We start from the raw sequence: 136,863 nt of genomic DNA, 5'->3' as shown, positions 1-136,863 counted from the left end.
AGGCTAGGCAAGTGATTCTCTGTGGGGGGCTTTGGCAACCGCCAAGGCTGAATTCTATGGAAACACAACTCCAAACAGAGATTACCCGGAGGGGCCAGATCTCCAGAGACAGAAAGCAGATTGGCAGTGGCCTGGTCCTGGGGCTGGGAAGAAGGACTGGCTGAGAACGAGCCCTAGACATTTTGGGGGGTTGAGAGGAAATATTCCAAATTTGGGTGGTGGCCATGGTTGCACAATTCTAACCGTACTAAAAAACTTCACACTTAAAATGAGTACATTTTATAGTATATTCATTGTGCTATAAAGCTGTTACACACACACACACACACACACACACACACTCTCTCTCTCTACAAATCCCAGAATGGCACACAGATAGTTTTGAAGACTATAATCAATGTTTATTCTTTTGTTATAAATAGCAAAATGAAAAGGTTGAGTAGTAAACATTTTATTGAAATTAGTCTGTCTTCGGATGCAGTAGATGACTCTGAGACAAACACTGCAAATGGGTTGGAGAAAGCAAATACATTTTTGTGTATGTTAAATTCCCCACTGTTTTACTTATTGATTTTAGAGAGAGAGGAAGGGGGAAGAGTGAAAGAGAAACACTGATTTGTTGTTCCACTTATTTATGCATTCATGTGTGCCCTGACTGGGGATGGAACCCACAACCTTGGCGCCTTGGGGGTGACACTCTAACCAGTTGAGCTACCTGGCCAGCGCTTCCCTACTATTTTACTTTAGACTGGATGGTTTTTTGAGGAAACTGCCACAAGAGATACTTTATGATTCTAAATCTTGTCCACACTCACCACTCAATTAACACTGCCGTATCCTCTTGTGCACAGAGCATCTTCCTGTCCCCAGGCCTTTGCATGGACCATGTCCTTGTCCTGCTGGATGATTCCCTGCATGGCCCATGGCCTACTGCCTCACGTAGGTCCCTGCTCACACGTCACTTCCTCCGAGCAGCCCTTCCTGACCAGCCCATCTAAAAACAGCACAGTCACTATCCCTTTCCCCTACTTTCTTTTTCTTCATTGCACGTAACCATTGTCTGACCTAACACGCTGGCCTTGCCACTGGAATGTTCACGAAGCAGGGACTTCATGCATTGTTCACTGCTGTATCCTCAGATTCAGGTGCATCATAATTGCTCAAGACGTTTGTTGGATTAGTTGAGTAAATTGCAATGTAAGTATTTACCTCTTTTGCTCCTCGAACCAGACAGTAAATTCATGGAAGGCAGCCAAAGGCCCTGGCTGCTCATTTAGCTTCTCTAAGGCGACTCTGCATGGATGACAGACATTCAGCGCAGACTTACTGAATGAACGAACACTTGCAACATGTGTTACCAGGCTAACCAGCCAGCACTCCCTGCAGGTGGACAAGAACAGCAATGCCTCACCCATCGGCCCACACTGCACAAAGTACTTCTGTGTATATTAACGCATTTGCCAATGTCCTGCCAATATTGTAGCAGTCCTCCAGGTCTGCCTGAAGCAATGAGCGCTCAATACCACAAACATGTGGTTCTGGAATGTAGTTTGTCACATGAATACTTTTTGGGTGAGTCTTAGACATTATTGGCATTTAATGTGTTCTTGGACATCTGAAAAAAATATTTGAAAAGACCAAATCACGTTTAAAATAAACAGATAAATAAAAATATATAAAAAAAGATGATCTTGACATACATGCGTGCCTGGAGACATTTCTGGATGACTGTTTAACAAAGTCTTCATCGTGGTTAACTCTAGATGGTGGAAATGTAATGTTTATTTTGTTCCACTTTCCATTTTTCTCTTTTGAATTTTTAAAGCAAATTCAAAATCATCACAAGAATTCTATTTCTGATGGAGGGTGGGGGTGGGCGGGCTGGGGGAAAGTGGTGGTGGGAAAATGGACACAACTGTACTCAAACAATAATAAAAAATGAAAAAATAGAGAGAAACCTATTTCTATGCAGTGCTTTATTTTTGTTTAATTTGTCAGGATGAACAGCATACAAATGACTCGTCCTCCTTTCCTGGCTATGTGATTCTCAGTATACAGCAAACCTCAGAAACTTTTAATACTGTATGAAGCAAAGCAACAGCAAATACAAGGAACCAAAAGCCTAGGTTTTTTTTTTTTTTTTGTTAGGTTTTCCGTATTTACAGCCATGTTATTACCTCAGCAAGAAAACAGGTGGAGCAATGCTTCGTGGAGAGTTTTTCATCATTTGCCAAAAAACTTTCCAGGATATTGAGCTCCCAAAACAGAAGGCCGAAATCTGGCCCAGGGACTTGCTCCGGACTTCGGACCCACCTTAGAGGCAAACAGCAAATGTGCTCATTCTCCTTTTCTCTCCTGATGACTTGAAATACTTAACATTACCTTTTCCTTTTCTTTTTAACCACAGGGATTGGGAAGACCGGCAAATGACCACCTCGTGGAAAATCTCTGCTGATGTCAACAATGTATGGTCCTCTTTTGAGTGTGAAAGGTTCTGGGTTTTCTGTTGATTCCGAACTAAGGGCTTTCAAGGGTGTTAGTGCACCTTCGGGCAAGCGAGGTTTCTTTACACACCCAGCAGCGCGTGTCTATCTCCGCGCCTGTGCATCCCTGAGTGCTTCTGTGTGTGTGGCTGTGTAAAGTGGGTTTTGAACCCATGTCTTACACACTCAACGAAGATGCGAGTGCAGCCGTGCAGGTGAGCACAGGTTCCCCCCCGTCTCGGGGTACGCTGTAGGGGATCATCCGCCAAAGCCGGCGGCTCTCCACCGGGGCCGGGACGCGGCTGGGCGGGCGCAGGGCGCAGCGCGGCGGCCGGGCCGCGGGGGCACCAGCGCGGCCAGCTTCCGGGCAGGTGCAGGGCACGTGCTCGGGGTTCCGGAGGCGTCCGCTCGCTCCTGGGGGTGTGCTTAGAGCGGAGGCGCCGGGAGGGGTCGGGACCCCAGAGGACGCCCGGAAGGCCCGCGGGCTGGGGAGGCGCCGTGGGCGGGCTGGTGCCTCCCACTATCCAGTCCCCCCCGGAGCTGACGGCCGCTTCCGTCCGGCCTCACCCAGTCTCAGGGACGCGGAAACCGAGACCGCCGGCGGCGCGCGCGTGGGGGGCACCCGGACGCCCAGGTACGTGCCGCTCGGTCCCCAGCTGGCGCCGGGACGGTTGGGCCCGGCGGTTGCGGGCCCCACCGTGCCGCGGCTCGGCCTCTGTGACGCACGGCGCGGCCCCCGGGGCAGACCGGGCGGCGCGGCGCGGCGCGGCGCGGGGCGGCGGGGGCGGCGCGGGGGCGGGGCGGGCGCGAACCGGGCGGAGCCGGGAGAGGCCCCGCCCCCGGGCCGGAGCAGCGAGGACGCTACAGAGCAGGCGCGTCCCGCCGCTGCTGCCGCCGCCGCCAGTGCCTCCGCCGCCGCTCACCCTTCTCCGGAGCCGCTGCCGCGGCCGCCATTTGCACGGGGACCCCGGTGACAGAGGCTCAGCTGAGGGGCGGAGGGAGGGGGAGGGCCGCGGAGCCCCCTAGGGCGGGAGCGACGCCGCCGGCGCCGGTCGGACTCCCTGCGCGACCGCGCCGCCCGCGGCGGGCCCCGAGCAGCAGCAGCGGCGGCGGCGGCGGCGGCAGCCGAGGCCGGGCGTGCGCCTGAGGCGCGGCGGCGGCGGCCCTTCGGGCGGCGGGAGGGCGGGGGCAGCGGCCGCCGCCGTTTGATGGATCCGAGGATCGCCTGGTTCCAGCCAGAGCAGCTCGGACCGTCCAACAGTCTGTGGATGCAGATCTGGGAGACGACCCAGGGGCTGAGGAACCTCTACTTCAACCACCACTGTCACAGCAGCGGCGGCGGCGGCGCGAGCAGCGGGAGCGGCGGCGGCGGCGGCGGGAGCGGCGGCAGCCCCGGCAGCCAGGGCAGCCCCGGCGGCGCGGCCCCGGCCGGCATGTACCGCTCCGGGGAGCGCCTGCTGGGCGGCCACGCGCAGCCCTCGGAGCAGCGGGACTTCCTGCCCCTGGAGACGACCAACAACAACAACAACCACCACCAGCCCGCGGCCTGGGCCCGCCGCGCGGCCGCGGGCCCCTCGGCGTCCCCGTCCCCCTCGGCGTCCCCGTCCCCGCACCCCGCGGCCGCCGTGCCCGCCGCGGAGCCCGCCGACCCGGCCTCGGGCAGCAGCAACAAGAGGAAGCGCGACAACAAGGCCAGCACCTACGGACTCAACTACAGCCTGCTGCAGCCCGGCGGAGCGCGGGCCGCGGGGGGCCGCGACGGCGGCGGGGGCGCGTACAGCGGGACCCCCTGGAAGCGGAGGAACTACAACCAGGGCGTCGTGGGGTGAGTGGGGACCCTGCGGCCTGGTGCCTTGGCCTTTGCACACGCGCAGCGGGGCACACGCCCACAGAAGGGGGTTGGGGGGAGCCGGGCGAGGCCACCCCCCCCCCCGTGGCCACCTTCGTTGCTGCTTCTCGGGGTGGGCGTACATCCCTGGTCTGTCCACCATCCACACCTCCCCGTGACCCTCCTTAGCGGTCCCCACCCTCCCTCTCCTCCCTTAGTCATCCACACTCTTCCTCTCCGCCGCCCTCCTCTTCTCCCACCCCCTTACCCATTCATTCTTTCCTCGCCTCTTCCCCCCCTCCCCCCAAACACACCTTCCCGACTGCCTCCTCCAGCCCTCCCCGCTTGGCTCCCGTCCTCACACCCCGAGAGGAGGTTGCTCAGCACGGGCAAATCATTAATTCCCCCAGAACATTCCTGTGTTAGTGCTTTTCGATGGAGCAGGACCTGGAGCGGCTTCGCTTGCCAAGAATAGAAACATCTAGAAAGCTCCTCCCCCTCCTTCCCCCCCTCCCCCTCCCCCACAATCCCAGACAGGACTCGTCAGCTCAGTGAGGCTTCCCGCTATCGACCCTTCGGTCCATCCTTTCTGTATTCTAAAAAACGTACTGCTTTAGCGATGCCGTATTCCGTGGAGAGTGAGGGATGGGGTGACAGCTAAGTTGAGGCTGGTGGAGTCTGTGAGCTCTTCTCCTGAGGCCGTAGAACTTTCTAGGAGTTCATGGTCCTGGGCCCAGCCTCTGGTGGCGAAGCTGTCACCCAGCAGCCACAGCCAGCGCCGCTCGCCTGGGGGTGACTGGGTGCTGCTGGGTGAGGGTTGCACCACCAACGAGGGTGTTTAAAGTTCAGCCGTTACAAAATGCGATCTTACCTGACCCCTGGTGAGTTCTGCCCAGAAGCAGCTGGACTTCCTTTCTGGGGCAGCCCCTGTGCAAGGGCAGGTCACCGAGTGAGTGTGTGCGTGTGCTGCCTCGAATATGGGGAATGAGCTTCTCACATGGCTCCTCAATTCCCAGGTCCTGGTTTACCTGGGGCCCTGGTAGGCAGATGAAATCACTGTCTGTAATCCCGAGTGAAACCCTTTCCTAGGCTCCCCCGTGCCGCCGCGCCCTGCCTTGGCAAGCCGAGACAGGGGCGCGGGTCCCGAGGAAATGAGTGGGTGGGTTCCATTTGCCTCTAGTGGGCCAGTGTCTGCCCCATGCGCCTGTGACAGCTGACACCTTTTATGGAGGATGCGGTGGAGTGTGTCAGGTCTGTCCCCACTCCCCGGTGGGGAGCCCGTGGGGTTGAGTCTGGCGCTGCCTTCCAGGGCGCTCTCCATGGTCAGGGAGTTTTTATAAAAGGCTCCTGGGCCCTTCCCGTTGGTGTTTCCGAGGCAGAGTGTGAACCGGTGGCCCAGTGACAGGCAAACAGACATTGAGGGGCTCTGCGGGTGTCATTTCACAGGGTGAGAGCGCTCCGGAGCCGCGGCCACTGTCGACTAAAACCTTCAAGTCCCCCAGTTGCATTCTACTGGAGCCTCTGCCCGGGTGTCTTGCAGAGACACCTTACAGAGCCCAAAGTGCTGGCGGCCCCTTTCTGAGAATCAGAAACCGTCCTCTCCACTGCCTGCAGCTTTTTGCCGAGGATGCTGCCGGCAATAAGCTGAGTTCAAGGGTCACCCTTGAACTTAGGTGGAAGCTGTCAGTTTGGTCTTGTCCCCGAGTCGAATGTTACGTTGCCCCCCGGGGCGGGGGGGTTAGAGAGAAGAATTTCTGTTTCCCAGAGGGGTTGCTCTTTGAAAACTGCTGACCACTTTCCCGGACTTGCTGTTTGGGGGCCGCCTCCTTCGGACGATGTGAGCAGTTCAGACTTTTCTCATTTCGTCAGGTGTTTCCCCAGCGTTTTCGTAAGAGCGTCTGGGTGGTTAAAACTTCAGACGTTGGATCCTTATTCCTCAAGTTTGCGGAAGCTTTGCTGTTTTTAATGCGGATATTTGAAAAGAATCCTAGTTCAGAGCGCTATCTTACGCTGTTCCGAGACTAAATGCAGTGAAACGGTTAGGTCCTCGGCCTGTGACTGACATTGAGCTAACAGGTCGGCCGGTCGGGGCGGTCCGGGCCCCCGTGGGGAAGCGGAGGAAAAGCGCGCACACAGTGGACTGGAACCTCGGGGACAGCGGCGTCCCCTCTCTCGAGTCTGGGTCTCCCGGCGAGTCTTCGCCAAGGCCGGACTGGTGACCGGCTGGCCGCCCGAGCACTCCGGGGTGCAGGTCAGACTCCCCGCTTCTCTGTCGCCCAGGTTCTGGGCGTTTTTGGTTCCTCCTCTGAACCCTCAGAGTGCCTGCTCCGTGCTGGCGGAGTGGCTTGCCGGTGCTTACTTTTCCTCTGAGGCGTACCTTTCTCCTGAGCCACTCGGTCACGAGCGAAGAGGGACATTTCTTAAATGTAGATTAAGGTGCTTGGATTTCTTCATCCTGGAGTCTCCCTAGTCCTCTTGCAAAGCTGGCCCCCCCGGCTCGCCACCCCGGCCTGCTTCCTGCTCCATGGGCCCAGGGAGCCCCTTCACTTTCCTTTTCCTCTTTCTGAGGCCGCTTTCACTTACTCTGCCTCTGGGGGATCGTTTCCCTTCGAGGCTCACAATCCGCCTGCTTCCTCCGGCCGTCCACGGAAGCGAGCCCTGAGCGCTGCTCTTCTCGAGGGTTTCACGGTTGACCACCCTGGAGGAGGGGGACGTGAACGAGCCGGGAACCGTAGGGAGATGCAGAGCCCCAGGTCCGAGCCCCCGTGTGCAGAAACTGCTTGTGAGGGGTGCTCGGTGCCCGTCCAGGCTCAGGAGGAAAGGTCTGGGTTGGCTGTGCTGCCGGGTCTGGAGACATTTTTTCAAGGCGTGGGTGGCTGTTTAAAGTCATGTTTCGGAATACACGTTTGATCAGGGGGCATCAAGAGGACCCCCTTGGGAAACCTCGGGTTAAGGAATAATCTCTTTTTACAAAAAAAAAGAGTAAAAACATTAATTTTTTTAGAGAGGAAGAGAAAGAGAAAAATGTAGATTTGTTGCTCCACTGCTCATGCATTCATTGGTTGATTCTTCTATGTGCCCCGACTGGGGTTTGAACCTGCAACCTTGATGTGTTGGGATCATGCTCCAACCAATTTAGCTACCCCGCCAGGGCCGGAATAATCTCTTGAACGAGGTGATGGGGTGGGAATAGAAAAAAGAACGAATGTTAGTGCTTAAAGGCGAGGATGGAGAGGGCTCGGAACCCCTTCGTGGGTCTCAGCATCACCCACAGCCTTGACCTTCAGAAGTGACTGGGAAAATGTCAGTGTTGTTAATGGGGAAAATAAAAGGGTGAAGTTGAGGCAGAGCTGTCCAGCAGGGAGTTGAAATTTGTGGGGTGAACGTAGCTGCTCTTTCTGCCGCGGGGCTGCATCTTTCCTTGTGTCCCTTGTCCCTCTGCCACACTCGGTCCAAGGTGCTGGCGCTCCTCTTCAGCGTGATGGCCCCTCTCTGCTTGTTTCCACGGCGCAGGACCAGCGAGACTGGCGGTGGTGCTGAGCGCCGAAGTGACCGACCAGGCAGTTTAACAGGGGTTGGGTATGAAAGAGTTGAGGCCTGTTGCAGGTGCTCGCTGTGAGGGTCGCTCCTGTGCGTGTGCAGATGCAGCCCACAGTAATTCTTCAGTGAGGTAGAACCTCCAGGCTATTGCATTTCGCTGCACTGGGTACTGAAACGTGCTTTCAAGAGGACATTCCGTTTTCTACAGTGCAGCGTCTGCACTGGCAGGGTAATTCAGATCTGAGAATTTGTCAAAATCTGGCGTACTGCATTCAGCTGAGTCGCGTTCGGCCGCAACTCACCTTCTACCTGAGACCAGTGGCCAGCGAGCGACCACTGTCGCTGTCAGAGTCATGGGCATTTGAGGATGTGGGATCTTTTTCAGCCTCCATTGAGTGTGCAGCTGTTGGAACAGGGGGCGAATGGTTCTTCAGCGCCTGCCCTGTGCTCACACAGCAGGGTCAGTGAGTCGCAGGAGAGGGAGGATGCGAAAGGGGCGCTGGGAAGGCAGGCGAGTGAGTTAGGATGGTCCTGGTCCTGGGTGCCCGTTGGCCTGGGGTCCCACCTTCATCCAGGGAAGCCTGGTGTTAGCAGCCCGGAGGGCCCATGGGAGGAAGATTCAAGGGCACCTTTGCTGGTATTGGATTGATCAGATACTCTTGTGGTTAGATGTTCTCATACCTGCTGAAACTGAGAAAAATTTAAGCCATTTTTTTTTAAGTGGAAAATAGAAAAACAAGCTGTTACGTGATTTCACTCAGCTTTTTATTCTCCCGTCTGTTGAATCCATTAGAGTAACGTGTAGTGGAGGAAACTATTTCAGGATCACGCCCACAGCACTAGAGAGAGTGTGTATTAATCAGCAACGCATACACGTAGGTATGGAGTAATCTCGAAAGGGCGATAGGCCAGAGAGGATGCTTATCTGGAGAATTCGGGCCCAGTTCCTAGCAGCCGGTTGGAGACTCCTGTCCCCGCTCTTTCCTGCAGGGCTGACTGGGACAGCTCGGCCTGCTTGGGGAGCTCAGAGGGACAGAGAAGAATGTGTCCCCCTCAGAACTTTTGCCAGGGACTCAGCTGCTGCAGATCACCACAGCAGCTTCAGATTCATTTTACCACTTTTAAAATGACCTGGAGTTAACTGTGGCTGGTGTAGCTCAGTGGAGTGGAGTGCAGGCCTGTGAACCAAAGGGCCACAGGTTCGATTCCCAGTCAGAACACATGTCTGGGCTGCAGGCCAGGTCCCCAGTAGGGGGTGTGTGCGAGGCAACCACACATCGATGTTTCTCTCTCTCTCTCTCTATTCCTTCCCTTCTCTTTAAAAATAAATACAATCTTTAAAAAATAAAGTGACATGGGATTGTATTTTTCTTAGACAGTATTTATTGAAGTTGAGGATGGCCTTCTGAGCTAGACTTTTCATTAGCTTGGACGCAGATAGCAGGGGAAACATTTATTTCCGTCCCGTGACTGGTGATGTAAGAGACTGTTGTATGCTTGGGGCTTGGGGCCGTAATGGAAAGTTGAGTTACAGATTTTGAAGGGAAAAAAAACCGCACAGGGGGGTCACTTACATTGTGCACTGGCCCCTTGTTCACAGGAACGTTCCAAGTCTGAAACCGTTTCACTGTGCGCGTGAGTGGTGTCACACGGTATCTGGTAACTAAACTCGGGATTCCGGCTCAGCCCGTGCTTTCTGCCGAAGCCGGCTCCACGGCGCGGAAACCTGTGTGTTCAGATCGCTCCGTGAAACCACAGTGCTCACGGTCGCCTGCACACACTGCCACGTTCCGGTCGTTCTGTGAGAGCCCCAGCTAAGACTGTATCGTTGTTTTTTGTTTTTTTTTTTAATTTTACATTTCATTTTGAAATACAGAGTCGCAGAAATTTGCAAGAGATAGTACAGGAAGACCCCTTCAGCTGCTTTGCAGCCACAGCATCTCGCATCGCTGCAGTTTGATCTCAAAACCAGGAAACTGACACGTGTTCATCCGCAGCCTCATTCGGAGTCCGCCGGTGTTACCAGCACTCACGTGTTGTGTTGTGTTGGTTGTGTTGTGTTGCTTACAGCTTACAAGGGCCGAATTTTCAAGGTTGACTTTGGTTTTACTCTTAGCGACATCATTTTAACCCTTTCTTTGTTTTCTCTGTGACGTTCTGGGCAGTGCTTCCTGGACGCGCCCCTCTTTCCTTAGAAGCCAGCGGGAGGCACAGCGGGATGCGGTTCTGCAGAAACACACGGAGGGACCGCTGCAGAGTCGCTTTCAAAACTGAGAGCTCTGTCCTTTCGCGTGTTACAAGTGAGCCCTGTTTTCCGTTGTCTTGGCTCTTGTCGGGAGAGCCCTGTGGTCGGTGGTGGTTTGGGGTGGTGCTCCGAGTCAGGCTCGTCTCTTGGGGGAGTTTTACATCCGAACAGCGAGCGCCTTCAGACTGTGGAGAATAAGCACCTTGATCTTCTAGGGGACCCTTGACGAGACTACATAGCTGGCACCGTTCTCTGCACTGGGAGGGGCCGGGTCTCTTGTTTTCTCCTTACCAGCTCCTTGTAGTCGCTGCTTTGCATTTGTCGGAATGGCAACAACTCTTCCTTAATCTTCCTTAAGCGTTAAGCGTGGTTAATTTCAGCCAAAACAAGAGTAAGCGTCCAAACTGTTTTCCATGGTGGCTGAACCAGTTCTCGTGCCTGCCAGCACGCACGAGAGTTCCGCTTTCTCCACAGCCTCGCCGCCGACACTTGCGATTCCTCGTCTTTTTGATTCTTGCCATTCTAACAGGTGTGAGGTGATACTGAGGGGAAAAGTCTTACATTGGAAAAAAGCATTTTTAAGTATACCCACATATTGATACAAAGAATAAAGGAAATAACGTATACACACATTAAAGAGCCTGAAAATACCGACACCCAGCCCTGGCTGGGGTGGCTCCATGCATAGATCGCCGCCGGCCTGTGAACCAGGAGGAACTGAGGGGTCGAGGGGTGGAGGGGTCGCTGGTTTGATTCCCTTCAGGGCGCAGGCCTTGGTTTGAAAAAGGGTCCTCTCCAGGTCCCCAGTTGGTGTATCTCTTGCACACTGCTGTTTCTCTCCCTCTCCTCCTCCCTTGCCTTCTCTCTAAAAGTAAAATAAGTAAAATCTAAAAGTATCGACATCCAATGTGAACAGTAGTTCTAGCCTGGTAGTAGTTTATAGGGGTTATATCTTTCTTCCTTTGCTTTAGCTGTATTTTCTAGTATTGTATTATACACTTAAAATTTGTTAAGAGGGTAGAGCTTCTGTTCAGTATTCTTGCTGTGCACGTAAAAAAAATCAGTGAGGGTGCGGGAAGAAACTGGGGGGGGCGATGGCTGTGTGTCTGCTCCTGACGGCGGCAGCAGTTTCACGACCACGTGCTTGTCCCCAGACTCACTAGGTTTTACACGTTAAATATTAAATATTCCATATGCCAATCACACTTCAGTGAGTGGTTTCTGAAACCAATTCTGTGGATGGGCGGTGGTGACGGCTACACCATAGCGAGAACATACTGCTGTAACTGCACTTAAAAATGGTTAAAATGGAAAGTGAAATTTGTATAGTTGTGAAGGGCATAATTTCTCACATGTTAAGGATATTGATACTTTAAAATAAAGTAGTAATGACCTCATTTAAAAAATTAAAATTTTATTTTAGGAAAACAATGGTTAAAATGGTAAATTTTATGTTAACCTGTATTTTACCACAATTTTTAAAAATGGGAAAAAATTTTAAAGAATATTGACAAGGAAAAAAGTTATTTAAAATTTTTCTTTTATTTCAGTTGTTTACTTATTTTGGGACTTATGTGACTAGTTTAACTTCCATGTGTAATTGATCTGATGGAACGTAGTTCTGTCGGGTTAGGGTTTCCTGTGGTCTGACGGGGGGTCGGGTTCTGAAGCAGACCCACACGGAGTGGTCCCCAGGATGAACCTGGCACTCGCAGAAGACGCTCATGCACTCCCCTGCTCACGGCCTTGACTGATCTACAGCCACACGGTGGAGTCACCTTGGGGTTTGATTTTCAGAGGTCATGTCTTCCTTTTTTTTTTTTTAATCAATGAACTGAACCTCCGGCAGGGTGAGTGACTTTACCAAGTTTCACAGCTAGTGGAGTGACTCTGTCTTTACCTGGAACCAGGACCTCTTAGCCTGTGTCTCTAGTGGATCTCAGCGCACCTGTCAGCCCCACCTGTGATTTCAGATGAACCCGGGGCTGCCCTGCACACCCCCTCTGTACACACCCCCGAGCTCCCTGCCGGTGGTAGTGCTCTGCTTCCCGCTCTCCGCTGGGCCAGCTCCCGAGCCAGGTACTTCACAGCAGGTCTCGGTCTGAGGGGGTCAAATGCAGTTCCAATGACTGGGGCCTGTTCCTCAGAGATTCCAGTTTAATAGGCCTGTAGTGGGTGGCGGCTCTCACGTATTTTTAAAACACTAATCATATACAGCACAGGCTGAAAAGTACGGCTTAAAGGATCTTTTTTAAATAAAAGTTTTAATTTTTAAAATTTATTTTTAGAAAGAGGGGAAAGGAGGGAGAAAGGGAGAAAAACAAGGATGGGTTGCTTCTCATGTGTCCCCTGCTGTGGACTAGGCTGCAGTTAGGCACGGGAATCGAACTGTCAACCTTTTGGTCCGTAGGCAGGTGCTCAGTCCACTGAGCCACACCAGCCAAAGGGAGGCCTGGCCGAGTATCAGAATTCTCCCCCGCCCCCCACCCCCGGGGACCTCTGAAACCACCCCCGCCCCCCCCAGTCCAGGGCTCCAGAGGGGTTCTTGGTGGGGAGATGCCTAACTCATCAAAAGTCACACTCAAGATGGAACAGCTCTGTGTCTCCCCATTAACTTTTATCTGTTAATTAAAACCAGACCCAGTGGATGAAACAACTTCAAAACAGTTATGTGGGCCACAGACATTTTAACCAATGAGTCTGACTGGGGCCTTGTAACATGCTTGTTTTTTTGGATTAAAAGTAAAAATGCTTTGCCCTGGCCTGGGGACTAAGTTGGTTGGAGCATGATTCTGTAGACCAGAAAAGTTGCGGGTTTGATCCCTGATCAGGACACACACCGGGGGGTGCGGGGTGGGTCCTCCTCCTGTAAGGGGGGCAACTGATCCCACGTTTCTCTCCCTTTTTCCCTCTTTCTCTCTCTCTCCCCCTCCTCTCTCTCTAAAGTCAGTAAATATATACTTGGGTGAGGATTAAACAAAAAGTAAAAATGCTTATTACTGAATTTGAGATTTATGTGTAAGGTTTTTTAAAAACTTGGTCTTGTACTGAAATTGCTTTTTGTGGGGCGGGGGGGGTTGGCGGCGTGAAGGGGGTCTGGGCTTGCCTGGGAGCAGGGAAGAGCGCTCCTGTGGTCAGAGAGGGCAGGCGGGCTGTGGGTTTGGGGGACGTGGGGGCTCGGGCCTTCGGCACCCTTTGTCGGCTGCGCTCGGCGCTCACGTAGGCTCGAACCTCCTTAATGGAACGTTAGGTCAATCACGTGGCACTTGAGACCCTGAGATTTCCCTCAAGTTTTAATTTTGTAACTTAGAATTCTCCCTGTGAACACTCAAAACATTACCGACAAGTCAGGAGTCTCACGTGAGCACCCGTCGGGCCCCAGCCCTTCCCTGGGAGCTGCTGGTCGTTCCCCGTGTCCTGTGCGTCTTCCTGGAAGGTTTCTACCAGGTAGAGCGACCGCAGAAAATAGGTCACTTTGTAACTTTTGGGTTTTTCCACCAAATACATGCTGGGAATTTTTTCCTGTAGGTTTAAGTACTATGTCGAATTCCAGCTGTGGCGCGGTGCCATCGTTTTCAGAGATGTTCTCCCCCTGATGACCGCAGAGGTGGTTGCCCGGCGGGCACCCCAGCCCGGCCTCGGAGTGCGCACATGCCCGGCGTGCCGGGCGTGCCCGGCGCGGGGCGGGGCGGGCGCCTGGCCGCCTCCGGCCCGGGGCTGGTGGAGCGGCGGGGGACTCGGGAGCATTTGCGGGACTTGCTCACAGTGAGGCGAGCCCACGGCCGGCCTAGCGGGGCGCCCCGTGGCTCAGGTTCCGTCGTGGTGGTCACAAGGACGAGGTGCGCTTTGGGTCTGCGGTGCTGACTCGGAAGCGTTTGTCAAAAACGCTGAACTAGGTTAGGGGTGCAAAGATGATGGCCAGGTAGCGGTTGCCAGGATAGCTGTGTCAGACCAGCAAGAAACAGCGAGAGGACCTGGCGTGTTGTGCGTGTCTTCGGGGCCTGCCTTTTGTGACAGTGTTAGGAACTCCGGTTGTGCCTTGAATCGCTTTTCTCGGATTTCTGATCACCTCGACTGTGAGGTCTCAACAAACGTGCCTCTTCAGAGCAGCGCTTCGTTATAAGGCGTCCGTGTTTATCCGTCTCCGCAAACCCTTGCTTATGTCGTTGTAGAAAATGCTTTTTTAAAATAATCCCCTTTTTTAAAATAATTCCCGTCACCCCGGCAAAGGTCGCACTGCTGGGGGCAGCGGCATCTCGCGAGGCCTTTGCCCTGTTCCCCCGCGGCCGTGACGCACTTCGGGGGCGGGGCCGGGCCGGGGCGTACATACGTCATCCCGTATCAGTGCGCACGTTGACTGGGGCTCGGGCCCCCCCCCCCCCCATGGTGGGCGTCTAAGTGACATTTTATCTTCTGATGCGAAGAAAGTGCCGCGGCACACGCCGCGCTTGCGTTTCAGCTGGTTTCCACCCCCGTGTCCGTCGGAATGAAGTCGAGGGTTCCCCCCTGTCTCCAGAAAGACCGCGAGGGGTAAGGGTGAGGGAATGGTTGGCGCCCCTGCGGGCCTCCCGGGCCTCCTCCTTCCCCCGCCCCGCCAGGCCGCTTCCGCCCTGGCGCAGCGCGGCGCGGCGCGGGTTTTGCCCCGCGGGTTTGTTGGTGTGCTCATCCCTCATCTGAGGGGGGGCAGCGGTGGAATGGGCGCCGTTGACCTGGAACATTGGCTCTTTGTCCTGGTTTGTCCTGGGCGGGCCCTGAGTCAGGCGCCCGGCGGCCGGGCGCAGCCGCAGCGGGCGTGCGGAAGTGGGTGGCGGGGTTTTCCAGGGGAGAGGAGTGGCCGGGGCTGTTCTGGGCTACGTCACCCTTTCCTGGAAACCAGCGAGGCTCGCTAAATCAAGGTCAGTTGAAGGACATGGAGAGTGTGCTCATAGGTGAGGAAATTAATGATGGAAGGTTTTTTTTTTTTTTGTGACCTTCTGTGGGGGCCTGAAATCACCCTGCGAGGCCCGCAGTGACCGGGAGGGGCCGAGCGGGTTGGTCACCGGCGCTGGGGACACGTCAGAAGCTGCGAGGGGACTTCCGGTCAAGATGCCGGTCGATCTGCCCAGCACCAGTGAGGTGACGATTGTGGAGGGGCGCGGTGCTCAAGGCAGCTGGTGGAAGGGGTGGTCCCTCATTCTCGCGCAGATAAACCAGGTGAAACTGGGGAGCAGACAGACCGCGCAACCCAGGGCCCCAGTGCGGGGAAATAAGGCCTCAAACACCGACTGAAAACACCTGTGGGGGCAGAGCTGCCAGGAGAGACCCCCAGCCTCACAGGAGAGTGCGTTGGAGAGACCCACAGGTCCTAGAACGTGCACAAGCACACCCACCCGGGAATTAGCACCAGAAGGGCCCAGTTTGAAGGGAGTGATAGAGAGAGCGGTGAGCATGCGCCATTGTTCGCTCCCGGACCCGCCCCCACGTACAACGTGATAGCCCAGCGACTGGGCTGCCCGGCCCTGGTGCACACCTAAGGCTCCGCCCCTCATACGTAGCAGGGCGACAAAATGAGAAAAAGTCCAAATGAAAAAACAGATCAGAGCTCCAGAAATAATACAACTAAGTGACCCAAAGATAGCCATCGTGTCAGATGCACAGTTCAAAACACTGGTGATCAGGATGCTCACACAATTGGTTGATTTTGATCGCAAATTAGATGAAAAAATGAAGGCTACACTAAGTGAAATAAAGGAAAATGTACAGGGAACCATTGGTGATGGGTAGGAAACTGGAATTCAAATCAATAGGGTGGACCAGAAGGAAGAAAGAAACGTCCAATCAGAAAAGAATGAAGAAACAAGAATTCGAAAAAAATGAGAGGCTTAGGAACCTTCAGGACATCTTTAAACATTCCAACATCCAAATTACAGGGGTACCAGAAGGAAGAGCAACATGTGGAAAAGTTATTTGAACAAATAATACAGGAGAACTTCCCCAATCTGGCAAAGGAAATAGACTTCCAGGAAGCTCAGAGAGCCCCAAAGAAGTTGGACCCAAGGAGGAACACACCAAGGCATATCATAATCACATTAACCAAGGTAAAAATGAAGGAGAGAATCCTAGAAGCAGCAAGAGATAAGGGGATAGTTACCTACAAAGGAGTTCCCATCAGACTGTCAGCTGATTTCTCAAAAGAAACCTTTCAGGCAAGAAGGGGCTGGAAAGAAGTATTCAAAGTCATGAAAGGCAAGGACCTACATCCCAGATTGCTCTACCCAGCAAAGCTTTCATTTAGAATGGAAGGGGAGATAAAGTGCTTTCCAGATAAAGTTAAGTTAAAGGAGTTCATCATCACCAAGCCCTTAGTATATGAAATGTTAAAGGGACTTATCTAAGAAAAAGATAAAAAACATGTACAGTAAAAAAAGACATCAAACCCACAGTTATTAACAACCACACCTAAAACAAAAGTAAACTAAGCAAACAACTAGAACAGGAACAGAACCACAGAAATGGAGGGCACATGGAGGGTTAGCAACAGGGGAGCGGGAGGAGGAGAGGGGGGGAAAAGGTACGGAGAACAAGTAGCATAGATGGTGGGTAGAAAATAGACAGGAGGAGGGCAAGAATAGGATGGGAAATGTAGAAGCTAAAGAAATTATGACCCGTGGACATAGTGCACTAAAGGTGGGGAATGTGGGTGGGGGTGTGTGTGCAGGGTGTAGGGGAGTGTAGGGGGGAAATGGGACAACTAATAGCATCATCAATAAAATACATTACAAAAATAAAAATGTTTTTTTTTTGAAGCAGCTGCAGGGGCTCCAGGGCTGGATCGTCTTCACGTCGGCAGCTCTCAGGCCCTCAGATAGCGGCGCCCCTTTGATTCCCGGTCCCCTTCGGGCCGTCAAGTAACGTGGGCCGAGAGTGTGCTCGGTGTCGGCGTGTGCGTGTTACCCTACTCGGCGTGCTGACGAGAACATCAGGGGGTTTTGTTGGGGTTTTCCACAGTCGCTCGTTACCTGGGTGCACGAGGCTCCTTGTCAGGGGCCGGCAGGCCCTCCCAGGACTCTGTTCGGCTTTGTGGCCTCACACAGCTGCCTGTCAGCGCGCACTGGGGTCGTCACTCCTCGCGGCTGTTGTGAGTGGTGCACCTCGGTGTGCGAGGGTCTGAGCTTCTGCTCCCTGCACGTTTGCGCCCGTACCTGGGAGCGGAGTGGCTGGGTCGTGTGGCGTGACTCGGGGCACCCGCCGGATGGGTGTCCTCTGCAGCCGAGTGACGTTACGTTCCCCCCAACAGTGCAGGAGGGTCCCGATTTTTCTGCATCCTCACCAACGCTATTTCCTGTTTGTTTTTTTATTTACTTTTTATTTTATTTTTCCTCTTTCTATAAGGTTTTTAAAGATAGTAATAGCCGTTCGGACGGGCTGAAATGGCATCTGAGCATGGTTTTGATTTGCACCCCTGTGATGAGGGAGGATGTCGCGAGAGTTCCAGCACAGCCGCACCGCATCACACAGGACGGCAGGGACAGGCCTGTTCCCTCCGGGGAGCGGCGGGGGCGGTGTGCTTGCGGGGAGCAGGGGACAGAGGGGAGCATCCGTGTTTCAATCAGTAAAGCGTGCCAGGCACTGATTAACTAGTTGAAATAAAGCGACAAAGTAAAAATAACTGGAAGAAGTATAGTCAGGTTTTTAAAATAAACGTTATTTTTTCTGAGCAGTTCGAGATTTCATAGCAAAGTTGACTCCTCCCACAGCCCACCAGGGCCCATGGGTTCCGATCAGCGAATCTACGCTGACACGCCCCTGTTGGCCCGTCCGTAGTTTGTCAGCATCCTCACTTGGTGATCCATGTTTTGTGGGTTTGGATAAACGTGTGAGACACATACCCACTATGGAATACACAGAATAATCTCCCTGCTCTGGAATCGTCCTCGCCCCCCCCCCCCACTCACCCCGCCCTCCCTCCCCTAGCCGCTGCAACCACTGACCCTTCTACCGTCTCTGTAGCTCTGCCTCTTCCAGAGTGCGAGACAGAATCGTACAGTACATGCAGCCTTTTCGGTTCTTTTCACTTAGCAATAAGTAAGCACTTCACATTCCCCTGTGTGTCCTCTCGGCTCTGATACCTCACTTCTTCTGAACAGCGTTCCTTGTCTGGAGGCAACAGGGTACGTATCTGTCAGCTGCTGAAGGATGTCTTGGTGGCTTCCAGGGCCTGGCGTTAGGAGCAGAGCTGCTGGAAACATGTGCGGTGTTTGTGTGGACACGCGTTTCCGGCTCGTTCCAGTGGATACAAAGGAGTGTGGTGGCTGGATTGTGCGGGGGGGTGGGGGGGGTGGGGCGTGTGGTTTGGTGCGGAACTGCCGAATGTCCGCGGTGGCCGCACCATGCGGCACCCGCTGGCCATGGCCGAGGTTGCCATTGCTCCGCGTCCTTGCCGGCGCTCGGTGTCGGCGTTCTGGGGTTGGGCCGTTCTGACGGGTGTGCCGTGGTAGCTCGTCCTAATATGCAATTTCCTAATGACATACGATGCCAGGTATCTTTTCATATACTTATTTGCCATCTGGGTGGGTTTTTTTTCGAAGTGTCTGTTTAAGTCTTTCGCCCATTTTTTCTTTTTTCCTTTTGTGTATTTTTAGAGAGAGGGGAATAGAGGGAGAAAGAGAGGGAGAGAATCATTGGCCTACACCCCAGGCATGCTGCCTGACTGGGAATTGAACCCGCGACCCTTTGGTTCTCAGGCCTGTGCTCAATCCACTGAGCCACACCAGCCAGAGCTCGCCCGGTCTTTAACTGGGTTGTTTTTTTTTGTTGAGTTTCAAGAATTCTTGAGTATTTTGCACATCAGTCCTTCGTGAGATGGTGCATTTTACAGGTTCTCCCAGTCTGTGGTTTGTCTCGTCAGTCTCTTGATGGACGTTCTTCTGATCTCAAGGTCAGAAAGCCTTTGGAACATGCAGGAAAGGGAGACGCAGGGCGGAGATTGCAGACGTCAGAACTGCACACACGTTACGGTGTCTGTGCTGTTTCACTTCGTTTAAATCACCTTTTGAAAATGATGTCAGAATTTTGAAATAAAAATATTACTTATAAGCCTCGGTATCTGGCTTACCTCGAGAAGTGGGGAGCATTGGCAGTCCCGGGCTCACATCCCGTGTGGCCACAACTGGCAGCCCGAAGGGGCAGCCTCTTCCTGCAGGTGGGCGTGGCCTTCCTGGGGCACCCACTCTGCCCTCCCTGTGCACCCCCGCCCTGTGGGTGCGTGGCACAGGCCCATCCATTTACTCAGCTCTCTGTGCCTTTTAGGCGGAGACTCATCAGTGTAAGTCTGTGAGAAGACAGAATTCACGCACAGCGAAAAAACACTGCATGAAATGGAAAGACTAACGGAACAGACTGGTCTCGATGGCAAAAGGCTAATAGCTATAATATGCAAAGAATGGGGATGAGCCAATAAGAAAATAGGACAAGCACAACCCCAAAACAGGAATAAAAAATTGATTCGCAGTCGGCTACCGGCTTCATGGGGGCTGGCCGGGACCGTGTCTGTCTTGGTCCGTGGGGTGTCCTGGTGCCTCACACTCTGCAGGCGTGTGGTGAGCATTTGTTAACGATAATCAGTGGTAGGTGGGCAGTGTTTACCGAGGGTTTACTGTGTGCTCAGCACGCAGCAAGCGCTGTCCAGACCCTTGTTTCACCCCTACAGAAGCCCCCAAGAGAGGCATGCTCCTTGTCGCCCACGGATGCGTGGGCTGCAGAGGTCGGGCAGCCAACCAGCCGTGCCCGGGAGGGCGGGGTGCCGTCCAGTAGCTCACACTGAGACGAGTGGGAAGAGGCAGGATACAAGTGTCCAGTGAACACGAGAAAATCCCTGGCCGTAGTAGGAATCAAAGAATACAAACGGAACGCTTTCCAGTGGGGTGGGGGCTGTAGAGGGACCCTCGTGCTTTCCTGGGGGAGACTGTGTGAGCACCCACCTGGCGATGGGGGCGTTTGGGGAATGTTCTGTGAAGGTCTCAGCTGCTCATACCTTTGCACCAAGGGATGAATTTGTTCAGGAGAAAAAGGAGCATCGAGGACAGAGTTCTGTGCGAAGGTAGCTTTATGAAATCGAGTCGTGGAAAATGGGAAGTGACCTAAGTGCCCGACAGGAAGGGATTGGTGGGATAAAAGATGGTTTGTTGGAATGCTAGAACAATGCGCGGCCATTAAAATTCAGACGGCACGCGTGGTGGCTGGGATGCGGCCGCCGTGTCTCCCAGGGCTCGGACGGGCCGTGAGGGACGCCGTCAGCAGCAGGCCGCGGGTGTGTCCGGCACGGTGGCCACCGGCTGTGTGGTGCGGCTCGGGGGCCGGGGCTCTGGGTGACTTTATATGTTTTTCCCCGAGTGCTGTCCAAACAGCTGCACATTCCCATATGTCTCTCACAGTTTGTTTTGTTCTGATTGGAAAGAACACAGGACCTCACAAAGTCAACTAGGCTTGTTTACACCGTGTGTTTGGCGTACGTGCCAGTGCGTTCTCTGTGAGTCCGTTTGTCTTTGTGTTTTTCACCAGAGCTTTGAAAAAGCTTCCCTGAACAATGCCAGCACTTACCCAGCAGACCTTACCAGCACCAGAGAAACCTGGTGAACGATGAAAGCGTCTGTCTCTCCCTGCCAGCCTCGTTCCTGGCTCCCTCGGCCTGGGTGATTGGCAGTAGTCAGGTCACAGGTGTTACGTGTGAGCCGGTCCCCTTCTTCCACGCGAAAGCAGGGATTTGTAAAGCAAGTCACCACTGACACGTTTGGCATATCTGATCTCCGCGCGTCGGGCCCTCGAAAGCGAGGTGCCCTGCGTTGGTTCCGCGCCCCCCTTCCCCACACTGGTGGCGGGGAAGACGTGCGGGTGTACTTCTGGAGCAGCGTCTGTGCTTGAACGCCAGCCTCTCCACCGGAGGCGGATAACAGACCCATGGGATGTAAGTAACGGATACAGTTGTGGCATTAGAATTGTGTGGGTTAAACACATCCACATTTCGTTGTTACAGTAGAGACACAAACTCCCGCCCAGGCCGGGTAGCTCAGGAGGCTGGAACGCTGTCCCCTGTACACCAGGGTTGCCGGTTGGATCCCCAGTCCGGGCTCGTGCAGGAAGCAACCAGTGAGTGCGTGAGTGGGTAGAGCAACAAACCAACGCCTCTCTCTCTGTCCCCCTCTCCCCCTCCCTCTCTAAAGTCAATTTAAAATATACATAACAAACTTCTGTGAACACCCATTCTTATTGGCAATCGGAAGGATTTAGCCTTGCTTGTTTTTTCACTCAGCAAATATTTGAGAACCCCTCCCACTTGGGGAATACGTTTATTAACTGAGCTTTTATCTCAGGATAGTTGGTCTTAGGGCATACCGTCAGCCGTCAGCCGTTCTTTGAGCTTTCCAACCATTTCCAAATTTGGTTAGCCGGCTCAGAGTGGTGGGGGAGTCCGAGTTTTTCCCGGAAGAGGGGAGAGCTAATGACGGCAGTTTCCTTCCTCTTCTCGCTCTTTTCCTTTACCTTAGAACTGCTCGGTGGTGGCGGTGGGGCTGGGGGGCGAAGGGAGAAGCCGGGGGGGGGGGGGGGAGTTGAGGGAAGAAGTCGGATGGTCCCTTCCTTCCTTCTTGGCGGGGGCGGAGGAAACCCAGCGAGGTTCCGCCCTCCCGGAGCCCTGGCCTAGTAAAACCCGGTGCGGGAATCGAGAGCACCAGACGGCCGCTGAGAGGGTGCTCCAGTTTCTGGGAGAGCGGGTAGGCGCACCGCTCAGAAGGAGGGAACGGAAAACTCCGCCTGTGGGGCGCGTTCTCGGGACTCGCGCTCCGGGTCGTAACCAGGGGGTGTGGGGGCCCGCCGCGTGCGAGGCCGAGCACGCCCGCCGAGCTCGCGGGGGTCGGGCAGGTAGACCCTCTCCTTTTAAATTCGTTCGCGCTGTCCTCCGTTTCCCCACTCTCCCTTTTTAAAAAAAATCTTAGGATACGTGGCAGTTCGGGCATGTGAGTATGTTTCTTTTTCTCATCATCACTGTGGAAAGCTGGACACATCGTGCGGACTTGAACATGTAAGGGTTGTAGGGTGTTCCGTTCTGCAATGTCTGTCACCTTGGCTTTGTGAAACATCCGTGGTCCGGGGGCCGCTGTCCCCTGGAGAGGCCGCGTCTCTGCGCACAGGGAGGCGTGTTTCTGAGCCGCCGGTGGCCGTCCTTCACTCCAGAGGACGTCTGTGGCTCTCGGGCGACACTGCCCTCTGTTCCAGTTCTGTCGTTCTCACCCCCGGCGCGAGGCGGGTCCGTGTCCTCGGGTCCTGGCACCGAGCTCACGTGGAGGTGCACGGTCCCCTTCATGGCCGTGTGGACGTGGGGAAGGGCAGACACGCACTCTGAACCGGGGGTCCCGGGTCTGGGCGCGTGGGGCTGAGTCCTGGAGAGGTGAGTCTGAGTGGAGAGGCTGGTGAGGGGGTAACCGGCTGTGGCCCTCGCTCGCAGGAGGCAGGGCTGGACTGGAGTGGATGGCAGCCCCCGGGGGCTGGAGTCGTGCCGGGAGGTGACGTTGGAGCTCTCGGGGGCTGTGTTCCGGGGCCTGCCTGGGCCAGCGCTCCGGCAGAGACGAGCTGGATGCACAGGGTTCTGTGCGCTGCGCCAGGGGCTGGCGGGCGGGCTGGTGCTCTGGAAGGGACCCTGGCAGTCCCGGGGACCACGGGGGAGGCCTTCAGAGGAGATAGGACTGGGACCCTCAGGTGGGACAGGTCTCACTTGGAGGGGGTGGAAGGGCCAGGACTGGGAGACCTGTTGGCTCCAGAGGAAGAGGGAGGATGACCCTGACGTTTCTGTGTGGGCCACAGTGTCTCAGGGAGGGGACAGGTTGGCCCCTCGGGAAGGGACAGGTTGGAGACAGACCGGGAGTCACGTTTGGATGTCCTGAGTCTGATGTGCCACCTAGGTGGAGCTGCCTGGTTGGCAGCTGGGCCGACAGCAGCACCAGTGAGGTGGGGGCGGGGCGTCATTTTCTCTGTGCCTGTGAATCCTGGGGCCCTGACTCAGCCGCTCACTCCGCAGTAGGCTGGCCCAGGGCTAGTGCCTTTGCTCCCTGGCCTCAGCGGTGGGGCGGGCCTCTGCGCTGCAGCCGTGCTCCCCAGAGGCAGCTGGAGACGTGCAGGTCCCTGGGAAGGGTGACTCAGACGAGCAGAGACTCACTGCGCTGGGTTTTCAGGGACTTCTCAAGCGTGGGTTCGGGGTCCCTCTGTGTCCCCCACAGGCCGGCTGCTGAGCTCCCTCTGGTCGCTGAGGCTCCCTGGTCTGCAAGGCTGGCTTGTTAGAGTGGCCTCGGGCTCTCTCCTTTAAGGGCTCGTTTTCTTCAGTGAGCGTTTTTCCCTGGTATCCAAATCTTGCAAAAACACACAACGGTAATGAACACGTGTGTGTTTTTTAAAGGCAGCCTGTGCAAACTGTGCAGCGTCCCCACTCACTCACTCACCACATGTACTCACTGCACAGGGGGCGTAGAGGCCCTGGTCTTGGGCAGGGGGTGGGGGGCAGGGCACACAGAGATGGAGGGGAACAGCCGAGCCCCCCAGCACCCCTGCGTGCCTGTCCCGGGGTGGTCGCTGTTGACAGCTTCCCTTCTGGAAAAGGTGTCAACGCCCGGAGAGGCACGCACGTGAGTGTGTGTGTGTGTGTGTGTGTGTGTAGGGCACACGAAAGGGATCCTGGTATACGCATGGTGCGTGACAGCTCCCAGTGACAGGTGCTGGTGGGGCTGTTAGTCCTCCTCCAAGACTCCTTGGACTTCGTAGTTCTTTGAAGTATTTTGGCATTTCTGATGCAGTTCTGTGCGTTCCCAGTGTAGCTCGGAGTGAATTGTAGCATTACAATTAGGGTAGAAATTTACGGCTGCAAAGTCATCAGCTGACTCACGAGACTTGATTAGATGAGATTATTGAAGATACCGGTTTTTCGTCGCATTGGCCCTGCCCATACTAACTGTTCTGCTCTCCCCCCCCCCCCCCAGTCTGCATGAAGAAATCAGTGATTTCTACGAATACATGTCTCCGCGGCCGGAGGAGGAGAAGATGCGGATGGAGGTGGTGAGCCGGATCGAGAGCGTGATCAAGGAGCTCTGGCCCAGCGCGGACGTGAGTGCCCGCTGCCGGGTCGCCGGGTGGGCGGGGTGCGTCGGGTCCGTGCCTCTCTGCCCGGTGATCGTGGAAGGAAATCTTGAAGGCCCACAGGTGTCTGCAGCGTTAGGACTGGGCTTCCGAATCACTGGCATTGAACCGGCGCCTTACTGAGAACTACGTTGCTCTGCAGTGCCGATGCGCCAGGGGCGGCGGACCAGGACTCGCGCCCCCTGGCGGTGGGCGCGGGGCTGTGTCCTGGCGGTTTTGTTCCCCCCTGCCGGGATGCGCGCTGCGTGGCTGTCTGTAGCGACTGAAGAGGTCGGGTGGGGTGGCTCATGTCTTCTGAGGCAGGCGTCGCTGCACGCTGGCGCACCGGGCCCCAGTCCCTGCCCCCGCCCCCACCCCCCAGGTGCAGTACCCAGCCAGGTTGCCTCCCGTTCCCCTGGGTCCTTGTTTCCCCCACTGAGTCGGCGCCGCATGTTTCCGGCTCCCTTGAGGGCCTGGTGTCCAGTCTGGTGTGTTCTGAGAAGCGACCTGTTAGCATCCATTACTGCGTGTCACCTGACTTTTCTTCAGACTGTGTTGCGGGGTGGCCACGGGGAAGCCAGGGAGTTGGGTTGCTTTTTCTTCCCAGGTGGCAAAACAAAGACGCTTCAGGTGGGATCCTGTAGGTAAAGGGAAGAGGGGAGGACGCTAGTCCTCGGCTGAGCAGCCACCACAGGCCATGTTGCTTCTGCTGCCCTAAGTCAGTGGCTCTCAGCTGGGGGGGCATTTGCCCCCCAGGGGTTAATTGGCATTGTGGGCGGGAGACCCCCTTTTCAGCATGACTGGTGAGGTGCTGCGGGCAGACAGTCCGCGGGGCTTGCGGAGCGCCGCAATGCACAGAACAGCCCCCGCAGCTGAGAACGGCCTGCCCCAGACGTCGGTGGTGCCGAAGGCGGGAAACCCTGGCCCACGCTCCTCCTCCTCCTCCCCCTCCCGCCCCCGCGCCCCCCAGGCGGCAGCTCCATCCGCACTAGGAGCAGGGGCCCGGACCCCGGGCCCCGGGCCGGCCCTCCTTCGAGGCTGTGCTCCCCCCATCCCCTGCTCCTCGTGGTCACTCACAAACACACCCCGGCCCGAGTCTTCCGGCGCGCTCTGCAGTGGGCGGTGGACGCGACCCAGCGTTGTGCTCCGGCTGGCCTGCACACCGGCGCTCATCCTGCAGGGGGCGCCGTCTGGCCCCGAGTCAGTGATCTGTGAGGTGACTTCTACTCAGCACACGCAGCAAGGGTTTGTGACTACACGGGAGCGCCAGTGACCCGAGTGCTACTTCTGAAAGTTTCCTCTTTGAGTCTGTATGTTTGATATTTGAACCTAATAGGTTTAACTGCCTTCGGAATGTCTGCCTATGGGGTTGGAAGCTGCCCCTGCAGTACTCAAAAGGGCCAGTAGAGGGCAGCAGAAACCAGCATTTCTCCAAGGTGCGGGCAGTAGCTCGGCTGAAAACAATAAAATAATTGTTTCTGTTTCAGGTCCAGATATTTGGGAGTTTCAAAACTGGCCTGTATTTACCTACTAGGTTAGTATATTAATGAAGCTTTCAAGGGGTTGTGCATTTTTCTGGAGTGTATTTATTTTGGCTGTTGATTGTGTAAGTGTAGAAACAAACGATCTTTGGAACAGAAATTCACTTACTGTACTTGACCTGAGTTATCTGGAGGTAGAGTGTCACTGTGGACATCTCACCACACAGTACAGGGGTCATCGTGTCATCTCAAGTGGATGGACAGGGGACACGCTGCGGTGACGTCAGTTAGCACTCGTCGCAGTGCCCCGCCCTGCGGGCTGCCTGGGCCCCCCCGCCCCCACTGTTTCACCCGTGCCCGTCGGGGGGACTCTGGGGAGGCCCCTGCTCGTGCTACAGGGCCATGCAGGCTCCCGGGCCAGGCCTCTCGGTGTCGAGAGCTCATCCTGTTGCCCACTGTGGGCCCCCGATGCAGAAGTGCAGGTGCAGACCCGCCTGGGGGCGGACGTGGTCTCTCAGGCTCCCTTATCTCAGTGGCCCTCGGAGGGTTGGCTTGGCCCTCAGCCTGGGGGCCCTTCCGGGGACAGGACGGCTCCCCCGAGGGGTGAAGGAAGACCTGTTCTCTGAGAATTGGGGTGTGGTGGTCTTGAAGGGAAAAGCCTTCCATCATGGTTTAGTTTCTGTTCTCGTTGTGGTAAGAACACTTAACGTGAGGTTTGCCCTCTTGACGCAGTGTGAAGAGGCACCAGGCCCAGTGCAGTCACAGGCTCCCGGCCTGCTGTGTGATGGGGACTGGGTTCCACTTCCGGCCCAAACTTGCACGCGTCGACGTGGGTGGGCCCCAGCAGCTTCCGCCCTCCCCAGTGCTGGCCTGGGCCTGGGCGACGCCCTAGAGCCTTCGGCTCGGGGCCCATCAGGGTCTGTCCTTGTTTAGGGTCTGGACTTCAGCAGCGCCCCGAGTCACCTCCCTAAAGACCTTGACGGGGGTGTGTGAGCAGTCGGCATGGCCCGCAGTTCAGATGTGAGAAGGACCCAGACGCAGTCCCCGGGAGAAGCCCGGCCGCCCTGTGTCCCCAGCCCCGCCCCTCGGAGGGCCCGCCCTGCCATCCGTCCTTGCGTTTCCTTCCAGACACTCCACACATGTGGAAGGAGGCGTGTGTGGGCGTGTTTCCTTTATTACACAAGTGGTGGCCTCGTGCCTTTCACACTCACTAGTCTGAGTGGCGGCCACGCGGAGGGTCTCAGGTTCCTAGCCCCAGAGCCCCGATCAGCAGGAAGCGGTAGCTGGTGCTCTCTGAGGTTCTCCTCCTCACACGCTCGCCTGTTCCTGGGGCCTCGCTCATGTGCACCGACTGAGTGGGGGCGGCTGGTGACGTCGCAGCCTCCCCTTCAGCTCAGACACAGTCGCCACGACGCCTGGGGCTCCGAGGGGCGGGGGCGGGCTCGAGTCTGCATTCCACCAAGTGCGCGTCCTCGCCCCTTCAAACCCCCTGCGGGCGTGTGTTCTGTGTCCAGTGACATCGACCTGGTGGTGTTCGGCAAGTGGGAGAACCTGCCCCTCTGGACCCTGGAAGAGGCTCTTCGGAAACACAAAGTCGCAGATGAGGACTCGGTGAAAGTTCTAGACAAAGCCACTGTGAGTCCCCCCACGCCCCCTGCCGGGCAGGAGACTGGGAGAGCCGGGGTTCGGGTGGGGGTGGGCTGCGCAGGAGACGGAGGCCGGCCCTGCCCAGGCGTCCCTTCCACGAAGTCCCCCTTCGCCCGCACAGCCCTGTGAGGCTTCGCTGGGGCGAGGGCGCGGGGCGAGTCTGTGGTGGGAGTTGCGTCGGCCAGGCCTGGCTTGAACGACCCTGGGAGTGGCTGTGGAAGGACGTTCATGGAAGCTCAAAATTCACATATTTTGCAGAATTTGTTTCTCTGACACAAAACAGCTTGCGTTTTTTAATTAAAACTCCCGGATTTGGAACCCGGCTCCGCACGGTCTGCGCCTCCGCACTGTGCACGCAGAGCTCCTCCCCCTTGGAAAGAACTCCTCAGCCTCACGCACGTCCTCCTGCCGCTGCTCACGTCCTCCTGCCGCTGCTCACGTGGGGACGGGCCTTGCTTGGCACCCGCTCTGCCCGGCTGCGGTCACGGGCCTGCGCGCAGCCGGCCCCGGTGCCGGCGGGCGGTGCGTGGGGCTGAGGGCCCGGCACGGGGCTGGAGGCTCGGGACTGACGTCACCTCTGAGCAGGAGCCTGTTCTCCCAAGTGCGTGAAGTGTCAAGAAGGGTTTTGTTGCTTGTCTCAGAATTCTCAGCCAATAGACATGGTAAAATAGGTCATACGAGGTAAAACGCTAACTGTGCAAAAAGAAGTTTCTAGAAGGCGGGGCGACCATGGTGTGCAGTGTCCAGAACACTCATGTCCTGTCAGGAGGTCAAGGCCACGAGTCTGGTCACCTCCCCTGCCCATGCAGTTTCGTTCACGTGTTCTAATTTTACCTTTTTGCCCTTCCAGGTACCTATTATTAAGTTAACAGACTCTTTTACTGAAGTGAAAGTTGACATCAGCTTTAATGTGCAGAACGGCGTGAGAGCCGCGGACCTCATCAAAGACTTTACCAAGGTCAGAGGATTCTCAGCGCGGGGTCGGCTCCGAGGTTCTGCGCTGGTCGCCTCGGCTGGACTGTGCGCGTTCCGCTCTGGGGGAGACCAGGCGGAAGTGGGGTGGGCCCCATCTGTTTCGGTCTCCTGGCGTTCAGACCGGGAACCTGCCGGGGCCTCCTCGGGGCTCTGACCCTCTACCCCGGGAAGGCGCACCCTGCTGGAGTCCTGACTCTGTCTGCGGGGACTCGAGTCTGCTGCTGCCGGTTCCGGTGTCCTCCCGGGTCAAGAGATGCCGGTCACCTGTGGCTGTAGCCACCTTGTGGCTGCAGATCATTGCCATTTTTTATCTTGTTTATTCTCTTCTTGAAATTTTAACAAAGGAAAATAGCACCTGTATGCATATTATTTTATGCTTTTTTAAAACTTAATATCTTAGAAGTTTTCTTCATGTCAGCACAGACATGTTCTCTTCATTTAAAGATGCTGTTTCTGACTTCAACCATAATGTTTAAAAATGGTTACTCCTGCACACTTTCGTTGTTTCTCGTGCGTGGTTACTCTGGCACGGTTTGCAGAAGTGCACACTCTTTTTCCTTACAGAAGCGTACGTGTTCATAGTCAGTGTCAGGAAGAAGCTGGAAATCCCTAATAACTGCCCCCCCCACCCACCACCACTGGGTCGTGGCCGTGAAGGCTTCTTTCTAGAAGCTGGTGCCTGCGTCATCCCCGACCGAGTCCCCGGCCTCGGGTCTGGTCCCCGAGTGCCGGCTCAGGCACTCTCACGTGCCCTGTGAAGCTGGGAAGGTTCCGTTCCCTGCCCCACGGAAGCCGGAGGCTGGGCTGCCGTTTCCAGGCCCCGCCCAGGGACGACAATTCTTTCCCTGGCTGCGAGCTTTCGAGGGGACTTGGTCCCGCCCGGGTTGTGTTTCCCGCTCACACATAACTCTCCTGCCGTACCGGCCGGAGTGGGCACGCTCAGATGGGGGCCGCTCTTCGCAGCTGCACGTCCCCAGGTTCCCGCGGCGCACTGTCTCGTAGCGGGCTCTTAAGAGGGAAGGTCGTCTCCAGCACAGTTTGCAGTGTGAGGACCGGTCTATGCGCACAGACCAGCGGGCTGTTGATGCTCAGGGCTGTTCCTCACGCGGGAACCCGTCGGACACGCTGTTTCTTCTCTTTCAGAAGTACCCTGTGCTGCCCTACTTGGTTTTAGTGCTGAAACAGTTCTTGCTGCAGAGGGACCTCAACGAGGTGTTCACAGGTGGCATTGGCTCTTACAGCCTCTTCCTCATGGCGGTCAGTTTCCTGCAGGTACGTCGTGTGGCTCTGACCTGCTGGTGCGCACTAACTTTGACACCTGAGTTAGGGAGTCACTTTGGACAAATGTAAGTCAGACTCTTAGTTGCAATGCTTCTGTTGAACGCTCAGGACTTTTGGAACTGGGTACCTTTTCGTAATTGAGCAAGCACGTGTTTAAAACTCCCTAGGGAAGGATATTTGCTTGTTTTTGTTTTTAATCCCATACGTTTTAGTCTGTTTGGGACTTTTCACTGCGAGCTTTAACATGCAGAGGCATCCCGTGGTTTGCACGGGTGCGAAGGGTAGGAGAAGGGCCACAGTAGGGATGTCTTCTAAGCAGCTGCCCCGTGGGTCTCGCCGGAGGGGTCTGCCCGCGGGCAGGAGGCGCGAGGAGGCCCGGGTGCTCGCGGCTCTGCTCGCGAGTCCGTGACATCCTGCCCGGCCGGCCCCGTCTGCGTCCGGGGCGCCTCCTGGGTCGTCCCAGCCCGTGCCGTGCCGCACGACAGCAGCACGGCCTCGTGACGTGCCAACCACTCCGCCCCGCCAAGTGTCACGTGTTGATAGCCGCCAGGATGTCATTTGTTGTCCCACCTCGATGAGGCGGAGAGTGCCCAACATAATGTCTTTTTCTCTTCTTCTGGTTTTAGTTGCACCCCAGGGAAGATGCTTGCATCCCCAACACAAACTATGGTGTTCTCTTGATAGAGTTTTTTGAATTATATGGACGGCACTTCAATTATTTAAAGACTGGCATCCGGATAAAGGACGGGGGTTCGTATGTGGCCAAAGACGAAGTGCAGAAAAACATGCTGGACGGCTACCGGCCATCGATGCTTTACATCGAAGACCCTCTGCAACCAGGTATTGACATTAGGTAAATGTGGGGGCGTCGCCAGTCGTGGCGTGGCACTGGGAGTTCTCTGTAGACGGAGTGAAGGACCAGCTTCTCCTTGTGGTCGCTCCGTTTTTCATCGGAGTATTTCATAAGTGAACATGAAAGTAAACACACACTCCAGAAACACATGCTGCAGCCCTGGCTGGTGCGGCTCAGTGAACTGAGTGTTGTCCTGGGAACCAAAGGGGCACGGGTTCGATTCCCAGTCAGGGCACATGCCTGGGGTCGCAGGCCGGGTCCCCAGTAGGGGGCGCAGGAGAGGCAACCGCACATTGATGTGTCTCTCCCTTTTCCTCCCTCCCTTCCCCTCTGTAAAAATAAATAAAACCTTTAAAAAAAGGAAAAGAAAACCACGCTGCGGACTCTCAGGTGGGTCGGGCGTGGAACCCACCGACGTGACAGTTGGGGCGGGTCTGCGCGCGTCTCCAGCAGGACAGCCTCTTCCGCTTTCCCCTGCCGTCGCGGCCTGGTTCCCGCCCGTGGTCAGCCAGGGGTTTTTACTGCTGCTGTTGAGTTTATGAAACTCCACAGGTTTCAGGTGTGCAGTCTGCAGCACGTCACCCGCACGTTGAGTTGAGTGTTCCCCACCCATTTCGGTCTCCCTCCTTCCGTCAGCACGTGCCCCCGTCTGCTCCCCCGGTCATCGCCACACTGGTCTGGGTCTGCCAGGGTTGTCCAGCCGGGGCGTGGTGGGGAGGACTCGGCCGTCCGCCGGCAGCCCCGCTGAGGACAGCCGCTCAGGCCCAGAGAGGCGCCGATGGGTTTCCTCTCAGAGCGCCCCCTCTGGGTGTGCACGGCCTGCCTGCGCCTCTCTGGCCTCCGGCGGCCTGAGGGTGAGCACAAGAGGGATTCCTCCCGCGCTTTCCTGGCGCTCCGCTCGCTCGCCCATCTCCCGGTCGTTCTGGGCGACAGTGTTTCCTGCTGGGAGCGCAGACGCTTCCGTTCTGCATTATCGGACCTCAGTGGACGTGCGTGTGGCCGTTTGCGTTCACGCGTTAACCTTGAAAGTCAGCGGGAAGAGGTGGTTAAGAGTAGGTGCCAGCAGCCTCTTCTGGCTTGTGAACGTTAACCGTGTGTGTGCTTGGTCCCTGGGGAGGTGCTCCCTGGGAGCCTGCTCTGTGTAAAGGACACACAGATTCCCCGGGAGGTCTGCCGTCTGGGGGTTCCTGGGGGGGGGGGTGGGAGCCAGTCACAGAGCCGCTGGGGACGGAGGCCGGGTGTTTCCGGTTCATTTTGGTCTTAGTCTTCGGGTGGAACAGGCAGGGACCTTTGTCTGTGGGCTGGTGAGGGGACAGCCTCTGCGAGGCCAGAGCGTACTAGGCGACCCGGGCCCCGGACGGCTTCTCCCTTCGCGATGCTCAGGCTTGGAGCCGGCAGCGTGTGGGGTCCCAGGTCCCGAGGGCCACTCCAGGGGGCGGCACCCGCCCGTGCTTCCTGGACGAGGGCTTGTGGGCACGCAGCCGTAGGACGCGGTGGCGGGCGAGCTCCCCATCTCACGGGCACACCTCTCCCCAGGTAACGATGTGGGACGGAGCTCGTACGGGGCCATGCAGGTGAAGCAGGCCTTCGACTACGCCTACGTGGTCTTGAGTCATGCCGTGTCGCCCATTGCCAAGTATTACCCCAACAACGAGACCGAGAGGTGAGCGCCTGCCCTGGGCCGGCCGTGCGGCGGGGTTGGCTGTGGCTGCTGACCCCCCGGGTGACGCCCCTCCCTCTCCCCTGTTCCCACGCGCGCAGCATCCTGGGCAGGATCATCAGAGTGACGGACGAGGTGGCCACGTACCGAGACTGGATATCGAAGCAGTGGGGCTTGCAGAGCAGGCCCGCGCCCGCGTGCCACGGTAAGCGTCCGCCCGCCCGTCCCCTGTTCGAGGCTTTGCTGAGTTGTGTGCGTTTAATGGGAAGAAACGTTTTCCAATCTTTTGCCACTCTTTCAGGAAATGGTGTTACCTTGATAGTAGATTCTCAGCAGTTAGATAAATGTAATAATAATCTGTCTGAAGAAAAGGAAGCCCTTGGAAAATGTAGAAGTAAAACTTCGGAATCTGTTAGTAAACACTCTTCAAACTCTTCATCAGGTCCGGTGTCTTCGTCTTCGGCCACACAGTCCAGCTCTAGTGACGTCGTAAGTATGACGACGGGCCTCGGGCCTTTCTAGCCTGTCTAGCCTCAGGCACCGGGAAGCCTGTCGGGGTGGGAGCGATGGGAGCGGCGTCTAGGGGCCGGGGCCGACCGGCTTTCTGATTGGTCACTGGGGAGGGGAGGGACAGGAACACGCATCCTGCTTCTGACACTAGTCCCGTTTCCGGGCGCGCAGCGAAAGTGAGCGGGTGGTAGTGAGCCTCCACCCACGCCGCCCCGGGCTGCCCCGCGCACGCTGGGCGAGCCAGCCAGCCGTGTCCGCCCACCTGTCCGCCCGTGCTTTGACACGTCTCCGTGTGCATTGCACACGTCCCGGCAGCTCCCCAGAGAACTGCAGCGGGCTCCTCGCTGACCAGAGTCCGGTTCCGGTTCCGGTTCCGGTTCTGGTTTGGGTTTGGTTTTCACGTAAAACTGACACATAAGGAAGTTTTAACTGTACGTCCACTGAATTTTCACAAACACACACACACGTGTGTGACAAACCCAACAAGACGGAGACTGCGCGCCCCAGAGGGCAGTCCCCAGCCCCGCCCTCGGGGTGACACTGTCAGGAGCGCTGCGCACGGCGGGTCGGCTCCGCCTGCCCCAGGTTTCTCGTGCACGCCTGCGTGTGCTTTCCCACGTGGGGCTCCTTCTGCTCGGCAGTGTTTTTGAGCCTCTTGGTTTAGCTTTCACAAATCGAGATACAGTTCTCACAGTTGACCATCTAAAAGATGTGTCATTCGCCTGTTGTCGGTATATTCACGAGGTCGCAGCCGTCACCTGATTGCACGGCGTTCCCAGCCCCCAAAAAGCAGCCTGGTGGCTGCGCCCCCAAGGCCCCACAGTGCGGCTGCCCCGTCCCCAGCGCATCTGCGTGGGTCATGGCCGCACTCTCTCTCTCTCGTCAGGGCTGCTTTCGAGTTGGCCTAGTTGGGATCTGAAAGGGGCTTACCTGTCCCTTGAATTTTGACTTTGGGAGGCGTGTGACGTGAAAAGCCACCTAAGTAAGGAAGGGATTGATTTTTACTGCTGACGAGGACCGTGTATCGTGGTGGCGGCGTGCAGCCTTACGTGCAGAACTGGCGGGGTGCCTCTCCGGCCCCTGGAGCAGGGCCGCGAAGGGCAGAGTGCCGCGCTAGACAGCCGGCCCGGGGGCGGAGCGGCAGGGCCAGAGGCTGTGGCCCAGAGGTGCTGGGTGGGGTGCGGGGTTCAGGCTAGACCTGAGGGCAGACTGGCAAGGTCAGGGGCCCGGCAGGCATGGCCAGGCGGGCTCCGCCGTGGGCTCCGGGACATCCGCGTCCACAGGTGCCTGCAGGGAGGGCTCCCCGAAGCGGCTGCCGTCACAGAGACGGGGGTGGGGCCTCTCAGGCCCCCTTCTTCTGAAGAGACGCGGACTCGGGGACTGGGCCCTAGGTCCTCCCTCCCGGTCCCACCCCTCGCCCTGCACTGCGGTCCGTTTTCTGTAAATAAAGGTGCACGTGGACTCGCACCTCTGCGGGCGTCTTCGCGGTGATGGCCAACCAAGGTCAGGCGTGGCTGGTGGCGTGAAGGGCGCAGAAGCCCCCTGGTAAAACGAGCCGCATTCGGTGTTTGGAGGGAAACTTGAGCGGTTTGTTCGGTCCATTCCTCGGTGTGCTTCCCGAAACAAAGGCCCAGAGCCGCCTGCTTGGGGCCCGGGGAGTGCTCCGCTGAGGCGGTCTCCTGTCCTAACGTTGAGTGTCCGAGTTACTCACACGGCACATTGTAACACACGTGACTCGTGGCAGGATTCCGACGCGACGCCGTGCAAGACCCCGAAGCAGCTGCTCTGCCGTCCGAGCCCCGGGCTCCGCGTGGGGCCGCAGGACGTGTCCGTGGAGGCCTCGCAGGCCGGCGGGAGAGCACAGAGCGCCCCAGCCACCGGCACGCCCGGCAGCGCCAGCAAGTCCCAGGTGCGTGTGGGTTTGGTGCACAGCGCGTACAGCCACGTCAGTGCGCGTCGCGGGCCGGGAGGACTCTGGGCTGAGGGGCAGCCCTGCCTTGTTCTGGGAGGTTCTGAGCACAGCAGCGCTTCCAGTCCCAGGGTGGCCCGGGGACCCGTGGGCCAGCCTGCGCTCGGACTCCAGCTGCAGCAGCAGGGAGCCACGCCAGGGTGTGCAGGGTCTTTGTCCTCGGAACACATGCAGGCGCGGCTGCTTGTGCGGCTTCATGGCCGTGTCGCACACGTCTGGGAATGTGGTTTGCACGTGCACAGAGCCGGCACCAGGGATGCCCCTTTTCATTACAAAACCATGAGCGTGTGATTCTGCAACATAACAGGATCACACTCAAGCATGTGTGACACTTCAGGTGATGTTCACATTGAAACTGTAAATTCCGACGCCTGCATCATCACCCTTCCGACCGCCCTCGGGCAGGCGGTACGTCTGCCGAGCCCGCGTTGCAGTCCGTCTGCGGCGCCACGCTCGCTGCCCGCGTTGGAGGGCCCGGGGTTGTGGACAGCCGTGCTCAGCTGTTCAGGGTCTCAGTTAAAGGAAGCCACGGAGCACCTCTGTTTTAGAGATTTTTTTATTTCCTAAAATTTTATCATCGCGGTGAATCAAAATGAGGGGAAGAAGCCACGTTCCCTGGGCTCCGACCTCAGGCCCCTGAGCCCTGCGGGCGCAGCAGGACAGGGCAGGCGAGAGGCAAGAGGGAGTGACTGTTGTGTCGGCCACCTTGTGCCTCCGGTGCCTTGCAGAGCCCACCTCGCCTTCCCGGCCCCAGTCGCGAGTACCGACGACTCCGGCAGCGGTGGCAGGCAGCTTGGCAGGGGGCAGCGGGGAGGGGCCGCCAGCCGCCGCACGACTGACTGGGCTGGGGGCGCCCCTGCGTGCCTGAGCGCTGCGGCACCGGTCAGCACGCGGTGTGTGGGCCGGGGGTCCCCTGAGAAAAGTCGCCCGTTGTGTCTGGTCTGTGGCGAGGGCCAGGCAGTGAGCGCTCTGGGCTTCTCGGTGCCCCCGGTGAAAAGCAGCTCAGTCTCAGAAAGGCAACCCCGAGAGTGTCGTTTTCCACCTGCCGCCGAAGCGTGGCCCTGGCGTGGGAGGTCCCCGTGTCAGTGTTGGTGGCGGGGGTGTGCGGGCGCGGCGGCTGGTGCTGACTTCTTAGCGCCCACTTCCTCTCCCGCAGCACGGGCCAGCCCGGCTCTTCCGGTCTTCCAGCAAAGGCTTCCAGGCCACGGCTCAGACAGGCCACGGCGCCTCGGCAACTGACAAGCAGCACCCAGGCCGGTCCAGCAACCAGTATTTCCATGGCAAGAAGAGGAGGCACAAGAGGGACGCCCCGCTCTCGGACCTGTGCAGATAGTCGGCGTGGTGCGGCGGACCGCCTCTGCGCAGAGACCTCACGCCCATGGCCGCGGCCGGGGGACTCCGGGGACGCGCCCCAGCCTGGCGCCGTCCACGTGCCGATCAGCGTTTTTTCCCAGCTCGCCACGGAACGGATCATGAAGCCTGACGCAGCAGAAACGAAGAGCAAGCGGAGGGGGGGGAAGGCTGCTCGTTGGATGAGTCATATGCTACAACAGGGTCATTTTAGGGCGTGAAGCTTGAATGTAAATGAAATGTACTTCTCGTTGGCTTCATGCAGAGTCAGGGGAGCAGGAGTCGGTGGGGGGGAGAGGAGGAACTCGGAGTTCGGAGGGCCGGGGAGGGAGGAAAACAGGCATCTCGTAGAACGCCCAGATCCCAAAGGGGGGAGTGGCCTGTGCATGTTTTTTAAAAAATATTTTTGCACATATTTACCATTTTATTGTGTGTATATATAGATGACCGTATAGGAAATTGATATTTGTAATAGTGGATTTGTTAATACTTTTTACATAACATTACTGTTTAAATTGTAAACAGATTCTCTCAGGATTAGTTTGCAAAATAATCTGATTTGTCATCTTAACATCCACACGTAGGGAAGTGATTAGTTCTCTTACTCAGTTGGTTTCCCTTGGCAATGAAATGACAGCGCCCGGTGACCTGCCGCTGCGGACGCGTCTCCTCTCTCAGGAGAAGGCTCCTGGTGGCAGATGACGTTCATTTTATTTTGTGCAAACGAACATACGTGTCTGTGCTGTGTACTTCCGTGTGAGCACTGAAAGGTCTCTAGTCATCTCTCAGAATCAGCTGCAACTGTTTTCTATAGTGCTGTCGTCCTGGCCTCGTGTGTGCTTCCTTTGGGGTCTTTTTAAATTTCATTTCACTTTTTTATTTTTTAAAATCTCCGACAGGGAGGCAAAGGCCCCAGCCCCATCACAGCGAGCACCCGGCCGCAGGCCTTGCACGCTGGCCCCTCCGACCGCGAGTGCTGCGTGTGCTGTGCGTGCCCGGGCCCCGGTCTCGTCTCCAGACCCCCACGCCGTGGCTGCGGGGGCAGCGCCTGCGAGCGGCTTCAGTGACATCACACCCACAAAGGACTATTTTCTTGTACTCCACTTCACGCTTTTGGGGTCGTTGGTCTCCCAGAAGGAAACGGTCTTCGATAATGGGTCTATTTTGTATTGCCTTACTAAGACCAAACACTTCTTGTCATCCCATCCCTTATCCTCTCCTTCCATGGAATTGTTGTGTTCAATTAAAACTTTTTTAAACCTCCGCTTGTTTCAATCATACCGTAGTAAATCAGGTTGTGGTCAGCTCTGCGTGCAGACGAGACGTGTAACTCCGTCCGCCGTTCGTCCCCTGTTGAGTCTGCTGCTCAGTTGGGGTGTCGCCTCCGGTCAGACGTGCGTGGCGTTTCTGAGAACGTGGTCTCTCTAGCGAGAGCTTTTGTGTGTGGTTCGCTAGCATCAGTGTGTGGGGCTCTGCGGACTGCGGCCGTTTCTGAGAGGAGGTTCTTTTACATACGTGTGCATATGAAGCGCTGTGGGCTTTCAGAAATTTCTTTCACGCACGTTTAAGAAACCCCGAAGACCGCTCAGACCAGTCACGGACACTTAGTGCAACTTTTTATAAAGAAGATAATGCTCAAGTAAGACCAAAACTAACGTCACCCCTGAAATCGGCAATTCCCAATGTGTTCGCATTTCAGTTCACAACAGGAAAAATGTGTTCCAGAACTGGAAAGCCCTGGTATCTGTGTAAGACCGTGGGAGATTTTAAATGTGATGTTCCTTGGACGATGTTTTAAATCTTAGAGAGTCCCATTTTATCCTGATCAGAATTTTTATCAAGGTGTCGAGCTTTCCGTTTTAGTTTTTGCAACTCGTCTGTCCTGTCGTTGTGCGCATAATCACGGTATTTATGTTCCAGGACTGTTGTGAGTGTGTGGACTTGTGTTTACTGCTAAGGGAACAATTATTTATGAAATAAAGTGAAACGCAGTGTTTGCCGCCTCCTTCAGACACTTCGCACTCGCAGAGACCCACGACCCACGCGCCACGCTGACTGTGCTCGCACGGGACCGCCCTCGTCGTCGGGAGGGAACGGACTCTTGGGGTGCAGCCGGCAGTGCTCCAGGAAGCACATGATTCTACTCAGAGTGGTGGTAGCGGGAAGATAATCTTGATTCCATTGGGAATCTTAGGTTTTCGTACACTTATTGGGAAAATAGTTTTTCCTGTACTGCTGATGTTTCTTTTTGGTAAACAGTATCTTTCTAAAAGGGACAAGAGCATGAAGGCGAAATTGAGGGGTGTACATTTCCTCCGCCGACCAGCATTGTACTCGCGAGTTACTGTGTGTCTCGCAGCGGGCGGGGCGGAAGCCCGCTCGTTTTCCAATCCGAAGTAAAACAACTTTCAAGAACTTGGCGTCTGTTTTTGTTCCGTGCCCGCGACCTCTGGCGCTCGACGCCCGTCTCCCTGCTTTGTTCGGAGTCTGGTCCTTGAAAGCGTCGGTGGACCCATCAGGAACGCGTCCTGTCGATACTCCAGCCCCTGCACTGTGCCCACGAATCCCCACCTTTCCTTTGCCGGATCCCGGGGACCGGGGGCTGGCAGGTTCCGCCCCGCCACGGGAGCTCCTCTCTGGCGGTCACGTGCGTGTGCCTGGCCGGTGCTGGTGCCGGTGCCACGTGAGAAGCCGTGGCAGCCGTCCGAGTACCGGTTTTGGAGGTGCTGATGCGTCGGAGGTGTCGGCACAACACCTGAGTGGCTCTGTTTCGGCGGCGAAGGTGATCACGCCTCTCCCTGCAGCTCTGAGGGGTCCACCCAGGGGCCCGGTTTGCAGCATCCGAGCCTGGATTGGGGAGGTTGCCCGCGCCCGGTGGACCTCGCTGTGGCCTGTGGGGCTGGCCGGCTCCGCGGGCAGCTGCCCTCCTGTCCGGACTCGCCCGTTCCCGCGCGGCTTTGAGCTCCTTGGCCCAGGTGTTTCTGGACGAGGTCTTTGTGGGGCACGTGTGTGCTGCGGAGAGTGTCTTTAATCATGTTGTCCTCATAGAGCCTCACGCCTGCTCCCCCCCCCCCCCGTGTCGTCTTCTCCCCGCACCACGGCAAGGTGAGTTGTGTTTGCCGTGACCTGCCGTGACGAGGGTTTGGGGTTCCTGGGACTGAGGGCGGGCCAGGAGAGGGTGACACCGTGTGTGGCAGTGCCCTGTGCTGCCGGGATCTGCTCCTGGCCGAGGAGCCCCCGGTGACCAGGGTAAGGTCCCAGGGTCGCCCTGTAAAAACCCCCAGGGGTCACCACTCTCGGGGCAGAGGGAGAAGCCTCGCCGGCGTGTTTTGTCGGTCGTGACCGTTCTGCCTCGATGTCCAGGCCACTTGAGAGTTTTGTCCGTTCCTTCCAGCGTGACACGGCACTGCTGGCTTCTCAGCGTGTGAGTCACCAGCTGGGAGTGTTGACGGGAGAAGGGACTGCTTCTGAGTGTTCAGACGTGAGGTGCCGAAACACGAACACCAGGAGGAGTAGCGCAGTGCTGAGATGAGCGGTCAGGAGGGTGCATCCCCCCCCCCCATTGGTTCCCGCCGCCGTGGCCCAGGCAGTGCATCGGTGCACAGCGGCGATCTCACGGAGCACCGAGGGAGCAGGGCACTCACTCTCTCAGTGGCTCTGTTGAACTTAATTGGGTGGAAAAGGGACACTTCACAGTTACCCTGTGTCCTCACGGTCGTTGGTGACGCGGCTCCTGCAGAGAACGTGTCCCATTAACACGGGGACAGACAGGTAGCCTCGGTCCCTTGGAAGTGTTCTCACGGCTCTTCTGAGCCTCAAGACTTCAGTTAACGCCATTTTTTTAAAAAGGCTTTATTTACTCAGAGAGAGGGGAAGGGAGGGAAACATCAATGTGTGGTTGCCTCTCACGTGGACGCCACTGGGGACCTGAGCCCACAACCCAGGCCTGTGCCCTGCCTGGGAATCGAACCAGCGACCCTTTGGTTCACAGCCCACACTCAATCCACTGAGCCACACCAGCCAGGGCCAGCTAACATCATTTTTCTGCAGACATTTACGGGCGGGGTCAGTGTGAGTGACCGTTTGGGAGCCGATGTCCGTGCGCTGCTCGGTGTCCGCCACAGCCAGGCCTTCGGGTGGAAGTGGCCTGCCTGGCTCGGACACTGGCGCCCCCTGGCGGCCGCTTCTGCACCCCGTTCCTGAGAGCAGTGTTGAGTGGACACCTCCGGCGACGTCCTCTTCATCGGGGGGCATGAGCCCCGTACGCTGAATGTTGACAAAGTGATTAGCCAGAAGAATGGCTTGCAGCCTCTACTGACCTATTCGATATCCAGAATTAAATGTTTACTCCAGGACAGGTTTTCGTTGATACGCTGCTAGTGTTTGTTTTATGTCGGGGTGTTTGTTTGTTTTTTTAAGTCTCTGGCCTTTGCACTTTCTACTTGAGTGTGTGGGTGCCTTGAACCCGGTCCCTCGCCTGCCAGCGTGGAGGAGGCGCCCCTGGAGGAGGAGGGCGAGCGGAGGGGTGGGGGCCAGTGCAGCCCCTGGCAACTGCAGACGCCAGGGGCCTGCCGGGTCTACCAGGGGGCGCAGGAGCCGTGCTGGCAGGAGCGGTGACAGCGGGCGATCCGCCGGGTGTTCCCTGCCCGTGTGCGTCTCTGCACGCGCTTACTTCTGCTTCTGCGTCCTCCTCATTGTAACCTGAGTCTCCTCCTCCCGGCGGCGGCAGCGGCGGCTTCTCCGGGCCTGGGTGGACTTGTGGGGAGGCTCGTTTCATCGCAGAGGCCCTGTAGCTGGTCACGGAGATCCTGCCGTGAAACAGACTGGCCCTCCCCGCCCAGTTCCACATGCGGCGGGTGGGCGGGCACAGGGCGGAGGCCCTGAGGCCAGGGAGCGGGGAGGGGTGGAGGTTCCCTATCCCAGTCCGTCCCTATCTCCTGAGGATGAGTCAGCCTTCCTGCTTCCAGGGAGGTGTTTTAAGTTGCCCTCACCTTTCATCCTGGGCCCTCTGCCGGCCAGAGCTCCTTCCCAAACCGTGTCATTGACTACCTTCGGTTACAGGTCACTGCCTGTCTCTGTCCCTAACCTTCGGCTCCGAAGTGTAAGATGCCCTCTGATTGTTACACATGTGGAAATGTTCGGGAGTCACTTCTTACAAAGAAGCCTTTTGAAAGTCCCGTAACCCTAAAATCCAAAGAGTTATGACGAGAGCGCGGGCTGCGAACCAAAGCATCGCAGGTTCGATTCCCAGTCAGGGCACATACCTGGGTTGCAGGCCACGGCCCCCAGCAACCCCACATTGATGTTTCACTCTCTCTTTCTCCCTCCCTTCCCTCTCTAAAAATAAATAAATAAAATATTAAAAAAAAAAACAAGGAGTTGTGACGAGTGCCGGCGTGTTCGTGCCGAACCCACCGCTAGAAGCACTGTCCGGCCGCATGCTGGTGTCCAACCTGGGAGGTCAGGGGCAGCCTGCGTAGTTCCCGGATGTACGGGGTTAGGGACACGCTGCTGGGGGGACGAGGCATCGATCCGTCTGATCAGAAGGTGGGTGACACCCCTGTGTTTGTCTCGAATGACTTTTCTATTTATTCCCCGATCAGCGCTGCCTTCTGTGTTAGGAAGTGTGGACTCCTGGGGTGTGCTGGAGGTTCGAATCATCTCGAAAGCCTTCCAATGTTGTCTAGTTACCACCAAGAGGCGCTAAGGGCTTTACCAGAAAACAACAGATTCGATACAAATGATTCATGACATCAGGGCATACCGGGGCACTTCCTGAGGTCCTGTCATTGGGCACCAGGCATCAATACTGCCAACCAATGGCACCCCGGGAAGTTTTTTTTAAACTAACGATTTCTTCAAAGATGCCAATTGTCTGCCTTGAAAATTCTGTGAATTGCACCTGGCTGGTGTGGCTCAGTGGGTGGAGCATGGACTGTGAACCAAAGCATCGCAGGTTCGATTCCCAGTCAGGGCACATGCCTGGGTTGTGGGCCAGGTCCCCAGTGGGGGCCCCGCAAAGGGCAACCACACATTGATATTTCTCTCTCTCTTTCTTTCTCCCTCCCTTCCCCTCTCTAAAAATAAATAAATAAAATCTTAAAAGAAAACTGTGAATTGCATCACGCCCAGCCGCCCCCCAGCGCTCACCACGGGGCTTCCCGTTCGCGGTCCGCACTTTAGCGGAGGCCCCGAGCTCCCGCCCACCTCTCGGACCTCCGGTCTGAGCCTCGGCGGGGGTCCGGGTGGCCGCTTCTCCGTGACGTGTCTCGTAATGAGGAAAACGGGCCCGCTCGGACAAGGCACTTTGCTTGTGCTCAGTCGGCGTTCCTGTGGATTTTCATCCTCCCCCACCGTGTCCCGCGTGGAGGGGGCGGAGCCTTCCGGCGCCGTGTTCGCCCCCTGCCCCAGGTGCTGCTCACAGGATCCCCACCCCCGGTCGCCCCACGGCCACCGCCAGACTGGAAACGGACTCCGTGGAGTTGGGCTATCGGGCTGCTCGCATTCACAAACACGTCTGTACATGTATATGTACATGCTCCCAGGGATGATGGCCCGCTTTCACCTGGGGGGGCACCCCGCATCCGATTATGCAGCCCCCCACGTGGGGAGCTCCTCCCCCGACATTGCGCCCACAGGCCCGCGCACCCCTTTTCGAGATGCAGATCTGTGCCCGCGGGCATCTGCTAACCAGTCAGGCGCCCCGCAGGAAGTGTCCAGTGCGATCCCGCTCACCCCCCACCCGGGTTTATGGGGAGCTGCTGTTGGATGGCACTTTGCTCCCGAACCGAGTTCATCTTAAAAAATTCCTCCAGTGTTACTGTGTTGGAGGCGAGTTTTCGCAAGCCGCTTGGAGAGTTCTCGTCGTCTGACACACTTGGCAGGAGGGAAAGACCATCCGTGCGGCGTGGCCACCTGAAACCTCACCGCTCCTGGCCCTGCCCTGGACAGAACGGTCGGAAAACGTCCATTGTGCTGGCCGCCCCCCACTACCTGCCTCCTCTGACCCTTCAGTGACGGCAGGAAGCAGAACGCAAGCTTTCTCCAGAAATAAGTTCCCCGTCTTAGAGGAGGGGCCGTCCAGCGAGCAAAGAGGGGGCCGTGGCGAGGAGAAGGACCCGGGGTCCAGCGCTGGGCGTCGGGGCGCGGGCTGCCCTTGGTGTGCTGGGGAAGTCCGCCTGCGATCTCGTCGGGGACAGAGGGCGGGAGGCAGCCGGGAGGTTTCGGACGGTCATCTGTCTCCCTCGTCCACTGTGCTGTCACTTTTTTTTTTTCCGGGAGATTCTTTGAAATGACTTTCTCAGGCTTATGTGCTTATAGAATTTTGTCTGTGATTTCTTTTCTTTTTTAAAAGGTTTTATTTATTTACTTTTAGAGGGGAGGGGAGGGAGAAAGAGAGGGAAAGAAACATCAGTGTGTGGTTGCTTCTCATGTGCCCCCCACGAGGGACCCGGCCCACAACCCAGGCATGTGCCCTGCCTGGGAATCGAACCAGCGACCCTTTGGTTCGCAGACCAGCGCTCAGTCCACTGAACCACACCAGCCAGGGCTGCTCTGTGATTGCCATTCGTTACTGTCCAGTAGAGTGTATTATGAGGTGTCCTGTATTTACCAGGAATGAGATGACTTTGATTTAAATTGGGAGGCTTTTTCACCTTTTAAGTAAAATGCTTTGTACTTGCCTGTCCTCCCCTCTTCACAAAACAAACAAACAAACAAACCCAAAACTTCAGACTAATCTGTCAAATAATCCATTTGGGAAACAGCACCAATTTGTGTATACGTGTATGTTTCTAAAGCAAATAACTAACTTCTGTTTGGAGACCTGGAATTGAAACCTTGTTGAAGAGAAGCAAACCCATTAGTCAGAGATTGAAAACGCCCACGTTAACGTGAGCGGAAGGGGAGGGTGGTTAAAAGTAGCCAGTGGCCTGTTTACTTGCTGTGTCGGTGTTCAAAGGAGCTCCTGCCCACTTGGGGCTGCAGACCGTTTTGTACGTACGCCTGTCAGCGGGCGAATTCACCAACGTGGCTTTGCACACACACTCCAAGCAGTTGTGAGGTGGGTTCCGTCAGACACCGTTCTGGTTTTTTTAATGCAGTTCAAGAAGACAGTTTCACGTGAGCAGGCAAGACCTGTGTGCCCAGGAAGAGGAAGGCTAGGGGTCATGCAACAACCTGTGGACAGAGTCGTGGGAGGCGGCTGGGCCGGGCACGGGGGTTGGGGGGCCAGAGGGGTCCCGGGCCCCACCAGGACAGCGACGAGGGGTGGGTGGGCAGAGGAGCAGTCGTTCTGCCTCCGTTTAAAGTCGAACAAAGGGCTCTAAAAGTTTGCCTGCCTCCCCCGAGGCCGCCCCTTCCAACTTTTGGGGGCCGGGGCGGCCGTGGCGTGTTCTGCTCCGTGTCCCCGAATGACACGCCTCTAACAACACGTCTTGATTTTTAGTTCTTGAAATTGTGTTCACTTCCCACGCCCCGGACTCCGACTTTTCTTCCACAACAGAATTTTTTTTTTTTTTTACGTTTTTGGGGCTTGGTGGACGTTGTTCTCACCGGTTGAGCTGTGGGGTGAAATGACTCTTTTTTCTGCACAAGTTTGTTCATTTTTGTTTTTCCCGGAGTTTTTTGTTCTTAGTTTCCCCCGCACTTGACTCAGTCCCCTCACCCCGGCCGGGGTCCTGCAGCCCACCACGCGCTCAGGAGCCACAGGCCTGGTGACACGTCACCTTTTCACGGGCTCTCTCCGGGGCTCCGACCGGCTGTGCCCACTGCTCACACGTCTCCCCGGCCTCCCCACCTGCACCTGCACCTGCACCTGCACCTGCACCTGCACCTGCACCTGCACCTGCGGGCTCCCTCCCCTCCCCCCTATTCGCCCAGCTCGCTCTCTCCGTGATTGCTGACCCCCAGGGGCATCCTGGGAAGGGGCAGCGGCTTTGTTCCTCACTCGTGCCCGTTGACGGCGCGGCCAGACCCTGGAAACCCTCCCTCTCTCCGTCGGCGCTCGACAGCGGCGCCTCGTGACTCCCGGCGTCGTGAAAGCAGCTAGTTTTAGCCCCCTCCCCCTTATTTCCCTGCTTTCCCTTTCAGGGTCTTGGGTTCCCGAGTTCTGAAATCGCAGGATGGGAATCAGCTGGGTCTGTTTCACGTGTCCCGCGGGGCAGCACGAGAGGGCGGGGGCCGGGTCTGCCTGGCCCCGCGTGCCCCCGCTTCCACTCCCCTGCCCCGTTCGCTCGGAGCTCCACAGTGATCCACAGTCACTCGGAGACGGGGTCCCCCGGACCAGCGCTCTGGGGCTCCTCCCTCCTCCCCCCATCTTCCATCTCTTTTTACTTAGCTTTACTTCCCAACCCCCTGCCTTTGGTGTTTCGTGTCTGAGGGTTTTGTTTTTGTCCCCAGGGGTTCCTTGGTTTTTGGGGTTTTTTTAGCATTCTACTTGGCTTCGTGGTGGCAATATACCTTTTACTCTGAGAAGATAGGAGAGGCAGTTTCTGTCCGCCGGCACAGTCTCCGGTCTCTGCTGGCTCGTCTTGGACGCCCTTCGGGGGCTGCACCATGGGGCCTGGCGAGCCCGTGGGATGCTCCTCGTGGGCGTCCGCTGGGCTCCTGGGTGTGTGCAGGCTGGTTGGCCGTGAGGAGGGGCCCGTCGGGGCCTCGCTAGTGGGTCACCCCGAGGATTCTTCCGGCCTGGGGGTAAGGCGGGGGCTGCCAGCACCCCGGGAGCTAGCCCAGAGGGGCAGAGGCGTGGCCTGAGGCGGTGGGTCTGTCTCTGCTTCCCGTACAAACTGCCTTTTGAATTTCCCTCCGACCCTGCAGCCGCTGAGGCCCACCCGGGAGCCTGGCGGCTCTGTCAGCTTCTCCGGGCGAAACCCTGCAGACTTCTGCCTGGGTGGGGAGGGACAGTCACCCAGCGGGGGGTGGCGGTGGTGGAGGGGTCGGGGCGAGGGAGAGCCTGGCCCTCCCAGCTGCGCCTTAGATTTGAACCGACTCCTCCGCTCCCTGCCCCACCTGCTTCCCGAGCCGCCCAGCACGTCCCCCTGCCGAGTCTCCGGGGCTCTCCCAGGCCGGCTGGGACTGCTCCTCGGCCTTCCCCCACGGCCGGTTCCAGGCTCCGTGTCCTGTGTCGGCCGAGCCGGTGCCACCGGCACACCGGCTCTCTCCCGCCCAAGTTCGCACTTCAGTCCCTGTCCCTCTCTCCGTTCCCGGGGGTCTTAAAAACGTCCTTTCACAGCCGCTTCAGGGGCGAAGAGGAGGCAGCGAGACTAGAGGACAGACTCGACCCAGCATCTCGGCCGGTAAGTCCTCCGGCGTCCCGCCGGGTTGCGGCGGGCAGGGGCTCCCGGTGCCGGCCGTTCCTGGGCAGCAGGTGCAGGCCCTTGGGCGGGGAGGGGCGCCTGTTTTCCCGGGTCTGTCGCCACGGCGGGTAACCGAGATGACAGACACACGACATGGATGTTTGGGGAGAGGCATTGGACGTGTGACTGCAGCCCTCCAGTGTGGACTGGGTTTCCCACACGGACCAAACGCTTTCGTGTGCATATCCTGTTCGCAGACTCAAGGAGCTGTAACCTGTGGGTTGTCGGTTGTCGTTGGTCTGGTGTGAGGTGGCATGTAACGGCTTTTCCCAAAGTGGCAGCCACCCCGTCCAGCACGCTGGGAGGGCCGTTCTGCCCTCGCTGAGCCCCCTCCCCACCCCGGGTCAGCAAGCACGCGCGCACTCGGACCAGCCCCAGGTCTTGGGGAGCGGGGCTCCCACCCCAACGGGAGAGCAGCATCTTAGGGCCTCGCTGTGCAGGCCGGCCTGAGGCCCCGCGGCCGGTACCCCCGGGATCCACGCCAGACCCGCTGACCCGGAGGCCCGGGGCAGGGCCCACGGCGGGTGTTTACAGAGGCGGTTCTGACCTCGTGGCTGCACCCTCGTGGCTCCAGCTGGAGACTCCGAGGGCTGGGCCGGCACTGAGCACGAGCCCCAGGAGGGCGGGCCCCCCCATCAGTCTCCGGCGTTGACCTCGGCCGGCCGCAGGACACAGGCCGCCGGGCTGAGGCGCTCACGGTTCTGGAGGCAGACAGGTGGGTCCCGTTGAGGGGCGGCGGGCCCGGCGCAGGTGCTGGCCCTGATGGGGGCCAGGTGTGCCCGCCGTTGGCGCACCTCCGGCACGGGGAGTCCCAGCCGCTCGCACGTTCCCCGGTGAGCCCACGGCACGCAGCGGCGACCTTGCCGGGGAAGTGACGCAGCTCCAGCCCCGAGGGCCCACGGCCACCACCCCAGGGACCGTGGGAACCTCTCCTGCTGCCCGGAGTGGAAACCGGATGGGTCTCCACTCCCCAAATTCCACCATCTGGTTCCTCAGCATAGTTCCCCGAAGCAGGTGGCCTGTGGGCTGGGCTCCTCCACGGTCACGGTCACGGCCGTGGCCCTCCCGGGCCCTTTTCCCTGTGAAGTTGGCCGTGGTTCCGGGCTCCCGGGTGCCACCACTGGGTTCCGAGTAGACCAGGGTTTTCCCGGTCTGTCCGCCCTAGGACCGCCTGGTGCCGGTCCACCTGCACACTCCTGGGGGTCTCGCCCACGGAGCTCTGGCCAGGGCCCCCGGGGTCTGCACTCGAGAGCTGGGCTTCGCAGCCGCCCCAGGGACCCCTGTCCGTCCACAGAGGGGGCCCCGGGCTCCCGAACGGGGTATGGGCCCTTTGACCCAGTGCGAGGGGAGGGACTCCGGGAGACCTGGGATTTAACTGCCCTGCTGGGCCTGATGATCCCTCATTCCTGTCCTTTGTCCCTCCCAGTGGTGACTCAGAGGAGCACTTTCTGGCTCACCCAGCCTGGGTACCTCAGAAACACGGCAGGACTTTTTACTGCTTGCTCTGGGCGGCGTCCTGGGTTGTGGGAAGGCACCTGCGGGGGCACAACGAGGTGGTGACAGCCACTTTCCTAGGCTGGCTCTGTCTTCCGGGCCCCAGCACAGACGGAGGGTCAAGGTGGACCGACAGGGGCAGGGCCCCGAGCCCCCAACTCTGGAGCCCCTCGGAGTTAAGGCCTGAGAGAGACGCAGGTTCCTGCCCACGCCCCCCTCGTCCTGGCAGGACGGCGTTAGCCCACGGGCCACGCATCCTTCTAGAAACAGGCGTTGCTGGGTTGGGGGGCGGATCTGGAGGAGCAACAGCTGAAAGAGTTTGCTAGAAAGTATTCCCCTCTGGGTTGGAAGAGCACCTGGCAGGTCCGAACACGTGTGCGGCCGAGAAAACAGGTTGGAAAGGGTTTTATTTCCTGCTCCGGTTCCAAAGGGCCCGGCATTCCTTCCACACGGACCAGGCGGGCGGGCGGACACGTGCGGCGTTCACGCGTCCCCACACTTCTGGTGCTATCGAGCAGGGTGGCGGCGGGCGGGCGGGGACGAGATGGGGGACGGGTCCTCGGGGGCGCCCCTCCTCCCCGCCCACCTCGTCGCCGCCCGCAGCCGGGCTGGGCCGGGCGGACCCCGACCGCCAGTGGGGGGCGCCTGTGGCCGTCCCTGCCGCACAGCCGGATCCCGCCCGGGGCGGTGCGCGCGGACTCTTGGGCGGTGGCGGAGGCACCGGTGCGCGCAGACACCGGGGCGGCCGCGGCGGTGGAGACACACGGCGGCGGGGCAGGTGAGCGTGGCGGCGGGACCCCGTGGCGGAAGCGCGGCGCCCCGGCGCACGGAGCGCGCCCAGGGCTTGGGGAGGGGTTGGCTGGGATGCGCCCGGCCGGTCCTCGGGCCTGCCTCGCGGTGGGGCCCCACCGGGTGGAGGGCTGAGCCGGCCCCTCCCTCGGCTTCCTCCCCAGGCCCGGGAGGGGCACAGCGGGGGACAGCAAGCGGGTACCGGCCCACACGGGGACCCGGTCCCGCCCCCTCCCCTTCTTGGACTCTGGCCGGAGCCCGAGGTGGGCTCTCAGGTGCTCCCTCCCTGGCCCTGTGTTCTTCCCGCCTCCCCCTCCAAGACCCACGCGGGGGAATGTGCCCAGAAGGGCCCCAGTGCCATTGTCCTGACCGCAAGACAGGACAGAGCTCTGTGTCCCTCCCTGGCTCCTCGCCCCCTTCGTTGGGAAAGCCCTGGGGCTTACAGGGGCGGCAGAGAAGGACAAGTTTGCCTGTTTCCCTGCCCCCGACAGGGGGCTCCCCCGAAGGGTCCGCACACGGCTGACCCTGGGACCGCGGACCGGGTTTGACTGCCCGGCCCACTGATAGGCGGTGTGCGGGTTTCCTCAGCAAATTCCCAGGCGGCCCACCGCGCCCCCGGGTTTCCCATCCAGGTGTTCGGCGGCCGAAGGCGGGACACGGTGTTTCCCATCCCTGTGGTCGGGGACCCCCTCCCGCCGAGGGCCTCGCGCTGTTCTGTGTGTCTTGTTCAACGCCACTTTTTTATATGAGCGGCTCGAGCGTCCTGGGGTTTCTCGGTGCTGGGGGGCGGGACTGAAACCAGCAGCCGTGGGTAACAGAGAGTGCTGTGGTTAGCAAGCCCGGGGGGGGGGGGTCGGAAGTTACACGTGGGTTTTCCACTGTGTGGGGGTGGGCGCCCCGTCACCCTCTTTCCTTGTTCAAGGGTCAACTGTAGTCTAAGATTTTATATACATATATATACATATATATGTGTGTGTGCCTGTGTGTGTGTGTGTGTATATATATATTAGAAAGGGTAAGGGGGAGAGAAGGAAACATCCACGTGTGGTTGCCTCTCGAGCGCCCCCTACTGGGGACCCAGTCCGCAACCCAGGCCTGTGCCCTGACTGGGATTCAAACCTGCGACCCTTTGGTTCACAGCCCGCGCTCCATCCGCTGAGCCACACCAGCCGGGGCTGTAGTCTGTTTGAAGTGCGAACAGCTCAAGGGAAGAAAACTCCATGAGGGCCAGACTGGGGCTGGGGCTGGAAGCAGCTCTGCCCCAGCTGACGGTGAGCAGGACCCCGAGCAGTTAGAGGAGGGGCTGTGGCTGGGACTGTGGGCAGGCAGATCCCTGAGCTGGGTCCCCCCTGGGGGAACCCCAAACCTGACCTGTCCCGTGAAGGGAGTGGTTGGAAGCGGGGCCTGTGGTCTGGGGGCGCCCTCTCTCCTGGTTTCTACCTGGTGTCCCCGAGCCAGAGCTGGAGACCCGTCTGGGCCCCGAGGCGGGGAGCAGAGCCTTTGCGGTGAGGCCCACGGGTGCCGTGTGTGGCCGGGCTGCGCCCGTTGTCTGTTTGGGGCCCTCAAGGTGGCTGACGTCTGCTGAAGGGCGATGTTCAGCAGTGGCGTGAATGGGTGAGGGAGGGAATGAGTGAGGGAAGGAATGAATGAATGAGTGAATGAATGAATAAGTGAGGGAGGCCATGAGTGGCCAACAGGAGGGCGGTGGGCTCGGGCACGAGGCTGAGGTGACCTGGCAGGCGGGGGCTTTGGGCTTTGAGACGAGGGGACTCGGGCATTCGGTCACTGCTTTCCCGTGCGGGCGGGTGCCCCCCACCCCGTGAGGAAAGCTCGTCCGCTGTGGGCTTGGGGCCAGGCCGCACAGGCTGCAGGTGCGGTGAGGAGCCCCACACGGGTGGCCGGCTGCGCCTGGGGACCGGGGGGCGGGGGGCAACTGCGCATGGGGAGTTGGGTCTCCCGGGTGCCTTTTGGAGCTCGCCCCTCGCCCCTCGCCCCTCGCCCCTCGCCCCTCGCCCCTCGCCCCTCGCCCCTCGCCCCACCCTAGGACCGAATGCTCAGGATCCTCAGATGGGTCCTCTCTCCTCAGCCCCCAGGCCTTCGAGAGTGGGTGCTCTCAGACCTTTTGTGGGAGAGGGCAGGGGGAGGTGGGAGCCCTCCCGTCTCCGGGGCCGGATGGCTGCAGAGCTGTGGCTCCCTCCTCGTGTCATGTGATCCTGTGAGTTAAGCAGGGACCGGGGCCTGGCCTCCCGGCCTTCCCGTGGTTCTGGAAGGGTCTGTCGGAGTGCACAGCAGGAGCTGACCCCACCTCGGCAGACAGAGTCTCCAGTGGTCTCCCACAAACCCTCTCCCAGGGACAAGACACACTGCCGCCCACCACCCGGCCTCTGCCTTCCTCCCTCCTGTTCCTGCCCCGTACCCGGGGTGCTCCGGGGCTTGGCTGCTGAACCCCGCCTGTGGAACCCCCTTTCCCTGTAGCTGGACACAGACAGACTGCCGAAGGGCTGCTGTGGCTCCTGTGGCACAGGGAGCCGGCCTGTGCCCGGGAGGGGGCGGGAGTGGGTGCGGTCCTTGCCTTCCTGAGTCCGCCGGCCAATAGGAGACACAGAGTGGCTGCACCTTGACCCCAGACCCCGCTGGGGGGAGAGGCCCGTGCAGGGCGGGCCGGTCGGAGGAGGGGCGGGAGGAGTCTTCATTGGGGTACCTCTGGGAAGCTTGTTGATAGATAGTTTTCTTATTCATTCATGCTTCCTGCGTTTTCAAAACTGGCTACAATGGGGAAGAAAAGCAAAACTTGATTCCTGTTTTGTCTGTTCTGGAAAAGTTTCAAGAGCAGTTCTGTGGGTTTGAAACTGGGCAGTGGGTTTGCCAGTGGGGTCGGAGGCCGGGGTAGGCTTCCGAATTTAATGGGGGGGCCCATGGGGAGGCCTCGGGGTTTCGAGGTGTTCCAGTGCCGGGTAGCGTCCAAACCCAGCAGGAAGCCTGGACCGCGGGTGCCAGAGCCGCTCGCTGGCCTGCCACCTGTCCCTGTGCGTCCGGTGGCATCCATGACTCACGGCTGCTGGGTGGAGAGCTGGCCAGCGGGCGGGTGGGAGCCAGGGTGACAGCGGCCCCTCCCCAGAGCTGGTCAAGGCCAGGGGGTGACAGTGGCAAGTTGAGGGACCCTCCAGGCCCCGAGCGACGCCCATTTGGGAACCAGAGAGGGAGGGGTTTCCCAGGCTGAGGCACCCGGCCTGGGGCGGAACGGCACACGGAGGGCTCTGGGCCCCGAGAGGAGAGGGCAGCCCCTTCTTCCGGTGGGTCCTCAGGGGGAAGCTGAGGTCGGGGGTCCGCTGGTGGGCTCCCCCTCCTCTTCCTCCTGGCAGGTCCTGCCGTGTGACCCCCGGGGCCCCGAGCCCTGTCCGTCTCTGCCGTGTGAGCCCCACCCCCTCCCCTCCGGCCCCCACCGTTCCTGCCTCCTGGAAAGCCTTCCCTGCAGCACAGCCCCCTCTTGGGCGGCAGACCTCAGGGGTCCCCGGGAGCACACAGGTGGTCTGTGGGTCAGGGACATCGCCTGGGGGTCCTCCCCAACTGGATGGTCACTTTAAGAGGGGAAGGGAAAGGCAGGAGGTGCTGCCCACCCCACCCCACCCCACCCGGCCTTGCATGGCCCTCTCTGCCCCCCCCCCCACCCCCAGCTTATACAGAGGGGCTGGCAGGGGCCCTGCAGGGCGGGGCGCTGGGCGCTGGGCCAGGTGCGGGGGCTGGCGGCCCAGCCCTCGCGCCCCGGCCCACGGCCTCCCGTTAATGAGCACCTGCCGAGTGAGTGGCCGTCCGCAGCCGCCGTCCAGCTGTTTGCGCGAGGAGGCCATTTTCAATGATTAACGAAGGCTGGTGTCTGCGAGGCCCCCCGTCTGGAGGGAGCCTCCCGGGCCTGGGCTTGAGTCCCGCTCCCCCTTCCCAGCCGGGTGGCTTTTGGTCAGGGGCTCCGGCCTCCCTGGGCTCCAGTTCCTCGTGCACGACAAGGAGGCGCTAAGAAGACGTGTCTCAGAGGCCCAGGGGCAGGTCCAGATTGAAGGAGACCAAGGAGGCATGACAACCAGATGCAGCAGGTGAACGTGGGCTCCCCCTGGCCCTTGAGGAGGGGGGTGCAGGGCAGGGTGCCAGCCGCCCCAGGAGGGGCTCACGGAGGGGCTCACGGAGGGGCCCCCCGCTGCAGTCTGCCTCTTGGTTTGGTGTATGTAGGTGGGCGTTTCTCTCCCCCTTCCAACCCCCGGTCGTCTGTGAAATGGGGCTGTACCGCCTTCCTGGAGGGGGTCGGGCAGGTTGGCGGGCCTGGCCTGCAGCCGGGGGTGTGGGGAGCCCTGTGTGTGGGGCTGCTAGCGCTTCCGTGCCACCTTTGGCCTCTGGTTCCCCAGCAGCCGGGGCGCAGGGTCAGCGGGCGCCCAGAAGGAGAAGGACTGAGCAGCCGGCTGCAGCCGACGGGCAGGGGGCAAGGCCGGCTGGCTCTGGCTGGCTGGACCTTGCCGGCGGGCCTTCCGGTCCCCACCGCACAGCAGAGACGGTGGGAGCCGCTCGACCCACTGGGTGAGCTCGCTGTGTGGCAGGGAGACCGCGGCTCAGAGAGGCAGAGCGGTCCCCAGGGGTCCCACTGGGCCAGGCCGCCTCGGCCTGCTGGGCCGGGGCTCTGAGCCTCGTCCCCGGACACGAGGAGGAAGTCACCTCCTGTCTCCTCTCTAGTGGCTGTAATTTTTTTTTAAAGATTTTATTTATTTTTAGAGAGGGAAGGGAGGGAGAAAGAGAAACATCAATGTGCGGCTGCTGGGGGTCATGGCCTGCAACCCAGGCATGTGCCCTGACTGGGAATCGAACCTGGGACACTTTGGTTTGCAGCCCGAGCTCAATCCACTGAGCTACGCCAGCCAGGGATATGGCTGATTTTGTGCCACAAATACGACTCCCATTTCTCACTGAAAAATCAGGAACCCTAAGTGACAAGGAGGGACCACCCAGAATCTGTCCTCTTGGAAGTAGCCCGAGAACACAGCAGTGTACGTCTTTCCAGGCGGCTTTGAAAAACAACACCACCCCAAACCCTGTGACGGTAGAAAGTCCTGAGCCCCCAGTTCTCCTTCCAGGGCCCGCGGGGCGGCCGGCTCTGCCGACGGCCGGGCCTGGGGAAGGACGGCGAGGCGTCTGCCGGTGTCGCCCGCTGCCAAGTCTCTCGGAGGAAGCGAGGCCGCGGGGTTGGCAGGGCCGCGGCTTCCACATCTGGTCTTTCAGGATTCTCCGCTGTTATTCAACACGCGGCCTGACCCGGGCTGCCCCCGTCCTCGGCCCGGGCCCTGTTGCCCAGGCTCCGCTGAGGCAGAAAGGAGGGGGCGGTGGGACCCGGCTGCCTGGCCTCCGGGCGCCGTGCCAACACGACGTGCAGTTGCTCATCTCTCTGCTCCGGCGTCGGAACTGGGACCAGCAGCCACCCTTCCGACTGAGCCCTGCACGGGGGGCAGCGGCCGCCGGGGGGGGGGGGGAGGGGGCCAGGGCGTTAGCAGAGGCGCTGCGTCCGCAGCACAGGTGTTGACGTGGGTTGTGGATCGCTTCAAGGCTCACCCCGCCGCCGCCTCTTAGCACCCTCTGCGGAGGAGTCCGCAGGCCCGGTTGCATCCCGTAACTCGTACCTGACCCCAGGGGGCCCCTTCTGCTCTGGACACCCGGCGTCCCGCCCGTCGCGGGGAGGGACCCCTTGCGTGTCAAGGGAAGGGAAGGGACGAGCCAGAGCCCCTCCCCATGTTCCCAGGAAGGGAAGGGAAGGGAAGGGACCGGCAGCGTGTCCCTGAGCCCTGGAGGCCCAGGTGAGTCGGTGCGCTGGAATGCACCCCCGCCCCCACCCCCACCAGGAGGCATTGGGCTGCAGCGGCTGGGGAGGTGGGCCCGCGAGGACGCACACTGCTGCGGGCCGCTCGGGGGCTCTGCGTCTGCTGCGCGCTCCTGGGGAGGGTCCGGGCACGGGTCCGTGCGGCAGAAATGTCATGGGGGCGTGTCGCGTGCCTGTGCTGGGGCCAGGTGACTCTTTCCCTTGTGAGCAGATGACAGGTGACCCTCACTCCCTCCTGAGCTGGTGGCACTCAGAGAATGAGGCAGTCCCGTCTGGGCCTGGCCTGGGGGACCTGCTTCCAGGACGGGCAGGTCGGTGCTGGTTGGCAGGAGGCCTGGGTCCCTGCGTGGTGAGGTCACGCGCCTCCACCACGCGCCCTCACCACGTGGTGGCTGGCTGCCTGCCCCCACCAGCCGGTTCAGGAGGGAGCGGGGGAGGGGGGCTTGGTGTCATTCGAGGCCCCAGGAGACCCTCGTGGTGTTTCTGTGCCCTTGGCCACCAGGCAGGGCGGCAGGGTCCGAGCACGGCCGTGAGCGGCGGCAGGCCCCCCGGGCGGCTGATGACCACAGCGGCCCCCGGCTTGTGTCTGAGCGGCGCAGTGACCGGGAGCACGCCCCCCCCCCCCCCACGTAGTGAGGAGAAAGGTTCCCGGACGGCGTCTCCTTGGGCCACGTTGAGTGACAGTCCCGTTTCCCAGGGGACACTGGAGGGCCGGCTTCCCTTAGGAACAGGTCACCGTCACCAGCGCGGAGGGAAGGTCACGGCACATCTCTGGGGGAGAGGCCCGGGGTGCCGTGGCCGGGGGGCAGGTGACGACGGGGCGGACGAGCGTGTTTGCCATTCGAGGTGGCAGAGCCACAGCCGCCCTCGAGGGTGCAAGGACGGGCTGGGCCGGGAGCAGGCTCAGGGGGCACAGGGGGAGCCAGGGAGGGTCTTTGGCCGGGGGAGGGGGGCGGTACGTCCGGGAACCAGGGCTTGGGGCTGAGAGGATGCCCCCCCCGCCCAGCCTCCTGGCTGCCTGGCCTTGATCCTGTGCTGGCGACAATGTGCCTTGGGCTCCCAGGGAGTCGGACGGCGTTGCCCCGACTTTCTCATTCTCGGGGGGCTCCCTGAGCTGCCGGGGTCAGAGCCACGCGGTGGGTGGGGCTCTCACTCCGGAGCTCTGAAGCCGCCTCAGCCCACGGGGCCGAGGGGCCGGGCGGGGAGTGGGTGGTTGGGTGAGAAGTGCAGGGCTCCACTTCGGTGTGACGGGCCCCCAGACTGTCCCCAAGGGCAGGAGAGACATGGGGGGACTGTACCACAGACGGTGGTTTTCCTGCTCACGCACCCTCCCAGAAACCCGCCCGGAGATCACCGCCTGCGCGGGCCCCGGGGTTCCTCCCCGGCCCCAGTGCGGGGCAGCCGTGACATGGTTGGAGAGGCCGCAGGCTAGCTGGAGGCCCTGGACTTCCCCGGCATGGACCAGGCCACTCCCCCCCGCAGGGTGGGTGGGGAAACTGAGGCTCGAGTCCTGCGGCGGGTGGGCGGCAGAGGCGGCCCGGGGCCCCGTGCCAGGCCGCTCTCGGCGCTAATTGCTCATTAAGTGCATTTTCTCCCTGCCCCAGCCCTTGTCTCCGGGCTCCTAATGGAGATTTTTGGTGCTTGTATTATTTTCACTTTTTGAAAATTGTTCCAGCTTAAAGCTTCCAATTTCCATGAAGTCACTGGAGCCAGGAGCCCGGCCTGACGGCTCCCCCCGACCGCCGTGGAGGGCTCCGCCGTGGCTGGGAGGGGGGCCCCACGCACCCAGAGAGGCGCGGAGCCCGAGGCGCTGCTGCCCCCGCCGATGAGCAGGAAGTTGTGGGTCCCAGACGTGAGTCACTCTCATTAGGTGGCCGGGAAGGAGCCTTCCCGTGCGTGCGCCTGGGTGCCGGCCGCGGAGGGGCAGGCGAGGGTCGGGCCACCGCGGGGCCAGCTCAGACCCCGGCCCCGCTGCCCAGGGGCCCTGGAGCAGAGCCAGGTAAAGCAGGGTGTGGGGACGGGCCGAGGGGAGCCGCTGGACAGCAACACTCCCCCCCACCCAGGCAGGCTGGGCCCGGCACTGGGTGGACTGGACAGGGTCCGGGCTGGGGGTGGGGGCGCGCTCAGAGCCCCCGGGCGGTGGCCAGCCGCGTGGGCTGGCTACTGGACAGCGGGCCAGAGATAACGTGTCCCGGCCTTCCGCAGCCCAGCAGGAAGGTGGCCGTTACGACCACGGCCCGTCCCCCGGGACTCCTGGGCGTGCGGACTCTGAGCCCGCGCCTCTGTCCAGGCTGGACTTGTGTGCGTCCAAGTCCGTTTCGCTTTTCTCAATGACTACAAGTGAGCGTGGGAAGGGCCGTTGAATTGATGAGGTTCAGCAGTAAACAGAAAGCCGGAGCTCAGGGAGGGAGGCGTGCCGGCACGGAACCCCCGGGAGGCCGGGGGAGCACAGGCCGGGTTCTCGCAGCCCCTCCCAGCCCTGGGCCCCGGGACCCGACGCCCGCGTGGGCTGCAGGCAGGGGCTCCTCCCAGATCCCCCCGCGAGCTCATGGAATACGTGTGCGCAGACACGCGGAGGAGCGGCTGGCTCTGGCCTGTCACGGCCACATGGCGTCCAGGCCGGCTGGCTCGGCGGGCTTCCTCTGTGGCCAGCCCTCGGGGGAGGGGAAGGAGGCAGGGGGCTGGGCCGGGCTCTGAGCCTCAGGGCGCCCGGCCCTGGGGCTGGACAGCCGGCCAGTGTCCAGTGTCCGTGCTGGGTCTGTGGGGACCGTCACTCGCTCTCTTGGCCTCGGAGCGCAGGCGGACAGTGTGAGGGGGGACCAGGCCGGCCTTTCTCGGGTGGGGGGCCTGCTCGCCCGGTGGGGGGGACCCTCGGGCGGACCGGGCCTCCGCCGGCGTGACCGTGTTTGAGTCTGTCAGCTGTTTCACGTGTCGGCGGAAGAGCCCGTCCCCGACGGGGACCGTGAGGGTGTGTGTTCTGGAACACGTCTCGGCCCCGGACACCCCCAAGGAAGGTGCGGAAGCGAGCGGACGGGAGAGGGGTGGAGGGGCTGCCCGGGCAGGAGGCGCAGGCTCTGGGGGGCACAGCTGGCGTCGGGGGGGCGCTGTGTGGCACCTCCATGGCCGCCCAGGCTGCCTGTGGGTCTCCCCGCCTGCCCCGGCGGGCCCTGTGTGCCCTGGGGTTTTCCTGCCGTGGGGGTGGGTGTGGAGGCGGGAAGGAGGGAGGGAAGCTCTCGGGGTGCTCTGGACTCTCGGCCCTCGGAAAGGGGGGTGTGTGCTTGGGGGGGAAGAGCGTCCAGTGGCGTTCTGTGGAAAAGGAGTGGCCGTTTTCTGGGGGTGGGGGGTGGGGGTGGTCTCCAGGGGCCTCTGTGCTGGGGCGGGGTCTGGGGGCGTCGCGTCGACTGGGGGCCGTGAGTGGAGGGACGCGGGGGGACTGGGCCCCCCAACAGGCTGCAGGGGCTCTTCCTGGGGAGACAGAGGTCCGCGGGATGTCACTCTGGGGGCTCGGACCCCTCTTCACAGTCCGTCGCTGCTGCGTAAACCTGGGCCCCGCCCACCGCCCTGTGCGGGAGGGGGCTTGTGCGCCCAGTTCACGGAGGGGAAGACAGAGGCCCCGTGGGGACTGTCCTGTCCTGCTCACGCGGTGGGCGGGTTTCCGGGGTGCGCACCCCACCCCCGAGGGCTGCCGTGTTGGAGGTCGGGACCCCGTGTCGGTCTGTGGAGAGCGAGATGGGGCGGGGCGAGGACAAGGGTTCCTCTGAGGGGGTCCCGGGCCCGGCGCCCCGTCCGCACCCGCCACAGGCGGCTGGGCCCGAGTCAGGCCGAGGGTCAGGGACGTGCGCTCCGGCCGGCCTCAGCTGGGCCGCGGACGACCGGCCCCGTGGACTTTTCTGCAACCGGCCAGCCCACCCCCCACCCCCCACCCCCCACCCCCCACCCCCCCACCCCCCACGGGCCACGGAGAGCAGGCTGGTCCTCATCCCTCCTCTTGTGCTGGAGGAGGAGGGTGCGGGGCACGGTCACACTGAGCTGGTGGCAGCTCTGCCCAGTCGGAGGACAGGGCGGAACCTGCTGGAAAGTTCTGTGCCGTCTCACCGCACGCCTGTATCAGAGCGGCCGAGTCCGGCCTTTTGTGGGGTTGGTCTCTGAGGGTGGGAGGAGGTGCTGATGGAGGACGGCAGCTGGGGGTGGCGGGGGCAGCGTCTGCTCTGCTTAAAGAGACCTGCATAGCCAGGAGCCGGGGGCCCGTGTGGCCCGTGTCATGGAGAGAATGAGGTCACCACACCCAACAGCAGTGAGAAGCAGGGGTCTTCTGGAGGTTGTGGGGTCAGCCCCCCTCCCCCCTGCCCCCAGGCAGAACTGGGGACGCCCCTCCCTGCACAGCGGGAGACGGGCGAGGGCCTGGGTGGGCTCCTCACCCCTGGGAGAAGGCTGCCGGTGGTGCCCGGAGTGTCAGGTGCTGGTGGGGTCAGATGAGGCGGAGACACCACAACTGCCCCCGGCAGGAGAGGCAGCCGGTGACCCGACCCGGGGGAGGTGGTGGGCGTTGCTGTTGGATGTTGCTGTCGTCACTGTCTTGTGGCCGTGTGTGTCGGGGGCAGACACGTGGGGGGGAGGGTTGGTGGGAGGGGAGGGCAGGAGGGGCTGGTGAGGGCGGGCCTTCCTGGCAGCCCACGCCCCGCCCCTGCCCCCCCCGCCCCCCCGCCCCCCCGCCCCCCCCGCCCCCCCGCTGGTCGGCCATCCCCAGGTCCCAGGCATCCGAGACCGGCCAGCTCCGGCTAGGGTGTCCCAGGCCACGGCCGGAGCCCCCCCCCCGCCAGCCCCTCCTCTGCCGTGTGCCCCTCTGCTCCTTCCCATCCCCCTTGTCCACTTGTGGCTCTGGCCACCCCTGTCCCCAAAGGGTGGTGGCAGCGTGGCCACCCAATAGCCATCAGCATGTGGCTCCACCTGCCACTGCCCACAGACCTCACGGCCGGGTGCACACCTGGGTGCAGCAGCCGCCTCCAGGCCTGCCCTTCCCTGGCCCCACCCCTACCCTGACCCTGACCCTGACCCTGACCCTGACCCTGACCCTGACCCTGACCCTGACCCTGACCCTGGAAGCCCTGTAGGTGTTGGTGGGGTGGGTGGTGAGCCTGGGGCCAGAGGTGGGCTCAGCTCCTCTTGGGTGACCCTTCTCTTGTGACACTGGGGACCATCCCTTCTCCCGCCACCTGCCGATGTCTCGGACAGGTCTGTTTCCAGGTGTTTCCTGGGCCCCGCCCAGCGCCGTGCTGGGGCGCTGTGCTGGGGTGCCGTGCCTGAGCTGACCTGGTGTCCGGGTGGACGGGCTGGCTGGCCTGGAGCCCCGAGCACCGCCTGGGGGTGTCTGGGTCCCTCCAACACACCCACCCAGTGGGCCTCTCCTGGCTGGTGTCGCTGTGGAAGCCCCTGTCCTGGCTCTCGGGGCCCCCGCCCTCCGGGCCTGTCTTTTTGGCCCCTGGCTCCCTCGGGGCCAGCAGCCCGGTGCACCCCTCCCCGGCCTCGGCCATGCCACCCTCTCCCCGTGTCCTCCATGTGAGGGCTCCCCCTCCGGGGTCCTCCAGCTCAGGAGGAGAGGGGGTGCAGCTGACCTGGGTCGTTGATTGCCCGAGTCACTGAGGCTGAGCAGGCCGAGGTGTCCCGGATGCTGGGGTGCAGCTGCTGCCTGCACAGATGGGGAAACTGAGGCCCAGAAGGCTCCCCCGCCTCGGGGCTCGTGGGAGTGTTCCTGGCAGGGGCTGTGATGGAGGCTCACGTCCCCCGGACTCCATCGGTTGGGGGCGTGGACTAGGGGCCAGGGGTCCCTCCTCCCGGCCTCGGTCTCCCCATGTCTGCAGCGGGCAGCCAGGCGTCTCCCGGGCCTGCCCACCCCTGCTGCTGGCCGCCCTGACCCGTCCCTGCTGCTGGCCGCCCTGACCCGTGTCCCTGGGGCCCCCCCCTTGGCTGGGAGAGGGCCGGTGCTGCCTCAGGGTGGGCAGCGTCCTGTTCAGAGCACACAGACGCCCCGGAGTTCCTGCCCAGGTCCCTGGGGGGTGGGGGGGTGCCGCAGTGCCCAGCAGGGCCGGGCCGGGGCGGGGGCAGCTCCTCTGCACCCCTGAGTCAGGCCCCGCTGCCTGGGCCGGGGCAAGGGGGGAGATGTGCCTTTGGGGGGGCTGGCAGGAAGGGACACCGGGCCCCCTGGGTCTCGGAGCGTGTCCCCCGGTGCCTGTCCATGTCCAGCCTTGTGTGGCCGCCCCCCGCCCCCTGAGTTCGGAGCCGCCGACCTCGGTGTGAAGCCCGGGGCACTGGGCGCCGGTACCGGTCCGCCCCGTGAGCGAGGACACCCAGAGCGGCTGATGGGCCCGCCCGGCCACACCGCCGCTCTGATGCGGAGCTGGGGCTCGCGCCTGTTTGATCTCAGGGCCCGCGGGCTCAGCCAGCGGGGGGCTGGCCCCCGCCCCGACCCGACCCGACCCGACCCGACCTCTGCTCCCCTGCCCTGGTCGTCCCTCACGTGGGTCACTTACCATGTGTCTGTCCTGTCCCCACAGCACGAGCTCCGTGTCGTTGTGGCGTCAGACCTCGCCAGAGGCCCAGTGAGGACTGGTTGGGTGGGGGTGGGCGGTGGGCGGTGGGCGGTGGGCTTCCCCCCCCCCCAGCCTGTTTTCCTGTAGCAGAAACAGCACAATGAGGTCAAGGTCGGCCCCCACCATAGGCGCTTTCTGGGTTTATGAGTTTCCATAGCCCGAGGTCAGGTCACTGTCAGAATAGGTGGCGGAGTGGGGGACCTTTTGCCCCCATGGCTCAGCTGAGAAACCGGGTGCTGAGAGGCCGCTGAGCAGCCGGAGCTCACGCCGACAGGACAGGGGGCGCGCCCCCGCCTGCCAGTCCGGCGCAGGCTCTGTTGGACCTTGGAAGCTGGACGGTGCGTGGGCAGCCAACAGCCTTGGGGGATGTGTCCCCCCTGGCCAGGCGGCAGGCCAGCTGCCCCGTGCGGCCGTGGGAAGGGTGGGCAGCAGCGGGGGTGCTGAGGCAGGCTCCGCGTCCAGGCTAGGTGGGGGATCGGAGGCCCTCCTGGAGGAGGTGGCGGCTGAGCCGGCCCCGAAGGGCGGCACGAGTCTGCCAGGCAGAGGCAGTTTGGGGGTGGGGAGGCGGGCAGCGCTCTGAGGCAGGCGCTGCCTGCACACCGAGGGGCGGAGCTTGTTTGGGGAACCGAAATGAGTCGAATCACGCAGCCCCGAAGAAGGCCCAGTGCGGGTGGCCCCGGAGGAGTGTTCTGGCCAGGGGGTGAGCGGGGCTGGGCTGGGCTGGGCTGGGAGCCCGGGCAGGTGCGGGAGCCCCGGTGGATGGTCCCGGGGGTGGGCCGCTTGCGTTTGGGCGACGTGGTGGGGGGGGACAGCAGACCGAGATTCTGTTGTGGCACTTGGCGAGCCCAGCCTGACTCTGGCTCCGGAAAGCAGAGGTTTGTGGGAGGAAGGAGTGACTGACCCCTGGGGCAGGGGCTCGGCTCCAGGGCCGGCTGTGGGGGTGCTTCTTGAGCCCCCACCCCATGTGGGTGCCGCTCCGGCACCCGGGCCGTGGTGTGGGGGGTGATCGGCTGGGGCTGCCCCCCCGCTGCAGGGCTCTTCCGGCTCCAGGCCGGGCCTCGCCAGGTGGCCCCAGCGCCTCGCCCGGGTCCTTGGAAACCATGGGGAAGGGGGGGTCCCAGCCCCTTGGAGCAGGCCCGGGAACTGTGGTGGCCGGCATTGCAGGTGCCAGACTGGGGCCTGTGGGGCTAGGTGGTGGTTTTGGGGGCCCCTGTGGGCCCCACTGAGTTCCGTGAACAGCCGGGGGAGGCTGAGGCCCAGCGTGGCCTGCTGAGTCCTGGCGGGGCGGGGGTGGGGGGTGCCTCACCCCCGACCTCTCTGTGGTCAGTGGCTGTGCTCACCTGAGCGGCAGGGCCCTCAGAGACATGGGAGGAGGCCTGTCCTGCCCTGGAGGAATCGGGCCGGGAAGGGGCGGGGGCAGAGCTGAGTTGACCCGACAGGCAGCCCTGGGCTCCGGCCCCCCGGTGTTGCACCGCCCAGGGCAGGTGGGGAGACTGAGGCAGGGGGCCACCCCCCTTGGGTCGCAGGGGAGAAGCAGGAAGTGCGGCGGGAGGCTCCTTTCCTGGCTGGTGTTTGGCTCTTTCCTGCTCGCGCCTCTCCAGGGCAGAGTGCCGCACGAACCGAAACTCCCCTCGCCCCTCTGTCTTCCCCCCACCCCCAGCCCAGAGGCCGGGCTCGGGGCGGGCCCCCCGGCACACAGAAGGTGCTCGGGCTCACCCCCGCCTCCCTGTGCCCGTCCAACCCGAGTCAGGTGGGCAGGCGGGCATGGGAGAGTGGGGTCTCCAGCCTGAGGAAGCCCCTCGCCCGTGGGGAGAGGGGAGGGTAGTGGCCTGCCTGGGGCACAGCTGCCCGGGACGTGTTCTTGGGGAGCGACCCTGCGCTGGCTCCTGGAGACTCCGGTCGGTGTTTTCCGAGGCGGGCTCCTGCCCCGAGGGTCCCTGGAACCGAAAGACCGGGAAACGCCCAGCCGCGTGGAGTTCAGGGTTCCCCCCCTACAGGACTCGTCAGGGCCTTTGCCGTGCTCACGGGCCCGGGCACCGGGCGCTGGTGCCGGCCTGTCGCCGCGGCGCGGAGCCTGTCACGCCCGCTGCCGGGCAGAGCGTGTCCCGGGAAAGGCAGGCGCAGGGCTGAAAATCAGCCTGGGCCTCGGAGCGTGACAGGCCTGGGTTCGAGTCTCCGCTCTGCAGCTCCCCAGCCGGGACCTTTGGGCCAGTGGGGGGTAGGGTCTCAGTGTCGTCTCCTGGCGGGAAACCGAGTGCAAGCGACCCCACCCCACCCTGGGGGTCGGGATGGAAGGACCTGGCCCGGCTGCCCTCTGCCCTCTGCGCCCCCAGAGGCCAGGCCACTCTCGGGGTAGAGTGGGGGCCAGGCCCGCTTGACCCCTCCCGTGCAGCGGGTTGTGCCAGGGTCGGGGCCCCCACCCACCTGTAGCCTTTGCCCCCTTGCGCCAGGCGCGGCCGAGGTGGCCTGCCCGCACGGCGCCAGCGAGCCCTCTCAAAGCCGTGGGTGGTCAGCGTCACTCCCCCCTTTTGTCAAGCTGGGGACCGGGGCGCAGGCAGGGAGGGTGAGTGACCCCTCGCTCGGGTTCATGCAGCTCAGACATCACGGCCGTGCGGTTTGTTTTCTTTCTTTTTAAGGCATTTCCGTGTATGTTTGGCACACATATGCACATGTGTACACACACCAACAGACATGTTAGGAGCACATCTTCCCGTGTCCACGTATGAAACGTACAGGGTCACTCTGGGTTCTTCTACCAGTGTCTTTGCTTTTGGCTCCTTTCATTTTTTTTTTAAGATTTAATTTATCTTTAGAGAGGGAAGGGAGGGAGGGAGAGAGAGAGAGAAACATCCATGTGCGGTTGCTGGGGGCCGTGGCCTGCAACCCAGGCATGTGCCCTGACTGGGACTCGAACCTGCGATGCTTTGGTTTGCAGCCCGTGCTCAATCCACTGAGCTATGCCAGCCGGGGTGGCTCTTCCATTTTAAAGTCCACTCTCCGGCGGCGGGAGGGACACGCCCAGAGCTGCGCCCGTCTCCTGGGTGCGCTGCCCCCTCCCTGACAGCCGGGTCGTCTTCCAGGGCCAGGCTGTCTCCCGGCCCACGGCCCCCGTGGACGGACAGACAGACAGTCAGACAGACAGACATACACTCTTCCACCGGGGGCTGCTGCAGACCGGGTGGCAGCGAGGGAGGCGTGCAGGCCGTTGTTTCGCACACCTGCAAGTGTGCGCAGGGTGAGCCCACCCCGAGGGGGTGTGCACAGGTGTGGGGGTGTGCACGTCAGCGACCTGGGGAGACAGGACTGACGGCTCCTTCCCCGGGTGGCGCGGAACCGCACACTGCGGCTGGTGGGGGGAGGGGAGCGTGTCTGCACCCGGCCCGGCCCGCGCAGGCCTGGGACGTGCGAGGGGGGCTCTCCGCCCGCCGGGGGCGCAGAAACGGCGTCCGCCGCGGTGTGAACGAGCGTCGCTCCAGTGCTGGGTTTCGGAGCCAGTCACGGCGCCGACCTGTGACCTCTCTGTCCCTCCCCTTCTCTCCTTTTTCTTTTGGGGTGGTGGGTCTTTTTTTTAATCTTTGTAGGAGCTCTTTCCCTAGGACGGAGCTTCATTCCTCGTGGTAAGAGTTGCAAATGTTTTCCTGATCCCTCATCTTCTGATTCTGCTTTTGGTAGTTTTTACCGTGTGGAAGAGTTTTTAAAGACGTAACAGAATGTATCGGTCTTTTCGCCTTACGGGCCTTCGGTGCTCAGGTGCGGTTGGTGAGAAAGGACGCACTCGCCACCCGAGACGTGAGAGTTCTGTCGCGGCTTCTCGCGCGCTGACGCCCACCCACCCGGGGAAAAGTCAGGACGGAGAAGTGCTCCGCCGTCCCGGCCGGCGGCGCAGGGCTTGAGACTCAGACTCGCCTCCTCTGGCCCCTCCAGGCCCGCGGTGACTGCAGTCGTCTCTGCCTGTGAGCCCGTGAGAGGGGGCTCCCCTCCCTCCTCCCACTCCCCTCCCCACCCTGCTGTCTGGGTGCCCCCCCCCGCCCCCCCGCCAACACCCACCGTCCTGGAATCCTGGGCAGGACGCGCATCGCGTGAGGTCCCCGAAGGCCGGCCCGACTTCCCCTTTCTGGTTTTCCCTCACCAAGGGGAAAGGGATCAGAAACGTGTTCACCACGGGCATGGAAACATTTCCATTCCACAAGGGGAGACTTGGGAGGGCAGTGTGAAAGGAGTGAATCACTAATGGTGAAATTTCAGGCCCGAGGGGAGGGGAGACGCTGCTGCGCTTTCCAGGAGGGGCGCGTGGGTGGTGGGCCGGTCAGGTGCCACCCACTGTGTGCCGAGCCCTTGCAGGCCCCCGGGGGAGTGGACCCTGGGGCCCTGCCTTTGGGGGCTCCTGCCAGGAGCACCGGCCTCGCGGCCCGGCGGCCCCTCACCTGGGGCCTGGCGCGCACACACGGTTCTAGTGCGTGTCTGTTGGAGGAGTGAGCACAAGCCTCTCTCTCACGGCGAATGAATGGGGGGGGCGTTTCCCAAGCGTTGGCACTGGAACTGGCGCAGGAGACAGCGAAGGGATTTACTGACTCTGGCAGCTTGTGCGGCGGGCGTGGGGGAGGGATCAACAGGGCACTTGCATTTTGAAGACGAGAGACTGGCTAGGGTAATGCTTCAACTCCCTGCCTGCCCCTCCACAACCCCGCCATGACCCGGCCCCCGCCCCCGGGGTCAGGTGGCAGCAGCCTGGCTGTGCCCGCCTGTCGTCCTCCCTGCGGTTCTCCCCATGGCCCCCCGCAGCTGGGCCTCAGGGGTCCGGCACTGCAGCCTTGGCAAGGTGGGAAACGGGGACCCAGGTCAGGGAAGGGGCCTGCCCAGGGCCCCGGGGTGTGGGGTGGGGCGGCGGCAGAGCCAGGACCGGGACGCAGGCCTGTGGCCCCCGAGACTGGTTGGCAGCCTGTGGCCCCTGGGGCTGGGGTAGTCAGCCTGGGCGTTTTGGGGAGCAGACGGGGGGTGGGCGGTGGGGCTGCTGGTGTCCTTGGGGGACTTCAGGTTTCACCCTGCTTGGTGGCTTTGCGGGCTGTCACCGGGAGGCAGGGAGACGAGGTGGCAGGTCCTCGGGACCCTGCCCCATGCGTGCCTCTGCCCCGTGGTTGGCCCCTCAGCTCTGGGGACTGAGCCTTCTCCTCGGGCTCCTCGGCCACTGCGTCCTGCAGCCTTGCCTGCCACCCACTGTGACCTGCGCCTCGCTCCCGCCACCCACCCCGGCTTAGGTGTCAGCACCTCAGTTTACGGGTGAGGCAGGCGAGGCCCAGGCTGTGGGCAGCCTGCTGCTCCCAGGGCCAGTGGCAGGGAGCTGGGCTTTGAACCTGGGGCTCCTCCGGTCCCCCAGGGAGAGAGCTCACCGGGGAGAGGTGGGACAAAGCTGTGTTTGCTCCTTGTGGTGGGGGTGGGGGTGGGGAAGGACCCTTTTGCATCTGGCTCCAGAGCCTCCGGCCCACAGGCCGCCTCCACTTTCTGCCTGGTTCGGGGTTCCAGCTGGTTGGCTCATCCGTCCCTGCCACCCCCGGTTGCGAGGGCTCAGACACCAATCCCGCCACCACGGCGTGGTGAGCAGGAGCTGGGCGGGTGACAGGCGTCTGGGAAGGCGTCCTGGGGGGGGGCGGCGGGCACACGTCCTGGGAGAGGAGGGGTGAGGACAGACGGCCTCCAGCAAAGACCGAGGGCTGCTGGGCCCGGCGGGGTGGAGGGGGGTGCAGAGGCTGGTGGGGGGGTGCTGGGTTCCGGGGCTCAAGGCTGGCTTCCTGTGGCCCCGCAAGTGTCCCCTCCGTGCCTGGCCGATGCTGGGAGGGCAGCGTCTGCTGAGGGGACAGCCTGGACGTGGGGCCCCTGTCCGCCAAGGACAACCCCCTACCCCCGTGACTCGTCCGTCCGTCCCCGAGCGCTGGGCCAGTCTGGGAGCAAGCCTGTGCTGCTGGGGTTTCGGCCGCAGTGCCCTGGTCGCCCCCGTGGGGTGCGGGGGTGGGCCGAGGGCACCCAGTGGGGCCTCTCCTCTGCTCCTCCTCGGGCCTGCCCCCCCACTTCCTCTTCCTGCAGCCACTGGGGCCCTTGCAGCGCCAGGGCCAGAGGCAGCCGGGCCGGGGTTCCTGCTGCCGGCGCTGCCTGGGGAGGAAGTGGGGCCCTGGGGCTGTGGCGCTGGGGCGGCCCCGGGGCGTGGGGGTGCTGGCTGCCGCAGCCCAGCCCGCTGTGCGGGGACAGGAGTTCCTGAGTGCCCCCCGAGGCCTGGCCCTGCCGCCCTCACGTGAGGCCCAAGCCCCCGAAGTCCACCTGGACGCCCCGTCAGCACTTGGCAGGGAGGGCAGGGGGGCAGCCCTGCCTCGCTGGTCGGGAAGCTCGGAGGGCTTCCCGGATGAAGAGGCGCCCCTGGGTCCTGCTGGCGGAGCGGAGGCTGCCGGAGCCTGCCCTGGGCCCCGACGGGGGAGGGCAGGGAGGGGTGGACGTTTCGGACATCGTGGGCTCCGTGGGCGTCAGCGCCGTGAGGACGAGAGGGCCAGTGTCGCTAGCTGTGTGACGTCGGGGAAGTGACTCACCCTCTCTGTGCCTCCGTTCCCACGTGCGTGTGACGGCAGCAGCAGTCGCACCCACCCGCAGGCCAGGGCAGGGCAGAGGGTTTGGGGAGCCACGGTGCCGGGCACACACACTCCTGTGTGTGTGTGTGTGCGTGCGTGCGTGCATCTCTGCCCGCTCTGTCTCAGGCCCGGGGGCTGCAGGGAGCTCAGAGCCCCCCGGCAGGGCTCCGGGGGAAGAGGTTCCTGCTCCTGGTTTCCGCTCCTGCCTCAGTGTGCCCGTGCCCCCCGAGTCCTCCCTGGGAGGCCACTACAGAGGACGCGGGGAGCCCCTGCCTGCAGCCCTGGGCTGGCCGGGTCGACAGGGACACAGTGGCAGCGGTGTGAGGGCCAGGGGGTCCCCTGCCCGGCCCGGCCCCTCCCAGAGGAAGGTCTCGCCTGCCCGTGTCTGCAGGGGCGCACGCTCACCCCCCACTTAAGTGGGGCCCCTCACCCCCAGCTCTGGAGCCATCAATGGGCCGCGAGGGCATCCCAGACACAGCAGAGGGGGCAGGGGCCCAACACAGACCTCGGCGGTCGAGCCTGCGAGTGGTAGGAACTGAAAACTGGCCTCGGCTGCCAGCGGCACCGCTTGTCCCGGGGGACTCAGACGGCGGGGGCCGCTGAGCTTCGGGCAGAGCCGGGCCTGGGGGTCTCGCACCCGCTCTCTGCGTGGGCTCCATCCTCGGGTGGGCCGTGTCCCTCCTCGTGGGCGTTCAGGTGTCTGCCGGGAGCATAGAGGGCGCCCCTTTCCCGTGGGTCAGCCGCTGCTGACCCGCAGAGGAGTCTCAGAGAGGTGATGCTGGGCACACGCCCTTCCTCACACCAGTCCCTGGGGCTCGGGGGGGGGGCTGCGGATGAGCCAGACCAGGAGGGACCTGGTCTCAGGACACGCGGCCCCTGAGCCAGGGGACCGAGACTGGGGGGGGTGACAGTGCCTACCAGAAGTAGGAGAGACCCTCGACCCCCGGGGGCCCCCCTTCTACAAAATGGGGCTATGCCCCCACCCGAGTTACCGTGAGGTACGACACACCTGAGGGACCTGAGACCACCACCCCTCCAGGCAGAGGGGCCTCGGCTCTCCCAGGTGCGGGTGTCTGAGCGGGGTGGGGGGAGGGAGGACGGGGAGGCGGGGCCTGAGGGGGAACTGCCAGCCTGGCCGCCCCTTGGCAGAGAGGCGCTGGGCTCCCCAGTGCTGGGCGGTGCAGGCTGAGGCTGCAGAGTTGGTGTTGCTGGGAGACATGGCAGAGGGGACCCTCTGTCCAGCCAGGCTCTCTGAGGGGCCCTCTAGCTGCTGCTGAGTTGGCAGCAGCAGGAGAGCTGGCTGTCAGGACAGAAGGGCCTGGAGACCTTCCCTAGCGGAGGGGGCCTCTGGGCTGAGTTTTGGGGGTCGGCTCCCCGGGAGGAGCCGTCTCTCGAGGAGTGACCAATGCAGGCTCCCCCCCCACCCCAGCCCTCCCCTGCTGAGGAGCGGGACAAGGTCCCCTGGGAGGCCCAGGGACCGTGCCCAGTGCTGTCATTGTCCACCTCCTGCCCCTCCTGCCGTTGCCCAGGAAGCGGCCCAATTAGACCCGGAGGGCGGCGTTGACCAGGCCTGTCCTCTCTGCACGCCCGGCTCCGCCTGGAGGGGCAGGCCGGCCTCGGGGGCTGAAGGGCGGTGCGGGCCGTGTGTGTCTGGGTGTCTGTGTGTCTGCGTGTGTGGTTTTCCCGGGAGAGCAGCTGCGGCAGGTGCCCAGCCCCCGCCCTGGTGTTTGGGGTTTCTCAGCCTGGCCGCCTGGACGCACCAGCTTTGGCGCCAGGCCTGGGGCAGGAGCAGTGCCCAGTCCGGAGCTGCTGCCGCTGCCGCCGCCGGGAGGAGCCCCGTGGGGAAACCACTCGGCTCACTGTGGCAGCGGGGCCGGCCCGGGCCCCCCTGGGGGCACCAGGGCGGGAGCTGGCAGACCTGGGGTGGAACTCCGGGTGCAGCTCTGGCTGCATGACCTGGGACCAGCCCCTCGGCCCCGCTGGGCTCAGATACATGTCTGTGGCATGGCCGTCACACTGTGGCCTTAGCGGGTTAGGAAGGGGGCAGCGGGGACGGCGTGGCGGTTCTGGGGGTGCCCCGGCCTGGGGGCGTCTCAGGGCGGGGGCCTCGTCCTGCCCGGCAGACCCCGCAGCGCAGGGCTGGCGCGGTGGTGGGCACCGGGAGGACGCCGCCCGTGGGGTGCAGACCGGCCGGTGTGGAGCGAGAGGCAGGTCGTCCCCCGGCGGACCGCGCCGCTCTGATGTCCAAGTCCACGTTGACAAGCTGCGTCCCGTGGACAGCCGCAGTTGGAGCTGGGCTGAGCGCCCCGGCCGCTGGGCCGCCCTCGGCCGGGCGCCCGGGGGAAACGGGTGCCGAGGCTCGTGGACCTGCCTGGGCCTGGAGGGAGCCAGGGCCCCAGCCCACCCCACCCCACTCCCCGCACCCCCCATTCATGTGGTTTTCCCATTTTGTTCCTGGGGTTCGTGGGCCTCAGTGGCAGGGGGGGGCGTGTGTCAGGAGCTGGACATCCGGCCCAGGCCTGTTCCCTCGACCCCAGGCCCCAGCTCCAGACCCTGTGTCTGCAGACTGGGAGCCCCGGGCACAGAGAGGCAGCCTGGCGCGCAGGCAGTGCCGGGGGCCGGGTCTGTGTGGAGTTTGGGGGGGATGGTGAAGTGGGGCCTGCCTGGGCCGAGCACCGCAGGCCTGGGGTCTGCTCCCCACTCTGTGACGAGGGGTCCGCCGGGTTCCGTCTCCGGGGTGCAGTTCCTTTTCTGTGAGGTGGGGCTTGCACACTCCTCCACTTCCTGTCGGTGGGCCTTGGTAAAGAGTGTGGCCGTGCGTGCAAAGGTAACGTGACACAGATACAAGGAGGGGGGGTCCTCTGGCTGAAGCGGGCGGGGGCCTGGGACTCGGGGCTCCCTAAGAAGCGGGGTCCTCACACCAGGGCCGTGGGGGCAGAGGAGGGCCTGCAGACCCGTCCACGGGCACGCTCGCCCACGGAGCACACGGGTGGCCCCTCGGACATGCTCTAGGAAGGGACAAGGCGGCTTCGGTGGCCGCTGCCGGGGTGGTCAGCGAGGCCCTTGGGGAAGGAGAGGAGGCTGGACCCCTGCCTCACACCGGAGTGCGAGCCGGACCCGGTAGCAGTGACAGTGACGGTGACACAGGCACAGAGCGCTTGGGCAGCCCTGTCCGGTGGACATTTCCGGGCGTCCAGTATAACAGCCACTGGTGGTGTGTGTGGTGTGTGGTCGCTGCGTGACGGGTGTGACGGAGGGGCCAAGTTCATCTCGTCTGAATCGACCTTCACTGTAAAGGGCCACGTGGGGCTGGTGACGACAGCGCCCCCTAGAGCAGTCCCAGGAAACTCGGGGCGAGCTTTGTGAGCACGGGGGGTGTGGAGCTTTGAACAGGACTCGGAGCCAGGTTCAGGTTCAGGTTCAGGTTCAGGCTGATAGCTCAGACCCGGGACTGTGAGGCCCCTTCCTGCCCTGCCCCGCTGTCCCCTGATGCCCTTCCCTGCCCCGGCCTGCCCAGGTCCAATCCGGGTCGCCTTGTGTGTCCGCAGAGCTGAGGAGCCCGAGTGTCTGGCCAGCCTGGCCCGGCTGCAAGGGGAGTTGACCGGAGCGCAGTGACCGCTGCCCGGCAGTGGAGCAGGCAGACCCTGCGGGGCCCATGGAGCTGCAGGCCGCGGGGGCCTTTCCCCAGCCTCGTCTGCCAGGCCTCGAGAGGCCAGGGGCCTAGGCCCGCAGATGCCCCCCGGGACGGGCGGTCTCCCGAGCGGACGGCCGGCCGGGGGCGCCGGGGCGGGAGCATGCCGGCCAAGGGGCGCTACTTCCTCAACGAGGGCGAGGAGGGCCTGGGCCGCGACGCCCTGTACGAGAAGTACCGCCTCACCAGCCAGCACGGCCCGCTGCTGCTCACGCTGCTCCTGGTGGCCGTGGTGGCCTGCGTCGCCCTCATCGTCATCGCCTTCAGCATCGGGGTGAGTGGGCGCGGCCCCCCGGGCAGCGGGGGCTTCTCGGGGAGGCCTCGGGCGGGTCTCCGCGTTTCTACCTCTGTGGCGTGCCCTGCCGGTGGCAGGCAGGGCTTTAACATTTTGAAACCTGTGGTGGTTTTATTTATTTTTTAAAAGATTTTATTTATTTATTTTTAGAGAGGGAAGGGAGGGAGAAAAAGAGAGAGACATCAACGTGTGGTTGCTGGGGGCCGTGGCCTGCAACCCAGGCATATGCCCTGACTGGGAATCGAACCTGCGACACTTTGGTTCGCAGCCTGGGCTCAATCTACTGAGCTACGCCAGCCAGGGCTAACCTGGGGTGGTTTTAGACAGGACATGCATTTGGCCAAATGGGCTGCCCTCACTTTTCTCCACTGTGAACTTGGATTCTCTTAAAGAGTGTGGTCAGGGGTGGCCCGTGGGTCACTGCCGCCCCGTCTGGTCCCTTGGCAGACATCGGGATTCCGTGCCAGCACCTCCTCACGGAGCCCGGCTGCGGTCCCGGAGTCCGTGGGGGACTCAGCTGCCCAGCTGCCACCACTGATCCCGTCTCTGGCCCTGCCCCGCCCTGGCCGCTGCCTACAGGCAGCCGCAGGGCACTTGACCTGTGGCTGCTGTGGCTGCGGCGCTGATTTCTAACTGACCTGGCGTCGTGGACACTTGACTTTCAGTGGCCACAGGAGGCTAGTGGCTGCTGGATGAACAGTAGCATCTGAGACAGAAGCACGAGGGTGCTGCTAAGGTGGAGGGTATGCCCGGCACTCAGTAGGTGCTCCATAAACCATGGGACATTCCAGCATTCAGCAAACAGTGCTTGAGTACCTACTGTGTGTGGGTGCCCCACTCAGCCTCTGTGTGCATGGAGCCGAGGGCCACGGGGGATACCAGCTGCTGTCCCCGCTGAGACCTGTCTTTCCTGCAGCCCCCCTCCACCCCAGGTGTCCTAGTCTGTGCCTTCGCTCCAGTTCTTCCCGTGTGGGGCGTCTGTGCCCGCCCTCTCCTCATTACCCCCTGCTGGTTCTTTCAGGAGCAGGGGCCTGCCCCCGCGGGTGCGCTCAGAGCGCCCGGGGGCCCAGGGAGGCCCGATGGTGGAGTGGGTGGGGAGTGAGCGAGGCAGGGCCAGGCTGTGTGGGCTGCCCGGGGCTGCGTGGGGGGGAGGGGGCCGGGGCAGGTGCCGGCGCAGGCAGCCCTGGCAGAGGCAACAGCACGGACCAAGCCTACAGGCGAGAAGGGCCCTGCTGTTTGGTGGGAACGCAGCCACTGCCCACGTGGAGGGAGCCCCAGGGGGCTGGGAGCTCAGGGCAGGCTGGAGAGGCCACCCTGGCGGGCTCTCTGGAGGAGGTGGCATTCCCACGCCCGTTTTCCCTGCCCAGGAGCCCTCCCAGCAGCCGGCCGTCCTGGGGACGGCGTTCCTGACGCTGGCCGTGTTCGTCGCGCTCTACGTGCTGGTGTACACCGAGTGCCTCGGCCGGCGGGGGCTCTGGGCCTCGGCACTGCTCACCTGGGCCTGCCTCGTGGCGCTGGGCTACGTGCTGGTGTTCGACTCGTGCAGGAAGGCGGCCTGCGCCTGGGAGCAGGTGACAGCGGGGCTGGGGGCACGTGCCCCGGGGGGCCGGGTGCCGGGCAGGGGGGGCGGCGGCGGGCAGACGGGGCGGGCGAGCTGACCCTGCCCAGCCCCCTGGTCGTCACCCCCCCCAGTGCGGAGGGAGGGCCGCAGACAGAGGGCGGCAGGCGGGGCTCCCCGGTCACGCCCGAGGGGGGCCCAGGGAGGCTCGGTCTCGGCCCAGACCGTAAATCAGCTCGTAGGAAATCAAGGGTCGAGTTGGCCGGTCTGGCCCAGAGGAAGGCTGCGACCTTTCCTGTCTCCTCTGGGCATCTGTCACCGAGTCTCCTCTGCAGGGGAGGGCGGGGCCTTCCTGAGGGCAGAGGGCACCCGGGCCTGGGCTGGCCGCCCTGGTGGGGCTCCGTCCGGGGCCGGGTCCTCGGCTGGGGGCGGTGAGGCCGGACCCCGCGCCTCACGTCCGGACGCTCTGCCCCAGGTGCCCTTCTTCCTGTTCGTGATCTTCGTGGCGTACACGCTGCTGCCCTTCAGCATGCAGGGGGCCGTGGCCGTGGGGGTGGTGTCCAGCGTCTCCCACCTCCTGGTGCTGGGCGTTCTGACGGGAGCCTTCTCATCCCCCAGCGTCGGGGTGGGGCTGCAGGTGAGGGGCTCCAGGTGGCCTGGGTGGGGGGGACAGGGGTGAGCGGGCCCCTAAAGCCTGGGGGTGGAGTGTGCAGGCCGACAGCCCCCGGGGCAGGCTTCCTCGGGAGGCCCCCCCTCACTGCCCCCAGAAGGCGCCTGGCCTGTGGTCTTTGCCGGTGCCTGGGAGGCTCGGCCCCTCCCCCATTCCCGGGTGCAGGGCCCTGTCCCTGGGGTCTCACTCTCAGGGCCCTGGCCTGACAGGGCTGGGGACGTCCCTGGACATTCTGCTTGTGTCTTTGAGTTTAGTGAGTGAAATTTGCACACCCTTAGCGGTGACTGACACGGGCTTCCCTCCTGACTGGGCCCGGTGTCTGCTCCGGGGGGTGGAGGCCAGGCAGCCGGGGGACGCTGCACCCCCCACGGCAGCCCATGGCGCTCCCTGGCGCTCTGTGAAGCGCCGTGCCGCTGCCTCCCCAGCAGCGACTGGCCCCCCCTGGTCTCGGGGGCCCAGCCCTCCGGACCAGCGAGTGCACGGTGGACGCCGTGTCGGGCCTGTGCCCTGGTCCTGCCGTCCCAGCGACTCCCTGCCTGGGCCTCAGTTTCCCTGCCTGCCCGGGGACGGGTGCCCCTCAGTGGGCTGGGGGTCAAGGCACGGGCAGGCGTGCCATCCCCGGCTCCCCAAGGGGACGGTGCCCCGGGGGCAGGGACCGGGCCCAACCTGAGCTGCCTCTGCCCGCCCGCCCGCCCGCAGCTGCTGGCCACCGCCATCGTCTTCCTGTGCGGGAACCTCTCGGGCGCCTTCCACAAGCACCAGATGCAGGACGCCGCCCGCGACCTCTTCACCTACACGGCCAAGTGCATCCAGATCCGGCGGAAGCTGCGCATCGAGAAGCGCCAGCAGGTGGGGGCCACGCCCCCCGCCCCACGCCTTTTCTCTGTGAACATCGGGCAGCGTGTGCAGGGGGCGCCTGGCGAGATGTGAATGCAGGCCTCACCCCAGGGCGCCGCTGGGGACGGGTGGGGTGGGGTGGGGTGGGGGACCGAGGCCAGCAGAGGTGGAAGGGGCAGGGGGCAGAGCCGGAAGGAAGGGCGTGCGGGCCAAGCCTGGGCCTTGACATTCCCCGGCCTGCCCCCCCCACCTGCCCCCCCGCCCGCCCCTGCCCCCCCGTGCCCAGGAGAACCTGCTGCTGTCTGTGCTCCCCGCCCACATCTCCATGGGCATGAAGCTGACCATCATCGAGCGGCTCAAGGAGTGCGGGGACCGCCACCACATGCCCGACAACAACTTCCACAGCCTCTACGTCAAGCGGCACCAGAACGTCAGGTGGGTGGGGAGGGCTCCTGGCGTCTCCCGGCATCTCCCGGGAAGGCCTCCCTCCCGCCCCTCTGGGCTGTGCGGGCCCCGAGCTCAGGCTTTGGGGCTGGGAGTTCTGGGGTGGAGGGTGCATCCCAGTCCCAGGCAGCCTTCACCTCCCTGAGCCTCAGTGTGCTCATCTGTAGAGTGGGAACCCTGCCGGGGGAGTGGGGGCCGCGAAGCACGAGGCAGCTCAGCCCGGAAGTCGGAGCGAGGGCGAACGCCCACCCGGGGGAGGAGAGGGCGGTTGCCGGGTGCCAGCACGCTCGCCCGCGAGAGCGCCGTCCAGCACCTGCGGCGGGGTTTGCCTCCACCGGAACCCTCCGGAACTCTGCGCGGCCGGAGCACCCCTCCTGTCCCCGGGAGGCTGCGGAGGAGTAGTGGGGGTGACTGGGGCTCCACCCGGCCCCCGTGTCCCATGGGGGCCGGCGCTGACCCTCCCGCTGCACCGCCCCCCCCCAGCATTCTCTACGCCGACATCGTGGGCTTCACGCGGTTGGCCAGCGACTGCTCCCCCAAAGAGCTGGTGGTAATGCTGAACGAACTCTTCGGCAAGTTTGACCAGATCGCCAAGGTGAGCCTGCCGGCCGTGCCGCTCCCCTCCCCTCTGCAGGCAGAGGGCAGTGGGCCTGTGCCCGGCCCTCTGGAACAGCAGGTACCCTGACCTGTGTCTGGGCGTCGGGCCCTCCCCTGACTTCCTGCTGCTGTCTAGGAAAGCCGCGTTCCTCCTCGGTCCGCTGGCCAGACGGCCTAGAGGTTAGCGTGGGCCAGATGGGGCTTTGCAGGGTGCAGCGGGCCCGGACTCAGGTGGGGTTGCTGGAGGGGGGTGTAGAAAGGGGACCGCTCAGAAAGGTGTGACAGGTACAGGGACCTGGATGGAGGGATGGTGTCCCCCCCAGTCATGGACGCAGGGCCGTCACCACCCGGTGTGGGAGGGAGCGGGCACTCGACCCGGAGACAGAGGAGACCTCGGCTGCAGGAGGGCAGCCGGCCCTGGGGGTCCCGCAGGAGAGCGGAGGCAGCAGTGCCCCAGCCCCCACCTCCTTCCCCGCCAGCACCAGGGGCGAAGCTGCTTGCGGAGGCCCCCGTGGGGGCTTACGGTGGGCAGAGCGTGCAGCACGGGGCTCCCTGTTTGTGTCCCCGAGAGCTCCACGCCCGGGGTCTTGGTGCGTGTGGCCACCTTTGCTGAGGGCTTGCAGAGAGTCTATTGACCACAGAAGCACCTCAGATGGGACGATGAGACAGCTGGTCTGGGCCTCCCCGCCCCCTTGCCTCCCTCTGTGGGCATTTTCCTACGTGACTCAGCCTCTCTCGCCCCCCCATTTCTGCTCTGCCCTCAGCCCACACCCCACACCCCACACCCCACACCCTGCCGCCCGAGCAGCACAGCCACCTGTGTCTTCCCCACCCACTCGATCCACGACCCACGTTAGCTGCACTGACTCCCGTGCGGCCTGGCTCTCTGGCCCCAGGGCCTTTGCCAATGCCGCTCCCTCCTTCCCCTGGAGCCCCCTTCCTCCGGACACTGCTGTGGCTCGCCCCTCGGTTTCCTAGGTCTTCGCTTCGACGTCCCCTTCTCCGCGAGGCATTCCCTGGCCTCCTGGGAACTCCCACTCCCCTCCCCGGCCTGATCTGCCCCCTCAGCCCTTGTCACCATTGGGTGTCTAAGATTTCGTCCGGCGTAGGGTCCGGTCCTGCCCACCAGTGTGTGAACCCCACAGCTGCAGGGAGTCTTGTCTCTGTTCACTGCTGCACCCCCGTGCCTGGGCTGGGCACTCAGTAGGTGCTCAAACATTGCAGGAATGAGGGAAACACAGGGAGCGCCGCCTCCAGGGGTGTTCGGGTGCCTGGTGCTTGGCATCCCCCCTGGAGGGCCCCCCGGGTCCCCCATCCTTTCGGCAGGCCCAGGAGCGGCTCCTGGTGGCTGGCACCCCAGGAGGGAGCCCCTGGCTGGGAAGCGGGGTGGCTGCCTGTGTGACCCCTGACCCCCGCTGACCTCGCCCCGCAGGCCAACGAGTGCATGCGCATCAAGATCCTGGGCGACTGCTACTACTGCGTGTCGGGCCTGCCCGTGTCGCTGCCCACGCACGCCCGCAACTGCGTGAAGATGGGGCTGGACATGTGTGAGGCCATCAAGTAGGTGCCGCGGGCGTGTCCCTGCCACGGAGGCCTCCCTCCCTCCGGCCTCCACACCCCTGGAGGGCCTCTGGGGTCCCCGCAGCCCCGCCCCCCTGACCTCAGGCAGCCCCGCCCCCAGGACATGTGGCGGTTGCAAGGGTCCCCCCCCTGCTCCTTCTGCCTTTGGCCCTGGCAGGCGTGTCTGTCCCCAGCCTTGTCGATGGACACGCGGCCCTGGCTGCGCCCCGATCGTCATTCTCTTCTCGGAGGGACCCCGGGGGCTGCTCCTGCTGGGGGCGCCCCATGCCCTGGGGAAAGACCTCACTTGGGCTCTTTGCCCTGAGTGGTGCCGCCAGCGCCTCACCCCCAGACCCCCCTGTGCCTGGAGAAGGCCCCCAAAGGCTGGCCCCTGCGTCCTTGGTGTCTGGGGGTTCGGAGGGGCCCCTGGGGCCCCAGCGACCTTCCCGAACCTAGTCAGGGCCTCCAGGTGGGGAACACCCAGAGGTGGCACTTCAGGGTCTTCGGTGCGTGAGCCACAGAGATTGGCGACACTTGGAATTGACTCCTCCTCCAGCCTCCGACCCTGGGGTGGCCACAGCCCTTTGCGCACTCCCGGAGACGGGGCGCTGAGTCCCTTCCAGGAGGCAGCCCCCCCCCCCCCCCCGGGGCCGAGGGCGTCCCTACACCCTCCCCCACCACCCCGCTCTGCCCCGCCCCACGCTGGGACCTCGGCCCGCCCTGGGTGGGGTTCACAGGGCCCCACGAGCAGCCCCGGCTGGGCCGAGGTGACCCCACCTCCCCCTCAGGCAGGTGCGGGAGGCCACGGGCGTGGACATCAGCATGCGCGTGGGCATCCACTCGGGGAACGTGCTGTGTGGCGTCATCGGGCTGCGCAAGTGGCAGTATGACGTGTGGTCCCACGACGTGTCCCTCGCCAACAGGATGGAGGCGGCCGGAGTCCCGGGGTGAGGCTGGCCGACCCCTCTGGGCTGGGGGGGTCACGGTGGGGTCGGAGGCGGAGGCAGTGACCTGGAGGCGTGGGGAGCCGGCCAGGGCCCCCGTCTGCTGGGCCCGGGCTGACCCGCGCCTCCCCAGCCGGGTGCACATCACGGAGGCGACGCTGAGCCACCTGGACAAGGCGTACGAGGTGGAGGACGGCCACGGACAGCAGCGGGACCCCTACCTGAAGGAGATGAACATCCGCACCTACCTGGTCATCGATCCCCGGGTACGGGGGCGCGGACGCAGCGGGTGGCGGCGGCGCCCACACCTGGGGGCGGGCCCCGGGGCGGGGAGAGTGGGGCAGAGGCCTGCCCAGGGTGGGAGTGAGCTCCCCGTCACCGGCTATGGCGCCAGCGTCCCCAGGGCCTCGGTGTTCATCCCCTGAGAAATGGGCGTGATAGCAGTGCCCCCTCAAGGGGAGACCGCTGGTCCGAGCGAAGCCCTCACCGCCGCCCCGGGGGCGCGTCCTAAACAGCTGGGGAAGAAGTCCCTATGAGGTCACTTTCCATGCGGTTGTCACTCATCTCCCAGTGTCCCAGAGACCCGTTTTAAAAACACCCTGAGTCCGACTCAGGACAGCAGGGGTGGCCGTGGGGCCACGGGGCCGCGGGCCGGTCCTCCCTGCGTCCTGGGCTCCGACCTGTGGCGTGGGCCTGCCCGGCCAGCGCCCCCGCTTTCATCACGACCCTGCGGTGGCGGAGGCCCCGGGCTGCTCCCAGCCCGCCCCGTGTCCACCCGGGGAGGCCAGCGCGTCCTGGAGCCGCCGGTGAATCATCCTTGGGGCTCGCTCAAGAATGCTGGCCACGCAGGCTCTCTGGGCTCCCGCGCACCCGGCCTCGGCCTTGGCCGTCCTCAGGGCTGGCCCGCCTGCCCCACCCCCACCCCCACCCCCCACCCCCCACCCCCACCCCCAGCCCCAGCCCCAGCCCCGAGCACCACGTGCTCAGTGACAGCGTCTCCTTTGGCGTGTAACTGGGTGCCGATACTGCTTCCGGCGCCCGGCCTCCCACCCCACCTCGTGGAACCTTCTTCATTCTCGTCGTTAAAACGCAAAAAGCCCAGAGAGCGTGTGGTGGAGATTTTTCCGTGGGCCTTGTCCACGGCCGGCACGTCCCCCTCGGTGATGGGGTCTGTGGTTTCTTGAGTCCCCACCCCAGGGATGTCTGACGAGAGGGGGACACGGACCGGTGGCCTGCCCCCACGCCAGGGCAGGTGCCCACTGCAGGGCGCCCACAGTGGCCGGCTCCCACGCCCTTCCCCCGGGCCGGGCAGACGGGACCCTCTCGGGGTCTAGCAGTGCTTCTATCCCCAAGGGAGGCCGGAAGTTTCCAGAGAAGTTGTGCTGTGGCTGCACGAGTTTGTGGGTGTGGGTGTTGGTGGGGACCCGAGGAGGCGGGGGGCTCCCGGGGTGCAGTAGTGTCAGGGGCTAGGGGGACGCCAGAGGGCCCAAGCTTGTTCCTGGTGGCCTCGGGGTCTTTCTCATCGCCCCCTTTTTCAGCCTTGCCCGGCCCCCCAGCCGGGGAAGGTCCGAGGTATGGTGCCCTTCGGGGCTGGGGCCCCGGGGGAGGAGGCAGGGCCGGGCCTGGCTAAGCCACCGCACCCGTGGCAGTGGCCATGGCGGATACGTGGCAGGTGATGGACCTGTGCTGTGGTTGGGGGCGCCGCACAGGTGGGAATGGCTAAAATGGTGCCCCAGAGGGTGAGGGGCGGCCCCTTGGTGGGGCGTCTTGCTGTCTCTCCGGGTTTCAGCCAGCACCCTGTGCCCCCCCAGCTGGTCCCCACAGGACATGCGCCGGCCACATGCGGGAGGGCGGGGCCAGATGCCTGTTGCTTCCTGGGGCCCATCTCCCTGGGGGCGCCTTCACGGGCAGGGGTCCCAAGGACAGGGCCTGGTTCCCAGGAGGGCAAATGGGGCCTTAGGGCTTAGGACCTGCTCCTACGTCTGTCTGTCCTCGGGGAGGCGGAGGCACAGGTGTGAGGGCTGTACAGGTGTGTGACCCGCCTACTTACGGAGTGCGGAGGGCGGGACCCCACACTGGGCACACCCCTCCAGCCTAGCCAAGGCGTGCGCTGGGCTTCAGCCAGGCCCCCGCGACGGCAGACGCAGGTGGGGCAGCCGGTGGGCCTCGCGCTCCGGGCCGTGTTGGGTGTCGGGGGTGGGAGGCGAGGTGGGAGACAGACTTTGTCTGTCGGAGCCTGTGTCAGACTCTGCCTCTGTTCTGTGCCGCAGAGCCAGCAGCCGCCCGCACCCAGCCAGCACCTCCCCAAACCCAAGGGGGACGCCGCCCTGAAGATGCGGGCGTCGCTGCGCATGACCCGCTACCTCGAGTCCTGGGGGGCCGCGCGGCCCTTCGCCCACCTCAACCACCGTGAGAGCGTCAGCAGCGGCGAGACCCCCGTCCCCAACAGCCGGAGGCTCAAGGTAGGGCCCGTCCTTCAGGGAGCTGGGTGCCGGATGCCCTTCAGAGGGGCGGCAGAGCCGGGGGTGCGCAGGGTCCTCCCGGCTGGCCTCGCTGTCCCCACCTGTGTGATAGGCCGGGTCTCTGCCCCCCATCCTGGGGGCATGAAGGCACGTGGGCAGTGCCCAGGGTGGCTGGGGCATCTCCATTCCCCCCAGTCCCCAGAGGAGCTCAGCTTTGGTTCAGGCCGCCCTGCCCGTGTGTCCGAGGTAGCAGACCCGGACCTGAGACGGACTCCTGGCCCTGAGCCCGGAGAGTGACGGTCTCTTCTCCTCCCTCCAGGCCATGCCCCTGCGGCGCCACCGGGCCCCCGACAGGTAGGTGTGCGGGCCCCTCCCCCATCAGTCCGTGACCTGCCTTTCTGGCCAAGTCCTGTCCCGGCCACCTCCTCCAGGCTGGCTGCTCTGACCAGCTTCTGGCGACAAGGGCAGCTCTGGGAGGCCTGGCCCTGACCACGGAGTTTGCCGTGGCCCGGGTCAGAGTGTTCTAGAAAAAGAACCGCATGGTGTTTGGGCGCCTGCAGCGTGCCCGCCCAGCGGCCGCATCTGTCGGAGGGGTTGGTGTGCCGGAGGCCCGGGAGGCGGGCGGCTCTGCTCCCGGTTTCCTGCCAGCCCTTGGCCGTCCTGCACGGGGCTCCACGCGGCCACCTCTGCGCAGGTGGGCTCAGGGCCCTGGGCTGACGCCTGTGGGTGTCTGGTTGCAGAGGTGCGTCCCCCAAGGGGCGGTCGGAGGACGACTCGGATGATGACGAGATGCTGTCAGCCATCGAGGGGCTCAGCTCCACGCGGTGAGGGGCCTAGACCTCTGCTTGCCCAGTCCCCGCAAGTGGGGGCTCCCCGTGTGGCCAGGCCCCCAGTGACCCTGCTTTAGTCCCCTCCGTGGGCACTATTTTCCCTCCCTTTCCCTCCCTGGTGCTGCCTCCTGAGGGTGGTGTCCCTCCCCTGCCCCCTCTCCCTCCCCTGCCCCCACACCTGCCACCCTGCAGGCCCTGCTGCTCGAAGTCCGATGACTTCCACACCTTTGGGTCCATCTTCCTGGAGAAGGGCTTCGAGCGAGAGGTGAGGGCCCTGGGTGGTCCCAGGGAGGGGGGCTCTAAGGCCTGGGGGTGGCACAGGGTGCAGGCCATGGGCAGCTGCACCCCCAGATCTGTTCGGGCAGGTGGTGGGGGCTGTGGGGCCCGGGTGGGCGGCAGGCTCTCAGGGCTGGGTTTGCTCCTTTGCACCTGGGCACCCTGTGGTCCAAGGCCGTGTGATGGGGCCGCATGCTGGGAGCGTGGGGGAGGGGGGGTGCAGGCAGCAGGGGGTCCCAGCCTTACTCCTCGGTCTGGGGTGAGGACGAGACCCCACACCCGCCCCAAGTCGCAGCAGCCCTGGAGCCCAGCTTTGGTTCCCGGCTACAGACTTGGGCCCTGGGCTCTCCGGGGCCTCAGGAATCAAGAGGGAGACCCGGGCAGGGTGTGTGTGCGGGAGGGGAGGTGTGGCCGCTAAAGACACAACAGGAGCAACTTGTCCGTTGGTGGTGATGGGACGGTGTCACTTGCGGTGCAGGGAACCTGTGAGGGTTCTTTAAGGTTTACTTGAGCCGCCCTGCCTACAGAGAAGGGGGGGGACAGTGGCCCTGCAGGGAGGGCCTTTGGGGGCCTAGGCACCACTCATGGTCTCTCGCCCCCAGTACCGCCTGGCGCCCATCCCCCGGGTCCGCCACTACTTCGCCTGCGCCAGCCTCATCTTCCTCTGCATCCTGCTGGTGCACGTCCTGCTGATGCCCAGGTGGGTTTGTTGGGGGGGGCCGCTGTGACTCGCCCGGCCGCCTCCGTCCCAGGACAGGACCAGTGTGGCGCCCCCTCGCCTGCGGGCACCAGCACCCAGGTTTTGCTTTAGTGGAATGTGTTCGCCCCGGAGCCGCAGGCCCCCCACTGCTGCCTGCACGGCCTGCAGGCGTGTGTGACCCCTGCCCCGGCCACCTGCCCTGCCCTCCTCACCCTCTTAGCCGGGGGAAACTGAGGCTCACCGGGGGGTGCACCCCACTGGGAAGCCTGCTTCTGCACCCAGGGCCCTCGGGGTGTGCTCACGGGTCGGGGGGCGGGGGGAGGTCAGCCGCTGGGCTCCAGGAGGACGGGGAGGGAGGCCCGGGCCCACGACCACCGTGGTTTGTTTAGGGTGGGTCGCCTAGACGAAACGGCGCTCACGTTTCCACGGCACCACACCCGGGTCTCGTCTCTCACACGCGTGACTCAGGAAGGGGGGCGGGAGGCTGCTGGCCGTGTTTCGGCTGGGCCCGTGTGCTGTTCGCGGGGCAGTCGGGCCGGGGTGCGAAGGGCCCCTTGGCTGGGGACGGGCAGCGGGTTGGGGGGGGGGCGGGAGGTGCCCGTGCCCCGGGACCTGGGGTTCCGGGAGGCTCGGCCCCGTGGGCGGTCCCCGGAGCTCAGGCCGCCCTCTCCTCTCCAGGACGGCGGCCCTGGGGGTGTCCTTTGGGCTGGTGGCCTGCGTGCTGGGGCTGGTGCTGGGCCTGTGCTTCGCCGACCAGTTCTTGGTGAGTGGGAGGCCCCGGGCGGGGCGCCTGCTTGGGCCCCACGGGTGGTGGGCGGGCTGTGGAGGGGCGAGCCGCTGCCTCCTGGGCCCTCCCTGGTGAGCTGAGCCCCCTGAGCCCCCCTGAGCCCCTGGTCTCAAGGGCAGTCGCTGAGCCTTCCTCCTGACGCTTCTCCTGAGAGTTCCGCCAGCGGCCCCCAGGGCGGGCCGCCCCTCCCGTCTGCACCCCGCCCCCCCGTCCTGGGCCGGAGCCGGCTGACAGGGCCCCCGTGGTCCCACAGAGGTGCTGCCCCGCCTGGGGGGTGCTCCGGGCCGTCTCCGAGAAGGTGGAGACCCACCCGCTGCTGCGCGTGCCCCTGGCCGTCCTGACCATCGGCAGCCTGCTCGCCGTGGCCGTCGTCACCCTGGTGCGTCCTGGGCGGGCGGAGGACCCCGTGCCCGCCTCCTGGGGGGGCGGGGGGCGAGCCGGCCCTGGCCCTGGGGCCCCTAGATCCCAGACCCCCAGAGTCTTGCTGGCTAAAAGCCACAGGTGGGGCGTCCCCCTCCAGCGCCCCTCAGCCGGGCTGGGGAGGTTCAGTGGCCGGGGAGAGCCTGGGGCCCCACTGAGGCCCCGAAGCGCGTGCCCTCGGCACCCCACCCTTCCTTCCCGGCCCCCCGAGGCACAAGCTTGGGGGGGGCACAGGGCCCCTGCCTCGGCCGAGATCACGTGCTCTGGGCCACGGGCTGCTCCCGCCGGCCCCCCGCCCCACATGTAGGGACAGCCAGGGTCTGTCCCCACACGGGACTCGGACCACCTCGCTCAGGGGCCCCTGCCGGCCTCAAGCTCAGGGTGGTGCCCGAGTGTCTGTCCCTGACACCCTTCTCTCCCCAGCCCTCCCCGCCATGGAGCAGACGGCTGCCGTGGGGAACTGGGGGCCCAGCAGCTCTGGGCCGGCACTGGCGGACACGCCTGTGCCGCTCCCAGGGCCCGTGGGCTTGGCCCTGGGCGGCCCGGCAGGTCCTGACCGCCCGTTCCGGGCCTGTCTCCGCAGCCATTGCTGCCTCCCCCGGCCCCGGGGCTGCCGGTGGTGAACCAGACGAGGGCCCTGGGCAGCGGGGACGGGACCCCGTGCGAGCTGCTCCCGGTGAGTGTGCCCACCCTGGGTGCCCAGGCTGCGCTGGGGACCACGGGGGTCTGGGCACGGGCACACCGGTCCAGGGCGTGTGAGTGGAAGTCCCCCCCCACGCTGGTGTGAGTGTCCTGATCCCCAGGCTCTGGGTGGCCGCTAGGGCTTCCATTTCAATGACCAGGAAGCGGCTTGGGAAGGTTGCCATCGGTCACCGGACCGGGCCCCCCAGCAGGGTGAAGGCCGTGGGACTCTGGGGGGGACGGCGGCAAACCCTGAGCCGCTCCCTGAAGGGCCGGAAGGGGACAGGGGGCGGGCAGGGCAGTGAGGAGAAGCGAGGGGTGTGGTGGGAGCGGGTTTCAGCGGTTGGGCGCAGGGCTGGGTCTGGGTGCTGGGGGCAGCGGGGCCCCACACGTGACCCGGAGCCCAGAGCAGTGCGGGCAGGGGTGCGTCCCGGAAGGGCGTGCTCGTGGCTGGACTCGTGGCCGGGAGGCTGTCAAGGCCAAGGCGTGTGCCCGGCCCTCCCTGCCCTTTGTCACGTCTCACACCCGGGCGTTTTATTGCACCGGTTTCCTTTAAACAAGCCCGCTTGCCCGAAGGGAAAGTGAAATCGCGGTGCGAACGACTCGGTGGCGGGAAGTTGGGGTGGCAGGTGGGGGACACGCGGGCTCTTCCGTGTCCCCGAGCCGCGCAGGCCGGCCCCAGAGGCGTCTCCCTCCTGGAGGAGGGAGGCGGGGGGTGACCCTGCCCCGTCTCCCCAGTATTACACCTGCAGCTGTGTCCTGGCCTTCGTCGCCTGCTCCGTCTTCCTGCGCATGAGCCTGGAGCTGAAGGTGCTGCTGCTGACGGTGGCCTTGGTGGCCTACCTGGTGCTCTTCCACGTCACCCAGTGCGCCCAGCGCGGCTGCTGCGGCCTCGGCCTGGGCGCCCTCGGCGAGACCAACACCACCCTCAGGTGGGGCCCGAGTCGCTCGCCGCGGGGGCCTACGGTAGCACCGGTCCCCCAGGAAGGGCTGGCGCGCGCCCCGTGCTGGGGAGTCTGGGCCCCTCCCGGCGGGAGAGGAGGGCCGGGCCCGGCCCGAATAGAAGGCTGGCGCGGGAGCCCAGCACAGAACCTGCCCGTGGGGGTCTGGCTGGCACCCGCCAACTCCTGCTGCTGTCGCTGCCTGGGGGGCTTTCTCTTCGGAGGGGCTGGTCCTCGCCACGCAGGTGTGAGCTCAGCTGTCACCTGGGGGAGTCCTCCCCACCACTACCCTGCCCCCAGCCCGTTAAGTTCTCTTGCGTCTTGTTTACCGTCTGCACCACGAGCGCTGAGGGCCTGTCTCTGTGGCTCTCCCCTGGGTGCAGGCGGTCCCCCTACCCCGCATGTGGGGCTGGGCAATGACCCTGCCCTCCCCTTCCCACCCAGTAGCCCCCCGGCCTGTGCGTGCAGGGACCTGAAGACCATGATCAGCTTCTACCTGGTTCTCTTCTACGCCACCCTCATCATGCTCTCCAGACAGGTGAGCCCGCAGGGCGCCCGCCGCGTCCCTCGCTCTGCTGAGCTCACCCGTCCTCCGTGTGTGTGTGTGTGTGTGTGTGTGTGTGGGGGGGTTGGGCTGCCCCCCCCCCGGAGCACAGCCCTGCGGGGAAGCCCTGCCCCCGGCCCACACCGCGTGCTCACGGGGGGCTGGGCCGCCGCCGCCGCCGCAGATCGACTACTACTGCCGCCTGGACTGCCTGTGGAAGAAGAAGTTCAAGAAGGAGCGCGAGGAGTTCGAGACCATGGAGAGTGTGAACCGCCTCCTCCTGGAGAACGTGCTGCCGGCCCACGTGGCGGCCCACTTCGTGGGAGACAAGCTGGACGAGGTGGGGTGGGGGGCTGGGCCGCGGGGGGGTGGAGGGGGGGGGTCACAGCCACAGGACTCAGACCTCCCCGTGGGCCTGGGTGGGTGGGACACCCCCCCCCACCGGGCCTCAGGTTCTGCGCCTGGAAACCACGACCCAGGCAGTCGCTGGGCGGGACGGCGCAGGGCTCCGGTGTGGCTGGCGCCCGTGATCTGGGCCACGAGTGACGAAGGCGTGTGTCGCCGCCAGTCCCCAGCAGCCGTGTCACGGAGGACCCGCCTCCTGACCGCTGCCTTCCCCCCGGGGGTTCCCAGCCCCGCGCCGCAGACTCAGGGTGCTTTAGAGCAAAAGGCCAGCCCGAGCCTGCCCCCCATGCCCCCCACCGACTCCGAGAGCCTCTCTGAAGGCCCCACCCCACAGAGGGATCCCTTCCGGGCCGCCAGGCTGAGGACCGCCCCGGGCCTCCCCAGGAGCCCCCTGGGCGAGTCCGGGTGGGCGCCCTGAGGCCTGTCCCCCCCGCCCCCAGGACTGGTACCATCAGTCCTATGACTGCGTCTGCGTCATGTTCGCCTCCGTGCCGGAGTTCAAGGTGTTCTACACAGAGTGCGACGTCAACAAGGAGGGGCTGGAGTGCCTGCGCCTGCTCAACGAGATCATCGCCGACTTCGACGAGGTGCGGCCCCCGCGGGTGGGCGGGTGGGCAGGCAGGGTGTCCTGCGCCCCAGTGGGCAAATGCCTGCTGCCCCCGGTGGCTTTTTGGTTGTTCTGGGTGAGCGGTCAGTCCCTCTGGGACAGGAGGCTGCCTGAGGGTTGCCGGGGGTCCTTGTGGAGCAGTGGCTTACAACCCAGCCTGCGCGGCCGACGGCCCTGAGCAGGTGGCTGCGGAGCAAGAGCCATGGAGAGCGGAAGGGACGGCCAGCCAGCCAGCCAGGGACGGGGGGTGGACGGGAGGCGCAGGGAGGGCTCCAGCCCCCGCAAGAACCTGGGGCAGGCCTGCCTGCTGCGGCTGTCACGGCCCTGCCCCCTCTGTCCCGCAGCTGCTGCTGAAGCCCAAGTTCAGCAGCGTGGAGAAGATCAAGACCATCGGCAGCACCTACATGGCGGCTGCCGGGCTCAGCGGGCCCTCCGGGCAGGAGAACCAGGTACTCGATCTGGGGGCCTGGAGTCCCAGCCCTCAGACCTGTCGTCTCAGCGAGGGTCCCTCCCAGGCCCTGACCTGTGTGTGGGGGGGCCATCAGCAGTGAGGGGGCAGGTCCCGGGCCCCCCGCAAGAGCCTCTGGCACGTCTCTGCGGGCGCAGCATCTCCTGCGGGCCTCGTGCCCACGGGGCGCGGCGGGTCGGGGCTCCCCGAGCGTCCACCGGGCCCGGTCGAGGCAGGAGGACGGGGGTGGCCTGCCGCGGCCCCGGGGACAGCGCTCTGTCCCGCAGGACCTGGAGCGGCAGCGCGCCCACATCGGCATCATGGTGGAGTTCAGCATCGCCCTGATGAGCAAGCTGGACGGCATCAACCGGCACTCCTTCAACTCCTTCCGCCTGCGCGTCGGTGAGGCCCCCGACAGGCTCTGCAGCCCCCCCGCCTCGGTTCAGTCGTGACCCATTCCCGCAGAAAGTGGGCAGCCCCCAGCGTGGGCTGACGGGCCCTGCTCAGAGCCCATGTGCTTTGTTAGATGAGCAGACGCCGGAGTGGTGGACGCGGCCCGGGCTCGGGCCGTGTGCCGCCAGGTCTGCGAAGCAGGCGCTGCGCCGGGCTTGGGGAGCCCGCCCCCGCCTTCCTCTAGCTGCTCTGTGGGTGCTTTCTGGGGTGGGCGGCGGAGTCTGTGCCGCCCCCCCCTGGGAAGCCTGAGGTGCGGTCCCCGAGACCTGACGGCTGGGAACGCCCCTCTAGGCATCAACCACGGGCCTGTGATCGCCGGCGTGATCGGGGCGCGGAAGCCCCAGTACGACATCTGGGGCAACACGGTCAACGTGGCCAGCAGGATGGAGAGCACCGGCGAGCTCGGGAAGATCCAGGTGAGCCCCCGGCCGGGGACGCGCGGCTGCGGAGGACGGGGCTTCTCGGGGGGGATGGCACCTGGGCCTTGGGCTACCGGGAGCCCGGCCGGCGGGTCCTGAGGGAACCCGGATGCACGCCCCCCCGCCCCCGCCGCGGGCGTTCTGCCAGCTTATGGAGGCTTCAGTTTCCTTCCAGGTGACGGAGGAGACGTGCACCATTCTCCAGGGGCTCGGCTACTCCTGCGAATGCCGAGGACTGATCAACGTCAAAGGCAAAGGGGAGCTGAGGACGTACTTCGTCTGCACGGACACCGCCAAGTTCCAGGGGCCCGGCCTGAACTGAGGGCCCGGGGGGCCAGGCACGATCGAGGCCGATGTCCTTCCTGAAAGCCAGCGGATGGGGGACTCGGCCCCACGCCGGTCACGGCCTTCCACGGCCTTGGCCACCACTACCTCCTGACAGACGGCCGTGTGCGGCTCCCTGCCCTTGCACGAGAGGACTTCTCAGACACGTGTGCCGGGGCCCCAGCTTGGGGGGACCACGGAGCCTCCTGATGCACAGCCGGGCGGACCCTCGGAGCTGCTGCTGTCGGGAACGCGACCTCCGGATGGCGGGACGAGGCTCCCTCGAGAGTTCCACGTCCTCCAGACCCTGCCCGCGCACACACCCTTGTGGCCGGGGAGCTGCAGGAGCGTCCCCTTTTCCAGGGGCAGGAGGACCAGGAACAGGGGTGTGGGCTGGCGAGGGGGCTGCAGCCCTGTGAGGGGCTCCCGGAGGAGAGTAGCCCAGCGCACACCGTGCTGCCTGCCGTCCGTGCCCGTCTTAGACGGATGCAGCCTTAACCGGGGCCTCACCCTTTCCACGGCCTCTGGGAGGCCAGTCAGTCGCCTCCCCTGCAGCGTGTCACCTGCCCTTCCGGTCGCCGGCAGGAAGCAGGCCGCCACCCCAGCTCTGTGGGATGTGGCGTGGCCCTCACGCCGGACCAGACCACTCGGAGTCTGGCAGTCCGAGGTCTGGTCTAGGGAGCAGCCTCTCGGCCCTCCTCTCGCCACCCATGCACGTCCAAGCTCTGCCTGCAGGCTCCCCGCGCCCCACCTCCACGCTGGGACGCCCTCCTGGCCTCCGGGCCGGGCGGTCGTGCTCAGTGAGGGCACGCAGGAGGCCCCCGCCCGGGCGGCTGGCCGGCCCCCTCTCGGATGCCGAGACCTCCTCGCTCTGACTGAAGGAATTGAGGCAGCTGCAAGAAGCCAGGTCTGTGAGCTTCAACTCTCACTCCAGAGAAGTCAGGTTAGGTTCTGAGGTGAGAACCAGCCAGCCCGCCTCACACAGGTGACTGTCCCCGTGCGGCACCCCCGGAGTTACAGCCGTGCACAAGGGCAGGCGGCTTCAGGTGACACAGGGTCGCAGGTGGGGCGGCTCGGCGTCGAGGGCCGCCTGGGGCTCGTCCTGAGCTGCGGGCGGGCGGGCTGGTGGTGGCACTGAGAGGGCACGTCTGGGCCCCGGAAAGCCGGCGCTCCGGGAAGGCCCCCCACCAGCAGGGCTCAGACGCGCCCCGGGGTGCCGGCCTGCTGCTCCTCTCGCAGTATGCGTGTCTGTTACTTTTTTCCAGCAGCCGAAATCCCGACCTCCCAACCCGGAGTTTAAAAAACAACTGGTTGCCATTATGTATCTTTCTTTATCCCCAGTTAAATTAAAGCACTGTGCTCAAGTAAGATTTTAAGTGTTCGATGTTCAGATCGAAGTCCATAACTGACCGTGAACGTTTTCCAAGCACCGACTCCTCTCTCCACGTGCCGTTGTGTTCTGTGCACGACAGGACAAGCACCTTTCCCTACCACCGGCCTTCCCACGGGCTGAGGACTGGCTTAACGGTTTCGACACAGGTACTCGAGTGGAAAGTCCCCGGCAGCTGCCGGGTTTCTTTGAGAACTTCCTGACGGGGAAAGGGGCCGCCGACGCGCGCGTGCAACGGTGACGACCGCAGAGGCCCGCGTGGGGAAGGGCATGCAGGCCAGGGGGGGTGCTGTGCACTGAGTACTTACAGATCTGTAGCCTTCGTTTCAAAAGACTTTCATTTTTATAAAGCACCGGTGTTCCTACTTGGTTTAGCTTTTCACGTATTAAATCGCCAGCATGGAAACACTGGGTGTCTGGACTTGAAACACTCTCCTGGCCTTCGGGACCTTAGCCCAGTGAAAGCAGACCTGAAGTTCAAGGGCCGACACTGCCCTGTCATCTCGGGGCGGGGGGGTGGGGGCGCTGCGGGCGGCCACGGGCAAAGCCGCAGCCCTCCTCACAGGGGCCACTGTCCGAGCAGCTCGCCAGACGGTCTGGGGCGTCGGGAGTGACCTGGCCTCTCTCACAGGGACTGCAGCGGATGCGGGAAACCGAGCTGCTCTCCCGCGTTCAGGAAAGGTCAAAGGGGATCTGAGCTGCTACGCACCGTCCAGCTTACAGTCCCAGGTTTAGCCTGGTCACCCCACAGAAGTCCAGTCTCTGGAATGTTCCAGTTAATTGTTCCAAAGTTTAATTAAAAACACAATTTACAAATATTCAGTATCTTGTGAAAAGCACTTCCAAGGTAAGGATGAAAAAATATGTACATAATATATAATCAAATACCAGTTAGCTTCCACTCCACTCGGGTCCACCCTCAGCAACAGCAGGCTTTTTCGCTCCTTCGAGATCTGAAACAGAGATACTCCCTTCAGCGCCTTGTCCCCCAGGAGACCAAAGGGCCATGAAGGGGGGCAGCGCTGATGGCCCCCCTCACCGGGGCCGGTGAGGACGGTGTGCATCCTCAGAGGCTCGCTGGGCCCTTTCTGCAGCGGCGGGAGACCTTCAGCTCTGTGGACACACCGGACGGGGGCCGAGAGCCGTCCACGCCCGACCACCGCCCCCGACACGGCCGGGCACGCACCTTCCGTCAGGTCCACCAGGCTGCCCCCCGCGACGGGGCAGGGGACAGAGATGCCCATGGCCTTCCGAACCCCGTACGTGCTGACGACGTCGCCTGGCGTCACTTGCTGTGCGAGCTCTTTAAGGTTGTTGGTCACCTGCTCAGCTGAAAGGAAGCAGATGAAAATGAATGCAGCTTCTTCAGGGACCAAGGGTGCAGATACCACGGCTCCAGCACCCCCTCTCCCCACTTGGTGCCCCTCCATCGGAGGGGCCGCCTACCGAGATGCAGCTCCCTGTAGGAGGGGCCCAGGAGGCAGATGGTGTTGGGGGGCGGCCTGGTGCTCAGGCGCTCGTTCTGGGCTTCCTGGAGCTCCCGGAGCAGCCTGGTGGTCTCGTCCAGCTTCCTCTGGAACACCTCGGCTTCTGGGGGGCACAAGGGCGCAAGGAAGCTCGCACACCTGCCGCTCCGTCCGCAGCGGCCCAGGCCTGTGGGCTTCAGGACGCACCAGTCGCCCCGCCCCGCCCCGCTGAGACCGCCACCGCAGACATGCCTGCTGTCCCTGCAGCCTGGCCAGGGGTCGCCAGCCCCGTGAGTCTGTCCGGCGGGGACAGCAGGCCCCGACTACCATGTCAGGTGGAACCCCTCCCAAGCCCTCCAGAGACACTCACCTTCAGAGTCAAAAACTTCAGCCGGAGCGCCAAAGCTGGCTACCGCTTCCAGCGCCGCGAGCCTGTCCTGGCTGCCGGCGTCCAGCCGCCCCGCCGGCTCCACCTCTGCGACCTGCTTTGGAGAGAGGAGGCCGGGTCGCTGGAGCCGGCCGGTCGGGCCTGAGAGCTCAGTCAGACGGCCTGTGTCCACAGGCCCTGCTGTTCCACCGGTTCACTTTGTGGCCACAACTCAGTGCCTATGAAAGTGTCCTTCCAGAACACCCGAGAAATGCCATCCCCAAAGCCCGGCAAAAAAGGCGTCCACGAATCCACCGTGCTCGTAAGGTGATGCATGGCGTGTCTCACCCAAGCTGCACCACCTGCTTCCCCACGCCAGCCACTTGGCATATGCGGTGACAGCGGCCTGGGGCAGCCGCCACTGTGACCAGGCCTCCCGTCCCCCAGGCCCACGCTCGCGTAGGCCCCTCCGGCCCCTGTCCCCCCTGCACGGAAGACCCTCCCCGGGCGTCCTCCGTGCCCCAGAGACGGGCTGTCAGTGCTGCGGGGCAGAAACAAGACCCAGGGAAGGGTGGAGTTTTAATTCTGGAACCGTAAGATCGTTTCCGTAACTTCAGTGCTGCTGCTTAGGAACAGACCACCAGGAACCAGAGCCAGCGGGCCCGCCAGACGCCGGCACTGCGCTCCGTCTCTCCGCCGGCACACGGGCCGCGGCGTGCGGCCCCCACCCTTCCGGCCCTTTTCCTCTGTCCTCAGCTCCCTCTCTCCCTCTCTCGTGCGTGCCCCTCCCCCACTGAGCACGCGACCTTGTGGGAAGGACACGGTTTTGTCACCGCCGCCTGCACCGTCTCCTCCGGCTCGCACGTCTTCGGGTGTTCTGTGCTCCCAGTGAAGGGCTTCCTTAGGCCCCAGGTCCTCCGTGTCCCCGTTTTCCCCACTCAGCTCCCCAACGTGTCTCCCTCCTGTCCCCTCAGGTTACTGACAGCCCTAAGGTCACAAGTGACAGGCACCAGCCTTCTGTTCCTACCTTAACTGCGGGTCTTCCCCGAGGCCCTGCCCTCTGCCCGCGCCCTGATCCCGTGCCCCCTCCCTCCCCCCCGACAGCCCCTCCCACACCGGAAACCAGCCAGCACTGCCACCCTGCTCCACGGGTGCTGGGCTCCGCATGGAGCTCTCCACCGCATGGCCTCAGTCTCTTCCTTCCTGTCCCTTATGCTGGGGTTTTTGTTTTTTTTTTGGCTTGGACAAGCCCCACGGCTCCTCACCGGCCCCTCCCTCCAGCCCTCTCTGGCACACACCATGGTGCCCTGTGCGCTGGGGGAGACCGTGACTTCTTAGGGCTGCACACGACCCTGGCACTCGGGCCTCCCCCCAGGTCCTGCGGGCACCCACTTTGGGAGCTCTGCCGTGCGAGGAGGCCCATCTGTGCACCCAGACCCAGGCCACTGGCACCGCCCGGGAGGGGATGTATCCTCAGCCTCCCAGCGCTGGTTCCCCAACCCAAGCCGCCACCTGCCTCCCGCGCCGGCCGCCACCACACTGTCGGCAGGGAGACAGCCCCCCGCCCCCGTCCCACTGGGTCCTCGGTGGTCTCCTTTCCCCGCTCCACCCTCCACTCTTAGCTTACTCTCCACTCAAATGTCTTTCAGAGAGAACAGTCAGTCACCTCTGCTTCCTTCGCTGTGTCAGGTGTCCTCGTCTGGCCGTCCTCTTCGGGCGGTGCCTGTGAGGGCAGAGACCACTCTGTGTTAGACGGTGCAGACAAAGGCAAGTGTCAAGGAAAGAAACAGCCAGAGTCTCACGGCAAGAGAAAAGGAGTAAGAACATGGATTATGGGAACATAATCTTCAGAGCAAAAAAATCAGATACAGTTACTGGCATTTTGAGAGTGCGAGGCGAGCGCGCCCACTGCTAACGACCTCACGGTGGGGGACAGCCTGCCGCTGCCCGGCTCAGAGGCCGCCCTCCGCAGCCCGAGCGCCCAGAGAAAGGCGGTCCGCTCTCCCGGCAGGCCACTCCCAGGGGGCGCGCGCAGGGGCTCCGGGCCGCCCCCGGGGACAGAGGCGCGCGCCCGGACGGGGAACGCCGCCGTCCCCAGCCAGGCCCCGGCCGCAGGGACCAGGCAGACACGGGACGGGCGGCTGCGGTGCGCTCCCGAGCCAGGAGCGGCATCCTCTCGTGTGGAAAGGGGGCGCTGTGACTCACTTAACTGAGCCCCAACGTTCACATCCTTAGAGGTGACTTACTTCCCAGAGTGGACTCTGAGGACCCCTGTTAGTTAGGTCGGAGAGAGGAGGACGTGTAAGCGTGACACACGTCGCTGCGCTGGCCAAACGAACGCTACGCGGCTTGCGCACGAGCCCCTTGGCCCCTGGGGGAGCTGATGGGCGGGCGCGGCGAGAACGCCGTCAGACCCAGCGTGGGACGCGGCTCCTGCGCACGTGCCCGCAGCGGTGCTGGCGGGGCCCACGGGGCTGCCCCCGCTCCGCTGGCAGGCGCAGCAAGGGCAGAGGACGAGGTGACTCCAGCCACGGCCACCAGGAAGTCACGACCCCTGTGAGACGCAGGGTCCTCTGGGCTGACGGGGACAGGCTGGAGACCAGCTCCCCTCGCCGGCAGGGGGAACATCTCGCCGTCCCGACCTTGGAGCCCAGCCTCCAGCGCACCCCCGACTGGGGACTCTGTCTGTCCCACTGGGCTGGGGCGGGCTCCCAAGTGCCACTGGAAGACAGTGATGAGGACGCAAACCCCGCTTCCGTGTCCTCGGGCCCAGGCCCAGGGGATGGCGACAGTCCCTGGGCCTCGGGTGCTGGTGCCCGCACTGCCCGTTTCCGTTCACTGTCCCCCGCCCACGGCCCCGGCCCTGCCTGGGCCATCTCCTCGGGACACCCACCGGGGCTCAGCGGCCACACCAGTCAGTCCCGAGGTTGCACAACACTGCGTGAGTGACGCTCGAGCGCTGACGATAAACGACCCTGTTTCTTCAGAAGCATTCTTACCGCCTCCAGCTCCTGCAGGGCTCTGGAATGGCCTCCTTTAGTTAAAACATCCAGTAAGCTGTCTGCCATGACGTACGGGTAATCTTGGCATGTGGCCAGAAACTCGTGGACACTAAAGAGAGAGTGGGGAAAGTCAGCGGTGTCCAGAGCATGACGTCCAGCGGCCCACCAGGCCCGCTCCCGCCCCTGCAGCCACATGCTCGTCCCCCAGGCTCAGACTCCCCGGGAGAGAACCACACAGTGCCCACAGGGCAGTGAGGTGAGCCGCTGGGGGCGGGGCAGAGGGCAGTGAGGGGCGGTCCTGGGGCTCCGGCCCCGGCCCTGCTTCCTCCCTCAGGGCATCTGGCCCACCCAGAGCCTCCACCCCCATGCAGCCTCTCCCCCCAGCCACACCCTCCAGGCACTGGAGTGCGGATCCGTGCAGCAGGCGAGCTAGGCACTCAGAACACCGAGGGGCGACTCACCTGAAGTCGCTGGAAACGTCCGAGTCGTCGTCCCCGTAGGTGGAGTAGATGAGGTCGGAGTCGTCCTTGCTGATGTTGGCAAACGTGGAATCGTAGTGAGGTGCATAGGAACTGTAGGGCCCGTAGTTCAGGTACAGCACTGTGGGCCAAGGGCGAACACTTTACCGTTTACTGCCCTGCGTCGCCCGTGCGCCAGCCCAGCCCAGCCCCCGCTGCTGCTGCTGCGGGAGGGGCTGCTCCCGCCCGGCCCGCTCCCGCGCCCACTGGGGTGCAGCCTGAGGCCGACGTCCCCCCGACAGACGTCCCGAGTCGCTGCTCCAGGGCCTTCTCCCCCACAACGGGAGAGGGGATGGAGCGAGACTCGTTTTGAACATTAATGTGTAATTTTTCAGTTTTTTTCTGAATTTAGTAAAATGGCTAAATAATTAACGTGGCAAAAACACCAGCGAGAGAGCCGGCGAAGGGAACAGCACGGGGTCGCGGCCCGGGGGCGCCTCACCTGGGGTCGCCCTGTTCCTCTTGTCCTCCTTGAACCCCTGCAGCGTGTTCACCCCGGACTGCAGCCGGCCCGTGGTCATGCCCAGCCGCACGGGGCAGTAGCCGGGCTCTGGAACGCAAGGCCGCGCGGTGAGACGGGCGCCGTGGGGAGGCTGGCCGCGCGGCGCCCTGCCCGGAGCTGGCGCACGCAGCCCCACGCCACCTGCCTGCCTGACGCGCTGGGGGGGGGGCCTTGCCGTCGCCCCCACTTCCACGGTAAGGAAACCTGAGCTTGGACAGGCAGGCCGGTGGCCAGGACCCAAACCTGGCCGTCCTCATCACACTCCCCTGCCCCAGGATTCTCACAGTCACCCTGCACCGCACCCAGAACCGCGGCTGAGAAGTGGGACCTCCGCCTGTGACGACGAAGCCAGCCAGCCAGGGGGAACGGCCGGTGAGAGGCCGAGAGGGGGACGGCCTCAGGGCCAGCGCGCACAAGACCCCGGGAGGGAGCGTGCGCAGTGAGGAGCGGCCCCTGAGGACGTGGCCCCCGGACTCGGGCGGAGCAGCCCGGCTGCCGGAGCGCCGGCCCGACGCACCGAGGTGGCGGGTTCTAGCCCCGGTCGGGGCACACGCAAGACTCAGCCAGTGAGTGCACCAGCGAGTGGAACAACAAACTGGTGTCTCTCCCTCGTAAAAGGTCAGTAACGGCGTGACCTCCACACGCCAGGAACCAGCCCCCGGGATGACACCGGGCTCTTCAACGAGCAGAACGGTGCCAGGAGGAGACTCGGTCTCTGGCTGCACCCACGGGTGCACCCTCCTCGACTGGAGTCCTGGCCTTCGCACCGTGAGCACCCTGCCCCAGCGGCTCCGAGAAACGTCTGGGCCGCCCCCTCCCCTCTCTCAGGGAGCGGCCCTGTGCTGGTGTCCCAACAGGCACTGGCCCCTCCTCCTTAAACCAGGAGCGGGCCGGGGGCGGGGGGGCCCATGCCAGCTCCACCGGTTTGCTGGTGTCCAGAGGGCCAGGGCGCAGAGCCCGGTCACAGGGGAGGAAGGGGCGGTCTTGCAGTGGCACCTCGGTCCAGTCGGCTGCCTCTCCTGGGACCGAGTATCTCCAGTGCCACGCCAGAAAGAGCCATGTTCTCTCCATCTAGTGGCAGTTTCCTTGGCCAGAGACCCCCCTCTCCCCGCCCCTGCATGAGACACTCACATGCAAGCATGGAGCTCCGCTGTAAGGATGCAGCTGCAGCGCCCCGCACCCTGACCTGAGGGAGAGGCCCCCGGGAGAGGCCCCTCGGGCGCGCTTCCAGGGCAGAGGCCAGCGAGCACCAGCACGAGCTGGCGGCCCTCCGCCTCCACCGCTCTGGGCTCTCCCTGCCCCCGGGTTTTCTCACCTGGCCCCCCCTCCCCTGCCCACCTCTTTGGGGTCAAGCTAACCATCACCTGGCTGAGGAAGCTTTCTCGGACCTGGAGACACCAGGAAGGCGTAGCTGCTCCATCCCTTTGTGGCCTGACCCACGAGGGGTCTGGGGGTGCCACCCTCTCCCCACCCCACAGAGCGGAGGGGAGGGGACGGGCGTCCCCATCTGTCCCCTGCAGCACCCCAGCCCCGCCCCCGGGCCCCGAGACGGCACCTCGCCCCTAGTGAACAGTGAACACTGGAGACTTTCCTGAAGCCAGGAGTTCTGTCGTCCCTCACTCTGGTGTCCCCATCTCTCTGACGGCAGTTTGGAAAGGGAGACTGGTACAACGAACCGACACTCGCACACCTGCTCATCACGCACGGGACGGTTCCCCTCGACAAACGACCGGCAGCCCCTGCTTCACTCACTCCGCATTTCAGGACACCCCACCCTCCCGCACTGCTTCCGGCCAGACGTCGCCCGGGAAGACGACGACACGGCTGGAGTCACAAAGCGGTGACTCCCGACCTTCACAAGCGTCCTCCCGATCCCAGAGAGAGACCGTGCTGTCGGGCCCGTGTCCTCCTGTCCCCACGGAGCAGCCATACGGCAGCACACACACTCCTGGGGCCGCTGAGGGGGCTGTGCAGCTGGGGTCACAACCGGGGGCTCTGAGATGCCCGTGGAAGTGACCCAGAGCAGAGACCACGGGCCCTCAGAGCCAGGGCTCTGCATTCCCAGAAGACCCGCCCCCGGAATGCTCCTTCAGGGCACGGGAAAGCCAGGCAGCTGTCAACCGAGACTCGCGCTGCAGGCTGAGTTCTCTGCAGACCACGCGATAGCCGGAGTGCCCCCCACCCAGGCCTGCCGCCCCCCCCCCGCCCCCTGCAGAGGGGATGTTCACCCATGGCCGCCTTCCCAGAACCCACCTCCTACTACGGGGTCCGCCGGGTGCAGAAGGCCCAGCGTCGTCGTCCCGTCTGGCTTTCTCCTTTCAAACTCGCACTGCAACGACCCGAAGCATTCACACGGCATCAGTGGTTCTGCACGTATCATGCGTGTGTGTGTGTGTGTGTGTGTACGCACGCGCATGGATGGCCCTAGAAGCCTCACTACGTCCACACCCACGATGCGGGGGCTGTCCGCCGCACTGCACTCGGGGCACGGCTCCCACACCGGCCTGCAGACACACGGTGCCGACGGGCGGGAAGACGAGGACTCGGAAAACCTCGGCATCGGAAAGAGCGCCGTGGGTCCTGCAGGCCTCCTCGTGCGGCCCGCGCAGCTCAGGGGACATGGAAGGCCAGGAGGGGGTGGCCTGCCTGAAGGCACGTGTGAACCCTGGTTTTAAAACCAGCGTGTGAAACGTCATTTCAGAAGACCACAGCATAAATGTTTTCTTGTAAGCTTAAAACAAAGCACGTGGTTCATCTTCCAATCTCAGAACACGTCAACCTCACTAAAGCCCCAGCACTAGAGGGCGACACTGAGCAGGGAGCTCACCCCGAGGGCCGTGCGGGGGCTCCGAGGCAGGTGCCGGCCGGGGCACACGGGCGTCGAAGCACGAGCGCCCGCCCGCACCGCCCGACTCGGGGCCGGGAAGGGAGGGGACGCCCGTCACCTGACTGTGCGCCAGCCGCCGGGTCAGCTTCCCTCCGGACTCCCTCACGATGCGGTCGATCTGCTCCTGCTCTCTCTCCAGGTTCTGGCCCCTTGCCCTGTCTTCGGGCGCGTCCCTGTCCTTCCTGGAAGCACACACATGGCCGCTGAGCGCGGGAGGCCAGGTGGGGACGTCGGAAAGAGCCCCCACCACGAACGCAGCAGGAGCAGGAGCAGGACGCGCGGGCCCAATCTGACCCCCTGGGAAGGGCCGGCGCCCCAGGGAGAGGCGCCCCGGGTTGGTCAGCTCGCCCCCTGCCTGTGGGCGCAGAGCCCTTTACCCCGAAGAACCTGGGTCTCCGCACACCCACAATTTCAAACGACTTCTGCCGGGAACGTACTTTGAAGGCAGAGAGAAGTTCAAGTTTGACTTTTCAAATTAAAAATAAACACACATTTACAATGTATAAACCTTCGAGACAAAAACTTGTCCCAAGGTTCCGTTCTTTGCACCGTGACCGCCGGGCGTCAGCGCGAGGGGCTGGTCCTGCCGGCTGCTGCCCCGAGGGGCTGTGGGAAGTCACCGCTCCCCCCACTGCCAGCTTCTAGAGGGGGACACGCCCCCGTCTCCTCGAGGCGTCCTTACCGGCTCTCTCTATGGAATGCGGTAATAAGCACACGTTTCCCCTGAACAAACACTTCCTTTTAAACAGACTGCACTGAGTCCCTATTAAACAGACTGCACTGAGTCCCTAAAGACAGCTGACTGGTTCCAAACTGGTTTCCTAAGAGCGCATGCCAGGGACCGTCTCTGCACCGCACCCAGAGACGCCCACAGCGCCGTGTGAGAGGAGGGTGCCACGCCCAAACCCACCCACTAGGGGCCGAGGAGCGCCCAGGCCCCAGGGCGGGCACTGGGTCACAACACCCCCCCGCCCCCCCCCCACCGCCAAGCTGGAGAAAGACCGCCCGGCCGCAAGGCTGCGGGCGCTTTACTTCTTGTTCTCCTTGCCGGGGCTCCGGAAGGCCTGGGGCTCTGCCTCGCCCGCGTCCTCCCGGTCCGCCGGCCAGCAGCCGCTGTCCTCCCCGCCCTGCGAGGCGTCTGCTCTGTCCTGCTGCTTCCGGCTCTTCTGCAGGTCTGCCATGAACTCTATGCTCTGCTTCAGGCTCTGAATTCTCTCCTGAAAACGTTCAAGAACACTGTTATTGCACGGCTGTCATTCATTTTTAAAGCCACGCACCGCGTTTCTCCCGAGAGCTTGCCCTTCCCTCGTGGTTAACTCCCGAAGAAAACCAGTGGAGTGTCGTTACACCGACGGTACTGTGTTTAGGGACCGGGTCCGAGTTCACCCCTTCAGTGCAGAAGACTCAATCCCCGGCACAGGAGAATGCTTCACAAGTCCGCTGCGTCGCTGGGACGCTCACGGAAGCGGGCGTATGTACAAAGACTAAACGTTCTTTGTGGTGCTAAGTTTCTAACAAGTCAAATTTGGTTTAGTAGCACATCAGCATTTTCTACTTAACAGAATGGCTTATCGTTTGAATTGTGGGAACTAACAGGGTCTTAAACCCCACAGCACGTGAAGTCTCCTTATATTCCGCACCCTAGGGCGGCCGGTGGTGGCCAGAGCCGCTGGGACCACGCCACGCTTCGAGACCTGGAGGCGGCGAGCGCGGCTCCTTTCTCAGAGTGCGCAGCAGCGGCTCTTCTCGCTGACGGAGTCTGGTTTCTGTTTCGTGAAGCCCGTGCCTGACGCCCCGCCACCCTGGTGGGCTGTGGGGTTGTGTGGCGGCCGGGGCCCGAGGGCCCGACGGCCGGGAGGCCGGTCTGCTCAGGGTCGCATAGCAACAGCAGCGAAGCCTTCCGCAGATCAACAGGAACTGGGGACCAGAGGGCATTCAGATAAGAGCGGCGCGGCCCAGAAACGCCACGTGACCCCTCCGAGGTCGCCTCAGAAGCAGGCCTTCGAGCAGGACTCGCCCGCCGGGACTGCCAGCGGCACGGGTCGTGAGAGCCCCGAGAACACGAGCTCGTTATTTTTACCGAGCTTTCATTTTAAAGTCGTCTTAGAAGTACTCAAGTGATGCGTTTGGTTCTAGGCAGAGACGTGGGTGGAGGAGAGAGCCAGAGCCTTGCTGACGCACTATCTGGCGAGGAGCGGGGTTGGCAGCTTTGTTGCCCGGCGTTGCCCTAAGCGCTGTGCGTGTTAGCCACCTGGGGCTTCGCCAGATACCTGGGCACCGGAACGCTTTTCACTTAGTACATGACAAGCATTCCCCCTCCATATCACTAAACAGTCTTCACAGTGCTTTTAATAACCCTGTAGTCATTCATCCTATTTTATGTACCACAATTTAGTTAATAACCTCCCATCAGACGTTTAGATTATTTCAAAGTTTCCACCATTACAAACACACGTCTCATGAAGATTATTGTAAATAATCGAAGAATCTAAAACTCTCTCTTTAGGATAAATTCCTAAAAATGGAAACACAAGGTCAAAGGTAATTAAGTATTTTCCAGGATTTGATATTTCCTGCAGACTGCCTTTCAGAAAAGCAGTATCGATTTCTATGTTACTGTCTGAAAATTTCTACGAGTCCTTGTCAAATAGTGTAATTTGACTATTAAAAACATGTCTTATTTGAATGCATACTTAAAAAATAGCAGGGAACGTGACTATTTCTGTAACTGTCACCAGCCACGTGTGTTCCTTGGGGACTGTCCCAAGGCCATCTCTCGCCACTCTCCACCGCCAGCACCCGACTCGGCCGGCACCCTGTGAACTCCCAGGGGGGCGGGGCACCAACTTCTCCCCAAGCTTTTCATTCCCGCCCCAGAATTCACAAAGCAGAACCCCAGCAAGAACATGTGGGGTATTTTGTTTTTTGGTAACATAACATGCACAAAATTAAAATAATTCATTTTAGAGAAATTTTCAATATTTTGACACAAGTAATGGAAAAAAAAGTTGAGTTAACTTTACTTTGAAAGCAATGACTTTCTTTTTTGGTAATTGTCTCCAAATCAGCACACTGTTTACCAGCCCCCAGTTTTACAACGTAAGTGACGGCCTCGCTGACGCCCCACCGGAGAGCTTACCTGCACACCAGGGAGCTGGGGCTCCCGCCATCCCGGCTCCCAGATCACGGGGAGAGAGCTCGGCTGCACAGCGGGGCGCCGACAGCCAGGACTTGCACCCCAGCAGGTCCACCTCCAAATCCGCTGCGCTACAAACAGTGCCACTTGTGCTGCTCCGTCCGTGTCAGCACGGAGCGGCACCCTCATGCTTATTAACGATCGAAAGAATCACTACGTGTGCCCGTTCCTTACGAAAGCGAGGTGGGCGGGTCAGCGCGCGCGAGAGAGAGGGAGAGAGAGAGAGAGAGAGAGAGAGAGAGAGAGGGAGAGAGAGGGAGAGGGAGAGGGAGAGAGAGAGAGAGTGTGTGTGTGTGTCTAGAAAAATAACGGAGGGCCGCTCTACAACCTTTGCACAGAGCACTCAAGACAATGACCTTTTAAAAGACACCGTTCACGGAGGGCACGCTGGGCTGTCCCGGGAACACTGCTACTTGAGGAATTAACTCAGAAGGTCTAAATTTAAACATTTAAAATCACCGTGGTAAGCAAGGAAGGATCCCTCCCATCTTGGGTGGGGAGCACAGTCAACAGGAAGCTAGCACAGAGGACGGGCAGGGTGCCCCAACAGGAAGGGGTTTGAAAAAAGGAAGACAACAGAGACAGAAAAGGGAAAGCGGAGAAGACACTCGATTTCCCACGCCTCCTACCACCCCACCCCCCGCGGAACCCAGGGGACACTGGGCTCTCCTGCAGTCACCCCCACGACGGGGTGCGGAGGGACGGACGGTGAGTGGAGGCAACGGCAGCCGCGGCGCATCGAGCGGACGGACCGGCTCTGGAAGCGCTCTCCCTGTGAGCCACGTCCCCTCCCACAGACCCAGCGCACACTGGGGGGGGACCAGGGGTCGCAGTCACCTTCACACACAGGAGCGACCGGCACCCGCAGGTTTTGACACCTGGACTACGGCTCGCTCTGTACCCTAGGCCTTTCTGCCGAGACGGGGACGGACATTTCCCATTCCGTCGTCGCCTCTCCTGGCTTGCACAGGACGGGCAGCTGGCCTGCACCCGTCTCCCGAGCCTCCAGGAGAGGACGGGGAGGGACGCTGTCTGAACACTAGGGGGGAGCGTGAGAAGTGTCTCCAGTCCAGATGGTCTCCTTTCTCCCGCCGGGTGGGTCCAAGAACCTCTCGGAGCCCAGCACGGACACGCAGACACGCGCACACCCAGGCGACCGTGAACGTGAAGCTGACCCAGATGGTCCCATCAACGCTGGAAAACCACGTGCAGCTGTGACTCACCCCTGCTGTCCTGAAACTCCCCTGGGCCTGAGCTCATGCTCTTCATTCTGCTGCGGGGAGGCGCCGGCCCTGTCTCCGGTCTCTTCCCGTCCCACACGGCGCGGAGTGGACCCTCAAACACGTGCCCTGTCCTGGGAGCCCCCTTCTTCTCCGGTACAGATCACCTCGGTTCACCGCCCCTCCCTGGGGGACCAGGGCCTCGCCCCCGAGGGCCCCACACCACCTTCTGCCCCCACCTACAGCAGGTCCGGAGCATGCAGTCTCGAAGAGGCGCCTGCGCCCCGGCGCCCATCCCTCCCGCCCAGAACGCCCCTCCAGGCCCAGAGCTCGTCCTCCAGGGAGGGCGGGCCTGCTCCCGAGCTGCGGGGCCGCCGACAGTTCCCGGGTGGTCCCCGCGCTGCACCAGAACTTCAGGCCCAACGCGACAGACAGCTCCCCTCCCAAGAGGTTTCACAATTCACCCCCTCAGTCTTATCCTGGAACCTTATCCTAGAATCCCAGTGGATGTTTCTTTCACAGCAAATACCTGGTGAGTATCAATTCGAGGGCCTCATGTAAATAATTACAAGCGAATACCAGTATTTATTCGTATCATTTCCAAAGAAGAACCTTCCTGCTGAATTTTCTCCTCTGTATCACTACATTTTTTTTCCGTGCGCTATTTCAACTTTAACCGGACCTGCCTGTAATACAACAAACCAGTTCTGAACCGGGTCTGTACCACTGTGACCAGAACACAAAGGAATATGCATTTCTTAATAACTATTACTTACGGCAAAGAATTTTCTTTACCTGGCTAAGAATTTTCATTCCTGAGTGCAACAGCTTCTTTGCGGCTTTGTAGTAAATGGTCTCCGGCTTGTTGTAGATCATAGCATTAGTGCACATGAGTTTGAAGTGGTCCTGCGGAGAGAACAGCGAGGGGGGCACGCATTAAAACGAAACAAAGGGCCCTTCTTCCCTGTTTTGGAACTATACGGGTCTTCAAAAATTAACAACAAAAAACCCTGCCCCCTTCTTTCCCTGTTCATCAGACATTAATAGCAATTTACTAAGTTTTAAGACTCACAAACAAAACAAATACTGCTAGACTGATTTAAATATCCTACATTCTTTTCCAAATTCTGAAACTTTTCATAACTGTATATAAACTTCACTTGTAGTTTTTATATTACATTTTATTGAGTATGCGATCAGAGTTGTGCTGACTTTTCCCTCTTGCACCCCCTCCACCCAGCACCCCCACTCCCTCAGGCAGTCCCCCCACCGTGGTTCACGTCCACGGGTCCTGCGTGTAAGTTCCTTGGCTGCTCCATTTCCTGTGCTGTACTTGACGCCCCCAAGGCTGTCCTGTACCCCCGTGGGTGCTTCTTAGTGCCTTCACCTCTGCACCCCTCCCCCACACCCCTCCCATCTGGCAACCATCCAAACGCTCTCTGTATCCATGATTCTGTCCGTTCTTGTTTGACTAGTTTGTTTAGATCCAATTGTCAATACATTTGTGTTTTTGCCATTTTACTGTTCACAGTTTTGATCTTCTTTTCCTTAAGTAAGTCCCTTTAACATTTCATGTAATAATGGTTTGGTGATGATGAACTCCTGTAGTTTTTTCTCGTCTGGGAAGCTCTTGATGTGCCCTTCAATTTTAAACGGTAGCTTTGCTGGTTTGAGAGCAGTCTTGGCTGGAAGTCCCTGCTTTTCGCAACTTTGAATATTTCTCGCCAATTCCTTCTTGCCTATAAAGTTTGAGAAATCAGCTGACAGTCTTATGGCAACTTCCCTGTAGGTAACTGACTTCTTTTCTCCTGCTGCTTTTAAGATCCTCTCTTTATCTTTAACCTTTGGCATTCTAATTATGATGCGTCTTGGAGTGGGCCTTTTTGCATCCATCTTGTTTGAGACTCTGTGCTTCCTGGACCTGCATGTCTATTTCCTTCACCAAATTAGGGAAGTTTTCTTTCACTATTTTTTCAAATAAACTTTAAATTTCTTGCTCTTTCTCTTCTCTTTCTGGCACCTCTAGGAAGTTGTCCCGGAGGCTGCTTATACTATCTTCATTTTGGGGGATTCTTTTCTCTTGGTTGCTCTTTGATTCCCTGTTCCATACCACTGATCTGAATCTCAGCTCCATCCACTCTGTTGTTTCCCTGTGAGCTGTTCTTTCTTTCAATTGGTGAATCCTTCATTTGGGTCTTTTTTATGCTGCTGAGGTCCTAAGTTCCTCGAGCAGCCTTATAACCAATGTTTTGAACTCTGCATCTGATAGATTGCTTCGTTCCATTTCATTTAGTTTTTTCTGGAGTTTTCATCTGTTCTTTCATTTGGGCCATGTTTGTCTCCTCGTTTTGGCAGGCTCCCTGTGTTTGTTTCACTGTATTAGGTGGAGCTGCTGTGACGGTCTTTGCCTTGTGGCCCAACGTGGGAGGTGTCCTGCAGGGTGCGGTGGCACAGCCTCCCCTACCTATCCCCCAGGCTGGGCGCTCCAGGTGCGCCCTCCTCTTACCGTTGAGACCTGGTTGCTGTCAGCAGATCCACTGGAGAGATTTACCCAGCCCAGCCAGCTGCAAGGGTTGGCTGGGACCACTGACCACAGCCTCCACCCATCTGATCCTGGAGGTTCAGCTGTGTAGGGGCAGGGTGGTGGCGCTCCAATGTGGTCTGTAGCTGTCCATTGGGTGTGCTGGCCCTGGGGCTTCCCAGGTGGTCCAGGCCAAGGTCAGCCCCACTTGTTTTGCCTGGAGACCCCCCCACCCCCTTCCTGAGCTGTAAAGCAACCTGAGATGGCTGCTACTTGTGCTGGGCTTGGAGAGACCCAGGTGAAGCCAGGCTGTGAATCAGTCCTGTGCCTGGGGCTCACTGAGACCAGCTGCTGCCTATCTGAAAGGATTTAGGAAGCTGTTAAGCAAGAGGCAAGACCAGCCATTCATACGGAAAAGCGGCTTGGGCGGGCCCTTAAACTGAGTGGGGCGGAGCCTCTGGGGCTCTCCAAGGCAGGTCACGGTTTTCGCCAGGTTGATGGAGTCTCAGAAATGGCACCAGCCTGCCGGCTCTGTGGAGGGAGGATTTATAAAAAGGAGAATGGCCTCTGCTCGCCTTGGTGCCAGACACTTCAGCTCCTCCTTTTATGCCACTGGTGCCTTTCAAATGGCTGCCCCAGTGCTGTAGCTCGGAGGAAGTGAGTCTGAGGAGGTGAGTCCCTGTGTGGGTTTTTTAAGAGGAACTGCTTGGGGCTCTAGCAGTTTCTTCCACCAACTCAATCCCCGCTGGATTTTGTGACATTGTGGGGACTTATCTTCCTGGCACTGGAATGCTGGTCTGGGGGGCCTGGTGTGGGGCTGGGACTCCTTGCTCGGGAGATATCCTTCCCAAATTTTTATCCACCACAGGTGGGTGAGGGACCGGCCTGTTCTGTGTCTGCGCCCCTCCTACCAGTCTGGACGGATGTGGTTTCTTTAATTCTGCAGTCATACTTCCATTCAACCCGATTTCTGACGGTTCTGAGCGATGGTTGTTCTATATTTTAATTGTAATTTTAATGTGGCTGTGCGAGGAGGGGAGCTGTATCTGCCTGTCCTGCCATCTTGACCAGAAGCCCCCCATAACTGTATGTAAACTGTAGATACCAAGATGAGAATTTTAGTCTTACTGCACAAAAAGAAACTATCATATATTTAATAGAGTACTCTTGACTGAGTAGCTAATCTAATTAGATATATCACTCTTGGTTTTATAAAATATCCGAAGTTTCCATTTATTTATGAATTAAATATTTTGTTTCAGGTCTTGACTGAAACCTGGGAACAGTGAGTGCTAAGTTACCACAACTGATCCCACTAAATCCAAATTACCTGAGCAAAAATGTTACAACATTTACACTGATTTTCTTTTAGCTGTTTGGGTGCTACTATAAGCTAAACATAATTTGCAGAATGTTGCGAAAACCGTGCCAGTGTGAAATAAACCACACAACTCAAAGAGCTAAAACACAGGAACGGAGTAGCCGAATTACCCAGCGGCACTTTGGTCTGAACGTCGGAGCACACAGATGTGCTGGGGAAGGCAACCCCACAGCATATTTTCACGGTGAAGTAATTTTTACTCTGTGGAAATGTGAGAGTAATTATGCCAGGGCCTTACTAAGTTAAAATGATAAAAACCAAACAAAATAAGAATCTGATTCCCCCAAACGAACTCTCCCCAACCCAACCCTTTAAAGCCGCTGCTTCCTCAGCGCCGACCACCGAGAACACTGCCTGGAACCGGACCAGGTGGACCGAGCGTTGTGTGACAGCACATGGAGAAGCCTGACTCCGGGGTCACAGCTGGTGCTGAACTCAAAGTGGACGAGTCCACATGGACCTCCGGCCCTGGCCAAGTCGCTAACCAGCCGGGGCTGCTCCAGGCCCTGCATCTCTCACGCGATCACCGCCAGGGGCCCGTGCACACGCACACAGGCCTTTTCATGTGACGGCAGCAGGTTCCCAGCCCCCCAGGGGCTCGCTCGTGGCTGCCCGAAGGACCACAGGCTAAGCTGGCACGGATGTTCTGAAAAGCTTCCTCCATCCACTAGGAGTTATTAAATGTATACTTGGGGGAAGGAGAGGCAGGTGAGAGCTGGATTACCCACCCCCCCCCACCCGGGGGCTGATCTGGCACGGCACCTGCACAGGCCGCGGGGCACGGCCGTCCTGTGCCAGGCGTCCCTGGGCTCTTTTGCACGGGCACCTGGTCATCCGAAAAGCTGGGTGACCTTTCTGCATACTTTCCATGTAATTAAAAAATATCTCCAACAGCCTAATGAGCTGGATGAGCTAGTAAATATTACTTTGGGTTACTGAAAAAAAAAAAAATGCAGTAATGTAGAAAATTCCAAAGAGTTTAAAAATACTTGTTCATTTCCATTATGATCGGCCTGAACCATTCGCCCAAAAACACTTAGGGGCACACTGCTTCCTCCTCCTGTCACCACGAGGGGAAGATCAGAGGAGAACTGTTCACAAAAGGAAGAAAAAAACAAAACTGTTAAGATTTTTTCCATTAAGCAATAATAAAGTCAGAAATATGCTGAAATAAACAGTTCTAGCCTAATTCTCACCAGATGAAAAACTGGGGAAAATTTCCATCTCTCAACACACGAGAACGTAATGCCAGTTCCTCAGAGTAGGGGAATGTTATCTATACATTCAGACGGACAGTAAAGACAGAATTAGATCGTGGTGTTACTCATAAATCTCAGCTGATTGACATGTGGGTGAAAAAAAGAGCAAGTAAATGCTGTTCACTGTCTCGTTTTCCTTCGTAACTGACCAGAGCCCCACCCTTAGGTCAGGGGGACACGACCATGTGCCGGCAAAAAAAATAAAGGCGACCAGGCATCTATCCACACAAGTTCAGTTTGGGGTCGTTTGGTACAAATCCAATTTGAAAGCACGTGGTGGTTTTTTCTGTGGAAGATTAAAAAATGAAGTATCACCTCTCAAACCAACATATACCAAGAATATGTAAAGACAGAAAAAACTTCAACTATAACATTAGGCATATACATAATTTTGGTGGCTTGTAGTTTCTTGCAAGTTTCTCAGTTTCTCCCTTTTAAAATGGAAAGGGATGTGCTCAACAAATACTGCCCACGTGAATGAACTTGGGGAGCAACTGACTTCCATCAAACTAGAAAGTGTAATTAAACCTCTGTTTAGTATTTCTGGATAAGCCAATTTATTCTCTATTTCAAAAGATATGCACACCTTAGATGTCTAGGAAAAAACTACTCTAACTAAATTTCATTGAAGTATCAATTTTACCTGTATTGATCTGAAATTAAAAATCAAGTATCTTTTCAAGACCTCCAACATAATAAAAGAACAGATAGCTTAATTCATCTGATTTTGTATCTGCAAGCTTAAAAATGTTTTCAAAGACAAAAATACACAAGAATTTTTGTATTAAAATAAACAATTGTTTGCAAAACAAGAGCCCCCTCAGAAAGATCACGCACACCTGACACGCAGGTCTCTCCCTTCGGAGCCCACGCCTGAGTGAGGGAAGACACGCAGCTGGTGTCGCAGTTCCCACTCGCCCCACCACCGCAGCACACACTGCTGCCGCTACCTTCAGCTCCTCTATGGACTGGTAGTCGTTGTTCTTGATCTTCTCTCTCATGGTGCTGAAGTCCATGGGGTGTTTGATGATCATGGAGTAGCCGGGGGCGATAAAATCAGTCACAGGAAATGAAAAGAAAGCACTTGGGTCTTTTCTGTGAAGAGATAAAAAAATGTAATTGTATCTCTACTACAAACACATCTAGGGGTCTAGGAGCAGAAGTCAGAGAGATGTAGAAAGAATCTGTAGTATGCTAACATGTTTTCCACTGAACATTGAAGGAATAATTTTACAGACTGATAACTAATTAATAACATAGTTAAGGTGTTTTACACACTAATTGTACTCTTAAAGTCGCACCTGCTGCACAGGGAAAAATGAAACAAATACAGGGCCTAACCGACCAGCGTACTGGCCTTCGTGAGACCGGTACTGCGCGTTTTCACCAGCCGCAGGGGCAGGGGCAGGGGCAGGGGCAGAGGCAGTGACGACGGGCCCACACGCGCAGCCTTTCCCAGGGGTTTCTACCTACAGGCTCCGACTCCTGGGGGGCCGCACGGTGACCGTGTCCCTGTGAGCAAATGCATTTTCTGAGTCAATGGATGTGACTGCTATTGTGTCTATGTCGGGGGGAGGGCCTGGGGGGACTATTTAAAAAACTGACGTTGGGAAGGCCCTCATGGCTGTGCATGACAATCATTAGAGGAACTTTATAAAAAATTCAATGTATGATCCAAAAATTTATATGAAGCCAAAAAAAGACCCCAAGTAGCTCAACAATCTTGAGAAAGAAGAAGAAAGTTGGAAGTATCACACCACCTGGTATCAGACTATACTACAAAGCCAGTGTAATCAAAATGGCCTGGTACTGGCATAAGAACAGACACACAGACCAACGGCACAGAACAGAGAGCCCAGAAATAAGCCCTGTCTCTATGGTCAATCGCTATTTGACAAAGGGGGCACGAGCCCACAGTGGTGTAAAGACAGCCTCTTCAATAAACAGTGCTGGGAAAGCCGGACAGACACGTGCAGACAAGCAGGACCGCGTCAAGGGGAAGAGCTGCCGCCCAGCTCAAGAAAACCACCAGCAAGTGAAAAGAGGACCCGCTGTGTGGTAGAGCGTGTCTGCTAGTGACAAGTGTGATGAGGGGCTCATCTCCAACATACACGAAGGACTTACATACCAGGAAGACAACCCAATTAGCAAACGGCAAAGGACCTGAACAGACACTTCCAAAGAGGACATACAGGTGGCCGACAGACAGGAAAAGATGCTCCGTGTCACTAGAGGCATGCGAACTAAACCCACAACGAGCCATCACCTCCCACCGGCCGGAGCGCTGCAGACCAGCAGACCGGCGCCGGCGAGGACGCGGGAGAGGGCGCCACCGTGCACGGTCAGTGGGAGCGCAGACGGCGCGGCCACCATGGGGAGCAGCAGAGTCTCCTCAGAAAACAAAAACGGAACGGCCTCCTGACCCGGTGACCCTACTCCTGGCAGCACATCCTGAGAGCCCCAGAGCACCGACTGGAGAGCACACACGTACCCCGGGGACACAGCAACATCACTCACAACAGGCAAGATCCGGGGACAGCCCGAGGGCCCACCAGCACACTTCTACAACAGAATGCGACGTGGCCGCACACTCAAGTTCTCTTGCTCCGAATAACCACGACAATCAATGCGGCCTAAACAATCCGGACAGCCCCAACCTGGGGCGCGTGCCTACCCCTCACCAGGCCCCACAGCCGGGGCCCGACGCGTGTGACGTCTCTGCTCAGAGGGGGTGAGGACCCCGGCCCGGCGGTCAGGCCCTCCGCCCCGGGCCGCAGGTCTGACGGGAGACAGCTGGGAGGGGACCTGGGTCCACGTGAGCCCGCCTCTGCTCTTCCCAGCGTGGTGCCCAGGCAGCGAGCCCAGACGGGGACGCGGACACGCAGGAACACCCAGTCCGGAGCCCGCGCATGCGGCCACCCACAGCTGTCCCTGCGAAGACCACCACGGCGTCGCTGCAGGACCTCCCCAGAGCAGGCTGCCTGCGCCCCGAGAACTGGCCACCGGGCCGACCGAGGACGGCCCCCCCCCGGCGGTCGGGGACGCTCCTTGCCAGCACCGGGGCCCGACCCACCCAGCCACCGCGGCCGCTCAGAGCTGTGCGGCCTGGACTGAGACACGATCTTGAACAGATTCCTTTCAAGGCGACGTTTTTAACTCACATTCCAGCCTTTCGAGAAAATTAAAAGGCCGCCAAAGCTCTGGAGTCACACGTTCCAATTCAGTTGGGCTGTCCAGGACTCACCCGCTCACCCTTGTGGGACAAGGGAGGAACTATTTACTCGCGTGTAAAGACCTGAGATGAAATGTTTTCAACTACTCCGTAAAGCCACAAAGGGGGAGAGGCCACCAACTTGCGACCGGAACCGCCCGCAGAGACGAACAGGTGAGGAACACGGACCGCGTCGCAGGGGCGGCCGGCCCGCGGCCCGCAGGCAGGCCAGCGCGGCTCCGACGGCAGCCGACACAAAACCGCACATCTGCCTAAGACACCACGAGGCCTCTTCGTGATTGCGTGTGGCAGTGTGTTTAACACGTGGCCCAGGACAACTCTTCTCCTTCCAGGGTGGCCCAGGGACGCCAAAGGCTGGACACCCTGCTAGTGGTTTCATCTTTAAACACGGCTCGTGGCGCGCTCTGGGGTCCACACTGAAGCACAGGACAGCGAGAGGGAGGCTCCCCGTGAGAACGCGGGCCCTGCACCCACGAGCCCTCTGCCAGCACGGTCACTGTCTTTCAGCGGAAAACCACAATTCTGAGCAAAGAAACGTATCAAAGTAAGTATTTCACTAAGGACTGAGTTATTCTTTTCCCTTTTAAGAACTTAACATTAGCTTAATCTAGACACTGTAACTTTGAGAACACATTTCTGCGTTTAAGAAGGTCACAGATCCTATTTATAGTATTCTGTCGCTTCTCCCAGACTTGGTCATTGTTGGACTTGCACAGCACGATAAGCATCGCACAAGTATACAAAAGGCATTTTTATCTATTAGCAAAGTGGAAATATCCGTACTGTTTACTTCTGGTCTAAAGCTTTAACATCAGAAGGTACTTCAAATTAGGAAGAAATTTGCCATTAAGAGTATTACGTAACACTCTTCAAGCTGCCAGTGAAAACAAACCAAATAAGAACATCTAACAGCCCGCCTCTCGGAGGCTTCTACTGCCAGGCAAAATATTTGTCATCCACTTTAAAATCAAGTACACTTGGATTTAGGCCACAAAATGCAGCTTTGAATAATCAAAAATAGAAAAGTGGTTTGGACACCATATTTCTCATTTCAATTTCCATGTCATAAAAATACTGGAAAAAACATTTACCTCTGCAACTGTCTCATCAGTTGATTCAAAGCTTCTTGAAGGGGTGTCTGTTCTACTTCTAGAGCAAAGAAGAAAGGAAAAGAGTGTTTTGAAAAGGAAGACACTAGGTAGTATTATTTAGCTTATTTTACTTCTATACGACATCTCATATCCATTACTAAGTAGCTCACGAAGAAATTCCATTTATTTTACGAATAAGTATGAGTTCAAACTGAAGCTAATTTAAAGCTCTTCCATGTCGGAAAAACGAGAAACTTAAAAATTCTAGTGAAAAGCGCTTTCTCTTAAAAGCGAAAGCCCCAGCTGCTCCCACCCCGGCCTCCCTCCGGGCAGCTGTTCCAACCTTCTTGCTTGGCCAGGGAGCTTGCGAGGGGCTTCTCGGGGGGCAGGTCCAGTCTGGCGGGGGCCTGGCCCTGGAGGTCCTTTTCGGCCTCACTCTCCCCGCGGTCCCGGTCTCGCTTCTTCCTGTCCTCCTAGACAGAACAGAGGGAGGTCACCGAGAAACAAGGGTTTCAGAGTACCTTTAGAACAAACCATTTTAATGTCAGTGGAAAACAATAACACACCAGTCAACATGCTTAATAAAATCTGACGTGTTTTACTGCCATCTACTGGAAAGGGAGAGAATACCAGGTTCACAAAGCGGGGAGAAAAGTGTTTGACAGCAGATGCCAGGAGAAAACACTCAGAAAAATAATACCATTCGTAACAGCAAGATAGCACACCTGGGAATAAGTCTGATAAAAAAAGCTAATACATCTGGGAACGAATTATGAAACACTGCTGACAGGCCATCGTGGAGGAGGACCGGGACACAGGAAACGCACCATGTTCGTGAACGGAAAGGGTCAGTTCTCTCCAAAGTAACCCACGAGTGAAATGCAACGCCAACCCACCCTGTAAGGTGGGGTCTTCCGGGGAACCTGACAAGCCCATCCCGGAACTTACTCTGGAGCCCAAATCCAGAACCGTCAGAACGGTTTTGAGGAAGGTCCCCATTTCTCAAACAACAAAAACCCCGAAACAGAAACAAGCAGAAAGTGAAACGTGGAGACCTGCCGGAGCTGGGTGTTCAGCGCCACGGTGACAGCTCTCCTGTTCTCTGCGGTCTGCGTTTTTTAAAATTAAATTTTGAAGCAAAATTGTGCAAAAAATGTCTATGTCTATTCTGGGCTCTTGAGAGTCAAGATTCTCAACAGGATCTTATCAGCTCCAAGTGTGGCCCCAACCGACCAGCAGCACCAGCGTTATCTGGGGAGTTGCCAGAAACTTGAATTCTGGGTTCTCACTCTGGTGTCCAATTCCCACGTGCACCGGAATCACCCGAAGGTCCTGGTAGAACACGGACGCCTGGGCCCGTCCCCAGAATGAGGGACCCAGCAGGCCGAGGACAGGGCCCGTGAGTGGCGTGACCGTCAAGTGCCCAGGCCGGGGGTGCTGCTGGGCGGGGACCACACTGAGTGCCACTGAGGGGGCTGCACGCTCTACTCTCGGGCCCACGCCTCTCCCACAGGGGGCCAGCTGGCTCCAGGGAGCAATGCGGTGAACTGTCCTCGCCGTGCACCTGACCTCAGGTGCCACGATGCTGACTGGTGTCTGTGTCTTATGGCTGCACGACACACCCTAGAACAGCGCCTTTTGACTTTGGGAAGCTCTGCATCTTTTGCTCAGAGAAGGTGGCACGACTCTTTTACCGGCCGACAGGCTGAGAGCTCTGCTGAGTGTAAAAAAGACCCCAGAGACGGAGACCCCTCCCTATCCGGCGGAAACTGTGGACGGAAGGCAGATGGGAAGCAGTGAGCGCTCTGCTGGGCGGACCGAGCCAGGGGGGCTGCGTGCCGCGAGTCTGCGGCGGGGTCAGCAGAGGTCTCTGTGGGCGGTCGGAGGTGGGTGTTCAGACCCTGTGGTCCACGAGGTCCGTCACGGCTGCTACCCTCTGCTGCTGTGCTGCAGAGACAGCCACGGACGGCGAGCAAACATACAGGTGTGGCTGTGTGCCAGCACAGCTTTATTCACACAGCAGGTGGTGCTGACCACAGTCCGCTGCCCAGGGTCCAGAGGCCTGAGCTCAAGCTTCCGCGCCCCCTTAACACACCCGGAGACCTCCTTAGGCAGCACGTGTCCTCACCAGGCCTCTGTGTCACCTGCGGGACAGAGACCTACCTGACTGTGGATTCCGTTTGCCTTCGGGTGAATGAGATGGCGGAGGGAGGCCGTGAGGCGGGAACGCTGGAAAGGCTCCGAAGGAAGGTCAGAGGTCTGTGAACCGCCCCCACCAGTGAGGTCGTCGGGTCAGCCTGGCCCACAGGGACCACCTTCCTGTTCAGTCCGGCAGGAGAGCTCAGCCTGCGGGGCTGGAGTCCCGGAGAGCACAGGGGCATGAAAACGTGCACTTGGACTCCACCCTAGACTAAATGAGATACTGCAACATGCTTTGCCAGCCTAGGAATCCGGAGAACTAGCTTCTGGTTTATCAGAACGTGACCGTGAACTCGTCACCCCGTTGCTCGTCACCCCATTGCGCCAGCCTCGGTGTCACCTACACAGCAAGAGCTCTGACCTCTCCAGTTCTCTCTCCCCTGCCATTCCGACCCGGACCCGACCTCCTTCCGTGGTGCGGCACGCACTCCGAACCGGGCTGCGAGTGTCCCCTAGGGGAGACGACACGGGGAACCGCTGCTCACACAGTTCTGGGCAGCAGGCGGGGTGCTGGCCAGGCACAGACGGGACACGGGACAGACGCAGCGGAGCCGCTGACCCCCAGGCAGCTGTGGAAGAAGGGTTCGCCGTTGCAGAGTGGGCTCGGGTTCTGACACCGCCGCCTGCCGGTTACGAGGGCGCGGACACACTGTGTCACCCGGGGAAGACCGGTCTCCGAGGTTTTCAGACAGACGGCACTGCACCCCTCAGGGGACGCCACGAGGACCAAACGAGGCGGCGTCTGTGGAACCCAGGGGCGGAACCCAGCACACGGCGGGTCCTGCCGTCACCGAGACACGAGCTCTGCTGCTCGGACACACACCGGCGGGGAGCCCACGCACAGCTCTGCCCCGGTGGCCGTGTGACGACAGGCACGGACATTAAACAGCTCGTGTCAAAACCGAACAGATTTCGGGCAGAGCAGAACTGCTGGGGGAGTCTAATTCGGACCGCAGGAGGGCAGGAAAGCTTCTCGGGAGGAACGCCTGGGCTGGGATCTGAGGGCAGGGGACTCAGCCAGGCTGGGGGGCGGGCGGGCGCGCGCACTCGGGCAGAGGAAGTTACCCCATGGGCACGCGGGTCTGGGGCAGGACAGAGGAGGGGCGGCCGTTCCCGTGGCGATGACACAGCGCACTGATTCAGACCGCATTCTAACCTACCCACGACTAACGGCAGGCTAGTCCAGTAAGCGGTAACACTTGAGAAGCGACTCTGGGCTCACTGATGTCAATGGCACTCAGGCGCCCGCCTGCCCCGCTGGCACCCCTCACGGGCAGGGCCCCGCCCCACAGGAGGCACGCGAAAGAGCTGTGCGCCCGCGGCACGCAACTCCACAGCCGAGTCTGGGGGTAAGTGCGCTCTGTCCTTCACACTGGCCAGTCTGGGGATTTCACACCTGTGTATTTGAAAAAATAGACTTCCGGCAAGATGGAGGAATAGGTGGACGCACCGTGCCTCCTCGCACAACGAAGATTAGAACAACAATAATTTACAGATAGAATATCACTCAGAATTGATAGAGGATTTATTTGAATGGAAGTTGGACAGCCAAGAAGTTGAAGTAGACCCATATATCCAGACTGGTAGGAGAAGACGAGCCGGGCGGGCGCGGGGCTGGTGCGGGTCGGCGGCGCGTGGAGGTCGGGGAAAATTTGGCGCGAAATCGGCGCGACAGCCACCCAGGGCGCAAGAACGCAGCGGTGATCCCTGAGTACGCAAGCTGCAGCTGGCGGACCCTGTGGGGCAGCGATTGTGGACCAGGGCAGAGCTCGCAGCCCAGGATCCCAGAGAAGGGTCTGAGCCCAGGAGAACGGAACTACTGCCATTGTTCCCTCCCCTCCCCGCCCCCACATATAACGTCACAATCTACTGACTGGGGTGCCCAGCCCCAGTGAACACCTAAGACTCCACCCCCCACCGTAACAAGAGTGACCAGACCGGGAAAAAAAAAGGAGAGACAGGGAAAGACATAAGACATGTTTCCAACCGAACAGATCAGTCCCCCAGGACTCATCCTTTTGAGCGACCAAGAAATAGCCAAACTATCAGATGCGCAGTTCAAAACATTGGTGATCAGAAAGCTCATGGAATTGGTTGATTTTGGGCGCAATTTAGATGAAAGGATGCAGGTTACCATAAAAGAGATGCAGGAAGATACGCGGAGGAGAGCCAATAGTGAAAGGAAGGAATCTGAGTCTCAAAACAATACAGTGGACCAGAAGGAAGATAGAATCAACCAAGCAGGAAAGCATGATGAAATAAGAATTCAAAAAATCGAGGAAAAGCTTAAGAGCATCCAGGACACCTTTAAACATTCCAACATCCGAATTATAGGGGTACCAGAATGGGAAGGGGAAAAGCAACAAATTGAGCATGTATTTGAACAAATAATAAAGGAGAACTTCCCCATTCTGGCAAAGGGAACAGTCTTCCAAGAAACCCAAGAAGCTCAGAGAGCCCCAAAGAAGTTGGACCCAAGAAGAAAAACACCAAGGCACATCATCATTACATTAACCAAGGTAAAAATGAAGGAGAGAATCCTAGAAGCAGCAAGAGATAAGGGGACAGTAACCTACAAAAGAGTTCCCATCAGACTGTCAGCTGATGTCTAGAGACATCAGCTGACAGGGGCTGGAAAGAAGTATTCCAAGTCATGAAAGGCAAGGACCTACATCCCAGATTGCTCTATCCAGCAAAGCTCTCATTTAGAATGGAAGGGCAGATAAAGTGCTTCTCAGATAAGGTCAAGTTAAAGGAGTTCATCATCACCAAGCCCTTATTTTATGAAATGCTAAAGGGACTTATCTAAGAAAAGAAGATAAAGAAAAAGACATGTATAGTAAAAAGACAGCAAACTCACAATTATTAACAACCACACCTAAAGCAAAACCAAAAGAAACTAAACAACTAGAACAGGAACAGAATCACAGAAATGGAGGGCACATGGAGGGTTAGCAGCATGGGGGTGGGAGGAGAGAGGGGGAAAAGGTATAGAGAATGAGTAGCATAGAATGTAGGCTGAAAATAGATGGGGGAGGGCAAGAATAGTACGGGAAACGTAGAAGCTAAAGAACTCATAAGTATGACACATGGACATGAACTAAAGGGGGGAAACGTGGGTGGGAGAGAGGGTACAGGGTGGAGGGGAGAGAAGGGGGGAAATGGGACAACCGTAATAGCATAATCAATAAAATATATTTAAAAAAAAGAAAAAAGAAAAAAGAATATACACTTTATATACGTGTGGGTGTATACGATGCCTCCAGTGTGCAAAACAATTTCAGAACTGCCCCTTAGCAGGCGACTTCAGAACTCAGTTGAAGGAACCTGTTTCACTGGCTGGGAGCTACCCCTCTCTTCTGGCCCCAGGCTGCAACTGCACTGGCCACACAGTTCGGCCGCCCCTCTGGGCATGCTCCCAGCACCCCCCCCAACCCCCACAGGAACGAGAGACGCTGGCCTCGAGACTCCCAGGACACCGTGGTCACACCCCCGTTTGCACTCGCCAGGCCCAGGCCTTCACTGCCCTCCCGCTGAGCTCCTGCAGGCCGGGAGCCGTGCCCTCCTTCTGGCCGGGGAGCTCAGGGCAGAGGCTGGCAGGGAACAGGTGCCTGGCAGCAATCTGTTGCATAAAAAAATAAATAGGTGGCCCTTGGCTTGGAGGCAAGACACTGCTCTGATGCCCTCAGAGCCTCCCTTCTCTGGCAAGAGGTGTCTGTGGGAGGGGCAAGGGGCAGGGCTGGCTGCCGCCCCAGATAAGCCACAGCAGCCCCGAGGTCCTGGGTGTGGCGGACGTCACAGCACACAAGTCAATGACTCGTGTTTTGAGAGAATTCCCACTTTGCTAATAATTACAGTTACTTGTTTCTCCTCCATAGTTACAAGCTTCCTCCACCTGCACACCTCAGTTAACTCCGCAAGGAAACGACAGTACCACGCCCCGCCCCGCCCCCCCCCCCCCCAGGCTCCCCTACAGCAAAGGGCTGCCGTGCTGAACTGAGAACCGAGAACAGTGCCCGGCACACAGTGAACACTCCAGTGTCGGCTCCCACGGGTGGGCGTTCCCCTCGGGGCCTGGTAAGGTGCTCACTAGCATTTGTTTATGTAAAACAAGCTTTCTGTTTTCATTAAGTTTTACTTAACCTCAGCTTTATAAATATCCTACAAGTTAAAATGCTTAAAATGAAAAAATTTTAAAATAACTCATTTTACTCTGACAACATGCCCAGCGATGGGACCAGCCTGGCCCCCTGAGCAGCCAGCCCTGCAGCCGACCCGCAAAGCCGTCCGGACGGGGTCCAGAGCGGAGTCGCACTGTCTGGACAGGCCCGGGGACAGGCCCGGGAAGGATGCAGACCCTCCCGGAGCCCTCCCAGAGCAAGCCCTCCAGGGGGCCTCCGCCCCTCCCACACAGGCTGGCCCCTGCCGACAGTCACATCACTGGGACCGGCTTTGGCCCCTCCTCCACTCAGAACACCTGACTCCGCATGGCCGGCACGTTCGAGTTCAACCCCCCACTCCAACACCTCACCCCTCACCCCACCCTCCTCTTCACGCTCCTGCACGTCCCCACACACACCCTCACACCTGCCCGCCTTCGGGCTCCCGTCCTGGATTCCCGACGTGGGGTGCCAGCGGCCTCACCACCTGCCTCTAGGCAGGAGCGAGCGAGCGTTCCAGCAGGGACCTGCTCTTCAAGCCGGCCCAGGAACGAACGCTGGGGTCAGCCTGCCTTGACAACACCTGCAGCAGCAGCCCGTAAAACCTGACTCATGGCTTCATACGTGTGGCCCTTTACGTTTACCCGCACAACACGTGAAGAACACGGCCGCAGCTGAGCTGTCTGCCTTGGGATTTCGGAAGACCGCTCCAGTGCGGCCTCCCAAGTGACGTGTCCCGGGGCTCCCCCCGCTGCAAGGGAACTGGGGAGCACGAGAATGAAAACTCAGCACCTGCCGGGGCCCCGATCCCACTCCCCCACGCGCTGCGAAGGGGCGGAGGCTGGCGCCGTGTCAACGCCCGTGTTAGACTGAAGCCCCCAGGAGGGCAGGATGCCATTTCCTGCTCCGGCTCTCACCGCGTGACCGCAAGGAAGCTACCCCACCTCCCTGGGCCTCCGTCTTCTCGCTCATAAAACGGAGGACAACGTGGCCCAGCCGTCCCACTTCCAGGAACGTGCGTGGACACGTGGAAGCCAGGTCCCAGGACCACGACGTCTGCGTGCGTGGCAGTGTCAGTTCCGACAGTGAGCAGGGGGAGCGGAGCCCACACCCGGTGAGGAACAGGCACGCGCAGTGTGGCTCGTCCGCACAGTGCAGCGTTGCTCGGTCTCAACAAGGAAGGGGATTCTAACACGGGCTGCACACGGTGAGCCCTGACGACATCGCGCCCAGGCGCAGACGGACGAACACTGCAGGACGCCCCCTGCAGGAGGCACCCAGTGCGGCCTCACTCGGGGAGCGGTCACTATCGGCAGAGCGGTGGCCCCCAGGGCCGGCGGAAGCGGGCAGGGGGGAGTCAGTATTCAGGGGGTGTGAGAAAGATCTGAGAGCTGGTTGCACCACAACGCGAACGTGTTCAACACCACTGAACGGAACACTTAAACGTGACGAGGATAGTAAATTCCACGCTATACATATTTTACTGCCTTTTTCTTGAGAGAGAGGAGCCCTGACTGGGGTGGCTCAGTGGGCAGGCGGCATCCTGCAAAGCAGAGGGTCGCCAGGTGGGCTCCAGGTCAGGGCACAGGCCTGGGCTGCGGGTGTGGGCCCCGGTCGGGGCGTGTGTGAGAGCAACTGACTGACGCTTCTCTCCCTCCCTTCTCCTCCAATAAGCAACACTAAAACAGAGAGAAAGACGATAAAGCTAAAGGTGAGGAGCAGTGTCAAGTACACCCCCATTCTGCACACCCGACTTCCAGAACTTTGTCATACCCATCCAGCACTGACTACCCATTTCCCCCTTTACACTCGAGGTCTGTCGGGAAAAGCCCAGCCGCTGTTAACACAACGAGAACAGTCTGCGCACCGTCGGTGTCACCTGGCAGCCAAGGAGAGTGGACAGGAGCGCACGCGCGCGAACCACGCCGACTGCACCGTACTACCCAGTGCTGTCGGCAGACACCCGCTGAGTGAACATGTGCACTGTGTGGCCGTCACATTAAAAAATGACTGAGTGAGCAGAGCAACAAATCTGCATCAGATTTTGCATTAAGCTTCAAGACTCCGAAACTATTTGGATGATTCAGAAGGCCACAGCTCCGGGCAACTGGTGATTGGCAGCTTCATCACGACAACGTACCCACTCATGCATCACGTCTCTGCAAAGAGTTTTTGGTGCAACATCAAATCACCCAGGCGACTTAGCCCCCCTACAGCCCAGATTTGGTGCTCAGCAACTTCTGGCTTTTCCCAAAACTAAAATCCCCTTTGACAGGGAGGGAAGAGATGTCAGGCTGTCCATGAGATTCAGAAAAACACGATGGGGCAGCTGATGGCCAATGGGAGAACTGTGTGAGGTCCCAAGGTGCCTAATTCAAAGGGGACTGAGGCGTCACTGTCCTATGGACAATGTTTCTTGTATCTTCTTCAATAAACGTCTCTATTTTTTATATTACGTGGCTGGATACCTTCTGGACAGACCTCGTACGTACAGCATGGAGCACAGAACCCAGCAAGTAATATGAGCTTAGTAAGTGCCCGTCCTTTGTAAAGTGCCCGGTTTCCCAGCAACCGTGACGGGTGCACGGTTGTGTCACGTCCCTCACAGTTATTTCATAAGCACGCCTGTAATTTCTGTAAGGCGCCCCTTTATCGGTGCGACGGCCCGCACAGAGCTGCACCTCTGGCACCTTGGTTTCACTTAACTGTCCTCGTGTGCCTGCACTGTCACGTTGTGTGGTGTGAGCGCTGTTCACGAGCCGTCTTTCTTTTTTAAATAATGTGGGAATAAGCGACTTGAAAACGTTTAAGGCTGAATCTGTAGGAAAGGGCACTGTTGTGTAACATAGTTATGCCAGCACGTAGGTTCTCTGCCAGCGGCTCAGCGCGCAAATGTTTCAGGAGAAACAGCCACCACACCTCTGCAGCGGCAGTGTCTTCGTTACGGGCTGGTTACAGCCAGGGCCTGCTGCACTCTCAGCGTTCTGCAGGGGAAATACTGCCGGTCCTGTCGGCTGGGGCGTTTCAAACTGACGTCCTCAGGGATTTCCTACTTGAAAGAAGGACATCGCTCAACTAAGAAGCCTTTGAAAAAGTATAGGGTTTATCTTCTCGCTGCTCTGGCCTGGAAAAAAAGAGATGACCCAAACAGACTCTACAGAGCCAATGACCCCGGGGAGCCTGGAACGTCCCGTGATTTCTAGTCCCCGGTCCCCAGGCAGGGGACCCTGAGCAAATTCACTTTGCTTCTCTGAGCTTCCGCTCCACCTTCCCCACTGGTCCTACTGTGCGAGGCGCTACGTCTGCACGAGGCCGTGGGTGCAGCAGCACCTCAGTCTGCGGGGGAATCAAAAGATGACGGTAGTTAAAGCCACTGTCAAGAAAGGGCAGCGTGGCTGGAACGGAAGGGGAGTCTCCCCAGCACCGACCCTGAAGACGTCCTTAGAAAAGCGTACAGGAAAGATATGCGCATGCACGGTGCGGCTCGCTGCGCATCACGTGCAACACCTCACAGTCCTGTCCCGTGAGATGCAACGTGGCGCGTCCGTGTAACCGAACAGTGTGGTGAACAGGGAGAGCGCTGATCGAGCGAGACGTGCAGAACACATCGGCTGGCACTAGGGGGTAGCCGTCGGAAGTAAAACTGGAAGTGGTTCAGCGGGCCACACCCCAGTGTCCAGCTAGAGATGACGGCAGAAGGGACAACAGTGGATGAAAGATGCCAACACACTGGGGACACGCAGGCAAGCAGGGGCTCTGCAGGTCAGAGAAAGCAAGCTCCCTCCTGCATGAAGAGGTGACACCTGTGAGGAAAGTGCACACCCCAGAACCCTGAAGAACCTCAGTACGGGGAGACGCAAGGCACCAGAGCCTCCAGGTCTGGGCCCCGGTCGGAAGTGGAGGGAGGGGCTGGACTGAGAGCTGAGCGGTTCTTCCCTGTGGCCATTGAAAAGCCCAGACGATGTACCCTGTGGGGACAGACAGTCGGGGGGTCCCCTCCAAACGATCAGGTCTCTGTTCAGCGACTCTACAGTGAAGTCCACTCACTGACAAAACTTTGTGCAGGCACAGAGCACTTAACCAGCCTTTCTGTGCTACACGTTTACATGCTAACAGGCTATAAAGGCCCAAGAGATAGCTAACGGATGATGTTGACATAAGAGACCAAATCCATCAAAGAACTTTAGGGAGAGTAAAGATACTACAGAGAGCAAAAGAAAACTTCAAAGGAAGAAAAAACAAGATGCTACTAAAACATGGACAATCAGAGAACAAGATTTCTTAAAGCGAGATCTGAAATAAAATGCAGGGGCAGAACCAGAAGATAAGGATCAGGCCCTCTCCTGGAAGGAAGCACACAGAGAGAGAGAGGAAGGAGGAGAGGAGAGAGGAGGAGACTCCGAGGACGAGCCGGAGTCCCGCACTGAGGATGAGGACGGCGGGGGTGCCAGAGAGGGGAGCGAGCGCAGAGCGAAGGGAGTGGGCACGGGCACAGGCACACTTCGCGCGCATACCTCAGAACTGAAAGCAAGACCATTTCTTGTGAAGCACAGCGCCGGAGACAAAGGGGAGGATCCCGAGGACTTCGAGAGAGCGGACACTGGTCACACACAAAGCACTAAGAATCACAACAGCAACGGACTTCTCAGCAGCAAATCTGGAAGCCAGAGGACAACTCGGCAATGGTTGCACGATCCTGGGAGAACACAGTCTTCAGGTGGAATTCCGTGCTGAGTCAAGCCATCAACCTACGTGAGGACACTATACGAAGGTGGGATCAAGGTTTTCACCCCGTGAGACCCCGTAAAAATCTACCTCCCACACACGCCTTCTTAGGAAGCTGCCCGAGGTGAGACCGCCCAGAACCAGGGAACAAATCGGGAGGAAGACGTGGGTCCCGCAGGCCTGGGGCACCCTGGACTGGGCCCGAGCGGGCGGGGCGGAGGGCTGCGAGGATGGGGTCCTGGAACACGGGGGTGCCTGACTGGGTGCGGAACCGCCACCGGGGGGGGGGGGGTCTTCAGACCTGCATCTGTGCATGCTGCTTGCTTCCGTGAGCAGTAACTACACGCCGACACCCAACACTGGCCCCACCGCCGAGCGTGCTGCACCCACACTGGGGGGCGGGGGGAGACATGGGGGCACCAAGCAGCGTGAGAACGCTGATTTCAATCCCCATCGTCTGTAACGTGGCATTGGTAAAGGACGCAAGCGGAGACATCAGTAAGCGGCGATGCGAAACGACGTTTAGAAATGGAGAGGGATGTACAAAGGGAAAACTAAAATGTTTGGGAAGTAAATCTCCAGGATGGAGCAGGAGAACGCCTTTGTGTCAGAAGCCACACAATACTCTTTTTAAAACTATGGTCACAAATTACTATACAACTAATAAAAAAATACTTAAAAAAACAAACTAGTTACCTCTGGAAGGAGAGGCTGCATGAGGGTTTGGGGTGAGGAAAACTCCCTCCCCCATTTTGTTCATTTCCGTACCACCAGAAATTCTTGTTAAAAAATCACGTGCATATATGGACTTGATGACTTAAGAAAGGGAAACACAGGTAGTTCAATACACTGCCACAGTCTCGGGAAAGGCAACACGAACTGAGCAGAGAGGAGCAGATTCAAGAAGCTGCAGAGAGAGACCGAGATTAACGACTGCCCACGTGTTCAGGCCCCCGGAACAGAGCGCTTCTGTTGGGAATCCCAACAGACGAGAAACTATAAAATGAACCCACGGGAATCTATCTTCCAGATACCGCAGTGGGCTTGGTGAGGCCCTCAGCGACAGGGTTGGGCTGGGACGGGCGGGGGTCCAGGAGAATTCCGGGTACGCATGCGGTCATTCGTGGATACATGGTTAATTATTATGTCTTGTCCAGCTTACGAACCAAGGAGGCAGCTCCTTACTTTTTGTCTATTAACTGTCAGTGGTCAAAAAAATGCTTATTTTTATTACTGGTGTCACATCCCTTAAAGGTCTCAATCCAATTTTCCTCTTCAATGACTCAAACTTCGTTTTAAAAGCTGGAAGTTGCCTGTTAAACATTTGGCATTACAGCATTTGTTTTGGAGCAAAATGTCAATCTTTATAGATCCCATTCACTTTATTTTTTAAAATTTACTGACTTTAGAGAAAGCGAGCGTGCATGAGGAAGGAAGGGGGGTGGAGGGGAAGAGAGGGGAAGAGAGGGGAAGAGAGGGGAAGAGAGGGGAAGAGAGGGGAAGAGAGGGGAAGAGAGGGGAAGAGAGGGGAAGAGAGGGAGAGAGAGAGAAACATCGACTTGTTGTCCCACTTATTGATGCATTCACTGGTCGATTCCTGCATGTGCCCTCCTGGGGATCGAACCTGCAACCTTATCGTATGGGGCCGATGCTCCAACCAACAGGGTCAGCCCGCCAGGGCAGTCCCCTGCACTCTTTAAATGAGTATTTCACAATCCTGGAGCCTGAGGCTCTCGCAGCTGGAGCCGGCGCTCAGGAGCAGCTCCTGGCAATCAGGGCGAGCTGCTCGGACACCTGGTGGGCGAGCACAGCTGTCTCCGAGCATAATTAAACAAACTGCCGGGGCGCACAGGTGACTCACGTTTCCACTCAGCCCCGCGCCTGCTCAAAACCCGGCGGCCGCCCCGGGCGCTCGGGCGGCACGCGGGCCCGAGGGAAGGCGGTGAGCCGGGCAGCCGCAGGCGGGAGCCGGGAGAGGGGCCACCTGTGAGCAGCAGAAGCCGCCCAGCCGCATTTACCTTCACGCGCCGGCGTTTTCTCCCCTTCTCTTCCCCTGGAACCTGCTTCTCGCCTTTCTTTCTCTTTTTCCGCTTTCGGTCCTTGTGTTTGTCATGATCGTTCTTGTCTTCGAAGAGGCTCGAGTCGTGCCCCGAGCTGCCGGTGGAGAGCTCGGTGACTTCGTTCCCTCCCACTTTGAGGACCAGCTTCAGGGGCTTCTCCACGTACTCTTTAAAGAAAGGGAAAGGGGCTGGATTGAAGGAGGCGCCCGTGGGGTGGCGTCCGCAGCGCCGCGGCCGCCGGCCGGGGAGGGGAGGCGGAGGAAGCCCCGGCGGCGCCGGGCACGCAGCGGGCGCCCCCGAAGCACCTGTTGAATGACGGGCGCTCGCCGAGTGGGTGCCCCGAACGCCGCCGGGCCTCTCGGGGCCTCTCGGGGCCGTCCCACGCCTCCCTACGCCACCTGCCGGGGCCAGGGGTCCCGGGTGTCGCCGCCGCCCCTGCCCCGGGTCCGCGCCGGGCCCGGCGGTCGCGCCCCCTTCGCGGGTCCGGGCCTGCCCGTGGGAGGCGCGGCCCCGGCCCGCCTCGGGCGCTCGAGGGGGAGCCGAAGGCGCGAAAAGCCCCCCGAGCGGCCGCGGGCTTGCCGCCCCCACCGCGGCCCACTCCTCACCCTCGTAGAGGTGTTTGTCCGACTTGTGCTTCTTGTGCTTCTTGCCCATGTCCGCCCGGGCCCCGGTGCCCGCCCCCCGCGCCAGGCCCAGGCCGTGCGGCGCCGCTTCCGGTCCGGGCCAGGCGAGCGGAGGGCGGGAGCGGGGCCCGCGAGACCCCGCGCCGCGAGGCAGGGGGGCGGCGTGCGCCGAGCGGCGCGAGGCCCCTCACGAGAAGACGGCGAGCGAGACGCGGCCGGAGCCCGAGAGAGGCGGCGGGTCAGCGAGCGGCCGGCGCGGAGGCGGGAGAGAGGGCTTGGCGGGCACGCGGGGCGCGGCCAACTGCGCGTAGCGGCCCCTGGCGGCTGGAGGTGGAACTGCAGACTGCGGCCCGGGGGCGGGGCTAGAGCCGGGGGCGTGGCAGGGGCGTGGCCCACGCTCTGAACCCCTCCTTTCTTATCTCCCTACTCTCCTACTTCTCTCTTCCTTACCTCCGTCGCTGCCTTACTCCCTTCCCCTCTCTCCTTCCTGTCTCTCATCTCTTCCTCTTTCCAACCTTTCCTGACGGTCTTTCTCTCCCTCGCTTCATCTCTTTCTTCCTCTCTTTTTCTCTTTACCCCTTCTCTCTCCTCCTTCCTCGCTCTTCCCCTTTTCTCCCCTCTCTCTTCCCTTCCTCCCTCCCCTTTTCTCCCTTTTCGTCGCCCCTCCACCCTCACTGACTCCTGCCTTCTCTCTCTGCTTTCTTTGCACAATATTTAACACCGAGCCCCGTACTGGACGCCAGATCCAGCAAACCCATCACATCGGAAACTGAGGGATTCTAATCTTAAAACACACACACACACCCCCCCCAAACTGATGTGATGACATATAAAGGCCTCCAAGTACAGGGCAAAGCTGGCTTCAGCCATTGGCTGTAACTCCTGTTGCTTAAGGAGGACTGCAGTGCCAGCTCCCTGGTGGGTCTGGCCTCCATGGTGGCATGCCTGGCTCCAGGCTGAACCTGTGAGTTTACCTGTCTGCTCCTAGGTGTGCAGTCAGCTCGCCCAGGGCAGGGTCTGATCTGGTTCCCTTGGTGTCCACAGCACCCAGCGCAGTGGCCACTACTGTGCCGACACCCCTCAGAGCTAGCTTACTCTCTCTGTGTGTCTTTTTCGCCCCTCTGACAGCTCTGGCATGTTGAAAGAGGGTCTGGTTAACACTTTCACACCACGGAGCGAGTGATTTCCCTCCTCCCCTCAACAGAGGTCCTGTACCGTTCCCCCGGTGTCCACAGCTGCGAAAAATGAGTAACCGCCCGAAGCAGAAGATGCTTCACAGAAAAAGTTCCCGGGAGACAGAAACCCTAACTCACCTAATTTTTTTATTCCCAGCCCCAGGACAGAGCCTGGCACATAAAAGGCACTAGAAGATGCCAGTTGAACTGAGCCATGCTGTGTCGGGCAGACTCTAAGATGACCCTAAAAGACTCCTGCCTGCTGGTATTCGTGTCTTCTACCTGAGCAGGGACTGCCTAGAGACTTGCTTCTCATCGACAGAATGTGGCAAGGGTGATGACATGTCACTTTTGTGATTCAGCTACGTAAGAGTGTGACTTCTGTATTGCTAGGCAACCCTCACCCTCTTGCCTTCTTGGCTCGAGTGCTTCGATGATGCAAGTTGCCATGTTGGAGAGGCCCACGTGCAAGGAACAGTGGGCAGCCTCCGGCCAGGATGGGCTCAGCGCAGTCCCTCCAGAAATATTTGTTGGATGAATGAATGAATGAATGAATGAATAATAGATACTGTTTTGTCATGATGATTCCTCCCCTCTGGAGGGTCTTTATGGTTGAGGACTCGTGGCCTCCAGAAGAGTCAGGAGGAGGAGGAGGAGGGAGGCACTGAGGAAGGCTGGCCACTGGGGGGTGTGGCATTCCTAGGAAATGGCCTCTGTCCAGCTCTCTCAGGCCCAGGCCTCGGGAGAGGCAGGGGCTGGCCAGGGCCCCACCTCAGCTGGGTCTTCAGACATCAGTGCCCCAGCGGAGAGGGACCTCTGGGATATAGCTGATGTGCGGGACCCCTGATCCTGGGGTACAGTGTGGCCTCTCTGGGTTGGGGCAATTCCAAAAGGGCCAGTGGGGACCCTTGACAGGTATCCCCTCATGGCCGACAGATGGAAGAGTCTTACGGGGAGCAGTGCCCATGATCCAGACAGACCAAAAAGCCATGAACACTAGGGCCTTCCCAGATGCTCACCTGTGCCCCTCTGTGGTCCTCAGAGCCCCTCACGCAGCAGGGAGCCTGGGCGAGGCAGCCCCAAGTCCAGCTGTGCTTGGGCTACTTACTTCCTCTCTCGCCCGTCTGAACCTCAGGCTTCCCCTCTGGGGGCCGGGCAGGCCCAGCCCTGCGCAGCCTGTGTGTTGGGCGCGAGGGTCAGGAGAGTGAGAACTGAAAAGCCTTCTTGCCCAAGTGTGAAGGAACAGAAAGGGGGTATAAAAGGGCCCATTTTCCTGGGTATGCTGGGGGCACCCTCCCCTTTGTCCCCAGGGGAAGTGGGGGAGGTGGTATTTCCTGAGCCCAGGTTCCCAGAGGCCGTGCCAGGCGCCCCAGTTTGGCCAGTACGGACTAGCCAGCTGGGCACCAGGTCTGGGAGAGGCCCTCACAGGCCAAGGCTGGTTCACTGGGCAGCTCTTTGGAGATGCAGTGGCTCGAGGTGATTCGCTGTGACAGGCTGCTGACAGCGCAGCTTCCAGGGTTGCTTGCGGTCATGGCTGAGCTGCCTCTGAGTGAACAGGAGAGAGGCAGCAGATGGCAGCTGCCCATGTGGGGGTCGGGGCCGCCTCTGCCCTGGTGGCTTTGGAGCTGCTTGCTGGGGGACAGTGAGCCCAGCCACAGCGCCCACTGCTGACGACCCCAAAAGTCACTGGGACTCAGATTCTGCCATGACAAAGATGAACCCGAAGTCTTCACTCTAATATGAGAGAGGGAACACGAGGACCTCCCTCCCTGCCTTCCTTCATCCAGTTTTGCCGAGTGCCTACTATTGGGCCAGGCACTGTGCCAGGTGCTAGAACCCAGTGGGAGCAAAGGAGACGTGGTCGTCTCCCTGCGGAGTGTGCAGTCTGATGAGAGAGACCCACGTTAAACAGGTAGCTGCACAGATAATTATTGAATGACAGTTGTACTAATTGTTATGAAGGAAAACAGGAGGGTGCTGTTACAGTAGGACTGTGAGCCACCTTGGGGGGTTAGGCAAGGCCACCCTGGGGAAGCCACACTGACCTGGAGGATGAGTCTTAGGTCGGGTACCCTAGAAGCAGAACCTTCTAGGTTGATGGGAATCTGCTGTACTCATTCATTGCTAGTGTACAGGAAAACGATGGGCTTTTGTGTATTATCCTTGTATCCTGCAACCTTGCTGTAATCATTTATTAGTTCCAAGTTTTTCTGTTGATACTTTCAGATTTTTTATGTAGATGATCATCCGATCTGTGAACAAAGACAGTTTTCTTCCTTCTTACATGTATTTCCTTTCCTTGTCTTATTGCATTGTCTAGAACTTCAAGTATGGTTTCTGAAAGTGGGGGTTGAGACGAGACGTCCTCGCCTTGTACTTGATCCTGGAGGGAAAACATCTGGTTTCTCACCATTATGTATGTTAGCTATAGGTATTTTTGCAGATATATTAATCAAGATGAGGAAGTTCCTATTTCTGTTTATTGAGAGATATTTTTAAATTATGAATGAGTGTTGGATTTTGTCAAATGCTTTTTATGCATTTATTGACATGATTGCATAGTTTTTCTTCTTTAGCCTGTTGATGTGATGGGTTACCTTAGTTGAGGTTCAATGTTGAACCAGCTTTGCATGCCTGGGATAAATCCCATTTCCTCACAGTGTATAATTCTTTTATACTGTACTAGATTCTATGTGCTGTATCTTGTTGAGGATTTTTATGTCTATATTCAAGAGAAATATTCATTTGTAGTTTTCTTTTCTTGTAATGTTGTTGTCTAGTTGTTTTCAATTGGGGTAATGTTGGCCTCATAGAATGAGTTAGAAAGTATTTCCTCAGCTTCCATTCTCTGAAAGAGGTTGTAGAAAATTGTTATAACTTTTTTTGAAAATTTTTTTATTTTTCAATTACAGTTGATGTATAATATTGTATTTGGCATAGTTCTTTAAATATTTGGTAGATTTTGCCCATGACCCCATCTGGCCTGGTGCTTTCTACTTTGAAAATTTGTTCATTATTGATCCAGTACCTTTAATAGATATAGGTCTGTCTATTTCTTCTTGTGTGAATTTGGCTAGTTGTGCCTTTCAAGGAATTGGTTCATTTCACTGAAGTTATCAAATTTGTGGGCATAGAAATGTTCATAGTGTCCCTTTATTATTCTTCAATGTCCATGGGATCTATAGTGCTATCTTCTTTTTCATTTGATATTAGTAATTACCAATTAGTCATTTTTCTTAGCTTGTCTAGAGGCTTATTGATTTTATTGATCTTTTTAAAGAAACAGCTTTCTGCCCTGGCTGGTGTAGCTCAGTGGATTGAGCGTGGGCTGCGAACCAAAGCATCACAGGTTCGATTCCCAGTCAGGGCACATGCCTGGGTTGTAGGCCACAGCCCCCAGCAACTGCATATTGATGTTTCTCTCTCTCTCTCTCTCTCTTTCTCCCTCCCTTCCCTCTCTAAAAATAAATGAATAAAATCTTAAAAAAAAAAAAAAGAAACAGCTTTCAGTCTCATTGATTTTTTTTTTCTCTACTGATTTCATGTATAACCAATTTGTATGCCTTGGAAACACATTAAAATTTGGGTCTTTACTGACTATAAAAAGTAAATGTTAAGACTTTTAACTTAAAAGATAAAATATATTTGCACGGAAAGACACAATTTTTATTTCTCATACCTAAGAGCTCTGCTGGAGACTGCATTCGAAACAAGGAGTTGCAAAACAATCTTTGAAAACCACTCAGTGATGGGTTCTCTGGGGGCCCTTCCATGACTCTGTGATTCAGTAAGACAAACCACTGCTGTGATCAGGTGCTTTTATTTTTAAAATATCCACCTTTTAGCAGACCGTAAAGCCACACAGATTAGTCAAGTGTGATTGAGCATTTGGATGCAGTCAACTGGACCACAGTCCAGGGTAAGAGAAGTCAGGATACTTGGTCCTCATCCTCACATTGCTCAGCCTCCATGTGATGGTGAGAATGCTTTGGTTTGGTGGTGTCAGAAACTCACCCCTAGTGAGGGTGAGCTCCAGGTATGGCTGTATCCAGGGGCTCAAATGATGTTGCAAGATCCAGGCCTTCTCTAACTCTTGGCTTGCTTCCTCTGCCCTGGTGCCTTTCTCAGACTGGCTCCCATGACCTCCGTCCTGCCGTTGCATGAATCTAACTCAAGTCATGGGGTTATCCGATGGTACCGATGCAGGTCATGTACCCACCCTGAACCCCTAACCACGAAGGAGGTGGGGTGGCCATGATGGTGGTATAATTCAGTGACAAACCAAATCACAAGTCTACCTGGGGGCTCAGATGGGAGGCTGGTGCTACCTGAACCTTACTGCCTAAGTTGAGATCCTCAAGAAAAATCAGGGTGCTCTTACTGCAGAGTCAGAGAACGGACTCTGGATGGGCAAAGCAAGGAGGAAGAAATGAAATGAAACCATTTCTGAGCTCAGTGTCTTCACCTCCCCGGAGGGGACTGCTGTGTGATGGGGCAGAGGGAGGATGTGACCCAGAGGAAGGACTCTACAGGGTCTGAGATGAACAGAACCCCAAGGTGTGCCACTGTGCAGATGTGGCCGGCAGGCAATGCTTAGCTGGACATAAACCTACGGTATTTGACAAACACGAAATTTGGCAGAGCCGGTCTTTCCTCCTAATCACCTTCTGATCGGCATGGCCGACACTTGCCCTGCCCACCCAAGAGGCAAATGTGCCCATTTGCTCACAGAAATGCAGCCGGGGAGGTTTTTCTGCCCCCCCCGCCCCCTCTCTGTGTCCTGTGATATTGTCTTTCAGAGGCTGGTAGGGATCAGGCTTGCAATTGCTGACATTGTCGGGCCCCAGGAGAAAATTCGTGAGGCTCAGCCAGATTTATTTATGCCCAATTTTACCACGTGGTTGAGTTAGTTATTTGCACTCGGAACTGCCGATGGTTCGCCGTCACCGATGTGTGATCCTATTGTAGGTGGCTGGGAAGGCACTCGTGGATGAATGGCCATCTCTGTCTAGCTTCTGAGGCAGCAGAAGGAAAAACCCAAGTTTCCCCTTTATCCGGGAGGAGGAAGATACAACCTTTTCCTTCATTCCTGTCCAGCTTTCTCTTGGGTTACAATCCCTACTGCAGAGCCTTCCCAGATGGCCCCGTTTCTCTGCCCTTGACACTGACTGAGCAAGAGCTGCCCTGTCTTACAGCCTCCCCTCTGCCCCAGTGTCAACCTGCTCTCCCTGCACAGCCAGAGTGACCTTCACAAACAGATGAGCCGAGACCGTGTCATCGTCCTGTTCACAAACCTTCAGTGGCCCCCTTCCCACGCAGATAAGACCCAAGCTCCTGTCCCGGGCCCACAAGGCTCTGTGCGACCCAGCCCCAGGCCCTCCTCTCCCACCCAGTCTTGTGCCACAGCCCACTTTTACTCGTTCTACCACAGACCTGATTTGCCCAATTTCAGTCCTTTGACCATGCCATGCTCTCCCACCACGCAGGGCCTTCATATGTGCTGTTCCCATGTCCCGGAATGCTGTCCCCACACTCGTCTTTCAGCACCTCCTCTGCCCTGTCTCTCGCAGCTCCCTGGGAGACTAGGGTCCGGATGCCCACAGAGCTAAGACATCTGTCATTGGCTTCAGTCTCTTGCCCACTTCCCAATAAACCACGCATACTCAGATCCTCGTCTCAGGGTCTGCTCTGGGGGGACCCACACCCAGACACTAACTAGGACTCCTCCTGTTGGCTGTGGTTCAAGAGTGATGCAGCCCTAGGAGCTGCCGGCCACCGTCTCGCCAGCCACGAGGGGCAATCCCTCCAACAAGGCTGCTGGCGTGGAGGGGAGCAAAACCGAGAGATGGCAAGAGATATGGCTTCACTGCGGTGCAAAGACCGTACACACAGGTGAGCTGCTTTATGCGGTTCCCCGTGAGATCCCTGCGCACCTGTATCTTGTCTCCCACAGCGAGCCAGCGCCCCGCTCTCCCTGCCCTCTCCAAAAATTCAGTTGTCCAGAACTAGTCGTCTCTGCTTCTCCTCGTTTCTGCCCTCACTCAACAAAATTACTCTCCTTGGGGATTCACACTGGAAGCTGTGCAGGTGTGGGCGGGGCATTGTAAAGAAAAAGTAAAGAGGAGTGAGTGCACAAATGTCCACAGGGTGCACGGCAGGCGCTGGGCGGCACGGGTGCACGTGTGCGTGCGTGTTCTGCTTCTTGGCAGGACTCATCGCATAGGCTCGAGGTCAGGAGACACCGTTCAGCCTCGACTACTGAGAATTCACCCAAAAGCCGGGATCGAGGCCTCCTCCCCCTCTCTCATCTGTTTCTGTCTCTCCAGAACCTTGTATCTCTTTCCTCTCTCTTGTTCTCAGCTGTCTCTTTCTCCTCTCTGCCGCTGGCCTTTGCTCCTACCTGGCCCAATGTGATCATCAGTCCACAAACCACGCAATCTACTCAACTGCCAAGAGATGAGCTGCCCTTGGCCAAGTCCTGTGCCTTAGCCAATCAGCTGTGGCCATGGTGCGAGGGGCGGGGCCTTACAGAGGGTGGCCAATGAAACGTCCTCAATAGCTCCACCCGTTGCAGGTGCCTGCCCCAAACCTCAGGACAGTGCCTGGGAGCGGAGTTGTGCTAATGATGATAACAGGCGGGAAGAGTTCCTGAGTACTCTGTTAAATCAGCGCGGGATGCACATTACCTCCTTGACAGTGCAGTTCGGTCGAGGAATAACAAGCACGAAAATCTCAAGTGTGAGGCTCCATAAATGCATTACTTTTCATTCTCACAGCGCCCCCATGATACAGGATATGACTCTTATCATCTCCAATGTGCAGGTCTGAAAACAGGCCCAGCGAAGTCCATCCGCTCACCTAAGGGCTGGACCCGGGATTCGAACCCAGGTTCCGAGTGCACACGCATGACTGTATACTGCTCACGTGACCAAGCCAGCCTCAGGGACGGGTGTAACCTGCCCTCCCGGGCGGAGACAGGGAGGCCAACCGGGTGACTTTAATTTCTGAAGTGTGTCGAATGCGGAGCAGGAATAACTGCAGCCTGGCTCTCTGGGCCGCTCTTGTCCCCGTCCCCGCCACTGGGTGTCTTCCTCTGCTTTTGCCCGGGCAGCGCAGCTGCAGCTGCAGGCGGCCCCTGGGAACCACCGAGCGGCTTTATGATGTGCAGATGGTGTTTCCGCCGAGCCCCTCGCTTTTCATGTCAAGCCAGCCCAGATGTCCCTGATCATGGGAAAGCCTCCCCTGGCAAGGCTGGCGGGGGATGCCAGCGACGGGGCCCGCGGCCAGCTCTGGCTCGGATCCTCCGGTGAGGGGGCTCGGCTGGATGCGAGGGGGGCGACGAGGCTGTGCCGTTGGTGTCCAGCCCTGTGGATGAGGTCGGGGCGTCTGCAGAGCCACAGATATTACACTTCTGAGTCTACAAACAGACGGAGACTCTGCCTAGCTAGGTTTTCAAAGGGACTGCAGATGTATCTCTTCTTGTCAGACTTGTTGTTTTATCTGACTCTCGGGGCTATCTGCGGGCCCAGACTGCCTCTCCCTTCGGAGGGTAGGCTCCCGTGACAGGGACAGTCTCAGCCCATCCGCGATAGGCGGGGCCACGTCCGGGGGCCGTGTGTCCCTTCCGTGGGACTGGGAATTCTACAGTCCGAGATAAGTGAGTCTTTCCCACCAAACTAAGAGACCGCAGAGTCAGGGGAAGCGGGACTGTGCTATCTGCTTCCAGACCAGGAGTTCCTCAGATCCAGACCCGTGACCTCCAGCAGACCGGGAGCTCTGCACGTGGAGAGCTCCGTGTCTGTCCCTTCCGTGAGGCCGCAAACTCCCCGGGGGCGAGGCGCGTGTCTCCCTCATCGGACCAGGAGATCTGGTTCAGCCGAGTGTACTGGGAACTCACAGGGGAAACTCTTCCCTCCCACAGCGTTTAGACGAAGCTCTGCTCACAGAGGACGCCCCGTGCAGGAGACAGGTCTGCTGTGGATCCTGGGGTCCGGCAGCTTTTACCTTGAACTCTGCAGACCTGTCTCTGTCTCGACTGCCTGGGAAGCGTCAGCCGAAGCGGGTGCTGGAGGTACCCGGGTGAGGGAGACCAGCTGGGAGGCTCAGGGCCTGCTGTAGAACCTGGCTTCCGGCTCAGGGCTAACTCCTTAACGGTAGCTCAGTGATGAAGGCAGAGTGAATGAATGGTTGATTGATTGAATGAATGAAGGAAGGAAGGAAGAACTGGTTCCTGCCCTTGAAAAGCTCATTCTACTAGGGAAGGAATGGCGATCACTTCTCTCGAGTGCCCCTATCTATGTGTTGGACATTAATTTTAGCCTCTTTCGTGTATGTTACCTCATAGAAATCCTCAGAATAACCTTAGAGAATATCTCATTTTTTCAACTTTATTGATGAGGAACTTGGGGCTTGAGAGACACAGTGGCATGTCCAAGGTCTCACGGCTGGTGCATAAGAGCAGAAATTTGAACCGTGGTCTTCTGATTTCCAGATCTTTGCCCTCTTCCTGGAAATATGATTGCCATTTAATTTCAGACTTGGAGATGGGTTTTGAAGGATGAGTAGGAGTTCACCAGGCAGAGAAGACGAGGAGTCATGGTTAGAAAAAGACAGGCACGTTGTCCACCTGAGAGGTTCCCTCAGGGGTCGGCGAGCAGCTGCCCCTCCCGCGTGGGCTGTCCTGCGGCCCTACCTCTCTGGCGGCTCCCCTACGGCCCCTCCCTTTGGGGAGGCAGGCAGATGGAAGCCCCCTGTTATGCGGCGACCTCACTGCCAAGATGCCAGGAAACCTCTGCGGGGAGCCTCCCACCCCGGTGCCAGGGCTAGCTGTACTCCTAGGAGGGAGGAAGGGTGTGCCAGGGGCCAGCTCTGAGGGGCAATTTTGGGCCCTTTGAAGGGTACAGGGCGGTGAAGGGCACATAGGACCCTGGCCCTGCAACGGGCCAGAGGGAGGACGCAAAGCAGGACGGGGACAGGGCCATCGTCCCCCAGGTCTGTGACCAGTAGCCCTCTCTCTCTGGTCTAGAAAGTAAAACGTAACTGACCACACCCTCTGTGAATGGGGACATCCCCTAGGTAGCTTTTCCGGGGACCGGCAGGTGTCACCTTCTCCTGGGTGTGGTGCAGAATAGGCCTTCTAGGGTCTGGTGGCTGCTCAGGGCTCAGACCTTATGGGTGCATCATCTTGCTAAACCTGCGTGGGATGAAGTTTAGCTCTTAGATGAGCTCATCAGGGCCCGGCGAGCATCGTGGGTTTGAGGAGGTCAGAAGGAAGGAGTGGAGTCCCTTTAAACCCACGGTTTTTAAACTGAACGTGCAAAACCTTAAAGCAAGCAGCGATTTTACCTGAGC

At 60.5% G+C, this 136,863-nt stretch overlaps 3 protein-coding genes across 18 annotated transcripts in view; 2 read left to right on the top strand and 1 right to left on the bottom strand.

The window, feature by feature from the left end:
• Positions 1–37,222, top strand: part of TENT4B (terminal nucleotidyltransferase 4B) — a 37,985-nt gene extending 763 nt beyond the window's left edge. Inside the window, exons 1-15 of one of the 6 annotated variants that reach the window (XM_045818827.1) lie at positions 2,264–2,465; positions 2,579–2,698; positions 3,055–3,117; positions 3,719–4,308; positions 24,097–24,220; positions 25,720–25,766; positions 27,228–27,348; positions 28,211–28,318; positions 29,479–29,607; positions 30,243–30,456; positions 32,006–32,132; positions 32,231–32,334; positions 32,431–32,618; positions 34,384–34,548; positions 35,765–37,222. In XM_045818827.1, coding sequence (XP_045674783.1) covers positions 2,657–2,698; positions 3,055–3,117; positions 3,719–4,308; positions 24,097–24,220; positions 25,720–25,766; positions 27,228–27,348; positions 28,211–28,318; positions 29,479–29,607; positions 30,243–30,456; positions 32,006–32,132; positions 32,231–32,334; positions 32,431–32,618; positions 34,384–34,548; positions 35,765–35,941 — 2,199 coding nt within the window. In that variant the 5' untranslated portion in view covers positions 2,264–2,465; positions 2,579–2,656 and the 3' untranslated portion in view covers positions 35,942–37,222. Of the gene's footprint in view, positions 1–2,262; positions 2,699–3,054; positions 3,118–3,718; positions 4,309–24,096; positions 24,221–25,719; positions 25,767–27,227; positions 27,349–28,210; positions 28,319–29,478; positions 29,608–30,242; positions 30,457–32,005; positions 32,133–32,230; positions 32,335–32,430; positions 32,619–34,383; positions 34,549–35,764 lie in introns of those variants that run through there. The other 5 variants (XM_045818826.1, XM_045818830.1, XM_045818825.1 and 2 more) reach the window with 5 other exon arrangements.
• Positions 37,223–43,901: 6,679 nt separating this feature from the next.
• ADCY7 (adenylate cyclase 7) lies at positions 43,902–89,906 on the top strand. 9 transcript variants are annotated; one of them, XM_045818365.1, is made up of 27 exons: positions 43,902–44,020; positions 46,190–46,253; positions 71,194–71,610; positions 72,999–73,202; positions 73,665–73,826; positions 74,559–74,708; positions 74,983–75,131; positions 75,624–75,735; positions 77,170–77,297; positions 78,086–78,244; positions 78,375–78,507; positions 80,512–80,703; positions 81,023–81,057; positions 81,444–81,527; positions 81,726–81,798; positions 82,412–82,509; positions 83,188–83,272; positions 83,550–83,675; positions 84,300–84,392; positions 85,136–85,329; positions 85,783–85,876; positions 86,067–86,222; positions 86,728–86,874; positions 87,239–87,343; positions 87,630–87,744; positions 88,087–88,211; positions 88,390–89,906. In XM_045818365.1, the coding sequence occupies exons 3-27, from the start codon at positions 71,440–71,442 to the stop codon at positions 88,534–88,536; spliced, it is 3,237 nt and encodes a 1,078-aa protein (XP_045674321.1). In that variant the 5' UTR covers positions 43,902–44,020; positions 46,190–46,253; positions 71,194–71,439; the 3' UTR covers positions 88,537–89,906. The 9 variants fall into 9 exon arrangements, with proteins under 9 accessions (XP_045674321.1, XP_045674325.1, XP_045674323.1 ...); XM_045818366.1 differs by lacking the exons at positions 43,902–44,020; positions 46,190–46,253 and adding exons at positions 48,354–48,585; positions 49,737–49,867; XM_045818369.1 differs by lacking the exons at positions 43,902–44,020; positions 46,190–46,253 and adding an exon at positions 47,983–48,005.
• Positions 89,907–90,698: 792 nt separating this feature from the next.
• On the bottom strand, positions 90,699–126,630 carry BRD7 (bromodomain containing 7). Of its 3 annotated transcripts, none has more exons than XM_045818373.1 (17): positions 126,320–126,630; positions 125,673–125,881; positions 112,914–113,043; positions 112,571–112,628; positions 109,198–109,342; positions 103,882–103,992; positions 99,703–99,887; positions 98,729–98,852; positions 98,037–98,112; positions 95,724–95,831; positions 95,225–95,363; positions 94,761–94,872; positions 93,428–93,484; positions 91,765–91,903; positions 91,375–91,518; positions 91,115–91,258; positions 90,699–90,881 (listed from the first exon to the last, which is right to left on the bottom strand). In XM_045818373.1, exons 1-17 carry the CDS (start codon positions 126,366–126,368, stop codon positions 90,820–90,822), a joined length of 1,992 nt encoding a protein of 663 aa, XP_045674329.1. In that variant the 5' UTR covers positions 126,369–126,630; the 3' UTR covers positions 90,699–90,819. The 3 variants fall into 3 exon arrangements, with proteins under 3 accessions (XP_045674329.1, XP_045674330.1, XP_045674331.1); XM_045818374.1 differs by having other exon boundaries at positions 91,765–91,879; XM_045818375.1 differs by having other exon boundaries at positions 91,765–91,876.
• Between the last annotated feature and the right edge of the window lie 10,233 nt (positions 126,631–136,863).

This window comes from Phyllostomus hastatus, unplaced genomic scaffold (assembly GCF_019186645.2).
Source record: "Phyllostomus hastatus isolate PE091 unplaced genomic scaffold, TTU_PhHast_1.1 phas_scaffold_345, whole genome shotgun sequence".
NCBI lineage: Eukaryota > Metazoa > Chordata > Mammalia > Chiroptera > Phyllostomidae > Phyllostomus > Phyllostomus hastatus.
Note: the sequence above shows the minus strand (reverse complement) of the source record. Positions and strands in the feature narration are given on the sequence as shown.

Coding starts and splice junctions, on each gene's coding strand:
- ADCY7 (XM_045818365.1), top strand. CDS start 71,440: ATGCCGGCCAAGGGGCGCTACTTCCTCAACGAGGGCGAGGAGGGCCTG. Junction 80,704..81,022: donor CCAACAGCCGGAGGCTCAAG/GTAGGGCCCGTC, acceptor TCCTCCCTCCAG/GCCATGCCCCTGCGGCGCCA. Junction 86,875..87,238: donor TCATCGCCGACTTCGACGAG/GTGCGGCCCCCG, acceptor TCTGTCCCGCAG/CTGCTGCTGAAGCCCAAGTT.
- BRD7 (XM_045818373.1), bottom strand. CDS start 126,368: ATGGGCAAGAAGCACAAGAAGCACAAGTCGGACAAACACCTCTACGAG. Junction 109,343..112,570: donor CTGATGAGACAGTTGCAGAG/GTAAATGTTTTT, acceptor ATCTCTTCACAG/AAAAGACCCAAGTGCTTTCT. Junction 91,904..93,427: donor ACACAGCGAAGGAAGCAGAG/GTGACTGACTGT, acceptor GGCCGGCTCCAG/CGACCCGGCCTCCTCTCTCC.